This window comes from Enhydra lutris, unplaced genomic scaffold, assembly GCF_002288905.1.
Source record: "Enhydra lutris kenyoni isolate GAN:26980312 unplaced genomic scaffold, ASM228890v2 scaffoldscaffold99, whole genome shotgun sequence".
NCBI classification, from domain to species: Eukaryota; Metazoa; Chordata; class Mammalia; order Carnivora; family Mustelidae; genus Enhydra; species Enhydra lutris.
This window is the reverse complement of record NW_019154183.1, coordinates 1,318,240-1,462,418: the sequence shown is the minus strand read 5'-3', so window position 1 is coordinate 1,462,418 and position 144,179 is coordinate 1,318,240. Positions and strand designations below refer to the sequence as shown.

At 39.5% G+C, this 144,179-nt stretch overlaps 1 protein-coding gene across 9 annotated transcripts; it reads right to left on the bottom strand.

Annotated features, from left to right (window-relative positions):
* Positions 1-29,842: 29,842 nt before the first annotated feature.
* LOC111139306 (WW domain containing adaptor with coiled-coil) lies at positions 29,843-114,457 on the bottom strand. 9 transcript variants are annotated; one of them, XM_022491557.1, is made up of 14 exons: positions 114,390-114,457; positions 113,351-113,387; positions 111,538-111,733; positions 68,041-68,147; positions 61,073-61,188; positions 60,386-60,498; positions 55,829-56,137; positions 42,257-42,502; positions 40,744-40,866; positions 39,697-39,845; positions 36,476-36,594; positions 34,819-35,005; positions 33,483-33,610; positions 29,843-31,308 (listed from the first exon to the last, which is right to left on the bottom strand). In XM_022491557.1, the coding sequence occupies exons 3-14, from the start codon at positions 111,674-111,676 to the stop codon at positions 31,239-31,241; spliced, it is 1,806 nt and encodes a 601-aa protein (XP_022347265.1). In that variant the 5' UTR covers positions 111,677-111,733; positions 113,351-113,387; positions 114,390-114,457; the 3' UTR covers positions 29,843-31,238. The 9 variants fall into 9 exon arrangements, with proteins under 9 accessions (XP_022347265.1, XP_022347269.1, XP_022347263.1 ...); XM_022491561.1 differs by having other exon boundaries at positions 111,538-111,751; positions 114,390-114,446; XM_022491555.1 differs by lacking the exon at positions 114,390-114,457 and adding an exon at positions 113,794-114,191 and having other exon boundaries at positions 34,819-35,002; positions 111,538-111,751.
* Positions 114,458-144,179: the final 29,722 nt, after the last annotated feature.

Genomic DNA, 144,179 nt, shown 5'->3' with positions numbered 1-144,179 from the left:
CTCCCTCACTTGGGGCAAGTCGGGCGACACTGGTGCCCGAGTGAAACAAGGGGGCAGACCCATCTGGTGTGGACGGATCCCCTCACCCCCTCCCCTGGGCTAGAAACAACGCTGGCCTTGTCCTTGTGCCCTTGCGTGTCTATTCAGGCTGTAGTTCTGTCTTACCCGCCCTCCCCCCCATCACAACCATCACCCCGTTCCTCTTGCCCCCTTAACTCGGGGAATGTAAGTGGGGTCTTAAAATTAAGCCCTGTGGGAAACAAAATAGATAAACATAGGGGAAAGGACCAGTGTTTGATTTGGGCCAAACATCATTACATCCCTCTAGACCTTTACAGTCACCGATCAGATGTGACCAGTAGAGTGATCTCTAAGGTCATTTCCAGGTTCTGTGAAAGACAGCCTCACAAATGAAATCAGCGTGGCAAAGAGTAAGTGACATTGCTTTCTCTATCGAGTCGAATAAAGTCACTACTTCTCAAGAAATACTTTAAGAAGGCCTTCAAAAAGTAGCCATGTGACCAATCTGTCCTTTAGAAACTTTGTTTCTTAAAAACAGATGTGAATCCTAACACAACTATTTGCTAGGGAGACATGGTGCTCATACATGTTTGAGCCCAGCTCAAAATGATGACCTGCTCTCCGGGAGGGGGCACTGACGGGACTACTCAGGGCTGGTGAGCTCAATGCAGAGTAGAGCACCTGGGAAGGTCTTTGATGAAACAGAGCGATCAGGGAGTTAATGGCACTTAATACCATGTTTCACAACACAGGTGAAGGAAAGACTTTCCGTGATTTAAAAAAAAAAAGACTTGCTTGTATAATTGCAGAGGGCACAACAAGGACCAGTGGGTGCCAGCTACGCCAGCTAAAAGTTGTCAGGTCAACTTGAAATAAGGAAGAACTTCCTGGCAGTAAGGCCACCTGGAGGCAGAACAGGCGGCCTGGGGAGGCTGTGGTTCCCAAGCACTTAGGTGAAAGCCAGTGATGGGTATGTGCGATAATTGTTGGAGCAGGTGACCCTTTAATGTCCCTTTCAACACTGAGATGCTATAATTACAGCTACAGCTTCTACTTATTATTTCCTTTAATATTAAAGACGATGGTGCTGTGTCATTTTCCAGAAGTAGGAAGAATGCCGAACCCTGGAACTGAGCTAAGGAGTGAGGACCTCCGAGTTGACACAGGCTGCCCTGAGCTGCTCCAGACCAAGGACGTCCCCCTGATGGGGTGCGTGAGGGCTGAGGTTCATCTGTGGCTCTCAGAACCAGCCCTGTACCCTGGAGCTGGCCATGACTGCCCGAGAGGGGTGCCTCTTTCTAATTTACAAAATGAGCCTAGGATGGGCTGGGTCACCTAGCAGGACTGGTTCACGGGCAGGAAATTCTAGCTGGGGCTGCAAAGGGCAGATGGCCCACCCGAAGACAGCTAGGAAGTGGGGTCTTAATTCAAGTCTGGGAGCCATACAAGATCAAGGAGAAAAATCTCAAAAGCGTTTTAAACAGATACAGATTCTCCCAGCCCTGTCCTGCGCGTCACCAAAAGGCATTCTATATCCCTTTCCTGACAAGTGTTGAAGCAATGCCCTGCCCATCTTCTTTCAGTCAACAACTGGGCAGATTTAACTTTCAATACGAATAAAGACAAATTCGGCTTGGCACGCCCTAACGACCTTCCTCCTAAGTTACTTCATCTCATATCATCATTCCTGACACGCCCCCCCCAAAAAAAAGGTAGAGGAGGGAGAGAGAAAGAAAAAGAGGAAGAGAATCCACAAAGGTCTCCTGTCCTTTTTTTTTTTTTTAAGGTTTTATTTATCCATTGAAGTAACTTTGACACCCAGCGTGGAGCTCAAACTCCCGACTCCAAGATCAAGAGTGACACGCTCTGCTGACTGAACCAGCCAGGTGCCCCTCCTGCCTTTCTCCATGACGTAACGATAGTTTATTTTCCCAGCTTTTGCTAACACATTATTTTAAGTTCCTTGATAAGTACGCCTGGAGGTGTGCCTGGAACTGGACCCCAAAACCAGGAATACAGTTACCCTAACCCAGCCTCGTGTTTCTGCTGCTCGTCAAAGCCCTATCCTCCCCCCAATCCTCCCCAGATGCCTCGCAAGGTCCCGAAGCTACAGTAGCAGCACTGGGAAGAGGGCCTCTGCTCCAAATCATCAGACCCTCCCTTTAAGCACACGTTTGCATTCTCACACACGTTATCATTAAAGTTACTTAAAATAATGCATTTTTCCCTCGGAGAAGAATTATGTTAAAAAAAACAAAACCCACCCGGCTAACCCTCTTCCCCTAAGCCAACACTAGAACATTCACATCTATCATCACTTTTATTTTTCAGAGAACGTGATTCATTCATCTTTGCAGCCCAGAGCCTTCTCCTCTGTCCGGCAGACTCCCTCAGCGGAAGGGAGCTGACCTGTGGCATGTCTCTCTCGCCCTCCTGTGGTGACAGGGAAGCAGCACCCAGCAGGGAAGCCGGCTGCTGGGGTTTGCTGTTGGTACAAGTAGTGAGGTCAAAGCAGGGAAAATTTAGAGTCAATATTTTAATGACCGGCTCTCAAAGTCGGGCAGGGACATCAGGAAGAGGGCTGTGAGCCCTGTTTCCAGAATCTTCTTAGGCTTTGGACAATAAGGAACAAGCTTCTCTCTGTGTGTAAGGCCAGGAGAAGGTTCTGGTAGCAGGTCCAGGTATGCCGTGGAGTACAACAATGACCTTGGTTCTTGCCTAAGAGTGTCTCTGTCACCCCCCACAAGCCAGCACTCTTGCCAAGGAGGAGCTCATATTCTCAAAGACCCCAATTTATTTCTTGGTCTTTAGCATTTTCGAATGGAAATGTGTTAACAGAACCACCACAGAGCATTACCCCTAATCCCTAAAGTCTAAATGCGTGCATTGTTTCTACAAATCCATAGACCGTTTGGGGCCGGCTTCCACTTTAAAAAGTAAACAAACAGAAAACCTCCACACAGATGCGTCCAACAAAGATCCCTTCCTTCCCTGACCCACAGAACGCTGATGGGTGACTGACATTTCCCCCAGAACCACGCAGGGCAGTGTTGCATGGATACTGTCTGGAACTCCTCCTACCCCTCCTCCCGCCACGTGATGTGAAAAGCTGACTCTCCTCCCGGTCAAGATCAAAGCCAAGAGACTAACAGGATAATTCCGCCTCCAGCTCCGCGCTCGCTGCCAGTCTAGACTGATCAAATCCATCAGGCAGTTCTTCTGTGTACTAAGAGCTAGGTGAGGCCACATCAGCCACTTTTTAAATTAAATCATGGAAATCATCACTTCCGTCTCTGGTTTCACAGCTGAGGAAGCTGAGAGGAGGTGCGGTGGCTCTCCGGGGGTCACACCAGTTTCAGCGAGAGTCTGAGTCAGGGTACTCACCTCCTGGCCCACGGGGAAGGTGGGACGGTGTGGCCATCGCATTCCCTGGTAAATCGTGATCGGTTTCTCCTTGAACAAAGATGGAAAGAAACGGTTAGTGTTCTGAGCTACGGTTCCCTAGAAACATTTTGACCACATTATAAGGGAAAATTACCTCTTGACAAATGGAGTAATTGAAGGGAGAAAGAAAAAAGGAGAAGACAGAGAGAGACATTTTACTGCTGAGAACAAGCACTGTTTATGAGTGGGTTGATTCCCCGCTGTTCCTAAACCTCCCGGGGTTTCTATAAGCCCAAAGTAAGGATTGCTGGGAACGAGTTCTGGGGTCATTCTTGGATGGCGGTCATTGTTACAGGAAGCAACTTGCCCAGGCAGCTGTCAGTGAGCGTTTGCCCTGACGGCCGATTTTATCTGCAGGCTCGTTCTGCTCAGACCTTGGCCTTCCCCTGTGGAAACGTGTTCTGGGAACTCCCTGCCCCTGCCCCTCAGTGCTCATCAAGCACAGAAGCAGAATCAATGAGGGATCTCGGCCTTCACACCCACCAGACCGCTCACACCAATCAGGGAAGCGGCTTGTGCGGAGGAGACACCTCGGGGCTCCCGAAATCCATACTGTTTTGAGGACAATGGACGGGAGTCCCACCGATCACAGAGAACCTGAGATGATATCATGTTCCAGACCAAGAGCAAGGAAGGTAGCCGGGACTTCGCCGGGAGTCCTGCCCTCTGGGCTAGAGGTGTGGGGGTCTAACCATGCTCTGCTTCTCCACCTGACCTTGCTCCTCTGTGCTGTACCCCATCTTCGAGTATGGGTGCGAGAGAGCAGTGGGACTGAGCACCGAATCATCCCGAGACGCCGACTCTTGGCCTGGCTTGCAGTCAGATCTCACTTGACCCCTTGGCGCTCCAGAATCTTCAGCCACGGGATGAACCAACCTGAAAAATGGCTTCTCAGGTCCCTCCCGGCTCTAGAATTCGAAGCCTGCCCCATACTGCTTGCTCATACTGTGGAGGACGAGCAATAGGCTGTTAAAGGTGCCCTGGTCTTGGTTTCTGCAGAGCTCCAAGCCCTCCTCCAGGGGTTCCCCAACTTGAGCAAGCGTCAGAATCATGTGGAAGGCTTGTTAAAACAGATGAATGGGTTCCTCCCCCAGAGTGCCTGATTCTGGGGTTCAGAGGTGGGGCCGGAGAATTTGCATTTCTATTAGGTGTCACCAGGTGGCGCTGATGCTGCTGATGGGGGAGCACACTGCAAGAACCTCTGGCCCTGTGCTATCCAGGAGCATCGAGGACCCAGGTTCTAGAAGACATGCCCAGGTACCGCCCAGAGAGAAAAACCCGCTCTGCCAGCCGAGAGAGAGGCTCCTCCAGACACCTAAATGCAGCCCTGCCAGCAGGTCCCTAAATAACCTGTACCCTGTCTCCTAGGCTTAGTCTCGTGGGGGAGGATAGCATGATAACGGATATTTCGATGCTGCTCTCCAGTTCTCAGACAGCTTTGCTCTTCCTCATTTGTTCCTCCTGACAATCCTCCGATATGGATCAGGAAGATAATACCATCTTCAGTTTCTGAGGCCAAACCTGCCATTCCAAGGGGTCCCATGTTTGATCAGTATCACCCAGCCCAAAAGCTGTGGGGGGCGAGGCACTCAAGACAACTGTTCACCCAAAGCGTTCAAGTCTTTTGTGTCCTTCGGACTTTGCACAGCTAGCCTTGAGTGTCCTCTTCCAGGTAATGGGAGCACTGTCTCTAACCAAATAATTATTTCCTCGAAGTGCTAATTAGGTATCTTTCTTAAAAATATTTTATTTATTTGACAGAGAGAAATCACAACTAGGCAGAGAGGCAGGAGGAAGCAGGCTCCCCGCGGAGCAGAGAGCCCGATGTGGGGCTCGATCCCAGGACCCCGGGATCATGACCTGAGCCAAAGGCAGAGGCTTTAACCCACTAAGCCACCCAGGCACCCCTAATTAGGTATCATCTTAACCGAGGCCATATTATTCAGAAAGCTGTTTCCTCGCACAACGGAATAGAACCCGGAGCTCGAAGCCCTTACTCCTGCACTAGAGTGTGGCTTCCCAACACTTGGGTGAATCAGTGAGTGAATCTGCCTTGCATTTCAGTCATCTGCATGAGAAGTACCAAACAATTCTTCTGCACAGCCCGATGTCCTAGACAAGGACTCCTGGGATAAGATGCTCAAAAGGCAACTTTTAGTACTTAGCTCTCGGTTTTGATTTTTAAAGTCTCTGATCACTTTCTCGATTCCTTTCTGGCTTCAGTTAATGCAGTTATCAGCAAGTCCTTGGAGCTCGTGGGCAGACCAGGTATAGAAAGCGGGGGCTGCGCGGCGCCTGGGTGGCTCAGTGGGTTGAAGCCTCTGCCTTCAGCTCTCAGGTCATGATCCCAGGGTACTGGGCTCGAGCCCCGAGTCGGGCTCTCTGCTCAGCGGGGAGCCTGCTTCCCTTCCTCTCTCTGCCTGCCTCTCTGCCTACTCTTGATCTCTCCCTGTCAAATAAATAAATAAATAATTTTTAAAAATTTAAAAAAAATAAAGCAGGGGCTGCAGGTGGACAGAATGAGGCCACTCTCCCCTGTAGGCAGCCCATCATCATCGACAGTGATGAACTTCCCAAACAGAGTGACTGGAGTGGTGCGTCAGGCTCACTCTCCATCGCCCCTTCTGGGAGCCCCGCCAGAAAAGGGTCTTTCCTCCTGAACATTCCGGTGCACCTCTAGGGAATTCAGGCCCGCTTACTGGGATAAAGGAACAAAAACAAAACACAATACAAAACAAAAAAAGAACACACCGATCACACTAAATGTTTCCACCGGAGGACAAATGGACTGTGAACAGTGATTCCGCTGCGCTTGTTTCATTGTGAAACAGTGACTCCTGGAATTGAGAGTTTGCAAGAGAGATTAAAAACCTTGCTCATTTACCCTGAGAGCCTCAGCCCAGAGAGGGTCCTGCACCCCCTGTCAGTGATGCTGAGCGGTGGGGCTGGGACACGGGGAACGAGCAGGGGGCAGTCCCCAGCCACTACAGCACTGAGTTGGGCCTTCTCGTCTTACAGCCAAAACCTTAGCCAGAATCTACGTGTTGCCCGGTTATATGATCTAAGAAGTGATGCCAAAAATATGGTCCCTGCCCAGATGCCTCGTCCACTCGCCTCCATTTCCTCACACACCAAACAGAGTTCGTGGGGATAGTTTTGACCTCGTAGGAGCATTGTGAGGATTAACTACAGTATCAGCTGAGACGCTGGTTGGTAAGCTGTGAGGAGTAATGGCTAGTATTCTAAGGAACCGATGTCTGAGGACAGACCATGGACAGGAGAATGAGGAGAAAGGAAGCACACCTGGGAAGACACTGTATACAGATTTTTCCTCAGAATTATGCCCAAAGGCCGCCATGGCGCCTGAAGTGTCCAGCTTCCCAAACATGGTTCTGTTGCTGGGACTTGGTTTCTTCCAGAGGCAATATTTTAATATTACTTGCTCTTTTTTTTTTTTTTTTAAGTCATCTCCATGCCAACATGGGGCTCAAACTCCCGACCCCCAGATCAAGAGTCACACGCTCTATCAACTGAGCAGCTAGGCGCCTCTGGTATTGCTCACTCTTGATTTTTTTTCAGTTTTTATTTTTTATTTTTTTCTACATTTCCTATTTATCTGTCAGAGAGAGAGCGGCAGAGGGAGAGAGAAGCAGGCTCCCCACTGCGCAAGGAGCTGGACGCAGGACTTGATCCCAGGACCCCAGGATCATGACCTGAGCCGGAGGTAGACACTTAACCCACGGAGCCCCCCGGGCGTTCCTAGTATTGCTTCCTCTTCAGATCAAGACCCTCCAGACTCCCTCTCACTGCTCTTGTTCCCTGCGTGGCTGACAAACAACATACAGAGAAAGCCAAATGCTGCCCACAGGCAGGGCGCGAGGGCAGCGGGCTGCAGGCCCCACTCCGTCTGCAGGACCACCCGCCCGCACCCGCAATCCGTCAGCACTGGAGAGCTGAGATGGGGAAGGCGGGGCGGGAGAGCCAAAGACTGATTTTCCATAACTCATTTCTTTCTTTCTTTTTTTTTTTTTTTAAGATTTTATTTATTTATTTGACGACAGAGATCACAAGTAGGCAGAGAGGCAGGCAGAGAGAGAGAGGGGGGAAGCAGGCTCCCCGCTGAGCAGAGAGCCCGATGCGGGGCTCGATCCCAGGACCCTGAGATCATGACCCGAGATGAAGGCAGAAGCTTTAACCCACCGAGCCACCCAAGCGCCCCCCGTAGGTCATTTCTATCCTGTCAAATGAGGCCCTCCAAACAAACGGTCCATGTGGCGAAACCTACTGACACTTGCTGTCCTGCCCGGAACGGACCTTCGAACATGCGAGAAAATGAAGAAACATGAAGGAGTGAGATTATCCCAAAGTTCATTTTCTTCTAAAGTAATAAAAGTCACAACACGTCTGTTGGAGTCTGATTCCCCCCCCACCCCGTTCCTCCCCCTGCTACGGGCTCCTTGCTAATAACGTTATGAGCTCAGCCTGGAATGTCAACTTGAACTTTAGCGTTTGCGGCACAACCAACTATAACTCGGTTTAAGCACACTTGTTTTATTTGATTGAGTGCCCCAATTTACTGTGCACTTCCTGAGGCCCTTGGGTTAAAACAACATGATCTAATGCAATGAAAACCAGCAAAAAAACATATTCTTTATTTCCAGTAGCACAAGGCCAATTGAAGCTACCCAAGGCATACTTAAACAGTGTTAATCAGCCTAAAGACTCAGTGTTTTTTTTCTCCCCTTTCTTCGTGGCCACACGTTCAACTCACAAGCTCCCTTCTCCCCCATCTTCTGACGGTATATAAACATGCCTAATTTTAGGAGAAACCAAGTGACTCTGGAAGCTAAAAGGCAGTGTTAATAGTGAGCTTAAGGAGGTTCCTGAATCATTTTGAGACAGATTAGACCAAAGGGGAAAAAGGCCAGGCTTCAGTAATTCATTCTAATTCTCGAACTCCTCCCAGGAGTGTGATGTGTAAGAACATTATAAAATTCTTGGAGACCTAAAACCAGAAAAGCAGCCGGGGAGAAGGTGGGACTTGATTTGAGGTTTAAAGCAAGGGTGGGACTTGGTTGATACAAAGGAGGAAAGAGGGCATGCCGGCACACGGAGCCACCACGCGGGCACACGCGGGGGAGCACGGCACGTGCGCCCTCCCCAAACGTGAGCAGTTCACGCGCTCTGCGCCGGGAACCAGGCCGGACCTAGGGTGCCTCACGGAGCACATGTATCTCCTGGGAATGAGATTCTCAAGAAGGGAGACGGACAGCAGAAACCAGCCAAGTACCAGATAGGGCTGCCAGTTGGTAGTAAGGGCTGTGGACAAGACAGAGCAGGGAAGGAAGACAGGGAGTCGTGGAGCTGGGCTTTAAAATCACGTGATCTAGGACACCTGGGTGGCTCAGTTGGTTGAGTGTCTGCCTTTGGCTCAGCTCATGATCCCAGAGTCCTGAGATCGAGTCCCACATCGGGCTCCTTGCTCAGCGGGGAACATGCTTCTCCCTCTGCCTGCCACTCCCCCTGCTTGTGCACGCTCTGTCTCTCTGAAAAACAAATAAATAAAATCTTAATAATAATTAATTAATTAATAAGTAAATAAATAAATGAAATCAAGTGACCAAGAGGGGCAGCTGCGTGGCTTAGCTGGCTAAGCGTCTGACTCTTGATTTTGGCTCAGGTCATGATCTCAGGGTCGTGAGACTGAGCTCTGTGCCAGGCTCTACACTGAATGGGAAGCCCGCTTGAGATTCTCTCTCCCTCTCTACCCGTCTCCACTCACGCTCTCTCATTCTCTCTCTCTTAAAAATAAAAAAAAATAAAGTGACCAAGGGATGGCTCTCTGATAAAGTGATTGTCTTAGTAAGGCCTAGAGGATAGCAAGTCGTACCACTCTATGGGGGAAGAGTTTTCTAGGCAGAAGGTACAGTAAGTGGAAAGGCCCTGAGGTAGAACTACATGCAGACAGTGAAAGGGGAAACATCCTCCTAAGGGGATGAAAATTCATTCTTGGGGCGCCTGGGTGGCTCAGTGGGTTAAGCCTCTGTCATTGGCTCAGGTCATGATCTCAGGGTCCTGGGATCGAGCCCCACATCGGGCTCTCTGCTCAGCAGGGGGCCTGCTTCCTCCTCTCTCTCTTCCTGCCTCTCTGCCTACTTGTGATCTCTGTCTGTCAAATAAATAAATAAAATCTTTTAAAAAAGAAAAAAAAAGAAAATTCATTCTTGGAGGGTAAAGAAAATCTTAATCTTTTAATGTGTAGAGCACAGATTCAGGGATGCCTGGCTGGCTCTGCTGGTAGAGCATGAGACCCCCGATCTCAGGGTTATAAGTTTGAGTCCCAGGTTGGGTGTAGAGATGATTCAAAAAACCCAAAATCTTTAAAAACAAGCAAATGAATAAATAAGTAAATAAATAAACAAGAGCACAGCTGCAGAGACAGTAGGTAAACATAACGGATAGTGCAGGCACGCCTTGGAGCTATTGTGGGTTTGGTTCAGACCAACCACAATAAAGTGAATATTTATCACAATAACGGGAGTCCAGCGAGTTTTTTTTTTTTTTTTTTGCTTCTCAGAGCATATAAAAGTGATGTTTACAGTATTCTGTGGTCTATGAAGTATGCGGTAGCATTGCGTCTAAAAAATGATCGACGTAGCTTAATTTTTAAAATAACCGATCGCTAAAAAATGCTGACCATCATCTGAGCGCTCAAGGAGTCGTAATCACTGATCACAGATCATCATAACAAATATAATAATAACGAAACAGTTTACAGTATTGTGAGAATTACCAAAATGTGACACAGAGGCACGAAGCAAGCAAATGCCGTTGGAAAAATGATACCATAGACTGACTCGACGTAGGGTGGCCACAGACCTTCAGTTTGTAAAAAACGCAGTATCCGCAAAGCACAATAAAACGAGGTATGCCTGTATATGTCTGGTATTAAAATTTCATGGGGGTGATGGCAGGGTCAATTAGGAAAAATGTCTGAAAAGGCATTTCCCTTTTGCCCCTATTGGGGGCATGTGAAAACTAGAAATACACTGAGTTAGAGGAACAGGAAAGGTGGCTAGAATGGAGGGAACAAGGGAAACAAGGGAGAGGACAGAAAAATAATAGGGAGCTATCCTCTAGGTGATTAGAAACCTTTTGGCTTTTACTCTAAGAAAATGAGAGTCATTGCAGGCCTTTCACAGAGGAGTGACGTGACTTACCTTGGCTTGAAGAAGAACCCTTCTAGGGGCACCTGGGTGGCTCAGTGGGTTAAGCCTCTGCCTTCAGCTCTACGTCATGATCTCAGGGTTCTGGGATCGAGCTCCACATCGGGCTCTCTGCTCGGCAGGGAGCCTGCTTCCTCCTCTCTCTCTCTGCCTGCCTCTCTGCCTACTGTGATCTCTATCTGTCAAATAAATAAATAAATAAATCTTTAAAAATTTTTTTTAAAAACTCAGCTTTTCTTATATTCCTCATTTAAAAAAAAAAAAAAAAAGAAGAAGAACCCTTCTAGGGCACCTGAGCTCAGGTCACGATCTCAGGGTCATGGGATCCAACCCTCATGGGGGCTGAGATTCTCTTTCTCCCTTTCCCTCTACCCCAACTGCCCCCCCCACCACCCTGCTCACTCATTCTCTCTTTCTCTAAAAAACAAATAAATAAATCTTTTAAAAAAGAAAAGCATCCTGGCCACGGTGTTGAAAACAGACTGTGGGGAGAGAAGCTGGAGAGGACTGCTATGGCCCAGGTAAGACAAAATGGCGCTTGGTCTAGGATGGCAGGCGTGGGGGTGGTGAAAAGTAGTGGGTTCTGGATGTATTCTGATGATGAGATTGACCGGATATGCATGTGTTGAATGTGGGTGTGAAAGAAGAAGACCCGGGTAGGTTTTGGCTGGAAGAACTGGAAGGAGAGAGTTGCCATTGTCTCGGAGGGGCCGATGGGGCGCTGGGGCTTGATAGGTTAAGTCTGAGAGGTCGGTTGTGTGTCCAGATACAGACGTTCCGTAGGGGATTGAATTTAGAAGTCTGCAGTATGGGGGAGAGACCCAGACTGGAGGTATGAACATACATGAGACATGGCAGTGATACTAAAAAAGGAGAAGGGAGGGGAGTGCCTGGCTGGCTCAGTCGGTGGAGTATGTGACACCTGGTCTCCTGAGCCCCACGTTGCATATAGAAACTGCTTAAAAATAAAAAAATAAAAAAAAACTTAAAAAAACAAAAAGGGAGGAGTGCGGAGGAAAAAAGACCAAAAAAGAGAGCAACAGAGTGGGTGGGGGAAGCCTGGGTGGCTCAGTCGGTTAAGCGTCCGCCTTTGGCTCAGGTCATGATCCCAGGGTCCTGGGATCAAGTCCTGCATCAGGCTCCCTGCTCATGAGCCTGCTTCTCTCTCTCCCTCTGCCTGCTGCTCTGCCTGCTTGTGCTCTCTCTCTCTCTCTCTTTCAAATAAATAAATAAGTAAAATCTTAAAAAAGAACAATAGAGTAGACCAAGAGAAAGGTAATAGAATAGTAGGTCCAAATCCAAAAGTATCAATAGTTACATTAAACATTAATGAATGAAACCCGCCAAATAAAGGCAAGCTTTGTCAGAGATTTTACATGTATGTATCATATATACAACATAGATATATGTAAGATGTGTGTGTGTGTGTGTGTGCGTGTGTGTGTGTGTGTGCGTCTGTGTCAACTATCTAGAAATGTAGTTTATTTTTTTCCAAGTTTTTATTTAAGTGACCTTTACACCCAACATGGGGCCCAAACTCATGACCCCAAAATCAAGAGTCACGTGCTCCCCCCGACTGAGCCAGCCAGGCACCCCTACAAATGCAGCTTAAATCCACAAACACATCTTAGCACGAAGGAAACACGTGGGAAAAGATACACGGGGCAAACAGGGAGCTGAAGAAGGCTGCAGTGGCTGTCGCCATCCTGCGTAAGCTCCAGATGAGGAGATGCCACAATCAGGTTCTGAAAACAAGACCGATTCGTTCCCCCAGCTCCGGTCTCGATACGTCACAGTTTCTCGGTTTTAGGTCCCGCTCTGACTCAGCTTTCTAGATAAATAAACCCTCCCAAGACCTGATGCTGGGGTTCGGCTTGAGCAGACCTCACCTGACGTCAATGCAGGGGGAAGGATTTCACAGCCGAGGCCCGACTTAGTGTTCGTCAAGCGCCTACAAGCCTCATGGGCCTTTGCTTCTGGAAGAAAGACAGGGCCTCAGTGCTGCTCAAGTGTCACCAGCAAAACTACAGGCCACGGCACAAAGAGCTTCCAATTACAGTATCATCGCAAAGGTGATATTTCTCCCTTGTCCTCTGAATGACAGGGGTCCGTGCTGGCATTCATTTTGCCACCCGCGCACGGGGGCACCCATGCCTCAGCTGCTCGTTGGTCTCCACATGCTCTCCTTTCCCCTGAACCCATTTCCTTGTTAACTCAGATCACCGACTCTCCTCCCCAAGCTAGAGGGAGGCCCCTCCTCCATTCAACAGGCCACCCTGTCCCAAGGAGGTCCTACCTCCCACTACATCCCCTCTTGGGGTTAACAACCTTCACTACCTGGAAAGTCTTCCTTTCATCGGACCTGCGCATTTTACAGAATTTTAAGATTACATTTCCTGTTGGATCATCTTTAGGACGCAGAAGAGTGGAGCACCAGCCTTCCAGGGACAGCCCTCCGTGTAGGTGAAGACCATGGTAAGATGTGGCCTGACCCTTGTCACTATTACATTAATCGTGCCAGTTCCTTGCCAAAGTCAGGCACCGCTGCAGCTGTCCCATGACCTCTCCTCCCACTCTGGGTATCGCTCCCTTCTTGCAAAGTTCAATGCTCTATGCCATTCTGCCTAGGAAGGCTCTGACCAGCACGGAAAAGTGGCGACCCTCAGCCAAACGGTCAGTCCTGCCTTCCTCTGAGCAATTCTGAACTCCCGGTGTGTGGCCACTGTTCTTTCTCCCCGTGCCACCTGCCTGGGTGACTCCGGTTTGGCAGAGCTATGAAGGGGCAGAACTTGTGGCAGAGGTTGGGAGATGGGGAGCAGGGGAAGAGGGAAGTCAGGTACATTGTGAACAACACGAATTCCATGTGTTTTCCCTCTTGGTGCCAGATGGGGCAAGAAGTCCTCAGCAGCTGGCTGCCTCAGGGCCTTTGCAGCCACGCATAGATGACCAGACCTTAACTTCTGTGGGACAAACTCCCTGCATCATATCAGCCCCAGAAATGGCCTCTTCCACTCCCCGGCTGCAGGGGCCACTGACCTCAGGGTCAGGTGAAGTCTCCGGAGCAATGTGCAGGAGCTGGAAGGGATGAGGCAGGCTTGTGGGGTAGGACGGCCTCGGCCAATCTCGTCCATATCCCCTCGGCCGGCCACTGTGCACGAGGAAAACACACCTGCCCAGCACCCCCAGCCCAGGGCTGAGGACCTCTCACCCGCCATCGGTTTCAGCAAGAGGGGCCGTGCAGGGGAGCTCAGTCCCCAGAGGCAGGAAGAGCCAAGGGAGGCCCCCCTCCCTCACTCCACCAACCCAACTCCTCCAGGGAGCACCCCGGGCCCCCAGGCCCAGAAGAAGCCGTGTTCCTGCCAAATACCTATTTAGCTCCTCAGCAGAACAGGTAGAGGTAAGTTGCTGGAAAAGTCTGCTTCCTATTGAAAGGAACAAACACAAAGCCCTGAGTTCAGACTAGTTCCCCAGAACACTCTATGCTTTCGGGTTATAAAAATGTCATCAGTTTTCAGACCGAAGTGCTAATTGCTTGAATGGTCCCCTCACCAGTTGATGCAAACACATTAGGAGAAGGAGGGAGCAGAGCGGGACAGAGAGCGGACAGGAAGGGGAGAGCTGTGGCAGGTGTCAGAGTCCCTCCCCAGCCTCTCCCAGCTCTGCCCCACAGCTTCCCTCTTATGGTTCTGATCTTGTTCTGGACACAGATGGGCTTCTAGACCCAGAAGCCACATGTGACTCACCCCCTTGGCCCCCAACCCCTCTAAAAGAGGCCTGTCCCCCAGGAATCCCACTCTTTTCCCCCCTCCCATGCCCCTCTCACCCTTTCTGTAAAGGTCATGTTGGTTCAACTTGAGAAACAATCAGCTAGTTTAATTCTAACTTAAGTCATTGGGACAGAGGAGACAAAGAAACATTTTATTCTATCCCATTATTAAATGAATGAATTCCACCCGAAGCAAGGACAAGATGAGCTTGATTCAGACCTTTTGCTGGTCAGTGGAGAGGGTGCTCACACCAGCAGTCTAATGGGTTAGGAAACGTCTGTCTGGCCTGGTACCCAGGGTCCCACCAAGCCAGTAGCACCCGGCACCCCAATAGCGGCCATGTAGACTATCATCCAAACTGGAACTCTTGAATGGAAAGTTCGGGTTTCTTGAGGTGTCAAGACAACAACTATGAACCGAGCTGCCCCAGACACCCCCAATGTGTGGTCCCCTTCCCCAGGATGCTGATGACTTTCGAGCTGAAACGGGGGGGATCACAGGGTCCATGGCACAGGGAAGGGCTGTGGGTAGCATCCAAAGAAGCACAGTCCCACCTTTTCTGCCCCACTCGGGAATTCTGGGGGAAGAAGAGCCATCGTCGCAGCTGGAGTCAGCAGGGGTTTTAGCATCTAACAGCGAGGGCCGATTAAGGGCTCACAAGAACAAAGGTAGGTTATTATTTTATCTTATTTAACAAACCTGGTTTTGAGGTTTGGCAGATACCCGGGAACCCCTGCCCAGGGCAGTCTTCCACACACCAGGACGGAAAACCCCTGCTGCCCCCTGAGGCCGGGAATGCCCTCAGTTCTCTGGGCCCCTAGACCCAGATGGTGCAGCTTCTAGGGCCAATCCTGCAACCGCCTTGAGGCCTCCCCTCACCTGCCTGGAAGGTCACCCAGTCACTTTCTAAAGGACAGACTCTCACTCCTTGTCTGAGCCCCCTGAAGGCCAACGGGACGAGGTGGTGGAAAGGGGGTCCTTCTGCTGGGGCTCCCGCCGCTCCCGGTGCCGCAAGCTGCCCAGAGTGACGCGGCCGCTCGCGGCCTTCAGTGCACCGAGAACTGCCCACCCTGGCACCGCGGTTCTTCTGAAGCCCTCGGGGTCATCCCGGACTGTCCTGCCCTTGAACCACACATCCCGTTCACCAGGCAGTGCCATCCGGCCACCCCCTCGGTCTTCCCGGACTCCTACCTCTTGTCACTACCGCGGCTGCCAGGCCCTGCTCCGGGCCCCAGCAATCACACCTGGATGGTGCACCAGCCCCCGAAAGGGTCCCCTTGAGTCCCCCTCCCCCACCCCCCCCACCCCCAGCGCCACCCCATGCCGTCTATTCTCCACACTCAGCCCTTTAAAATGGAAGTCGAGTCACATCACTGCGCGGACCCAAACCCTCCCATGGGACCATTTCACTCAGAGTAAAAGTCGAAGTTCTTCAGTGAGTCCAAGTCCCCACGCGCTCAGGACCCGGATCTGGAGCCAAACCGACCTCCTGCAGGTCCCGGTGCTGCTCACTCTGCCCACCACGTACTAGGCATGCGCCAGCCTCGGGGCCCCCGCTCCTGCGGTTCCTCTTCCTGCTGTTCCCTGACACGGCCACAGCCAGCCCATTTCCTTGCAGCCGTGTCGTCCAGGTCGTCTCTCGACCATCTGCCCTGCCTACTCTATTTAAAATGCCGGTCCACTCAGCCACCCACTAAGGCCTCTGGATTTTCTTACCAGAAAAATCTTTTCTGCTTTTTTTTTTCTTTTTCTTTTAAAGATTTTATTTATTTATTTGACAGACAGAGATCACAAGCAGGCAGAGAGGCAGGCAGAGAGAGAGGAGGAAGCAGGCTCCCTGCTGAGCAGAGAGCCCGATGCGGGGCTCGATCCAGGACCCTGGGATCATGACCTGAGCTGAAGGCAGAGGCTTCAACCCACTGAGTCACCCAGGTGGCCCTGGTTTCTGCTTTTTCTTCCTTCTTACCACCTGTCACCTTCTAACTCATCTGGGAATTTACTTGTCCGTAATGTTTGCCATTTATGGTCTGTCTCCCCGCGCAAACGTACCTGCTCCGTGGGGGCGGGCGATGCTTTGTTCACTGACGTGCCCCAAGTACCCAGGCCATTTTCTGGCACGTGAGTAGACAGATGCACAACTAATGTGGGTTGCAAGGGTGGGCCGAGCAATGGCTCTCTTTGCTAAGAGACGTCACAGCAAGTCCCTTGGGCGCTGAAGCCACCCTGCTCCGGTGACTCCCAGGGTCCCTGGTGAAAACACCCCTTCCTGCTGCATCCTAGGTCTGTCTGAATCTCCGAGACGCTCCATAGCGGAGGCTAAACTGGCATCACCGGGTTATGTCAAGGGTGGAAGAAAATACGAGAAGAGGCCCGGAGAACGCCCTGGGCGTAGCCTCCTCACTGTGGTTCCGCACCACAGAACGCCTGGTGCGGTGGGGCCGGTTCAAAGCCCCGGATGAAACTCTCCACCCCTCCCCCTCCACCCCTTACCCCAGTAGGGTTTGGGCAAGCGGTGACATCCACCCGCAGGGTTGTCCCGTTGGATCAACAGATGATTTTGTGCAATAACCTAATATATGGTAGGTACCTGATAAATGACTGAGCTTCAGTATCTGCTTTTACAAAAAAAAAGTTGATTTATTTTTATTTTATTTTTAAAGATTTATTTATTTATTTATTTGACAAACAGGGGCAGGGGGAACACAGCAGGGCGAGTGGGAGAGGGAGAAGCAGGCTTCCCGCTGAGCAAGGAGCCCGATGCTGGCCTCGATCCCAGCACCCCCGGATCACGACCTAAGCCTAAAGTAGACACTCAATGACTGAGCCACCCAGACGCCGCTGATTTATTTTTATTTTAGAGAGCGCGAGAGAGAGGAAGGGAGAAAGAGAAAAATCTCAAGCAGACTCTGCAAGGAGCCCCATGTGGGGCTTGATGCCAGGACCCAGGGATCATGACCTGAGCCCAAATCAAGAGCTGGGCGCTTCACAGACTGAGCCCCCCAGTACCTGCCTTTTTAGCCCCGGATACATAGCTGCGTTTGCCTTTACGGGTCGGCTCTGCATTTCCAAGACTCATTCCTGTTGTCTGCGGCTCCATGTGAATGACGCCTCGCTGTCCTGGCTGGCTTGGCAGGGAGAGCAGAGAGGTAAGAGAAAGGTCGTGCATGAAGCAGTCACTTGGATAAATATAACCAGCTAGTTATGAGGCCGGTTCTCTCCGTGCGTTCTCACTAGGGAAGCTCGGACGGCGTAAATGAAGATCCAACACAGAGTTAAACACACAGACACACATTCCCGGTTCACGCTGCACATCCTCAAGCATTAACTGCTAAATCTAACTCATATTCTTTTTCCTTTCAGGAAGTGTGTTCTATTTTCTTTCTCATCAGGTTTAAAAAAAAAAAAAAAATCCCAAGCTTCACGTTCAGAGCAGCCACCAGCACAGCTCTCAGCTTTGCACAGATAGGAGTTACGCACTAGTTACTTGTGCTCAACTCGCTAACAAGCCTCCCTCTTTAGAAAGGGGAGGAATGTTGGTTCTGTCAGATTTGGGTTTTCCCCCTGAATTCTGCTTCCTTTTGTCCCCCTCTGGGATCAGAGTCAAAAGGCAAAAGATCATGGGGCACCTGGGTGGCTCAGTCGTTAAGCCTCTGGATTCAGCTCAGGTCATGATCCCAGGGTTCTGGGATCGAGCCCTGCATCAGGCTCCCTGCTCTGCGGGAAGCCTGCTTCTCTCTCTCCTACTGCCCCTGCTTGCATTCCCTTTTTCACTAACTCTCTCTCTCTCTCTCTCTGTCAAATAAATAAATAAATAAATCTTTAAAAAAAAAAAAAAAAAAAAGGCAAAGATCAGAACTAAGCCGTCCCATACCAACACTATCAGCATCCCGGAGGGTCCTGTTCCCCCTTTGAATTTCCTACCAGCTCCAGAGAAACACAAACATCACTATCTTAATAAGCCTGCTTTTCACCAAATTATTTGGATCATAAATACCACTTATTTAATACCTTCTATGTGCCAGACACGGGGCGAAGTGCTTTACTCCAAGAAGTGATTTGCCCCAAGTCTCACAGCTAGAAATCAACAGGGTTGAGATTTGAACCCAAGCCTGCCAGCTCTCCACCTGGCGGATGGTTCAGCGAAGACTGAAGCCATCTTGCTCTGTATTAGAAACCTAGCATGGAGAGAAAGCCCAGGCACCCACAGTGCAGCTGAGTTTAAGCTTGTCCCCAGTATCCTCTCATGGCACTGGCCTGCCTCAGTTTCTCTGCCTTCCAACCCAGACCCCGCTGAAAAGAGAGCCCTGCCCTCAACTACATAGGGAGTTTCTTGCAAGTCAGGCCCAACTGTAGGCCAGGTTGTTGAACGAGACCTCAGTCTCCTTGCCCATGTTCTAGTCGTTTTTCCTGGTTTATCCAGGCCCCCAGCCCACAGGACCGATCCCGCTCTTGGCTGCTGGCTGGTGTCTTCCCATGGGTCTGGATCACTGTCCCCCTGGGCGACCATCTTCCTGGACCCGTGGCCGTGTCCAACCATTGGCCAATGGCACACTCATCAGATGGGCCGCTTTTCCCCAGGTCCCCTTCTCCTCCTCCCAGCTAGCCAGTTTCTTCTCTTCCAAACCAGTATGGACCGGATCAGCTTGACTTGAACGTAGTCAAGCCTGTTTGCAGGATGAGAGTGGGTAGTTAGCGGGCCTCTGTCGGCTACAAGTCTTTGGATTTTTCAGAGTAGCTGGAAAAGGGCAGGCACACAGCTTTCTTTCTGCACATTCTTTCTGCAGGTCCAGTGTGGCCCCCAAAATTTCCTCTCTCTTCTTATCCTGAGTCCTAGGAGCTGTCCTAGACTGCTCATGTTCAAGGGCACATCTGAGTGGTTTGTTCTTAGGGTCATCAGAATAGTGGCCTTGAGGATGTTTCCAACTCCAAAACCTCTAGCTCTATGATCTAAACAATGAACGATAAACCTGGAGCCAAAGAAATAGCTCCCAACCACCAAGGAACTGCTATGCTCAGGACGGGCACTCAGAAGGTTCCCATCTGAGAGCGGTAGTGAGTGTTGAACAGCAGACACCCCCTCTGCCCTTGTGGAGCTCAGTACTCAAGTCATGAGAGGGAAGCCACAAACACAGAGAAAATAAAATGAGATAACCTTTTCTGGGGCCTCCGGATGAATTACTGTCAACTTAGAGGGTGATAAACGTCATGAGGAAAGTTTCCAGAGGGGAGCCTGATGAGCAACTCACGAGGGACGCCTCCTTGAGAAGATGCCATTGAGGAGCTGGAGGGCGAGAAGGACCAGCAGCGTGAGAATCTGGAAGGGACCAATTCCAGGCAGCAGAGGAAGCAGCAGAGGAAGCAGGAGAGAGCAGAGTGGATTTGGGATAAGAAGCCACAAATGCATGGAGCAGGAGGAGGGCACTCCCAGCCCTGGCTGAAAGCCAGAGGTGGTGAGTTCAGGAGAAACAGGCTGGAAAGCCAGGCGGAGGTAGACAGGAGCGTGGGCTGGTATGGGAGGCTCTGGGAGGCACATGGGCTGGGATGAGCCTCCCCATGACCTTGGAGTCATTACCACTGGGGAAGCTGACTTGTACCCATGGGCCCAAGCAGGTGGTGAGGGCTCCCGGAAGGGGCGCGGTTAAGCAGGCAGAGGCCTTGACTGTCTCCAGCCACAGTTAGTTCCAGGTGGTTTTGTGCCACTGTTTTCTGAACCCCAGCTCAGGACCTTTGTCCTTTTTTATTTACGGGACAGGCTCTACGCAGCTTGTGGTTTCCGTGCTGCTTCTGAACGCACGGGTGCTGCCCACCTACCTAACGCTGAAGCAGCAGCAGCCGTGCACCCAGCACGCAGGGAGCTTTGGAAAACCTGCGGGCCTGAGCGGAGGCGCAAGTGGTTTTCAAGGGACTAAAGCCAGCACCGACTCAGCCAGCATGGCCTGTGTCCTTGCTTCCTGTCCCACTCTGTGCTCACGGCTTTCCGAGCGCTGCACGTTAACCCCTCCCTGCAGTCCTACGCAGGATAAGACAAAACCAAGACTTCTCGGGTCAAGTTGATTGTCCGGGACAAATCGAATTGACAGAACCTGGGTTTGAATTCAGTAGGTGGGACTCCTGAGACAGTGCTCTGTACAAGCCCCCAAAGAAGTGCATTCAATAATACAAGTTCTCTGGTCATTTTGCCCCTTCCTGTCTCTTCGGGGTCTGTTTGCGGTTCTGACATTTCCTCTGAAACCGTAACCATTCTCTGGCTCCCTCCCTGGAGTTGCTTGGGGAGCCAGTTCCCGGGTCTGGATGGTGCGGCTGAATGTAGCCCAACACCGCCACCTAGCGTCGGTGGTGGGATCACCAGGCCCACCGAGAGGCAACCGGCCACAGGACGTGGAGACCTACTTGTCCTGTGTCTTCGTTTTGTTTTGTTTTTCTGGCTACAAGGGAACATCCTCATCGGAACACTTTTGAGTGCGCTTGTGAAGAACGACTCTGAAAGCTTGCTTACATAGTGGAAAGCCAAACCAACCCTGCTTTGACCTCCAAATGGGTATTTCTCTAATTGTCCTTAACCCCAAATGCCATCAAATTATACCTGTTCTTGAGATAACGGTGTTACGGTTATGCAGGATAATAGCCTCACTCTTAGGAGAGTCACTCTGAAGTATATAAGTGTAATTTCCACAAAGTCTTGCAACTGGCTTTTAAATGGTTGGGCAGGGAGGGGCAGAGAGGCAGGTAGTGGGAATGAACCCAGACAGTAGTAGTTAACACGTTCATTGCACAGTTTGTTCAACCGTACGTATGTTTGATTGCCCAAATAAAAAATCACAAGCATCACTGGGATGTGCGAGGAGAGAGGGAAAGGGAAACAGAAACCAAGGCACCAGCCGTTTCTAAAGCCTTCCTCCGGAAGACACTGGCGCTCGGGAGCACCGCGGAGGGTGAGCGTAAAGATAGAGCCGGCCCTCCAAGGTCCCTGCGGAGGATTACAGTAAGTCCCGAGATTCATGCCTGATCAGAAGCGCAGCCCAGCCACGGTCATGAGGGTCCGCTAATAGGCCTTCTTCACAGAAACAGTGAGCTCGTGGGCTTGTTGCCTCCCTGGACTCTGGTAGCTGTCGAAGAACTTTCTCTGTTGATTACAGTCCTGGGGGACCCACGAGCATAAGGGCCACCAGCCACAAGAGCCAGTGGACAGAGAGGTAGGTGTCCCTTGGCAGCAGTCACAAAACTTGGGGCACCAGACCTGTCAAAAGTTTGCCTCTAAAAACACTGGAATACAGCAAAGGGAGAGTTTAAAGATGGTACCAGTCTCCACTGCAAGGGTTCCAGCAGGTTCCTGGATGTGTGTGTTAAATTAGATACCTGCCCCTCGGGCTGATTTTAATATAAGCAGGCGGGCCTCCTTTCCAGGCCTCCTCTAGTCTGGGTGAGACTGACTGCCTCTGGGCTATGCCCGGGGGCAGATGAGTCCAAGAGCCCGAGACTTTTGAGCTGCTTTCCAGATCACAAGACACTTACGGGACTCAAGACACAAGCCCCGGTGGTTTTCAAAGTCAGATGCTTTGGGGGCTCATCTTCAGGTGTATGTCCCAAAAGTTGGGATGCCCAATGTGGGGTCCAAAGGCCTTGCCCCTCTAGGAGCTCTGGATTCTGAGTTCCCTGCATTGTGGGGATGCCACACCGAGGGTAGGATTTATGGTAAGATTGTGTCCTAGCCTCTCCTACCCATTTTGAAGGGGTTTTCTTCCTGTTGCCCAATGTGCAGTTGTCTCTAGGCCAATCTTTAGGGTTTTTTTGTTTTTTTTTGTTTTTTTTTTTTTCATTTTTAAAAGATGTCCTCTTGTTTCATTTGTAGCTACAGATTCCATGTTGCCATGGGAGGAGCTGAGCTCAGCATCTCCCTATGTCACCATCTTGAACTGCCAACCTGAGTGGGCTTCAAAAACTTTTTCCCCCAGTAATCTGTACATTTATTTTTTGAGGCCAACATAGGTATTATTCTAACAAATTCTCACTAAAAAAAGGTGGTATTTTATTGAAATTACATTGAACATATTGAGAATGTTGACACTTTTTTCAATATTGCATTTTCCGATCTAGAACATGCATGTTTGCTGCATAAGCTATACTCTGTATCCCACAGAAAAGCTTTAAAGAATTTTTTCACATAGACATATACATATTTTCCTCTGTCCCCATTTTATTGAGAAATAATTGGCATATAATATTGTGTAAATTTAAGGCGTACAACATGATTTGGCAAATGTATATGTTACGCAATGATTACCATAATAAGATTAACCTATCACCTCGCATGATTTTTTTTTTTGTAGTTAGAACAGTCAGAAACTTGCAGGTATATGCTAAAATATTAATTATAGTCACCATACAATACTTTAGATGCCTAGAACTTATCTTCTCATCACAAGTTTGTACCCTTTAATCAGCAACTCCCTATTTTCCTCACCCCTCAGCCCCTGGGAACCACCAATCTGTATTTCTATGGGTTTAGCTTTTTTAGAGTCTACATGAAAGTGGACTTTGTCTTTCTCTGACCTATTCCACTTAGCATAATGCCCTCAAGTTTTGCCCACATTGTGGCAAACGGCGGATTTCCTTCTTTCTTATGGTTGAATAATATTCCATTTTATAAATACATTTTCTTTGTCCACTCATGCATTGATGGACAGTTAGGTTGTTTACATATTTTGGCTATTGTGAATAATGCTTCAATGAACACGAGAGTACAGACATCTCTTTGAGATAGTGATATTTCCTTCAGATACATACTCAGAAGTAAGATCACTGGATCTTTAATTTTTTGAAGAACATCCAAACTGTTTTCCATAGTGGCTGCACCAATTTACGCTCCTACCAACAGTGCCCAAGCGGTCCTCGCCAATCCTTATCTCTTGTCTTGTTGATAACAGCCATTCAAACAGGTGTGAGGTGACATCTCACTGTGGTTTTGATTAGCATTTCCCTGATGATTAGTGGTGATGAGCACTTTTTCATGTATCTGTAGGCCATTTGTATGTCTTCTTTAGAAAAGTTTCTGTTCAGGTCCTTTGCCCATTTTTTAATTGAATTGTGCTTGGTTGCTTTTTTGTTTTTTTGTTTTGTTTTGTTTTGTTTTGTTTTTTGTTTGTTTTCTATGAACATGTAGTGAGATGTGTAATTTGCAAACATCTTCTTGTGAGATGTATAATTTGCAAAGATTTTTCTCCCATTCCATAGATTGCCTTTTTGTTTCTTTTGCTGTGCAGAAGCTTTGTAGCTTAGTATTGTTCCACTTTTAAGACTTATTTTTTTGAGAGAGAGAGAAAGTCGGGGGAAGGACGGAGAGAGGGAGAGAGAACCTCAAGCAGGCTCCCTTCCAAGTGCAGAGCCCAAGGCCAGACTCGATCTTACCACCCATGAGATCATGACCTGAGCTAAAATCACAAGTCAGATGCTTACTCAACTGAGCCACCCAGGTGATCCTAGTTCCACTTCATTTTTGTTTTTGTTGTGTCACTTTTGATATCATATTAAAAAAACCAGCCAAGACCAGTGTCATTTTTTTCTGTTTTCTTCTAGGATTTTTACAGTTGCAGGTCTTACATTTAAGACCTGAAATAATTCTATTTCAAGTTAAATTTTCATAAGTGGTATAAAAGAGGAGCCCCATTTCATTATTTTGCATGTGAATATAATTTTCACAATGCTATTTATTGAAGAGGTGTTCCTAAATGTCTTAATTTTATTGCAATAGTAAATTAAATCTAACTTCCATTTTATTTTCTATGTAACAAAGCTATTGTTTGCATATTAAAATTGTAATTAGCCCTCCTACTAAATTCTTTTCTAATAGCTTTCTTTTTATTTTCTGTATATACATCACTGAAAATAATTATTGTCTTCCTCCTTTCCATATTTCTAGCTCATTTCTTTTTCCTGTCTAATTGCATTGACTACTATTTCCCAAACAGTATTAAAAGTAGCAGAGGTGATAAATGTTTTTGTTTTTAAATGTTATGGAACTGCTTCTAGTGTTTTGTCATTAAGCATGATATGATGAGCTTCACGTGACTGTCTTGTTCTCATTCCTCAGATCTCAGCTCAAAAACTATGTCTTTCAAGGTTTTTTCCTAAATACATGATCCTAAATCGCTAACACTCACTCCTTTGCGGGTCTTTATTACCTTGTTTTAAATTCTTCACAATTATTTCTGTACTTATCATGCATTATGTATTGAATTCTGAATTTTTTTGTACATTTGTTTTTTTCTTTCACTTAAATGGAAGCTTCAACTAGAGTGAGAACCTGGTCTACTAGGACATAGCACCTTTTTATTTCTTGATCAGTCACTTTTGGACTTTCCCCCTAAGACAAAAATGAATGCACTTATATTTCCTCCCATCTTCTCACCATCTCCCATTTTATTATTTCACTTTGCCACATTTTACTACATTGATGTACCACATTTCCCATCATTCTGTAGTTGCACGTGTAACCTGCTTCAATGTCATCAATAATGCTTTTATCTTCATTCTCCGTTCACCTCTTGGTTCGCTTTTGTCAGTTACTGTTTTCTCCAAGGTCTCAGGAGTGCAATCTTCAGCCCTTTTACATTTGGGAGTCACTGTTGCTTTTTGATTTGAGCAATTTGCTGAAGATAGTATTTGGGTCACAATACATTTTCTTACGCATTTCCTAGAACTTCATAAACATGGTTCCATTACCTATAGTCAGGAAACGTGGCTTGAACTGGCATACTTTCGCTCTTCCCTTTCTCTACAGGTAGGGTCAGAGGTTATACTGGTTATTTGCTCCCCTTTTCTCTACCCTTCTCAGCATTGCACGGAGTGTCCCAAACTCTCTTACCCTCTTGCTTCTAAGTTCTGCCAACGTAAGCAGAACTAGAGGACAAAGCGGGGAAAGCCCGGGATTCTCCCTCACCCTGCTTCAGAAGGCCACTTCAGCAGCAGCTTTGTATTTCCCTTGGATCCAGCTCCCTCCATACTGGCCCTCTGTCCACATTCCCAGCTCTCCTTTATTATGTCCTCCAATATGGCCTGCCTTGGTTTTAGTCCCCGTTAGTTTCAAATTATCCCCTTTTGAAATACCTAAGGTGATTTCTATTTTCTGACTGAAATCTAATTTGGGATGATTAAATGTGCTGAATTACACCAAAATTTCCTATCTTCATTTCCATCCATCCACCTTTCAAAAATTATGGAAGTTTGTTTCTTTCATTGTTTTGATGTTTGTGGAGAAGTATTTTGGCTCTTTAAGTACTTTTGTTAAGCACTGAGTGGTATCTCATCAGCTAGCTTATCCTGCAATTCTGTTACCAGTATTTTACTTGGTATTTTTGGAACCCTTGGGCTTCTGAAACAGGTCTAGAGAAATGTACACTGGGACTGAATTGGCATTTTTGAAATTAGAGGTCTTGCCAAACATGGTAATATTTTATCATTTTAAGTTTTAGTTCACAAAAATGAAAACTATCAAGGCATCAAAATAAAAAAAAAGTGACATTTAGGCAAGAGGCTTGTTGAAATTTCAGAGTGACTCTGTTCAAGGTTCCTTTAATAATTTAAGACTTAATATTTTTAAGTAATCTCTACACCCGTCATGGGGCTTGAATGTACAAACCTGAGATCAAGAGTCACATGCTCCACCAACTAGGCTAGCCAGGTGTCCCTAATAATAAATTTTTAATTAAAAAAATGTTTGAAAACATTATGCTTGGCATGCCTGGGTGGTTCAGCCAGTTAAGTGGCTGGCTTCGGCTCAGGTCATGATCCTAAGGTCCTGGGATGATTCCCTGAGGAGCCTCCTTCTCCCTCTGCCTACCAATCCCCGTGTGTGCTCACTCCCTCTCCGATTTAAAACAAAACAAAACAAAACAAAAACCATTATGTTTAAAGATTAAATACTAATTTCAGCAAACTTAAATACTTAAAATATGTATTTCATTCACTCATTCATGCAAACATCTTGAGCACCTAGTATGTGCTCATTTTTCTAGGTCTGGGAGATACACAAGAGACAATTCTGTCCTTGCATTCTTGCCCTTCTCATCCAAGGTTAATAATCCTGTTAACTACCCAAAGAGGTAAGAAAACTTTTGATCCTAATGCAGCCACATAGGCTGAACAAATGAAACAACACTAGGCACCTTAGAAAATGAAAAAGATCCTGTTTATGAAGTACATAGAGTGGTATCAAGGGCCTGTCAAATCTTAAATCTTTCCACCCATCACAAAAGCAGGATATTCCTAAATCCCATTTTCCTGTAGGACTTTATTTGTGGAAGAGATGTTCTATTAGTGACACATCTTAGTATGTTGGCTTGAATGCTTCTTGCCTCAACACCCTATCCTATAAAGTCAGAATGGTGTGGCTGGATGTGAAGGCATCATCTGAACCAAACAGACCTATCAAAGAATCCTACTGTGAAAGCACTCGAATTATTACTGGATCATTGATTAAATTTCTTAGATCAAATTTCATAATGGGGGCAATAAAACTGGTTTGGAGTTAGGTTTTGGTAACCATTAGTAAATTGCAGTAATTTCTTTAAAAACAAAAAACAAACAAAAAACCCCCCAAAACCCAAGTAACTAGTTGCTGTTTCCTATCTCCCAAGGTGAAAGAACCGAAAATAAATCAGATTTTAAGTCACTTGTTTCCAAAGGGCTATGGAAACATATATTCGACATATATTTCTGGAGTACTGAGTGTGTATCAGGCACTGTTCTTTTGAAGAAAACCAGTGAAGGAACAGTGATGGTATTCTTTTAGATGGGAGATCAGGAATAAGCTTAAGGTGGCCTTTGAGCAGAGACCAATGGGCAGCTAGCTGTGCAAGTCTAAAAACAAAATTTCCCAGACAGAAAATACAAAAATCCTGAAGTGAGATTACAGTGAGTGAGGGAGAATGTAGCAGACAAGATGTGGTAGTATTCAAGGGCTTGAACACAAGCCATGGTAAGAGATTTCAATTTTGTAGTATGTGAAATCATTGATTTAAATTATGAACAGAATGATGGGGGGGGGTTGTTTTTTTATTTCACTCTGGTGAACAGTCTGGAGGACAGGAATGTGTGGCAAAGAGAAAGGAGGCTGTGGCAGTAGACTGGTTCAGAAGAGGATTGCAGATTGGAATAGAGGGGTAAACATGGTGATAGTGAGCTCTCAGATCCAAAATACATTTTGGAGAGCTTGGAGGGGTCTTGATGATGGATCACATAGAGGGCATTAAGAGACAAAGGATGCTTCCTCTGTTTGGGGAGTGATACTGGTAACAGTTACTGGAAACGGGGACACTGGAGAATAAACTCTGAAGTACAAGAGCTCTTTTTAGAGAATTTGCCACCTGAACTGACTGCTGTTCAGAGCTCAAGAAAAGAGTTCAATACTGAAGACAATTTGGATGAAATTGACCTAAGAGTAGGATTCTTACAGCCAAGGGCTCTAGGCAGAACACTGGAGGGCACTCCCAAAATTCAGATCAGGAAAAAGGGTTATGGCAAGAGGATCTATCAATCTTTAAAGATCTTTAAGCCAAAATTTCCATTAAAATAGTGCTAAGAAATTATGTTGAAACTTCTGAAACACTAAAATTTTAGCAGTAACTTGGCATTTTCTTACTCAAATGCAAATTATGCACTCTAAGACTTTCAAAAGACTGTTCTGAAATAACTGCACAATATAGTCAAAACATATTTATTACTTTAAGTGTCATTTTGTACACTCCAGTACAAATACAAGAATATAGCCGTATTTACAGGTATTGAAAAGAAATCTGTATATTCAAACCCCACATCTAAATACAGTAGCTTTAAGTCCTGAACTACAATAGTTCCGGTTTGCAGAGTAAATTACTTCACAACACCCCCCGCTTAGAAATAATCCCTTACAGCTAATTGGATTTAAACAATATTGTTTGAAATGGGGTACAATTCATCTTTGCAAAGTTTTAAGCACCTCCTTTCCAAGGTTTTATAAGTGTGAAAGATATATAAAACTTAGAAGATAAACCATTCATCTGAGCTATTAAAAGAAGCATCATGTCTTTAAAGAAGAGTTGAAGCATGGAGTTTTCAGTGTGCTTAAAAACTGGAGTTGGACTATAATCCAAGTTTTAAAATTAAAAGGTAGTCAAATTAGTTAAACAGAAAACAACTGGAAAAAAAGTAGGAAAGCTGGTTAAGAGGAAAGACTTTCTAACAGATCCCCCTTCACAAAATACATTTTATTACAGTATCAGTTTTTAAGGTTTGAATAGAAGACTACTAACATCCTTTTAAAAATAAAAACCCTGAGGTTTCCTAGGGTCTCTTTGTATTTCTATTTCCAAATTATATGAACCAAGGTGCAAATCAAAATGAGATACATGTTCAAAGCCATGGCAACTATATAAAGAATATTCTTGGATATTATGCCTATTTTAATAAATATTCCCTGGTTATCTCAAGGTTAGTAGCTGGACACAACGTATTAAAGTGCAATACTTAAAATAATTTACTACAGAATAAGTGAATCAAATATTGTAAAAAATATTTCCACAAAAATTTTAATTTTGTTTAAAAATTCACCAAGAAATTTCATATTAGGCATCTTCTCCTATATATATATGTGAGCAATTCATTTAGGGATGTAAACATTTTTTAAAGCAAAGGAATAAGATGACACAGACCAATAAACTATTAGCAAATAAAATTCAAATTTACCTTAAATCACAAGTCAAGTCGCCCTCTGATCAGGAAACATTTGCCTACTACATCACAAATTGCTCACTTCTTCCCAGGAAAGACACAGGACTCCGTCAGTGAGAGTTCCAGCTTAACATTGCTCTTTGGAGTTAATTTTACATGCACTAATCAAGCCCAGCAAATGTTAACAACTTACAGGTACGAACATTTCATGATATGACATTTGTCTTTTCTTACATTTTAAAAGTATGCTCAAGTTACAACAACAAAAGTTTCCAGTGTCTAAGATTTTAATTCCTCTTAACTACACTGGAACATTTTTTTTCGTATTTTAGAAAATATCATTCATACTATTGCTTACATTTTATTTTTTGAAGTTTCCTGAAAGGTCTGAGCATTATTGTCTATACTTTAAATATGCTTAAAGCACATGAGCAATTTTGGAATTTTCATATCCAAAAATGCAACATAAATGTCTAACATCACAAAATAAGCCCTTGGTGCTGGCAGTTCTGAAAGCACATAAATATATCTGCCTCAACAGGATAAAAGTCTCTAGATCAGGTAAGATTTTGAAATTAAATTTTCTGCATAAAGAAACCCTTGTGATTTGATAGAATACTGGCAGTGTCATGCTAAGGCCATGTGACCAATATTTTAGAAAAGAAAAAAAAAAAGCCAAGGTAATTTTATAGTAGCAATAGTTTCTTTTTTTATTTTAATATACTTTAGGAAACAATATACAAAGCTGAGCTTTCCCACCATTTCCAGATAACAGAAGGAAGCTCCAATTACACAAATTTAGCGTTTTGTGATGGCTAAGAACAGCAGTCAGCACCAGACTTGAACAGTTAGCTACAACACAAACATCCTTCAAAATGAAATGTCATAATAGCAAGACAGGTTAAACCAGGGTTTATAACAAATGACAACCACTTGGGAAGTGACTTAATCATTCTTGTTGAATTTCATATTTCATTAAATATCTTATACACAATTTCCTGTTAATATGCTTTAAACAAAACCTCCCTTAAGGAATTATTTCAATTAAGTATAAATATTCAACAAGAATAGTTCTGATAAAGAATCCCCAGGTAGTTCAAATTCTAATATGCACTGACCGAAGGAAAAGAAAAATAACAATTTTTTGTTTGTTTTAACATGTTTATTACAACAGATACAATTCACATCTGACTAGCTTTGTTTCCTCTTTCCCCTCCCACAACCATGTTCATTGGGCCATTTCCTTATATGTGAGCAATCAATGTACTTTCAGCACACATGCCCAGCGGTACTTTTAAGTCTATTCTTACAGGGTGCAAATGGATCTCAATAATTTATACAAACAAGTGGGTTATGCTCGATCACTGCAATTTCAAGCTACTGTACACAGGAATGAAAAGGTTATAGAAAAGTGCCATAGCAACAGTGCCTTAAGAAAGGAGAAAAAGAGGAGCCTTAAAAAAATGGATAAAATCAGATCAAGGATTTCAGAGGGAAATGGAACACACGGGAAATGAAAAACATTTCTCTGCAAAACAAATGGAGAAGCACTGCTCTTGATCAGGTGCAAGTGTGGAAACAGTTGTTTCATGATATTTTGTACACTGCCCATATGGTTCAAAATTGTATCCTTAAGACACAGATCGCCTGGCGCTTGCACTGAATTTTTGAAAATGCAAGATTTCTGAATGATAAATTAACCCCCCAATTTTTTTTTTTTTTAAAAAAGCTAATTTTGCAGACAGGTTTACATGTAAAAGGCTAGGTATTTAGCCACCTCAGCATTGATTAGTTTTGGATGTCTAAGCTCTGTTACACATGGCTTCCCATGGCTTCACTCTACAAAACATATTTACAACGTGAAGAATACATCTACAAGAAATCTACATTTCAAGGGTTTTACAAATCAATCTTGTATCTTTCCCCTGAATTGACTCTCACAGACCCCATCCCCTTGTCATTTCCTTTGCCCAGCTTAACGGTCCAAAGTCTACTTAAATGCAGCTCAAAAATGTTAAGACTGGGCAATAAGATTTACAGTTCCTGTACGCAAAACCATGTGCAATTATTCACATCTTCACACCATGAAGGAATTCTGATTTTTTAGCTTTTCGAGTTCCTTAATTTGTTGTCTCAAAAATAGTATCCTGAAAAATAAAAGAAGGCATTAGAACTTGTATGGTTCATATATAAATGTTACAGAAAAACCAAACAAAACTTTACTATAAAAATATCTTAAAAAGACAAAATAAGTAACTACAATTAAGACTAAGTAATTAAAAATGGATTAACCTAGGGGCACCTGGGTGGCTCAGTTAGTTGGGTGTCCTGACTCCTGGTTTCGGCTCAGGTCCTGATCTCAGGGTCATGAGATCAAGCCCCATGGGGGCATCTGTGCTCAGCAGGGAGTCTGCTTGAAATTCTCTCTCCCCCTCTCTGCCCTTCCCCACCTCAGATAAATAAATCTTTAAAAATAAATATGGATTAGTCTAGAGTTAAAACAAAATGACCAGTGAATGTACGACACATTAAAGAACTAAGATATCAAAAGTTAGAATGTTTCCTAGTTCTCTAATGATTTCTCAATAATCTGACTATAAAGACTGATTTAAAATGTGGTTTGCTGTATCATCACACACACACACACACACACACACACACACACACACACGGCAGCTGATATTAAATATGAGACAAACCTATACTTCGTGTGTTTTCTAGGCCACAACAGTGAAAGCCTAGAATTAACAAGGTACAAGAAGCTTAATTTGAAGAACAATTCTCAATATAAACATAGGCTCAGAAAAACAGAGCTGAGTCAAAGTCCAACTGACATGAATATGTAAAACAAACTAGAGATTTCCATGAACTTCGTAAAACTGTTCCCCTTCTGACCTTGACCCCTCTCTTCTGTAGAGTATGATAGTTACTGCCTGTACCAGGGAATTAGGCGTACTCATAAAGTGGCCTGCTATTTACCAGGGCACCCTGTGGCAATAGCTGAAGCTGCAAATAATTTCCTAAAAGTCCAATCACCTATCTCAGTAAGCCAAAATGCAGTCAAGTTTTATGTATGCTTGAAGTACTTTCAGAACAATCAGAAAGTCAACAAATCCTACTTCCTATTCACAATATAACTCCAGATACTTTAGTAATTGAAAGATTAGATAAAAACTTACTTTTCCACGTTTACATAAATTCCAACTTTGTATTTACTAAATATTTGCGGTTTCATGTTAAGACTAACTCTGCTTATGATCCAGTAACTTATACAAACAGGATGTGAGAGGGCATTAAAAGTTTGTCCTTGATTTTGTAAGACACATTAAAAAAATATCTATACTATTTACTGGGATGTAGATATCCTTGAGTAGGATACTAGACTAAGAAATGTGAGACAGTAAGTGTTTAGGTGAAAACAATTCAGAGAATAGGTATACTTGCTAGACAACCAGATTTCTAAGAGATGTCTAGGTGATCCAAAGACAATGTAAATAGTGATTTGAAATTTCAACTAAAACAAGTACCTTAGCAACTGAGTACTACCCTCAAAGAGGAGACCCTTGATCATCAGTTGCTGTCAACAATTCACTTTTTAAAAATATATTTTTTAAAAGATTACAGTGTAGTTAATAGTGTTCTACCATTTCCCTTTTAAAATATTATTGTACCTTACAGAGTTCTAAGAATAAAGTCTAATGAAGCATTTACCATGGGTTAGAGAATTAAAATCTAAACACCATTACCATTCACCGGGCATATTATTAAATCATAAAAATGCAGTCATAGTGTGGGGTGCTTGGGTGGCTTAGCTGGTTGAGCATCCAACTCTTGGTTTCCACTCAAGCCATGATCTCATGGGTCTAGAGATAAGAGTCCCATGTCAGGTTCTGCGCTCAGGGGGAAGTCTGCTTCAAGATTCTCTCCCCTTGGGGCGCCTGGGTGGCTCAGTGGGTTAAGCCGCTGCCTTCGGCTCAGGTCATGATCTCAGAGTCCTGGGATCGAGCCCCGCATCGGGCTCTCTGCTCTCTAGGGGAGCCTGCTTCCTCCCCTCTCTCTGCCTGCCTCTCTGCCTGCTTGTGATCTCTCTGTCAAATAAATAAAAATAAAATCTTAAAAAAAAAAAAAAAAAAAAAAAAAGATTCTCTCCCCTTGTCCACCACCCCCCCAATTAAATCTTTTTTTTAAAATGCAATTACAGTGTTAAGGAACAGGATGTATCAAAGAGTTTAAATTTCAGAAATGAAATGTTATTTATATCCTTCAGTCTGATTTAAGATATATAATGCTAAGACAAAAACTCTGTCCATGAAAACCTTACCTTTGCTCTCGCAAAGTTGCTTGAATTTCACATACTCGGACTAAAGATCTTAAATTTTTTAATTCAGTACAAATTTCTGACATGTGAACACTTCCCATATTATGGGCTTCTTCTCGCAATCTCGATGCCTATAATTAGAGAAATGAAGATCACATAAAATATAAGTCACAATCACAAAAAAACAATCATTGAATTTCTGAGTACAACTTTATACCAAGATTACAGAATCCTCCTTCTCCTTTAAAAATCCACAAAAGTGATAGTGAATCTAAGGGGGAAAATTATTTTCTTTTAAAAAAACAAAAAAACATTAAAAAAAAAAAAAACGGTCTCTATTGGTGGGAGGTAATTTTCAAAAATTTCCCCTTCAAGTTCTGGAGAAAACAGTATTTCCAATTTCAGTATTTGATAGCACTAGGATAAAAGAACTCATGATTTGTGGTTTATAAAAGATGCTGAGTCAGCCAGAGTAAGGTTCAGGTGTAACACTGATACAAGGGCCTTCGTTATATTCTTGTGTCTTAAGATACTCATTAACTCTGTGAACTTAGAGAAAGTTTCAGTCAGTAAATCGCGGGAAGAGAAGCCAATAGCAGTTACTGGAATGTTCAAAGGTCCCTCATTCCAAAGCAAAACTGTTTCCTAACTCCTTGTTGCCAGTCTAGTGGAGAGATCTAATAGTAGTAATCTGAAGAAGTTCTAAAACTGTAAGAACGGCTGGCTGAATTGAAAAAGCGCATTGGCTTTGAGCCCCATCACTGTTTTAACTGGGTGACCTTGGTATTTTAATTTATTTGGTACTAAGGGCCCCACTGGTAAAATGGAGAACTCTATCTGTACCAGTTAACAGTTTTGAGAAGTGGAATAAGACACTCGGCACAGTGCTAAATGCTGAATATTTGGTAATGGAAGCTATAACAATAATTATATTAAAATATTTTATGTGAGGGGTGCCTGGGTGGCTCAGTCCTTAAGCACATGCCTTCGGCTCAGGTCATGATCCCAGGACCCTAGGATTGAGCCCCCATCAGGCTCCCTGCTTGGTGGGAAGCCTCTTTCTAACTCTTCCGCTCCCCCTGCTTGTGTTCCCTCTCTGCCAAATAAATAAATAAAATCTAAAAAAAAAAAAATTTATGTGAAACCATAGCAAATTATCTCCTAAATACCTTAAAACAAGTACTTATGAAATATTTTATAGAGTGACTATAAACAATCTAATTAGGAATTAGTTATTTCAAACATAGCTTAAATTCAGTGACCTAGATTAAATTTTCTAAAAGTAGAAGTTATATTTTTGTCACTCATCCACAGGTAAAATATCTGCTGTGAGTCATACCTGCTTCTCTGCATGATCTGCAGGCCATCCTTGAACGTGTTTTATGAGATTTTCATTGAAGTGTGCTGCTAGCGTAGGTGTTAATGAACATGTAGGTCGGGCAGATGAATTCTGTGGTACAACTGTTGCATTTGATGCATTACTACTAGAAGTATGGTTTGGACCAGGTGATGGACTTCTCTGGCTACTGGAAGAAAAAACAGAATTGAATGTGCACAATGTTTTAAAAAGTAGGTATCCTAGAAATTGTCCATTACTTCTACTAAATTAAAGATATCCAAATTCCTAAGAAAAATTTGTTATTTTAACATCAAATAAACAGAATTTAAAATCCAAAGTGTATTTATATCATGTATTCCTCTAACACACTTTTGGGGGGAAAAGAGCCCTTTTAATAAACACTAATGTCAGTTAAATTTAAAGAGTGCTCTCCAAATTTGACCTGTTGGTTTTGTATACCAGAAACACTAGTAAGAATGTAACTAAGAAATGGTCACATTTTAAGAGTTGTAGATATAAAGCACAACTTAATATTCTATCTTAAATACATGTAGATAAGGAGGGGAAAAATATATTGCCTTTGTTTAACATCAGAACAAAGTATTGAAGCAGAGGGTAGGTAATGTGAAGCAAAATACAGGCATTTTATTGGACAGCAATGAATGAGTTCAGTGGCAAAATAAGACCAAAAACATAACACTCTGAGACTATTTATATTCTTCTAAAACTATATGGTTTGGGCCAGGGTTTGGGGATATGGTGGTGAGAACCAAAAATTTAATCACCCAAGTTGATTTCCTACCTGCTTCACCAGACTTGGCTCTGAATGAATTTCAGTTATTTCCAAAAACTAAATCTCCCAAAGGATGAAGAGTTTTCATCACTGAGGATATTTAAAATAATACTGCAGCCTCTAAAGACAATTTAAAAGAAGAATTTCCCAAAAATGTTCTGAGCAATGGCAACATTGCTGGAGTAAGTAGACAGCTTCCCAAGGTGATTATTTTGAAGGGAACAACTCTCATTTGGATGTATAAGTTCTGAAATGCTTGTTTAGAAAACAACAATAAAAACAACAGTTGAATTATTTTGCCACCTCATAGCAAGAAATAAAAATAGGAAAATCAATCAAATGAAAATCATTTAAAGTTGTATTTGTTAATTAACAAAGAAATGTGACAACACAATACAGCCCTATCTGACAAGCACTCCATACAGGGGTCAGAGTTGAAGCTATGAGGAAAACCTAACACATACCAGTTGGGAAATATTGGACCAAGTTTTAGATTTAACATTTTTGGCTTCATCAATACTCTAATTTAAAACTGCTATGAGGACGTTAAAAATGAGGTCATTTCCAACAAGTGAAGTATTATAGAATAAGGTGCCCTCTACCTACAGTTATCAATCACATACTGTTACTCCTATCACATCCTAATAAGTAAAATTCTTCAAAAATAACCAGGCTTCCCTACTAGAGACAACCACCTACTTATACATAAGATTTGCCTCTGTCAATCTTTTAATACATAAAACTTAGCCTATCCATGGATTCTAATGAGATCAAATTATATTATACATATTTTTTATAATATTCAAACAATGCCACATGCAATATTAATGAAAAGAATAGTAATTTCAGCACTTATCAACTTACTTTGAGCGCTGAAGACTTCGAGGAGAGACAGGCTCATGACCTTGCTGCTTGTCAGCAGTTACAGGCTGCTGTGTGGCCGATTGGGAAACCGGTCCTTGCTTAACTACTGGAGTACTAACCTGCAATGTCAAAATCTGGTGAGACGGCTTCTATTACACAGATAAATCCCACAGACACTAGATAATAGCAAAGTACTATCAATCAGAAGTCCCTGTTATTTCTATTCTTTAATAATTCTTAATATAACATGAGCTGACCTGTTTCATAATAAAATGAGTATCAGTGATATAGACATATTTAATTGTGTGAATCATGCTCATTTAAGTTCCCAAATCCACACACCCCTCCAAACTTAGCTGGATAATCTTAAACTCTGAAAAATCTAGAGATTTAAAGAACTAGAATCAAATAAAGTTCATGTAGTTAGAAGAGAGTCTAGTTTTGAGACTAAAATCTAATTTCTTCATAAAATGGCCTAGGGCCATAAGACTACTTTCTTAGCACAATAGCACAAGAAACTAGTTCTCCTAATGTTGAGCTCAGTTTTCTTTCCAATACACTAAAACAGCTCTTCTGATTTACAGTTACTTTTATATCAATAAAAATTAATGTTACCACATCCTACAAATACAGCTGCTCAAATTTCAACCACATATGCAGACAATTATAGACTGGTATATTAAGAAAACGAGCTATGGCCCATAGAAAATTCAACTGAAGTAGTCTTCAAAGAGATGTTACACTATAGAGGTGGAACAAAAGGTCCGTGACTATCAGTGGGGATACATATACTATATATTCAGATGCCACAAAGAGAAAACTCAAGTAGTTTCAAATATAAGACCCAAATTAAGGCACAAAGGCAGACTGAGAGCCGTTTCTAATTAATTAAGTCATACTCTCCAACAGCAGTTCTTTAAAATTTTTTTTCTTCTTTTTAGGTTATTTATTTGCGCAAGAGAGAGAATATGAGGGGGGAGGGGGGCAGAGAAAGGGAAAGCAGACTCCCTGCTGAGCTAGATCTGAGGACCCTGAGGTCATGACCTGACATGAAGGCAGATGCTTAACCAACTAGGTGATCCTGGCACCCCTTTTGAGTTATTTTTTTGATTAATATTCTCCCAAACAAACCTCAACACCCTGGCTACTTCTGAACATAAAAGAACATTTTTCAGGACACCTGATTAAGCGGCTGCCTTCAGCTCGAGTCATGATCCCAGGGTCCTGGGATCGAGCACTGCATTGGGCTCCCTGCTCAGCAGAGAGCCTGCTTCTCCCCGCTCTTTCTCTACCTGCCACTCTGCCTACTTGTGCTCTCTGTGTCAAATAAATAAACAAAAATCTTAAAAAAAAAAAAATTCTAAGGTCTACATATTACTTACTGAATGCCCACTTTAAAAAAAAAAAAAAAAAAACTTGGAAAAGTTTTCAAATGCAAAAAACCGATAGCCATATGCTTACAGGATTTGAAATGCTAACTTTACAAATGACTGTAAAACGAACACTACCACTTACTTCACTTTTAGTCATCATTTATTGTACTCTAAAGATACTACCCTGAGGATGAGTTTTAAGCTCTAGTAATAAGGTCTCTATTACTGAAACTCACATTTTTATCTTCTTCCATCAAAATGCAGGCAAACAGTAAGAAATTACATAATAAACTAATACTTTTTTTAAAAAAGATTTTATTTATTTGACAGAGATCACAAGTAGGCAGAGAGACAGGTGCGGGGCGGTGGGGGGGGGAAGCAGGCTCCCCACTGAGCAGTGAGCCCAATGCGGTGCTCGATCCCAGAACCCTGGGATCATGACCTGAGCTGAAAGCAAAGGCTTAACCCACTGAGCCACCCAGCCGCCCCAATAAACTAATACTTTTAACACAGAATTTAAAAATTCAGTCCAGATTGACCCTAAAACATACTTAGATAAATAAATAGGAAAGGGACAAGCCAAAAGGAAGGCCTTAAACCTTGCCTACAAACACTTTCAAGTTATGTTTCAATGCATTTTTATTTTTAGGCTTCTGTTTCTGATTTGATTTTAATACAAAAGTTTTGGCGGGATGCCTGGCTGGCCTAGGTAGAGCATTCAAATCCACTACCAGCAATGAGTTCGAGCCTCACACTGAGTAGATTGCTTAAAAATAAAACCTTAGGGGGGTAAAAAAATCTTTGGCATGAAGAATTAAAATAGCCCGCTTTTAAATTTCCTAAATTTACAATTAAGAAGAAGACAATTGCAACTTGCATATGCCAACTTCCAAATCTTTTAATGTTCTGCTGGTACAGTACGACTATAAAGCAAAGAATGAGTGTAAGTGGGAGGTGCTTACCAATTTGCGGGCAAGACTAAATGATGTAATACAAAATCTGAGTGTAGCATTGTTAAGGTCCTGTTTATAGTCCAATCAGAAAAGACCAACAATTTTTAACTGTGCTCTGGGGAGTCATCCATGAAAGACCTTGCCTGGATAAACACAGGTAGTACAGCTGAGTAAAATGGGTTCTGTGTTCAGAAAAGACCAAGGACTCAAATTCTGACTCCACAACAAAAACCAGATTTCACTGAAGGCTTCATTTTCTTATCTAATAAATGAAGCAAACAGTAGTTGATTCTCATGACAGGAAGTTAAAAATAACACATATAAAGCTCTTAGCACAAAAATGGACTCCTTTCTAAAATAAAAGTATGGGAGGAAAAGCCATGAGAAAACCTGTTGTCTCCTATCCTTTAGAGCTAAAAAATTCTACAACTATTAAGACAATTAATACAACAAGCATTGAGACAATTATTCCACTCTCCATGTCACAAATCCCAAAGTCAGGAAGAAAAAACAATCAGCATGTAAAAGCACAGGTGATGGGACACCTGGGTGGCTCAGGCCATGATCTCAGGGTCCTGGGATCAAGCCCCATGTTGGGCTCCTCACTTAGTGAGGAGTCTGCTCGTCCCTCTACCACCCACCCACTGTGCTCATACTCTCTCTCTCAAACAAATACAATCTTTAATAATAATAGTAATAAAGTGGCAGGTGCAATTCCCCTCCTCTAGCCCTCAATTTATTGAGAATCTAACCTGTCTCTATTCTCACCCATCATTCACTCCACCACTACATTCTTGAAGAGGGCTTTTTTTACACGACAGATTCTATAAACATTAAGCTTGTTTTTCCAAAAGTGAGAGCTTTCTTTTCCAAATTTCCCTCAAAGGCAACATACCTTTGGCTGTGATGAAACAGGAGGAGTACTAATCAAAGGTTTGATTGGGACTGTGTTAGTCTGAGGTGTGCTTATTCTTGGAGACACATACGATCTTGGGGATGACGCATCAGAAGTTAAAGACATTGGAGACTGATTAGATGGCTGGGCTGTGAAAAAGTGAAGCAATTAATTTTAAATAAACCCACACTTCTGTGATACAAGTGCAGAGATCTTTCCATCTCTCCACATGCCACCTGAACCCCAAAAGAGAACACTCACTTATCTGAGAAAGTCTGAAAATACTCAATGGGCCCACACGGACTAAAATGAGCTGTGGATCGGAACCAAGGACACCCAGTGAGTGCCTCTCCCAACCGCCTTCTTAGGTTGAAGCAAGAAGGTAAGCCTGAACCTATTCTCATATGGAAGGCATCCTCACCATTCTTATTTCTTTCTTAATTTACATTTAGGCCTTTATCTCCTGCCTCATGAGGCTAACCCTGAGGGTTATTAAGTCTTTTTCACTACTATATTTCAATTTTAAAATAAGTATTCCTGGCTCAGTTTATCAGTTTTCTGAATTAGGGCTGGGGGACAAGTCAAAGTGACCCTTTCATTTCTCCTTTGTTCCTATGTATGTCTCTTTCCATTGGATGCTTTCACAGAAAAGAGAAATAGCTCATTCAAGTAGGGACTTAAGCATTTCTGTATCCTCTGGCCAAAGACCATCGAACATCGAACCTGAACCAAACTTCAACTCTTAAAGTATAATCAATGTTTCACAAAGATTGAGGACATACCAGTTTACATTCACCTTTGGGGTAAAATATTTCATTGACAAACTTTGATTTAAGTATGTATTACAGATTTAATGGCAATACTGCAAGATAAATGTCAATGCTTGCCTCATCTCAAAAAATAAAAATACTGTATATACTAGTGTCAAAAAAAAAAAATCAAACATCAAATCATTACAGCTAATCTCTTTGAAGAATAAGAAAAATTTGCTATGAATCTCCCTCCAAATCAATATACAATTCCAGTGATACCTAAGAAAATGAATACCTTGTGTAGAGAGCTGAGCAGCTTGAGAAATCAAAGAAGTTATGTTGAAAGCAGACGGTCCAGCAGTAAGAAACTTATGAATTATGGACTGCAATGAGGCTTGTGTCACAGCTGCTGTAAGAACTAAAAACATATCTTAAATTAAAATAAAAACTCAGAGGTATATTAAGGCATTAGTAACAACTCAAAAACTCAAAGCAACCCCAGAGAAAACTGCCGTGTTTCAAACTGGAACTTTCAAAACAGAAATCTAGAAAATAAAATGGGTCTAGAGATAAATGATCTGAGGCAGAGGAAAAAAGCTTAATGGATTTATAGTATGGAAAAACAGTGGCTTCCTTTGCACTAAAATTTAGGTGCTCACTGGAACTTCTGATTATACCAGAAACCTGTTCATTGATAGCTAAAGGGCTTTACATGTAATATGGCATTACATGTAATGTCATCTTACAAAAGGTAGGTTACAAATGTAGCTATTTCATGCAAATGCTTTATTAGACAAGCTAAGCACTCAAACCCTACCAACACCATCTCCAACAATCTTTTAAAAACAGACATTAAAAAGCTAGGTAATTTAAGAACATCATGGATTTTTAGAGTATAAGATCTTTTATTATTGACATTTTCTTATGTTATTACTTCTTCGAACTGTTTTAAAAGCCCCACTTTCCCTAGTAAGACATGTACCTATCAAATAGAAGGGCATAGTTATCTAAAAAGAATAAAATCAAAATGCAGAAAGTACAATAAAAACAAAGTTATTGACCAACGCCTGAAATAGCTCCATTTTTAAGATAAAGGAAGAACTTAGCCACTTCCTACTACTGATAAATACATTATGTGACAATGTACATAAGTCAAAATTGACTATTCTAAACAGAAAATTTTGCAATGCTCTTAGGACTATTTGGTTTGTGAATTAAAACTACATCCACTTTTATTCAGACTTCTTTGAATCTATGTAAGTAATTTAGCAGCATAATGAAAAGCAAAGTTGGAATTAACAATGCAATTAACTAGGAAAACCAGGAAAATGTTATCCATTACCTCCCATCTCAAATTTTTTTTTCAAGTATTTTAAGAAGGAACTACCTGAATTCCCACTTTTAGTAGTCACCCTATTTTTAATACTCCAAATAATTATTTACTCATAAGCCAGAGGTTTTTTTGGAAATGCGCTAGAAATTCAAGTGTTTTTGTACAGCTTTGGGAAATGCTTTTTGTTTTAACTTAAAAAAAATTTTACCATACACATTAGGCAGACACAACAGCTTATCTCCAGTAACTACCAGGTACATAGCAAGTCTTAAAAAAATACAGAGAAATCCATGTATTGCTAACTCAATTACAATACTGAAGGCTTTAAACAATGGAGGATATAAACTCAAAAGAATGAAGCTCAAATGTGAATTTCAAAATGAAACAAAGATCATTCCTAAACTGGGGATTTCACTAATCACAGAATTCTACACAATGCAAATGAATTAAAAAATTTGTTACTATGAAAATTTACCTTCATTTATTTTTGATATGTCCACATTAGAATTATTAAGTTGCAGTGTGGCTTGCAAAGCAGGAAGCAGCTGTCTAAGAAGGTTTGGGTCCTGAAGTAATGGAGGTATTGGTGACTGTGGAACAGGAGAAACAGGGATTGCTGAAGCAGATGTTGGAGGTGCAGATGTGGGATTCAGTCCAGAGGCAGAAGATGTGGAAGGAGTTGTGCAAGAATGTGATACAGATTTGTCTCCTGGTGTAGACTCTAAGTAAAAAGGAGATAACAAGGCTGAAAAAATTACTTGAATAGAGGAAACTAGAACATCAAAAAAGCAACTTTCATGTGCCAAACACCTAACTCAAGTAACCTCATTTAATCTTTGAAAGGTAGCACAGAGGGGGGCTCAGTAAATATCTGTCTGATTAGAATAATGAAGCAGACATTTTTATATCCCAATTTCATAGGTGAGAAAGGTCTCTGAACAAGAAAGAATAAGTAACTTGCTTGGTATCACAAAACCTGGTAAAGCAGTAATTCAACCATATTTGTGTCTGATTCCAAAAGTACCTTGTTCTGTTTCAAACACAGTTATGTATTAACTACACATTCAAATAAGCTTCTATTAGGATAAAGGGACAATACAATTCTCAGGACTTCATTTATGATGAAAATGTTTATGATCACAATAACAACCCTCCCAAACATGACAATGGTCTGAAAACAAATCAGGATTGCCACTATCGCAAGCACCTCCAAGAATGCGCCAAGGGGATCAGATGAATGAGACCCTTTGAATAGTTTTTATAAACAACTGAGCTTCCAGGGACACCTGGGTGGCTCAGTTGGTTAAGCTGCAGCCTTTGGCTCAGGTCATGACCCAAGGTTTCTGGGGTGGAGTCCCACATCCAGCTCCCTGCTCAGTGGGGAGCCTCTTTCTCCCTCTCCCTCTGCCTGGGGGCTCTCTCTCTGACAAATAAATAAATAAAATCTTAAAAAAAAAAATGGAGTTTCCAGATTACATACTTTTCTTTGGTAATTAAATACATAAAACACCTAAGCTCTATCTGTAGCATTTAAAAATTATTGGCACTAAAATGGATCCTTTTTAAATAGCAACCCCACCCATGATACTCTATATTCAGTATTTAGAAATAAACAAACAAAAAAAAGTGTAAAACATATATGGAAAATTAACATTATTTGAAACCTCTCACTGCAAATTATGTATACAGAGTCAACACAATCGTGAACAAAACCTCAGCCGCAGTTCTGGCAGCATGTGACAAACGGATTCTGTTCACTCATTTGAAAAAGGTAAGGGCTAGTATAGTCCTGAAACTCATGAAGAAAAAGAACACAGCTAGTGAAATGTGCCTTGCCAGTATAAAAATTTACATTTAAAACAAAACCAATTTAATGTAGATTTAACTTCTACACCTATGTTCAGAAGTCTTTACAACTAGGAGATGAAAACAGGAATGTACGCAGGAAATTCACAAAAAGCAAACCTCACATTCAAATCACTGACAACCAAAGTACTCTTAAGGAACTCCTATCAATCAGAAAAGACAACGTATTCTGCAGAAAAACGAAAGGGGGGGGCATGAAATAAAGACATTTCATAGAAGAAACCTGAATGGTTTTAAAAATCACAGAAGATGGGGCGCCTGGGTGGCTCAGTTGGTTAAGCAACTGCCTTTGGCTCAGGTCATGATCCTGGGAGTGCCACATCGGGCTCCCTGCTGGGCAGGAGTCTGCCCCCCTTCCTCTGACCCTTCCCCTTCTCATGCTCTCTTTCTTGCTCTCTCTCAAATAAATAAAATCTTAAAAAAAAAAAAAATCACAGAAGATGATCAACTTCACTGATAATCAGGAAAACGCAAATTTAAATCAAGAGGATATCCTTTTATGCTCACCAGAGTGAGAGAAATTTTTAAAATCTGACACCACCAAAAATTAGAAAGGTGTAACAGGAACTTAACATTTCTGGTGGAGACTAAACTGATAGACCACACAGGGGAGTGAGTTGGCATTAACTAAGAAATTAGGAGATGCAAACACTCGATGACCCAGTATTTCCCCTTAGTGAAACTATGATGTATATAAATTGGGAGAAACATTCAACAATTTTTATAATAGTATGCTTTTTATTTTTTTAAAGATTTATTTGAGAGAGAGAGAGATCACAAGTACACTGAGAGGCAGGCAGAGAGAGGGAGGAAGCAAGCTCCCTGCTGAGCAGATAGCCTCATGCTGAACTTGATCCCAGGACTCTGAGATCATGACCTGAGCTAAAGGCAAAGGCTTAACCCACTGGGCAACCCAGGTACCCCTGCTTGTTTTGATTTTAACACAGAACTATAAACAAACTAAATGTCCACCAACAGAAAGATGAACACTTAACTATTTTCATACCACGGAATTTTACTAATACAGTAACTTTAATGGGAAAAAAAAAAGAGAGAAAGAAACAGAGAACCTCTGGGTAAAAACATTAAGACTCAACTAATGTTCATATATATTCTTACAATACTGGCCCAAAGACTAAGTATGAAGATCTGCTAAAGTATCTTTAAATTTCCCATATGCAACCATTTCTTGAAGATTTTCAAGTTCAAATATACATTATATAACCCGAATTAAAACTGCATTATGTATGAAAGTTCCAGGAACACTGCATCTGAGTATTAGACTGCTACCTAATAACTAAATCCTCATTTCCAATTCTAAGAACTAAACATTCATTAATCTTCACATCCCCACAAAGCTGGGAATTACTAGCAAACTTAGTAGAGAGGGATATCAGTCTTTTTATACCACCACGGTAATCAAAGAACTAGGGTCAACAGCTCTCTGAAGTATGGGCCTCACAGCTGCTTTAAAACGTATTTCATGGCTATGTTTATCAACTACGATCAAAACTCATATAGTCTAAGACATTTTAATTTTTGTAAATCACGCATTTCAAAGGTAGATTATTCAGGCAGACCTCTGGTATGTTCAACTTTGCTGTCCTGGATTCAGAGAGAAGTATACCGAAACTTGAATGACGTAAGATTTTCCCTAAGTGAACCTGTCAGTTATTGCATTTTATGGGGTAATTACAGATGACAGTATGAGTTTTCTCCAGGATCATATTCCTTAAGGGTCAGCTTAGGGGATATACAGCTTAGGGGCATTTTTAATTAATGTTTAAACTGAAAGAAGTTCTGGGGAGCCTGGGTGGCTCAGTTGGTTAAGCTTCTGCCTTCGGCTCAGGTCATGATCTCAGGGTCCTGAGATGGAGCCCCACACTGGGCTTCTCTGCTCAGCAGGGAGCCTGCTTCACCCCCTCCCACTCTGCCTGCCTCTCTGCCTACTTGCGATCTCTGTCAAATAAATAATTTAAAAAACTTAAAAAATGAAAGTAGTTCTGTATTTTTACTTTCTGCATGAACAATCAAATTAGTACTTACATACCTCTGAAATGATCGTTACTCTTTTTGTTATTTTTATTGTGGCTTTCCTATTTAATTATAGGAGTTGGGAGAAGGTTTAACTGTTTTCAAATGTACTTTGATGCTGCTAAATCTACCCACAAATTTCAAAAATTAGCAGAGCTTAAGAACTCTTCAGTGTTGCCCTCCAATCCAAGAAAAGGAAATACCCAATAGAAAATACTTATCACCATAAAGAAATAAAGTAACAAATACTAAGTAACCTTAACTCCTAGTTTATTCACTCTCAGAAGTTTCCTTTGACGTTTTCTTAGAGAATATCACTGATGACTAGTAGGAAACCAGCTGGTACTACATACTACCTATGAGACCCTTAACAGGTAACATCTTTATCTAAATGCCAGAATTTTTCTATTAAAAGGTCTGATTGTGATTATTAGTTTTCAACAGAATGTGTATTAGAATCATCCATAAACGAAACAAAACAACAGATACCTGGGCTCCACTCCTAATGAACCTGCGGAGGCCCAAGCATATGCTCAACTTGTAAAAATTCTATGGGTGATTCTGACATCCCTTACTGATTTCTGAAAAACAGATTAGAGAGTTTCCAAGGTTGCTTTTAACTTTATTTATTTATTTAAGATTTTATTTATTTATTTGACAGACAGAGATCACAAGTAGGCAGAGAGGCAGGCAGAGAGAGAGGAAGGGAAGCAGGCTCCCTGCTGAGCAGAGAGCCCCATGTGGGGCTCGATCCCAGGACCCTGGGATCATGACCTGAGCCGAAGGCAGAGGCTTTAACCCACTGAGCCACCCAGGCGCCCTGCTTTTAACTTTAAAAACCAAAATAAAGCAGCATAGCACAAACATATAGGAGTGAGTGAAATTATGATAAGCTCCAAGACAGGAAAGTGCTGTATCATTTTTCCAAGGGAGGTCTTCAGCATACTATTTTCTTATTGAGGTGTAACTGACATACAATACTATTATCAGTTTCAGGTGTTCAGCACTGTTATCTATATATACTGCGAAATAATCACCCAACACAGTCACGTAAATTCTTTTTCTTGTGATGAGAACTTCTAAGATTTATTCTCTAATCAACTTTCGAATATGCAACAGAATTATTAACCACATAGTTGCCAAACTGGACATCACATTCCCATGCTTTATTTTTTAACTGGAAGTTTGTACCTTCTGACTTCGTTCACTCATTTTGCCCCAGGCAACCACCAATCTGGGCTCTGTAAGCTTGGTTTTGTTTTTTTAGATTCTTCACAGAAGAACTTCCACACTATTTTAAATAATGGCTCCACTCACCTCGTTTCCCTAGAAGACACATCCATACAAATGCCCTTCCAAAGCATGTTACATGTTAAACATTTTACCTATTACTTACCTCAATCTACATGTGTAACTGAGAACATATTGAGTTTAAGAATTAATATAAATATAAAATGCTAATCGGCAGTGTTAGTTTTACCATTACAATATTACAAAAGGGGGCGCCTGGGTGGCTCAGTTGTTAAACATCTGCCTTTGGCTCAGGTCATAATCCCAGGGTGCTGGGATCTAGCCCCACATTGGGCTCTGGCTCAGCGGGACGCCTGCTTCTCCCTCTCCCACAAGCCCTGCTTGTGTTCCCTTTCTCACTGTGTCTCTCTCTGTCAAATGAATAAATCAAATTTTTAAAAAAATATATATATAACAAAAGAAAGGTATTGGTTGGGTACCTCTCCTCTGTGTTCTGGGTGCCTTAACACAGATGTATTACATTGTCCCGCATCTTCTATTATATAGTTTATCTTCCCATTCTATTAGAACTTGAATTTCTTCAGGAGAGGGATTCTGTTGTTATCTCCCTCTGTACCCCTGGTACAAAACAGGACTTGGCACCAAGACGGCATCAACATTTACTTGTTGAATAGGTGCCCAATTCTGCAATAAAGGCCCAGGTTCATGTACATGTGCTCTCCCTCTTAACCTGTAGGTTTGGAACTTTATGATAATGGGGAGGAAAGCCTAAGGTCTCCATCCATAAATAATTGACAAAACAAACAATTAACAGCTTACTTTATGCTATTTTCATAAAGGTAAATGTATATAGTCTTAGAGATAAATTTAATTGATGTAGGCTTACTTTAAATAATCTTGCAAAATACTAAACCTCCCTTCTTTTTTTAAAAAACACAGAAAGGAAACAGAACTATGTGGAATAAATAAAAAACAGTCATCAAATAAACTTTTCTGTATGTTTAATTTTAATTAACAATTCTATTTATCTGAAACCTCTTGATCTGGAATCCGTTAAGAAGGCAGGCTAACATACTAAATGTGCTTATACAAATTTGTATCAAACTAAGTATTAAAAAATAAAAACTTGGACCTTTGAAAACAGTTAAAGACAATTAAGTATATATAAGGTAATAAATGTAGTATTACAAAGCCATATCTATAGGCTCTTCCACTTTTAAAGAATACCATCCTCCAGTCTCATTCCTTAAACTCAAACTTTCCCAAGTATTAAAAAAAAACACTAGCTTCCTTTGAGCAGTTTTTCAGTCTCTTCCCCTAACCTTTTTAAACTTAAACTAAGTCACTTTCACATCTGACATTTCTAAGACTTACAGACCTCTAAACCAACTCTTTCATATAAGCTTTAAAATATGTTATCCTCTGATTTTTTTAATAAACGCTTTAACAAAACTGTCCCTTTAGGCTTATAAATATAATTATTCATTCACATTTCCAATGCTTACCAGTAGGGGGCGTAAAGTACCAAAGACTAAACTTCACATATAACTCAAATAGAAATCTGTTAATATACCCTGACTCTTTAAGGTTTAAAGTACTATTTACCTCTTCTAACTCTAGGCACCATTCAAAGTATCCAAGAGTATAAACCAAAGTCAAAATCTCTTTCTGACCTACATTTTTCTGGTATGCCAAATAATTCCTTTTAGATCTACAGTAAGATTAAAAAAAAAAAAGGCAGCATTGCACTTAAAAGAGTAAACAAATACCATATTGCGTTTCCAATCATAAGTTCCTCTGATGCTTAGACAGTTGCTGTAATACTCAAAGCGACATGTGAACAAAGCTCAAACCACTGACACAACAAGGGCAGTCTGTTTTGTTCTATTTTGTAGTAGTGATGTTACACTGACGATTAGGATATGGAGAAGTTACAAAGGAAAGAAGTATTTCAATGTAGGAAATAACTGTAACAAGGTAGCTAGGTGACAGCACCTGGTATATAATGTGACTTTCATTTATTTTTAATTTGCTAATTCATGAATACATTAAATCATATATCCACCCAAAATCTTTACTATGCATTTACAAAGGTATGTAAGTATGGTGCTGATGTAAAATATATTAAGATGTATTTCTACAACCTACTTTTTATTCAACCGAGGAAATCTTTATGGTAATACATATAAAGGATAAACGTATTTTGCAACTTTTTAACAAATTTTATTAACCAATTTTATTAACAGATTAACCAACTTACTCCCACCAATTGTGCTTCCCCATATTGAATTCGTAAGTCACTAATCTTAAGGGAGAAAAATCTTATTTTAATTTTAATTTCCAGTATACATTGATAATATTTCTGTTTAAAGTTTTTTCCCCTGTGCTCTGATACAGGTCATAAAACTTACCATTTTAACCACTTCCAGGTTTACAACTCAGGGGCATTAAATATTTATACATTATCGTGCAAATATTTCACCACCATCTATCTCAAATTTTTTCTATCTCTCCAAACAGAAACTCTATAACCAATTAAAGAAGGGTTCCTCATCATCCCATGCCCTAGTAGCTACTATTCTTTTTGTCTCTACTAATCTGCCCATTTTAAGTATTGCATATTAAGTGGAATCACATCTGTCCTTTTGTCTGGCTCACTTATACTAAGGTCTTCAAGGTTCACTATGTTGCAGCAGCATGTGTGAGAATCTAATCCTTTTTTTTTTTTTTAAAGATTTCATTTATTTACTTGACAGAGATCACAAGTAGGCAGAGAGGCAGGCAAAGAGAGAGGAAGGGAAGCAGACTCCCCGCCGAACAGAGAGCCCGATGTAGGGCTCGATCCCAGAACCCTGGGATCATGACCTGAGTTGAAGGCAGAGGCTTTAACCCACTCAGCCACCCAGGCACCCCTCTAATTCTTTTTTTTTTTAAAGATTTTGTTTTATTTATTTGACAGAGAGAGATCACAAGCAGGCAGAGAGGCAGGCAGAGAGAGAGAGGAGGAAGCAGGCTCCCCACTGAGCAGAGAGCCCGATGCGGGGCTCGATCCCAGGACCCTGGGATCATGACCTGAGCCGAAGGCAGAGGCTTTAACCCACTGAGCCACCCAGGTGTCCCCCTCTAATTCCTTTTTAAGGCTGAGTAATATTACTTGTCTAACACGTTTTATTTATTTATTGTCTATCAGGTGATGGACACTTGGGACGGTTTCCACCATTGGGCTACTGTAAATAACACCGGTACAAACATCAGTGTTATTAACACCTGTTTGATTCCCTTTTGGTTATACACCTAGGCAAAGAACAGCAATTCTGTTTCAGGTTTGAGGAACTGCTAAACTGTATTCCGTAAGAGCTGCACCATTTTTGCACTACTATAAGCAACGTACTAGGGGTCTAACATCCTCAAAAACTCTTATTTTCATTGCTGTTTTTTAATAGTCATCCCAAGGGGGCGAACTGTTGTTTTATTTAGTTTTGATTTGCCTTCCCTGATGATTTAACCCTTTTCATGTGCTTACTGCCAGGCCTTAGAGAAAATGTCTTTCAAGTCCTTTGGCCATTTTTTAACTAGGTGGTTTCACTTAATTGTTCAGTTATAGGATTTCATATATATGGATATCATCATCCCTTAACAGATAAGGATTTACAGTTTATTTCCTATCACTCGGTGGGTTGTCTTTTCCCTCTAGAGTTTTCTGATACAGTTTTTGAATTCTGATGGTCCAGTTCATCTATTTTTTTCCTTTGTTGCCTGTACTTTTTGTGTCACATCTATGAAATCACAACCAAATTCAATGTCATAAAAATTTTCACCTGTTTTCTTCTGAGAGTCTTATAGTTTTAGCTGCTAAGTTTAGGTCTTTGATCCATTTTTGAGTTAATTCCTCTTCCATAACCGCTTATTTATATCTGTTGCTCATTTTTCTACTGTACTTTTTCCTATTGTTCTGATGTATTCTTAATGTATCCTTAACATACTGTTATGTATGTTAAAAGTTATGGTCTACCAATTTGAGATGTGTCTTTCAAACCTTATCTCTGTCAGAGAGTTTTAAATGTCTTATGTATTCAAATCTATCAACATGTTTTTAAAAGGCAAATACATTTAGGTCTTGATTTCAAAAGCCCTCCCCTACCCCTCAAATTATAAACAGTATTTTCTAATATTTTTTTCATCACAGCTATTTCCCCTGTCTCATTGTTCAAAGTGCCATTAGGTTGACTAACATCATTTTATTTTAAACTTACTAAAACAAACTAAATTCTTCCTTGAAGGTATTTGGTTATTCAACAAAATTTGAGTGACTAACTCTGTGGCCAGTTTTCCTAATTTTCATGGTTAGTAATCATAAAATTACTATAAAGCAAAGCAACGGAAGGAGGGCTGAACGTGGCCCACTAAACCTAGTTAATGACCTTCTAGACTGGCTGTAAAAGGCTACTGCCCGAATGCATACTTAAGTCCTCAAGTTCATTCAAATCTACAGATACTATCAAAACATAAAAGGTAAGCTTCTTCCAAGTGATTAACTCACACCTCATGCTAATGAATGACTAATCCCCCCTCCCATTAGGTTGAGGGTGGAACTATGTAACCACTCAAATATTTAAGATACATGCTAGCCCTTAGAAGATTAGCATAAATCACTGAATAGGTTTGCTTCTTTAGTTATTTTGCTTTACTTTTCAAGTTTATCTATGCTAATAAATCATAATTCTAAATTACTAAGTAAGAAACCTCCTAATTAAGGTCATCAAACTCTTCTGACTCTGGCAGTTAATTGGCCAAAGTGATGGTCTCTTGCTTTTTTGTCATTTCATGAATCTGGGAGGGAGGGCAGAGTACTAACAATTTAGAATGGTTAATGGAAGAAAAGGGGAGGCAGATACACCCGGATGGCTCAGATGGTTTTTAGCTTCCTGACTCCTGGTTTCAGCTCAGGTCATGATCTCAGGGTCATGAGATTAAGCCCCTCATCAGGCTCTGAGCTATGCGCAAAGTCTTCTGGAGATTCCCTCTCTCTCTCTCTCTCCCCCACATACTCCTCCTCTCATGCTCTCTAAATCAATCTTTGGAAAAAAGAAAAAAAAAAAAAAAAAAGAATGGTTAACAGGATGCCAACTGATAAAAAACATGTTTTGGGTTTTTAAGCACATCACTGTCCCTATTACTTTGTTTCATGGTTGGTTGTCCAACAGAGTAACCTTGCCAGTAGATGTACAAATGTTACCCTAACAACAAATACAGATCTAAAAGATACCTGACCTCATTTCACGCTAACACCAGGATTGTTCCCTACCAAACCAGAGCTTCAGATTCTACACACTCTCTTCTAGCAAGCACAGACTGAATTTATCTCAGGTTCTTTTTCTTTTAAGGCACACTGGCATTAAACAGATCTAAATCTACCGTTGGTATCCTTTAATTAGTTTCACAACAAATGTTAATACTCTTCTTTTTCTCCAAATACATTTTTAAAACCATGACCTCTGCAGGTGCCTCCCCAATCCCTTAATACACTTATTACCGTTCTTTCAGTTATTTATCCATCTACAAGTACTTACTACTTGTTATTCTGTCAACAACTAGGGACAGAGCAATGGTACACAATGACAAAGATCTTGCTCTCATATTATTTATTATAGCATCCTACCACTAACAGCCCCAGATAGAGCTTAGCTATATACTATTAGCACTTACAACCAAAAGTCTGAAGAGTCTGATCTTACCTAACCATCAACATTTTAATATAAATTAGCTGTTAAGGAAAAATCAAACAAGGAAATCACTGTATTGATGAGAAGAGTCAATAGGAAGCTTAACTTGAATAATATGAATGTCTCCACTGAGGAAAAAAACATATTTCAAATTAATGGACACTTCATAAATTTAGACTAACTGGTAAATAATCTGAATGATCTGAATTGTTATACAATTTATTTAAAAAAATAATATTGCCTTCATTGATATATAAGGAGTACTCAGAAAGACTATACAACTTTCCCTATTTCAATAGTCAATTGCAAGGTAATCCAGTCTTTTCCTGTTTAAAATTATTATATACAGAAGTTTTAGATAAAGTTTGGGATTAGCAAACATACTTCGTAGAATTAAAAATGACTCATCTGTTAGGAATTCTGAATTTCTGGGAGTCCAAATTAATATAGATTTAGGTCTTCATTATCTACAGTTTTATGGCAAGAACATGAATTCTGGAGAAGCTGCCTCTACCATCTAACAATGGCAATGTTCAGGTCCTTATCTAAGAGATACACTACCATCCCTTACAATGTTATTTTAAGAAATAAACTAAAATATATAGTATATACTTAGCACCAAGCCTGGTATATAGTTAATTTTTAATAGTATTTAAAAAGTCTGTCAGGAACGGATTTGAAGAACGGAGGGAGAAGGTAGAAAGCGAACAAAGTTCAACCTGTAATTAACACCTAACTGTAAACAGTTTAATTAAATGAACTAAAATTATAATTTGGTAAGTGCTATAACAAACAAATATAGGAGAGGTTAACTGACACTGAGAACCCAAGGACATTAGGGCTGGCTCTTAAAGAAAGAGTACTGAGTTCAACAGAATGGAAGAAAGAACATGTCCTTTTCAGCAAAGGCTCAAAACAATAACGAATACAGCATGCCCAAAGAAATGCACAGGTTTGCAAAGATGAATTATAAGGAATGTAAGAGTGGAATGCTGAAGATCAAGCTAGTCAGACAGGCCGCAACCAAACCGTCAAGTACTTGCTATAATCTTACTAAGAAGTATGTACGGACTTTATCCTGTGGATAATGGAAAACTATTAAAAGGGAAAAAACACAACCCAACATATATTTTATAATGATGCCACTGTAACTGAATAGTCTGGGTAGAAGGAAGCAGAGCAGTTATCAGGTTATTTCAAGAGAGAGGCCCTGAGTTTCAATAATGGTAATGACAATATCCAGAGAAAGGATATATACACATTAAGATACAGAAGGCTGAATCCAAGATTTGTTGATAGGTAGGGACAAATGCTGAAAAACAAGAGTTGGGAGGATAGTGTAGTTCTGTACTGAGAACCTGAGAGTAAGTTGTGGGGAAAGGGAGGAATTTGGGACATATCAAATGCCTACAGAAAGGAAACAGATACATGTTAAGAGTTAGAAATAAAGATCTGGGGGTCACTTTTGTAGACAAGACTGCCCAGTGAAAGAGAACATGCTGAGCCAGAAAAAAAAAAGAACAAAACACAGTAAAAGGCTGAACAATACTGGTATTTAAGGGGCAAGAAGAGAAATAGGAAAAGAAGGCTAGCAATATCCCAGAAGCCAGGGAAAAGAATTTCAAAAAGGAGGTAAAGCTAAGAGTTAAGTGAACAAGAGATGAAATGAGATAAAGACTTTTTAAAGGCCATCTGATTTTTTTTATTAACTGACCAGGATTTTAAAATAAATTTCCGGGGGCACCTGGGTGGCTCAGTGGGTTAAAGCCTCTGCCTTTGGCTCCAGTCATGATCCCAAGGTCCTGGGATCGAGCCCTACATCAGGCTCTCTACTCAGCGGGGAGCCTGCTTCCCCTTCTCTCTGCCTACTTGTGATCTCTGTCAAATAAATACAAACTTTAAAAAATAAATAAATAAATAAATAAATAATAAAATAAATTTCGGTGACCAAATAATCAAAATTTTAAGAGTTGAAGAACCATTAACATCCTTTAGAAAGTACTACCACATTAACAATTACTGCATTAATTTACATTTCATCTCTCAAGCCTTCTCTTTACAATACTAATTCTGCATCAGGGTAAATAGGATCTTAGGGGAATCTGACAACATTTGGAACAACCTGTTTATAATGTATTTAAGCACTATAGATAAAAGTATGTAGCTTAATATGTAATGAGGACTACAGAAGATATTCAAATAAAATGCATAAAAGAAAAAGAGAAGCAGAAGGAATCTAATTATGAGAACTCTTTGTCAGCAAATTAAATCAATGTGAAATAATGAATCAGACAATAGATTAAAAGCTTAAAGACTCATTAGATCCCTATGGCATCTCCTAAATCCACAGGACATTTAAAAGTTTCTCAATGTTTACTGATGCTAATCTGCTAATTAGTCCGCTAATGGGTCTGCCCATAATTTATTTACTTATTGCCTTTTAACTTCCTCAATTTTTTTCCCCTTAATTTCTTAAAACACATTATAATGTGTTAAGTTTGGAACTGTGAGTGGTCTATGCAAATATACTTATTTCATCAGTCTGCTTCTGTTATGTGTCACCTCATAAAGCAGTTGTTGCCACTATTTTTCTCTCTTTTAACAAGCTACAGTTATCGGCACTGAGCTGGATAAACACAATTTTGAGTTATGAAGTTAACTTCTCTTCAGATTTAAGTTCTAATTCAGACATTAAGACTCTACCTTGAAGCCTAGGATAGAGTTTTCTTAGTTCACAAACTGAAAGCAATAGTTGCATGTTATGCAGAGATAACAAGTTTAAAATGTCTCTATTCATATCAAATTTTAATTAATAGAAAATTGAGACAATATCTAAACCATCAAGATAATTACCACAAAAACTAAAAATTACTTGGTACAAATATGAAGGGAAAGTCTTTTGAGTTAGTTAAGCCATTACTGTTATAAATTAAGCACCTGACTTCCAACTGTCAAAGCCAAAAAACAGTTCTAAGGCTTCATAATTAAAAATTAAGAAAAAAAATCTAAATATGGCTAACTCTAGGCCTAAATCTATGCAGTAACATTCTGAAAGACTTTTAAAGAGAATTTATAATTAAGAGTCTTATTCAAGCTAATGGAGATAATGTAATATAATAAAAAACTCAAAAACTATAGTTCAAGACGTGCAGCATCTAGTAATAATGGCATACCTTTTCTTTCTGTTTTCTGTGCAGGGACAGAAGATGTGGGTGTAGGCAGTTTTGATAAAGTAGATGCTCCATTAGCATCAAATGATTTCTTTGGCTGGTGATCAGACTGTAGCGTAAATGGACTAGAAGGAAGAGTGCTTGGGGTAGCAGTTGGATGAACCACTGGTTTGATGGGGTGCTGTACTGGCGTAGAACTACTGTGAGTCTCTGCTCTTGGCAGTCTGTAGTCTCTGTCATTGTGTCTGCTTGTTTGAGACAAAATATTCTGTGGGAGCAAACTACTGGCATCACTGGAATGCTTGTCTTCCACTTTAGTTCACAGTTCGAAAAAAGAGATGTTGGAATGACAGAAGGGGGGAAGAAAAAAGATTACGTTAGAATCCTGTCTTTAACATCAGCTAATTTAGCAACATACTTGTATCTTGTTATAAAACTGCAAGCCCAGTTAGTATCTGCAGTTTTACCACCAGCACAGAAATATCCAAATACTGAAAGAGGATTTTTAGTTCAACTCTAAGTAATCTATACTCAGATTTCAAATAGGCTACTGATTTAGGAGGATTCTTTAGAACCACACCACAGTTCAAACAAAACAATGAAAAAATACATCAATATGAGTTGTAACATTTTACTCAAATGAAAATTTTTCCAAGTATTTTAAAAATATCAAAAGGAAATGGTCCATTCTTACAAAATATGGACCATGGATTCTAACAACTGAATTATCCACAGTGGTTCAACTGCAAAGGAGTATTAGCTTTATTAGCTTGATTTCTCATAATACTAAAGTAGCTAATTGAAAGTAGTTTGTGCTGGGGCTTAAATGACCTCATTTTGGGATGGCTGAATTTATGATGAACTGTGCATTCAGTAAGTAACCAGTTCATATTTTTGATAATGCTAACAATATCAGTTAGTCGTAACCTCAAGTTACAGAAAATGCTAGCTGAAAACAGAAAGCCTACATCTGGCAGCACAGTCAAAAAATCTACTTGCTATTACCATTTACATTAAAAACATCCTCTTCCAATTTAAAGTCACAGAGAAATATTTAAACCTCAAGTACTTCTGCTTCCAAAAAGAGTATAAGGAAAATTTCAATGATCATGATAAAATTTATATTTATCAAAATCTCTAGCCAAAACTGTAATAATCTATTCAGTAACTAAAAATTAAACAACTTTCAAGTAGAGAAACATCTTAAGATTCAAAAGCACACACGTAATAATATTACCAAAGGATGCCCTCCCTGTTGAGTATTTTGTTTTTTCCACAATTTCACGTTTCCTCCGAGTCTAGAGACCAAGACAGCACAAAGAAGGAAGTATGCTTAAACTACAAGTCCGTTTCCAAAACCTTCAGTGCATAGCTCCCACGTTATACTAAACAAAATGTACTGGATACTGCCAAAAAACTTGTTATATAAAAACACAAGTCTTCTGACTTAATAAATGAAATTCAGTATTATAAATTACACATATACTAACCTTAACAGAAAAAAATGAACAAATAGAATGAACTATCACAATAGAATACAAACATCTACTGCATGATATTAACTCATCAGTAAACTATCAATTTACATGCACAAGAAACTTAAATTTTATTCTACAAGTTCTTCCTGAAAAGAATACTGCTACAACAGAAACTTTTAGGGATCGATAAAATGGAAATAATACCATACTGTGTCCAACTGCCACAAATCCTATCCCTTGACTACCAAAAACTTTTACTCCCTGCACACCACAAAAAATCCCTCTCAGTTCTCTATGACTAGAGTCAAAGAATATCAAATGTACTCAGATAAAAACTAAAGCTGATACTATTTCAAACACTTGTAAGCTCTGGGGGAGAAAAATGGCAGCTGCATTAAAGGAACGAAGGAAGCTGTAGTTGCAACAGCTTTCCATGATTCACAACTCTAGACCAAACAGTTAATGCAGTGACTCTACCTGCACACCCCCCACAACAAAGACATTTAGCAAATGTCTGGAGACATTTTTGGCTGTCATGATTAGGAGAGGGGAGGGGTGCTATTGGCCTCTAACATGTAGAGGCCAGGTATGGTCCTCTACATCCTATGTCACAGGATGGCAACCCACAACACAGAATCACTTAAAGCAAAATGTCATTAGCGCTACTGTTGAGAAACCCTTCTCTAAGCACAGAACAATCATTCTATGAGGCACAAATTAAAGACAGTGAAAATAATCTAGTGGCAGTAATACCAAATCAAAAATTTTACCCATAAAGTTTTCAATGTCAAGTTCTGGGTAACATTATTTTCTATAGAGCAAAAAATAAATTTTCTATGTTTATCTCTTTACATATAAAATCTTTCAGCACCCCCCCCCCCCAAAGCACACCTTTTATTCGCAGTTACAAACTACAAAGCTTTAGGGTCTTACCCAATATGATGTATTGGACACATGGAAAACTCTGCCAACACTTTTTGGATAGAAAAGGTTAAGCACTTAAATGGCTTAATGACTTCATTACTACCATGCTTAAGTATTTAACTCAGCTGACCAATTAAGGAAAAATAAAAGGAAATATAGCTAAGATTTTCTTAAGTATTACTTAAAACTGAAAAAGTGAGACACGTGACTGTAGTTCCACACACACAGACCTACTGATTTGTCACTTGCACTTCTAGGAATTTGGCCAAGGAAGTAGTAAGTGGGCAAAGATAGAAATCGTAGCACCTGCTGACAGTAGGAAAAGGGTGGAAACCACTCAAGTATCCAGGGATAGAGGATCATTTATAAATGAGGGCACATTTAACAACAACAAAAAAAGGAAAACCATGCAATCTAACACATGGATTTCTAAACTGATAGAGAAACATTTCCTTGAAATATTACTGAAAAGAAAAGGTTAAAAACAGTAACATAACAAATCCCATTTTTGATGTAAAACACATACATACGTTTTATACAGATTTATATATACACAGGAAAAAGTGTATCTCCCCAAATGCTCCTGGCTCATGGAATTTAGAAAGTTCCCTCTTATATTTTAGTAACAAACATGACTCGCTTTTGAGATTATGAAGAAAAAGGAAAAGGAATGCCTTCATTTTTGAAAGAAAAAGATATGCACACAATTTATTTAAAAACACAACTCTGATTTTATTTCCTTAAAGATGGTTTAGCAAAAAGACAAAAAAATACTACTTCCATTTCCATCAATATTTCCATCGATCTTTAATTACTTCCTTCATTTACTCTACCTCAAAGGAGAAGAGACTTAAATGACAGGATTATTTTGGAAAGAATAAAGGAGACACACTAGGCTCTTATTTTTTTCTCTCTGGGAACCATGACCCACAATGAGAGGCATGGCCCAATATATAAGTGATTATTTTTACATCCATTTGCCACTCCTCCTCCATACCCCCTAATATCCCTCTGCAGTTTGTTCAGGAGGACCACAAGCTGGGTGCTATTTTTTTTTAACCTGGAGAGGAAAACCTTTACCTCATTTCTGACTGCTTGCCAGAAATCACAATTACTTAAGATATTAAGTAAAATGGAACTGGAACCCAAGTCTTCCATCTCAAAATACAATAGTTTTAATTTCTTCATTTCAGTACTTTAAGTCATTGTTTTTTAAGAATTAAGCACAATTTCACTAATATAAAAAATTAAATATTCCAAGGAATATATCGTAAACATTCAGTGCTGAAGAACTATGTTACTTTTACTATCTGTTTCATCTTGGGAGTTTTTTCTGTCAAAAGAATCAGTATCCCCTGCTGAGACCAAATACAGCCCCTACTTAAGTTATAGGAGGAAGATTCAAATGCCCAAGTCAAAAAATTCCCTGAACGCATCTTTTAAAAATTCTTCTCAATGTTTCAACATCTGATAAAGAGCCTAAGAATTCTACGGTGGCATTTAAATTCTATTCTGGGCAAGGGAAGTCACGGGGAATAGAATACGCTTAGTAAAACTTCACATACAAATTTAATTTGAATTAAGAAAGAAATATATGTTACTCATATTGTCCCACTTAGACAAAATCTAACCTCAAAAAACATTAAGGTATGTCCGCAGCATGGAGACGTGATCTAGATCTATGATCATGATAAAAAAAAGTTTCTCACTGATAAACGTAAAACACCAACAGACACTCTGATGTCACTATCTGTATATGACTATAATTCAATTATTAGATCGAAAGATTCAGTGCGTTCTGGAAGGGATTTCCCGGTCCAGTTTAATAGGACACAATTCAGGAAAAGGGGGGGAAACCAAACAACTCTTGTTTTAAAAAAGTCAGTCCATAATATGAAATTTTATTTTCTACCAATTCAACTGCATTATAGCCATTTTGAGTAGTGATGAATACATATGTGTACTATTCCTCTGTGCACCCTTTTTCTTTTCAGGAAACAAAATGGTCAAGGTTAGGAAGACATATCTAACATAAAAGAAATCTGTTTCTATTATTTTACTTTATATATGTAAACATCTATGAATATAGATACAAATATATGAACTATAGGAGTGAATCAAACATCATGTTGTTTCAAAGAAAAAAATTAATACTTACTTCCACTGGCAAACCCACTAGTGGCTGTTGCCTGCATCACCTCCCTTCTGTAATCCCTATCTTTTGGGAAGCTATTAACTGCCATCTTGTTTGCTTCTTTTTGTCTCTGTTCTCTAAAAATAAACATAGGTAAACCCATAAAAATTACATCAAGTACAATGAGTTTACATGTAACTTTCTGGCCAAATGCTCAATAAAACGGTATATGGAAAATAAAAGAACTGAACACAGCCATAATATCAACTGGTGCATGAGATAAGATACGGCTAACGAAACAGTAACGTTTCTCAGTGATGATCATATTATAGCAATTATCTATAATGTCATTTACCCCAAAACCAGAACTTTCCAGTATTAGTCCTACATATATGAAGGATACATGTTATTATACTTTAAGAATTATGAAGATTTCTACTACAAATTATAAGGAAGATGCATTAAGTATAGGCTGATCTAAAATCTTAAATATATTGATGGTTTACAAGGTCCTTATAGACAGGTACTTAACTGTCCAAGCTTTTTTTTGTTTGTTTGTTTTTTAAGTAAAAAGTAATTACAGAAAACCACTACAATTAAAGAGGGGAATGATGAGTTTCACTGTTAAGAAATCTAAACTCAGAATGTTCTAAGATGCTAAGCTGTAAAATCAAGAGTAAGAAATATTTTTTAATGAGTAAGAGCAAATACCTTTCAAGCCACTCTTTTGGTTTTTCCCACTGTGAAACTTCTGTTCGACAATTGTAGTAGTATTTTTTCCCAGAAGAGCTAATATGCTCAGACCAGTCATCTGCAGAATCATAAGGCTTAAAAATACATTTTTAAAAATTAGAAAATATTAATACTATTTAATCACTTGATATGAAACATCAAGAATGTCAATGGTTTTCAAAACACACATAAGGGAAAAGACCATTAAATAAAAACACCCAGATCTAGAATGTAATTATCTATGTATATATCTTAGGAGACCTTAGTCTATGAACACCTTAAAAAAGAACAGTGGAAAATCCTGTAAAATGTGAAATTAAACAGAAGATATATGTTTATTAGGTACAAAATGAGAAATGTGAAATTAACATCTTGACTTCAGAAAAGCATTACCGAAGTTCTCCATTATAGTAATTTTACTTGCTGAAATCCAATCACATGGCAATGGGGAGGGGGAGTTTAAAAAACCCACAGACGGGGCGCCTGGGTGGCTCAGTGGGTTAAGCCACTGCCTTCGGCTCAGGTCATGATCTCAGGGTCCTGGGATCGAGTCCCGCATCAGGCTTTCTGCTCATCGGGGAGCCTGCTTCCTCCTCTCTCTCTGCCTGCCTGTCTGCCTACTTGTGATCTCTCTCTCTGTAAAAAAAAAAAAAAAAAATTTAAAAAAAAAAAAAAAAAAAAAAAAAACCCACAGACAAATGACTGATTTGATGACCCGACAGCACATCAGTTCTAAACTCACTATGCACAACAGTACTCATATATAGTATTAACAGAGAACAATCTCCCTGAATTTACTGTTACTTAGTGGGGGGAAAAAAAAAAAAAACCCACGACATTAATAAAACCATGAACACAAAGCTAATTAAAAGTGTAGTATCTGTTTCACCAGCAAAATCCATGAGATGGGGCAAGTGTTAACTAAACCTTGTCTTCTCACATGATATATGGGTCAGCAGCATCACTCATTTCTCTGTAACAAAAACCAGCCTTTCAGAAACTCTCAGCTACATTATCTTTTAGGTATTTTATAAGTACTGGAAAATTATAAAGAAATTAGAAAAATATGGAAGAAGGCCCAATTTCCATGGTACTGATCTAAAAAGTATAAAGGTTAAGTGCACTAGGCCCAGGAAATCTGGTAGAATCCCAAGGACACTTGCGGATGAATTTCTTGACTATTTTCTCAAATGAGCTTGAAATGATGTTCTACTTTGGCAGTCTACACCTCTTCTGGGCTCAAGCTTGAGGAAAGAAATGAACTCTCATGCCCTGCTGACTCAGCTTTAATTTTACCAAGTAAGAAAGAGCCCACCAAAAGTACCAGTTTGCTATAGGTCACAAAACTAACTGGTGATAGAAGGTAGGATCAAAATACCTAGGTTTCAGGATGCCCATTATTTCCAACAAATCAATACCAATTCTCAAAATGCTGCAATAATTTAAGGGTAGATGAAAAGATATTGCAGATTCTGCCACATTTATGCTCTTGGGATTATACCTCAAAATAATGAAGCGACTGGTAATCAGCCCTGTGCATCCAAAACCCTCATATCAGGGGAAAGTTAATCCTCAATCCTTCTAGTTTTCAGAAATAGGCTACAACAAGTTGTAGAAACCCAATCACAGAAAGTCAAATTCAAGAAGTCCTCTTTCACCACTCACCACTCCTTGTACCTAAATTATTATATAAACTGAACATTTCTATGGATATATCTGAAAGATTTTGTTTCCTTGGAAAGTGGTTTTATGGGACTGATTACTAGTTTGGTCTGAAGAAGCAGAGTAAGATTTGAGGCAGGTGGACAGAGGACATCGGAGTAGGGCAGAGTGGTCTACACCAGTGCTCTTCAAAGTGATGGTTCTGTGATTTGTTCTGAAGAAGGCAAGGAGCAGGCATCAAAATATATACTGACATACTCTTTCCCTCGTCAAGAGTCCCACTTTAAGAAAGAAAATTTTTTCAGCTCAAGTTAACAGTATATTATTTGATGACAGTTAATTTACATCCTGGCATAACTTCCAGGACAGTTAAAAGTTCACGGACCAGAAACTTCAATGGTATGGGTCTATGACACTGCACTGATTTTGCCCACCAAATCTCAGATTAGTACAAGTTAATGTCTTACTTAACAAAACGTGTTTCAGGGTACAGCATTAAAATAACATACCGGTAACTTTAGCTTATCTTCTCACCCCACTTCCATCCACACCAAAAAGGTAAAGGGGGCAGGGAACCCTTTCAGTAATGGGGAATTTTTCAAAATGCTTATGTGCAACAGGTGTTACTACTTTTCTTCATTATGTATTTTCAACTTTATTGGAATATATAGTTGACAAAATTGGAAGATACTAGTGTATGCTGTGATGTTTTGACACTGAAAGGATTTCACCTATCTGGTTCACTAACACATCCATCACCACCTCACAGATTTTGTGAAAACATTTTGAACTTTTCACTCTCAGCCCATTTCAATCACATAATATAGTGTTACCAACTATCATCACCATGTTAAACATTAGATCTTAAGTTATTAAATTTGATTTTAAAAAAGGAGTATCTACAACTAAGAACTAAACCCCCAAAAGGCCTGCAAACACTTCAAATATTCTGGATTAGGCTTGATGTATTTGCCAACATAAGCATTGAGGTAACAGTTTTCCCAGTGTTGTCCAGGAACCCTTGAAGGACCTCAAAATCATTTTAAAAGATCAAAACTATTTTCGTAATACTACTATAATGATTTTGTCTTTTTCTTCCTCATTCTATCACAAGAACAGAGTGGAATTTCCCCAGATGCTGTGAAAGGGGATTTGTTACCAGGGAAGACTGAATGCAGAGCACTTGTGAAGTTCTAGGAATCTCCTATGAAGACATTAAAGAGATACTCCAGATCTTTTTGTTTTACAAAGTTATTATTTTACATTACTATTATAGTAGTTATTATTTTACAAAGTAATTTTTCATAAAAACATTACATATGCTAACATGTAAAGGGTTTACAAATCTGATTTTTATAAAATTATTTTTCAAGGTGTTTTTATAAGGATTTTGAGTGACTGAGACAGTAAGAGCACGAGCACCCAAAACACACAAGCAAGGGGAGGAGCAGAGGGAGAAACAAGCTCCCCACTTAGCACGGAGCACGACGCAGGGCTTGATCCCAGGACCCTGGATCCTGACCTGAGCCAAAGGCAGATGCTTAACCAACTAAGTCACCTGAGTGGCCCTCATATTTATTAAGGTTTAATTTTTTTTTTAAACATTTTATTTGACTGAGACAAACACAGAGACAGAGAGGAAAAAAAGCAGGGGAAATGGGAGAGGAAGAAGCAGGCTTCCTGCTGAGCAGGGAGCCCAATGCAGGGCTAGAACCCAGGACCCTGAGATCACGACCTGAGCTGAAGGCAGAGGTTTAATGACCAAGTCACCCAGGCGCTCCCCCCCCAAGGGTTAATTTTTAAATATGGTAAATACGGATAAAAGATGAACAAAAGCTCTCAATTTTTATGAATGTAGACAGAGGTCTTGAGACCAAAAAGTATGAAAATGACTGCTCTGAAAGAACAGTACTAATAAATAGTTATGGCGGTACCCATCTGCTCTCCTTCAGTTCAAAATGTCTTTTAGGTGTGCTTTTCTCCTTAAAAGTGTATCCCCTTCTACTCTCTCTCTTAAAATACAGAATCCTACTACTTCTTCCCCATGGGAAACATTGGAAAAGGAATGGTTAATCCTAGAATTAACTTACTAATTTTTAATAAGGAGCCCCTTCGCTGACCAACAATATCACCATCAAAGATGGCAATTATTGTAATAAAGAATTCCGTGGCGTCCTAAGAGCGCGCTGATAAATTTCTGATTTTTTAAAATTAAGTGGAGTATCTTCAGGCAAAGACTGGTTACAGAAATAAATCTTGAGCCTCAAGCTGAAAAGCTCCAAAAAACGAAGTTATTTATGTGGTAACAAGTGGAGCTGGACTATAAATGCCAAGTCAACTGAGACTGAAGTACCTCCCAGCAAATCAAGACTGGTGGGTATGTAGAAGGGGAAGATACCTGTTATGTGTTTAAATGGGAATAAATTTTTTTTTCTAAATGAAGCAATTCAGAGGTCTCTTAAAAATCACAAATATGCATAATTAACCTAAAACAAGGTTTGTAAGTCCTGTTATATTTAGATTAGAGAGGAGGAGGCGTTCAAAAAGCTTTTCCTAAATAGTTATCATGGGCTAGGCTCTGTTAAACCACAATAAATGTGAAAATCTTAATACTGAGGAAATAAGGCAACTTCAACTTGACTATCAACAGCGATAAATATAAATCACCCACACAACCAAATGTCTGTGTAGATGTTAACTAGATAATAATTGTTACTGATCTTTCAACAACAAGATTTAAAACCTGAAAACTTCAAAGAGAAAAAAAAAGAACTACTTTTTAAAAAAGTTATTCCATATTTTAACCTAGATTAAAATGTGTTGACCTAAGTTCTCTAATTTTCACCTGTTATTTTATTCTTTTGTTATGAAAGAATCAGATAAAAAACTAATTTTATGTTTTACTTACTACTCAAAAACTTCCATTAGAAGTGATTTAAAGACAAAAAGTTTGTAAGCAACCTGCAGAAAAGTTCAAAAGCTAACTTTTCAGGTAAGATTAAATTTGTAGTTTATAAAATAATACATGTGTCATGCCCACTGGGCACATCATAATAAGAAGACCACTACTTGGAGATTAACTATATACCTGTAGCTGCAATTTACAGAAAGGGAAATCCTGATTCTTAAAACATATAATACTAATCCATTCAGGTAACAGTCTTCAGCTTCCATTCACAAAACGAAATCCCCTAACACCATTTATGATTTGGGTAGATCAAGCTTATCTGCCCATTATTTACTCTTTCTGATTTCACGTTTAACCCATGTCTTAGAAATCAAATCAACCAGAATTAGTTCTCCCTGAAATAAGATTTTTCTTAAGCCAAAACAATGTCCACATGGCCTGCCACTGCAACTATCAGTAGACAAATACCAATTTGGGATTATAAGTGATAAATGGAACTTTAAGTTCGTGTTTGTTACTTTGTAAATTAATGGGGCACAAAAACAGATTCATTCTAAAATCCTGAATATACACCTTATTGTGTAACTCATGCCAAGGAGTTTAATGTAACACCTCTTAAGGCTTACCAAGCTGTTGTCTCAGCCTCAACACCACTGGCTTCTATACTGATCTGTGATACTAGGGTGAATTACATCATTTATTCAGCTAGCTACCAGCTAGATTCTGCCAATAGTAGGCACTGAAGTTAAGACCAAAAGGCATAAGAAGCCTAGCAGCCACAGATATCTCCAATTTCCAGCTCTCTGCCATCTGCCCCAAACCAGAACTAGCTTCATCGTACCACTCAGAGGTCCTATCACCAGTTCTACAAGGCTCCTCCTCTAAGCTATTAGGTTCTAATAACTACAACCTCTTCCTATTGTACTCTAGCTCTAAGGCTGAAGGTATGTGTGTATCACTTCCGTGTTCCTTTTTGTTTTTTTTTCAGTCCTGAATAACATACACTATCTGCCTAGCCAATCCTGGATATAAAATTCTCTGTGCTGTCCAATTTTCTGTGCTAAAATAGATAGCATGTTTTGTTTTCCTACCTAGACCCTGACTGATAACAGTATTTAAAACTATTCTAAATTTATCTTTATGAAAATGCTATCATTTATGTCTTCATTTCCTCTGAAAATGTACTATCCACACTGCTTCAATAAGGGAGAAGAAATAATAAATCCCAAAGACCTTTCAATGTTGATTAAGGTATGATGATCACCCAAATATCCAAGGCAGAATCTGTTGGATTCAACCTACACTTCTGTAAGCTTCTAGTGGCTCCTTCCTTGTATTTTCCATGCTACTCTCTGACAGAATTTTTAAAATCCCAAGTAGGAGGTTACTTCACCAATTATATCCTTCAGTAGTTCTGCACTGCCTTTATATAAAATTCATATTCCTTGGTAAGATACACATTTTGGGGGAGCTAGTTTCCACTTATCTCTGTAACCTGAGCTCTTACCATTCTTTCACACTTTCAAAACCTTTGCAGTTCTCCAAAGGCTATGTTATTTCACACTTCTAGGTCTTTGCAGATGCTGCTCCCTTTGCATACCACATGAATTCCAGCCCTCGTCACCTAGCTGCTATATTCAATCCACTGGGGAGTGTTACTTGTACTTTAATACTTTCCTCTCATCCAAGACTGGAGTTACCCTTCTGAGTGCTCCCAAAGCAACTCTAACAGGCACTGTTTTAACTGTTTACTCTTCCGTTTTCACCACAGGTCCAGAAGTTACTCTGAGATGGGCCACATTTTCTTAGTACTATATATATCACCAATTTGGCATATACTTGGCAAATTGAAAACTTAAACTTTTGTTGAAAGAATGTATTAAAACTTTCATTTGAACCATGACTTAAAAAGAAAAAAAAAGCTGAGTTACTTCCATTTAGAAATACCTAAAATTCCTGACTTTCATTGCCTTGAAGACAGGAATCCTCATCATATCGCTACTATTTAGTAGGGTGTGTAATACACAGCAGATGTTCTGAATATATATTTTAAGAAATGTATACATTTCTTAAAGGAGGACAAGGTAAACCACTTTAACTACATAAGTTTCACAATCTATAGTTCTTTTTATCTCAGACATTGCAATAGTCATATTTTGCTCTGTATAGAAAAGTTATGAAATAATACCAGTATCTCCTGACTATTCTCAGTTCTACGAAGCTTAGCTCATTACTTCAAATACATTTTAAAAAGGTCAACTTTAGATTAAACAAGACTTGGTGGAGGAGTTTTTGGGGGCGTTTTTGAGGGAGGAGGGTAATAAACACACACAATCGCCCCCCCCAAAACCAAAATTGGGCACGTTTATATACTTACTGTATCTGAAGTTTTGCTTGGATTATTGCTTGGATTAGAAGAATGTGAATTTGAACTATGAAGAGCACTGTGGTTGTGTGAATTTTCTTGTGGAGAGTAACTGGTCCCTTAAAAGAAACAAAGACCAAAGTGAATTATAAGTTGTATTTCATGTTTAATTTCAACTGCTTTCTATCATACTACAGATTATTGTGTATCCCTAAATCATTTTACATAAGCATCCGGAATATATACATATTCATACTTCTTACATATAAAGTATTTGTGAACCTAAAAAAGATGTGGCTTAAAGAGCATAGAGCTTGCATGGCTGACAGCCTATGGAAAAATGTTATGTATAATCAGATGAGCAAAACCTCATCAGTATCATTTCTTGCAATTTTTTAAAAATAAGAGATTTATTAGGGAAAGACAGGAACACACAATATAAAGAAAAAAGGCACAAAAATTCAGTGATACAGAACTAAAAGTCACAAATATCCCGTAGGTTTTTGCAATTATTTTTCAATTTCTTAAACAGCCTCTGCAACTTGATTTTAAATAGTTTTGCCAATATTTCAACTAAAACAGTATTAAGAAAGTTAAGTCCTAGGGAATGTATCTGATGAAGATGGTATCATCTAAGTCTCCTAATAACAGGGCCAACTCTAAGAACTGCTTAAAAGTAATTCATGAGCCTTATGAATAATCCACACATCTCAAAGACCATCAGGGATGATAGTGTTTATTTTAAGAAAAGCCAAGGTATAAAAATACAGACTTGCAAAAACACTGATTAAAGATCGAAGAAGGTTCACCACAAAAGTCTAATTGCTATTACAATTTCTAACTGTATTTTAATTTCATTACATTTTTCCCCAGCAACAATATACCATAATCCACCTTAAAAATTAACAAACAAACACACTGGCAATGGTATGAAGTCTACACTGTAATGAACAAAATGTGGGAAGAGTAATATAAATGATTGAGAATTAACTATTTCAGTCAGCAGGGGAAACTAAGTAGGTAAGAAAAGTGAAATGGGACAGACAGAAGATGACTTTACAGTTTCAGATACCCAAGCGGAAATGTCAGTAGACCTACGGAGCACTAGGAATTCAGAAGTGATCTGCAAGTCTCCTCCATCAGAAGTGAAAGGGAGGGGACTCTACTTTGCCTTGCATAATATCAACAAGCACTAGGAGCTTGGAATGAAGTTAAGAGTATGGCAAGAGAAAAGGCAATGGCCAACATCAAACCCTGGATAAGGGCCAGTTTATAAGGGAAACCAAAAGCAGATTCAAAGACCCAAAACACTAGTAATGTGATAAAGACAGGACGTGGCACAATGTCGGTGATAGAACAGAGGAAATATCTCAACCAGACTACTGCTTGATGACTTCATCTACTTGTTTTTAATTTTACCCTGCTGTATGGCATGCGTTTATATAAAACACCCTAAACTTGTAACAGTAGGCAAAATATTCTTCAGTAAACACTGGAAGAACAAACACAAAGAGAAATTAGTCAAGATAAACTCAGCGGGAAGAAAAGTTAACAGCTGTCCCTGAGACCTCTATCCTCAGAAAGGCCCCTGTGCACAGGTGGCCCTTGGCGGACATGTGGGCACCTACATATAGTTCCCATAAGAGTTAACAGTTGCTCACTGTGCCCAAGTTGTGCATACAACATGGTTTATGCTTAACATGTGCTTTCCTACTGGGAATCCACATTTTTGGTACATGCTAGGTAAAGGTGCCTATGTAACAAACCAAATCTAGTAACAATTGTGGCTACCAAATTTCTAGTAAGTCCCCTTTACAGTCAACATTTCACAAATACTGTCTAATTCATTGCTGAAGGAATGAAGTATGTCTTGTGCGACTCTACTAGAAGACTCTCAGAAGCCTGCACCTGGCTTCCTCCAGGCTTTGCTCTGCATACCTTTTCTCTTAGCTGACTCTGCTATGTATCTTTTCGCAGTAGCAAGTCATAGCCATGATGACGACTATACAATGGGTGCTGTGACCCTCTTAGAGAATCACCAAACCCCAAAACACTCATTCACAAAGAAATCTTAATATTCCCAAGTTTTTAAGAAAATCTTAAACCTATGCCAAAATCTGTACTTTCCATACGTAACTCCTAGTTTGTTTGTTTTAAAGAAAAACCAGGTTAACAGGAAAATACAGCTAAGAAACTGAGTAATGTATACAAAGAAGGGCATATTATCCATCCTTGTAAGAGTTCGGATACCACTGAAATTTCCATAAATATGCTGGCAATAATGAAAAACAGGTCGATTTTATAGACTGAAATGAATCCTAGAATAATCCTTTAAGAAGCCTGGGTTAGATGCCTTTACATTTACTTGCATATATTCTTAAACAAGATGACTTACACTTAGACTATAAAAGTGCCACATTAAAGATTTATTACAAGACCTGTGAAGTGAAGTACTCTACAAACAGAAGGTATACTAGGCATCGAGGTCTACTGATCTCTCTCTCATGATGTTAAGATCCAGGCATCTACTCCATTTTAGTGTTATTCTTAATATCAATGAAAATTCAAAAACTGACAAGCACCCAATTTAGTTAAGCTCTTACCTCTGAAGAAACAATAAATATTCCACCAGTGTGACAGATGGTATCAGATAGCTTTTAGGCCTAATATGTTTTTTCAGAGGCCATAACATACTGAAAAAACACAAGTACTGAGGCACCCTGGCCTAAAGCTTTAGAGACAAGAGAAAACTCAATCAGCTATTAAGAGCGAAGACATTTTCAGAGACAGGAGCTTTCTGAGTCTACATCCTGTGAAATAAATTTATCTAGACCACTTAGCAAAACTAACAACTGAACCTTAAAAAAGAAGTGAGAAGCAAGATTAAGATACAGATTATTTTGGTAAGGGACTAAGAATAAACTGACATTCTTAAATCGGATCCAAAACTAAGTAAAAGAGGTTTTATAGAAAGCATGGTATGGTACGGCAAGCAATAAATCTTTAGACTCTGGCCAGAAGGATGTGCTTAAGAACTGAATGCAGGGCAGATTTGCCCCTAAATAACATGACCATACAAAGTTGCAGCTAACTCTCCTTAATAAAAGCTACAATTTATATTACCTTCCAAAGTATTTTTGGGAGGGATCTCATTTGGGCCTTTTAATTCCTCCAGGTAGTTCTTTTCATACTTTAGTTAACACCCAAGTAGAGAAGCAAAGTAACACCAGCACCAAAGTAACAATGATGCTGGATATGATTTTCCAGGGCTACACTTTCCATACCTAATACACAAGTGCTATAATACAAAATTTCTCAGAAATCTTTTTATCTCAAAAATTTACTTAAATTTTTATTTCCCGCCCTACAATTAAGTCTGCATATTTCAGGATAAGAACGCAAGTTCTTTTTATTAATAGTATGATGTAGGGAGGCCTGGGTGGCTCAGTCGTTAAGTGTCTGCCCTCAGCTCAGGTCAGGAGCTCAGGATTCTGGGATCCAGCCCTGCATAGGGCTCCAAGCTCGGTAAGAAGCCTGCTTCACCCTCTCCCATTCCCCCTGTTTGTGTTCCCTGCCTTGGTGTGTCTCTCAAATAGAATCTTTTTTTTTTCTTTTAAGTCATGATGTAGAGTCTAAGACTGAAAGAAAGAACAAGTGATCTGCGGATGCCAATATATGCAAAGAGTAGAGCCATGCATAAAACTGGAACTCAGAATTCTAATACTAAATCAGTGATTATTCAAGTGCACAAAGGAAGTTAATATATATGCTGGTAAGAGATAGTCTCATGGATGCTATTTGGCCCAAGAAAGTCTCTTTGAGGAAAGCAGTATTTATGGATTAGGTGGGAAACAACTGGCTTTAAATGATACTTAAGATAATTAAACTTAGGGGCGCCTGAGTGGCTCAGTGGGTTAAAGCCTCTGCCTTCAGCTCAGGTCATGATCCCAGGGTCCTGGGATCAAGCCCTGCATTGGGTTCTCTGCTCAGCAGGGAGCCTGCTTCCCCTCCTCTCTCTCTGCCTGCCTCTCTGCCTACTTGTGATCTCTGTCAAATAAATAAATAAAATCTTTAAAACAAAACAAAAGGAATTAAACTTAGGACTAATGAAGCAAATCTTAAAGATTTCTAAGAAAAGGATACTACTGGGGCACCTGGGTGGCTCAAGTGGGTTAAGCCTCTGCCTTCAGCTCAGGTCATGATCCCAGGGTCCTGGGATGGAGCCCCGCATTGGGCTCTCTGCTCAGCAGGGAGCCTGCTTCCCCACCTTCTCTCTCTACCTGCCTTTCTGCCTACTTGTAATCTCTGTCAAATAAATAAATAAAAATCTTAAAAAATAAATAAACTGTTTAAAAAAACGAAAGGATACTACTGAGAATTTACTTGGGTTTTGCGGGGAGGAGGGGGTGGAATAAAGGGGTTATTTGTTTATGCTTGGGCAAAGTTCTCTCATCCAGTGCTTAACCAGAGGCAGATATAAAATGGAGATGTTTTCACTCAACTGGATGTTAATGTCAGACTGGAATCCAAGGATCAGCAAATTACAATCTGTTGGAGGCGTGTTTTCATGAAGTTATTAATAAAGTTTTATCAAAAGACAGCGACAGGGATAGGCTGAGGGTGGTTGGGTTATGGACACTGGGGAGCACATGTGCTATGGTGAGTGCCGTGAAATGTGTAAGCTTGATGATTCACAGACCTGTACCCCTGTGGCAAATAATACAGTATATGTTAATAAAAATAATTAAAAAAAAAAAAACAGCGACAGCCAATCATTTATATTACCTATGTTTAGCTAATTTTTTCTTTTAATTGTGACAGCGACTGTGGGACCCAGGAGTCTAAAACATTACCCAGTCTTTTAAGAAAACTTTGCAGATTCCTGGATTAGACATTAATCTAAGATAAGCAATTAATGAACATAATGCAATATACAAACCTGACATCTTCAATGTTTAAAAGGCAGAATAATCCCTACTTAGCAACCTCTCTAACTTCAGAAGCAAGGTCTTAAAGGGTAAAAAGACTAGAATCTCCAGACTGAGAAAGATGGAGCCCTATTAGAGTACCCTGGGAAATGGGGGGAAAAAATTTAACAAAATGCACCCGACTCAGCTAGAAATTAAGTAATTACACTGCATTTAGAAAAGGGGACTTGGATATTAAAGGGAAAACAAAGAATATACACTTCTCTATGAGCAAACAAGACTGGGAAACACAACCAGCTTTCAAAAAGTGAAACAACAGTTTTCATTCTATTTAGGGATAAATACTATGGCATTTGTGTCCTTATTCAGAACATGAAAACCACTAGAATTCACTACCAGATCATCAGAAATTAAGTCTTCATGCCATCTACAAATAAATGAAAGAATGAGTAAGGCATAACTAGAATACTAAAGATTTCAAGGACATCTACCACCTTAAACTGCTATTCAAACTAATAAAAGTAGGCAGTAGGTATGACTAATTAAGTTCACTGGATCTCAAACTTCAGTGTATTTAAAAAAATGTAGATTTCAAGGTTGAATCTCACAGAGATTCTGATTCACAGTATATGGGATAGGACCCCCAAGATGTAAATTTTTAATAACATGATTTTGGTGTGGTCAGCATCTACGCCACACTTTATTTTAAATGGTCTACTGCCTTCCACTATTTTGGTTTTCCTCTCATTAGTCCAAAACAAGAGACCACAAACAGTTAAAAATAAGGAGATTTTACAAAGAAAGCCACATCTATAATGAGTATTTTTACCATAACATAAATATCTTCCTGACAAACTTTAAATTCTGCAAAATCACACTAAAATTAAGCCTTATGGGAAAATAGAGTAGGAACAAATCACTCAAAATTATGCAACTGTATTATAACTAAAGCACTAACAAAAACTTGAAGAGCACAGGCAAGCAACTCAGCATAGTTACAGATTTGTTTCAGAGGATGTTAAAAATGCAAAAAAAAGGGGGGGTAGAAATGAGGCTTGCTGGGAATGAGAACATAGAAGTGAAGTTCTAAGCACTGACGCTACAGTGGATGGAGAAGAAATGCAACTTGCCACAGAGAGCCATGCAAGGCTGGGGAGCAGACTTAAATTTTCTTTACCCTAGGCAACAGCTAGCTGGATGTGAGCTTTTTCTTTTCTATTTGAAGATTATAACCCTATTCCTGCTATTCTGATTCTCCTTGCCTAGAAAAAAAAAATCCCGCATATGAACCAATATAGCTTCAATTTATTAATGTCATTCTCCAATTTACTAATTGTATAGGAGCTAAAATAAATGGTGGTGGAAAATCAAAATGTAGCTAACCAGACTATGTCTCCTGGTGAGGGTAGAAATGATTCAGATGTGTTAACAGAAGACTTGTATCTGACAGTGCCCTGTAGTTGAGTTACTCCCTCTAAGTAAGTGTTATCCAAGTTAAGCCCACTAGGCCACATATGTTATTGAGCACTTGAAAATCTGGCTACTCTAAATTCAAATATGCTACATGTGTAAAACACACACTGGATTCAAAGACTGAATACAAAAAGAATGTAAAATAGCACATTAATATTTCTATACTGATTACATGATGAACTATTTTAGATATGTTAAATAGTATTTATTATTGAAATTAACTCCAGATGTTGGCTAGCAGAAAATTTAAAAATCACATACGTGGCTCACTGGACGGCACTATTCTAGATGAAGGTATCCACTGATAATTAGTGGAATGGGGCCAGAGATGCCTACTAAGCAGAGGGTATTTCTCAAGTCCTGTCCCATCTTAAAAATCAGCTTCTAATTAGCTGAGCCCAGTACCTAATTCTGCTTAAAACAATAGGCTACATTTTCCAAGAATGTAACTGCTGTGCTAATTGTACTGTAGAATACTTAGTTTCAAACTTGTACCAAGATGTTCACCACCTGGAAAAATTTCATCAACAATAATGCTATGTAATACATCTGCACTTCTATCCACAAGAACAAACAGTATCAAGGAGATTCCTTTGTTAACAGAGTAAGGACCAAAAATTATTAACTAGCAGAGATGAAAGATGCAGCTTTCGCTGAATTTCATTAATAAAGCTTGTTTTATAAACACTTCTGCTGGGATGCTAGATGGGCTCAGTCGTATCTCAAGCCCCACATGTCTGGCTCAGGGCTAAGCAAGGAGTGTACTTGGGATTCTTTTCCTCTGCCCTTCAACTCTTCCCCTCCCCCCTCACCCCGGGGCTCACATAAGCATGCACTCCTCTCTCAAGTCTTTAAAAAACTAAAAAAATAAATAAAAACAATACTGCTATCCTTTATGTTCACCCCAAATTAATATGCTCTATATCATTTTACACAGTGATACAAACTACTTTGTTCAAAGTATGTATCACATATTTCCTTTGGAACTACTCACATCTTTATTACTCTTACATGTGTACATAACATTTATTATTTATGTATACCTGAAGACTAGAAATGGAATTCTACAAAATACTTCAAGGAACAACGCACATGCAAAAGAATCAAGGTGAGCTGGACCCTTCCTCACACTATACGCAAAGACTAATACAAAATGAATTACAGACAAAAATGTTAAGATCTGAAACTTTGAAACTCTTAAAACACAGGCTTATTTCATCACCAAATTTCAAGTGAAAAAAAAACATAGGGGCGCCTGGGGGGCTCAGCTGGTTAATCGTCTGCCTTTGGCTTGGGTCATGATCCCAGGGTCCTGAGATGGAGCCCCACATCCGGCTCCCTACTTGGCAGGAAGCCTGCTTCTCTCTCTCCCACTCCCCCTGCCCGTGTTCCCTCTCTTACTGTGTCTCTATCAAATGAACAGAATCTTAAAAATATACATATTACATATATATAAAAATTAGGTTTTGTCAAAATTTAAAGCTTTTGTGCTTCAAAGGATACCATCAAGAAAGTGAGAAGTCAATCCACGGAATAGGAAAACATATTTGCATATCCTATGCAAAGGACTTTTACCCAGTTCTACTATTACAACTCAATAAAAGATAAATACATTTTTTAAATGACTGAAAGATAACAAACACCTCTACAAAGAAGGCATACAAATGACCAAAAAGCACATGAAAAGATGCTCATCACCATCAGTCACTGGGGAAATGCAAATCAAATCTGCAATAAGCTACCACTCACATCTATCAGGATAGCTACAGTCAAAAAGACAGACTGTAACAAGTGCTGAGGAGGATGCAGAGAAACTGAAACCCTCATACACACTGCTGCTGTGAATATAAAATACTCAGCTGCTTTGGGAAATAGTATGGTATTTCCTTAAAAGATTAAACAAAGATTTATCGTATGACCCAGTGATTCTAGGTATAAATCCAAGAACGGTGAAAACGTGTCCACACATGTTCACAGTACATTAGTCTTAACAGCCAAAAGTTGGAAACCAAATGTCTAACAAATAAATATGGATTATTCAAAAATAAAAACAATTATAATAAAAAATTTAATTTTTAAAAATTTAATACTAAATTAAATTTAATTTAATATTAAATTTTTAAAATTTAATTTAATAAAAAAAAAAATACTGCCACAAGGTATAACACGGATGAACCTTGAAAATGCTATGCTAAGTCCTATAAAGCATTCACACAGGACTACATATCGTAGGATTCCACTTATATAAACATCCACAATAGGTAAAACAGAAAGGAGGTTGCCTAAGTCTGGGGGCAAAGTGCAAGTTATAAAAGTTTCTTTCTGGGTGATGAAATGGTTCTAAAACTGATTGTGGTGATGGCTGCACAACTGGGAATACATTAAAAATCACCAAATTGCACACTTCAAATTGGTGAGTTGTATGAGAGGTGAATTACACATCAACAAAACTTACCAAATAATAGTAATAATAAGCTACCATACTTTACACGTGTGACTTTGACTTGTTTAGCTTACACAGAGATCCCTAATTCATCAATTCTCAAACTCTACTCCTATGAGATGGTTTGAACAAAATATATCACATAGCCACGTAATCTGGAAAAAGTTGTATGGGATACCTTCTTATAGAAAATTTTACATGTATTTGAAAGGATCTAAGAATTACTGAACCGGGGGGGGGGGTAGAAAAAGAAAACTAAGTATGGATACATGATGCAACATATATGAACCACAAAAAACACTATATTAAGTCAAAGAGGCCAGTCACAAAGAATGTATACAATCCATTTATATGAAATATCCAATATAGGAAACTATCAAGATAGAAAGCAAATCAATGGTTGGGGACCAGGCAGGGAGAAGAAATGGGGAGTGACTACCAACAGGTATAGGGCTTTCGGTGGGGTGGTGGTGGTGGTAATTGTGTGATATGTGAATTATACCTCTATTTTTAAAAATAGACATTTGAAATGAGAATCACTCAGTGAAAAGAGCACTCAATCAAGTAATCTGGGCTTTACTCCACATTCTGCCTCTGCCTTATTAAAGTGAAGAGGTGACTAACTTCTACAGTTACCTTCATCGTCAAGGAAGATACTGTTTGGACAGTGTGTAGAATTACTTCCATTCACTTAGAAAAATTATCAACACAGACCCTGACCCCTCAGTGATCTCAAGCATTTGATTCCTTATCACAAAGAACAAAAGAGCTGTCATTTCAGAGCTATGTAGAATTAATCCTGGAGTAACGATCTCCTCATTCTTATAGATTCCAGGAGAAATTCACAGCGTTCACCATAATATTCTCAATGCTCTCCCACTTTCATTCCTGTCTTCATTTTAAAACAATCTCTACAGGAGTCAAAGTAAACGTTCAAGCCTGCATCTCTGAGCACATCTGTCTTGAATTTTAATGGGTACAGAGGGAAGCCACTCACCTTCATGGTCTTACTTCCCCTCCCAGCCTCATTCTGCAGCATTCACAACTTGCTCACTACACCTTACCTATTCTAGCCACTTTCAGTTCTTTGAATACACGCCCAGTTCCTTCCTATCCTAGATCCTTCCTACATTCTCTCTTCACCTCTCCCATTCTTCCTCTGCCTATTTCTTGGTCATCCTCTGGTCTCAGCTTAAATTGCTACATCCTTAGAAATGCCTTCCTGATCCTCCAATCTAAAACAAGCCCCCTACCATATCACTTATCTCTCCTTAACAGCTATTTTTATGCAGTGTAATTAGATTACATCTCACACTATTCTGTTTCCTTGTTTTTATATTAACTACAGGGTTAGCCAAAAGTAAGGAAAAAACACCTTTGAAAGAAAAAGTTAACATAAAAAGTAAGCTTTAAGAAAACGTATCAAATTATCTTAAGATTAAGAATGGACAGGCAACAACGTAGCTGCAAATTGAGTATTACCCTTTTCCAAGCTGATGCCTTTAGAGAGACAGTACACCAAACAAGGAGAAAGAGGCAGGTCCTGCCAAGTCTTTATGTCCCTCCAAGTAATTTTACCTCCTGACCGTAATCAACTGAGCAAGAAGTAACCAATTTCAACTCTGGAAGCCTCACTGTACCCCTCAAACTAAAAATGGGTGAAAAATGAAGCCAAGGGAATCTTCGAGAATGCGCTATGCTCTAATGTTTCACACACTTAAAATTCTCACTTATATTAAGAAAATAAAGGAAATTACAAAGATCATCTAATGAAAAAAGAGATTTAACTGGGGACAACAAAGTGAATAAGCTTCAATTTAAAAAAAAGGTATGAGAAATGGCATAAGAATAGGAAGGCACAGGGTGACAAGGGTTCAGAGGACAAGGAGTAAAATTAGTCTGATAGGAACACAGAATTCCCACACATGAGATAAAAGGGGTATAAAGCTAAACAAAGCCAAAGACTACTAAAGGGGCTTAGAAGCGAAGCTAAGGAAAAAACATTTTATCTTTTGGACAGAAAAGTCTCCAAATAAACAATTAAGAACTGATTATTTGGTTTTGAGTATTTGGGGTTCTTTCCATGCTTTTCAACAGTACTGGGTGGATCATGAGAAAAGGAGACTTTAAAGTATGCACCTTTAAGGATGACACAAAGACTAAAGAAAATTCTTTGAAGGAAATGGTTGTCTAATGTTTTCCCCCAACTTTAAGCCACAGAATTCTTTCCTTACATGGCTGGCTGTTCATTCTTCAGTTGTTACTTCACAAGCTACCACCTAAAACACGTTCTCCTCCCTGACCACGTCCTACCATGTGCCATTACCATTTCAAATCACTACTTCCTTTATGGCTTAAATCACAATATAAAATTATCCTGTTTGTCTATTTCATATATTGTCCATCTCTTCTTTTTTTTTGTATTTAATTTTTTTTAATTTTTTAAATTTATTTTCAGCGTAACAATATTCATTGTTTTTGCACCACACCCAGTGCTGCATGCAATCCGTGCCCTCTCCAATACCCACCACTTGGTTCCCCCAACCTCCCCCCCCCCCACCCCTTCAAACCCCTCAGATTGTTTTTCAGAGTCCATAGTCTCTCATGGTTCACTGTCCATCTCTTCTAACAGGAGAGAAAACCTCCCTGAACACAAGGACTTTGCCTGTGATGTCATGGCTACAACCCCTTAATTACAACAGTGCTTGGGTCCATCAGTATACTAAAATAAAACAAATGCATGAATGGAAGACCAATACTTAAAACAGGAGCCACTTTTACTGCAATAGGGTAATGGGAGATTAAGGATCAACATGCTCAGTTCCATTCTTGGAACCTCCAGCCTCCATACAGCATCATTAAAAGAATGATAGCATTTCTACAGATTAGTTGCCCAAAAACTGGGCGGTAGTAACAAATCGTGTGTTACATGCATGTATATAAACTTCACCTGTCAAATGTAACTAATATGACACAGCAAAAAAAAGTGTTAAGAAGACATTAGCTGTTATACCCACTGACTATAATTACTAAGTTATTAGTTAAAAAAAAAATCACTCTCCTCCCTTCTTTTACCTGTACCCATAATATATATTGGAAAAGTGCTTCTCCCAAAATCATGAGGTATTAGAAAGAAGAGGGCATCATATTACAGCAGAGTTACCTCACAGAAAACATGGGGTTTTCCCTTATTGTTTTTTCAGTATTTTTAATACTTTTTAAACTTTTACTATTTTAAATACTGCTCTTGTGTGCCAGAGACACATGTACCCAACAGCATTGATTCAAAAACTTCATCTGTCCCTGCTGCTTAGTCATCCCACTTTTGTGTTGAGACAGTCAGGGCTGCTACTGGTAATCCAACATCAGACACTCTGTGTCTAGGTGTTCTCCAACTGTGAAATGGTTGTCTATTAAAGGGAGAAGTAAAAATTGCCACATTGCCCAAGTCAATTTTATACACATCAAGTAGCAGATGCAAATGTTGCTTACTATGAGGGATTTTAAAAATTAAAAACAGAAGCTCAATAATTAGCAAAGGAGAAGCTTGACAGATCACATTTGCTGATAATGTTTAACCAACACACCAATTTTCTGGCAACATTCTTTGGACAAATACTACATCTCTTCACTCTCCCTTCAATCCTATCTTCCATTTCTCACCACCTTCTTTGTCCACTTACAGCCCTAGCCAGATTAGATTATACAGGTTTTTGAAACTGTTTCAAACTTTCAAAGGAAAAAGCATTCCTGTAATGCATCTGTTCCAGAAACAGACTTAATCCTAAAAGAAACAATTACAAAATTCTGACAAAGAAAACAAGAACCATAGGGCAATACAGAATAAGAGAATTCACAACTGAATTAAAAAAAGAGCTGGGAGAGAAAAGTCACGTGGCCCAACAAGTTGAATTTTTGGCACAATTAAGCAGAGAACTACCTGAAACAGGGCTTCTAAACCTTTGCCTGGACCCCGAGAGTGAGCTCTGGGAAGAGAATTAATCATGTACAGTATCAGTTCAGAAAAAAAACAGAAAGAATGAACTAGTCTTTCCCACATTATGACACCACACACACCTTCTTTCTCTGATTTCCAGGCAGATTGTAAGCAACCAATTTCTAAGGACACAATTAATGTAGTGTCCAGGAGAGTAAGAAGCAGAATCAAAGAGAACTGAATCACTTTACACATATACATGCACACACATACATATTCAAATTCACTCAAGTATATACACAGAAATCACCCTACACAGACTGTGCAGAGACCAAAGTGATGATATGAACATTAATACAGCAAAGAAAATACTCTGAAATAAGTATCAGGAAACCAGTAACTTTAAAATTTTCTTCTATCCCAGAGTACAGAAAACAGGAATTCTATGAAACAAAATAAAGGGGTGGGGGAGCTGGAAGAAGAGGAAGAACTTAAAGATGAAATCATACAAGAAACAAATACTGTATCTGAAGTAATAAAACAATCAACAGTGCTGAAAGCAATGTCAACTGTAAGACCAACACCGACCTGAAAAATATCACAAAGGACAGAGATAAGCACTTAGAGATAAAATGCCACAAATGAAAAATGAAGTCAACTTATGTAAAACTGGAGAAGAGAACACAGGACACTTGAGTATTAAAAAAAAAAACTAATAATAATAAAATAGAAATTTTAAAAAATCTTCCCTGAAATATAGGAAAATCTCAATCTGGAGACTGAAGGGGGTTTACCATGTACCAGGAAAAATAAAGGATCGATAAAAACTGAAACATATCTTCATGATCTGGGGAAGCTGCTGAATTTTAAACATAAAAAATTCTTAAAACACCCAGACAGCAGAATCATGTCACTTATAAAACAAGCAAAAAAGTGCTGACCTAGGACTTCTCCACAGAAACCCTAAATGCTACAATGCAAAGTAGTAATGTCTTACGCTAAAACAAACAAACAAAAAAAATGGATGGGACCCAGGAAATTATTTTTCCAACGAGGATGCCATTTATACCTAACTGAGGATGCATTATCAAATGTTTAAGAATTCAAAAATCAAAGCAATCATTAACTTGGGGGTGGGGTTAGATTAACACAGAAGAACAAAAATAATCATAAGAAAAATCAAAATAAAAAATCTTGCAAATGGAGAGACCCTACACTTCTAAGACGGCAGTATGCATTAAATGCACCTAAACTCACCTGCTTAATATCTGGAACCAACAGCCAGTAATGTTACTGTTTTATTTTGAGAACTTTTATGTCAAATGACTGATGTCATACAGCAATTATTAATTTCCTCAAAATTTGCTCTTGAAATTTTTCCTTTATTGTAATTTTATTTCATAAAAGCACTCAGTGAGTTACCCCCCGCCCCCCCCGCCCAAACACACAGAGTACTCCTCTGACAAATACTGAACAGCAAATGCCCAAGACAGTACAAGACACACAGAATCAAACAGAAATCGTTCTTCCCCAGAGTTTTAGTTTCCCAAACTTAACTATGTAGATCAACAGAAACTGAGGTGCTTTTTAAACTGTTAAGATTCCTGGTCCCATATCACCACTTTCAGTCAAGAAAAATTTCAGGTTTATCTGAACTTCCTAGGTGACTGACAAGATACCTGCCAAAGCTATAACACATATCATAACTTCAAGTCTCCTCAATCTTCAAAGGTAGATTAAGTAACATCCAGTAATTTTACTGTTGACTTTATTTTATCCTATTTCAAGTTTTTGACAATTACAGTTTAGTAGGTGTTGGCACTCTGCTAAAAATGTCAGATTCGAGATTGTGTCACTGCTTTTTGAACACAATTTTTAAATCTCTTAAAAGGAGAGCAGCAGCAAGATATACTTCTGTGAAAATAGAACAGCTCGAGTTTGGTAGGTTAAACGAATAGTATATTTGTTTCAACGAATATACTGACCAAATATGAAAATACAGGTTATTCAGAAGAGCTGCTTATACTATTTTCTGAGCAAAGTAGTAAGCAAATCGGATACATTTGTATCACTCTACATTAGATACAAATATTGAAACATTAAATTGGCATCTAGTAATTAAGCCTTTCCTGAAAAAAATTAAGGTATTTGTGTAACAACTTGAAAGACGACTGTGACTGGAGACATGACCATCAATGAGGATTAAATTCTGGCAAAAGTAATAATCTGTAATACTACGGTTGATGACTGACTACAAGTGAAGATGTCCCTGGATAATTATAAAAATCACTAAAGTTAGGCAGCTAACAAAAAAAAAGCCATTTCACACAAAAATTTGTACATGAATGCACAGATATGTTGGTTAAGAGCCCCAAACTGCAAACCACCCAAACGTCCTTCACCAGGTGAATGGTTAACCAAGCTGAGGTATACATCATACCCTAGAGTACTCTGAGCAATACAAGAGAAAGGCATCAGATATATACAGTACCCCCTTGGTTCTCTAGGGGATCATGCTGAGTGAAAAATTCAATCTCAAAGGTTACACGCTGTGCTTCTATTTACATAACATTCTTGAAATGACAAAACTGAAATGACGGAGAGCAGCTATCTTGCTACAGGTCAGGAAGAGTGGAAGGAGACAGCTGGCTGTTGCTATCAAGAGTAGCACAAGAAATTACTGTGATGAGCTGTTCTGGATCTTGATTGTGGCAGGAGTCCTGTTAATCTAGTCTTGTGATAAAACTGCACGAAACACACACATTGCATGTAAAACTGGTAAAAATCTGAACAGGCCAGGGGACTGTGAAGGAGAACAGGATGTCACCCCAAAATATGACACTTTGGCATGCAGATCATTTTGAGCTGAAGGTAATCAAGACCCAACACACCCAGGGAAAACTTTTCCCTCTCTCGTAACTTCCTAAAAGAATTAGATAGGGAGCATGAACCAGAAAAAGACTAATTACCTGAGGTAACTTTTTAAACTAAAAGACCTATCTGTATGGCAGAGCAAAATTCTAATTACAAACATCTGCTCTTATCATGCCATGAGCTGCTCTCCTCCCCTAAGAAGCCCCAGGCCCCATCCCAGGATGGGGTCACATGTGCCTCAACTGCCGGACTCACCCTTGATACCCATGTTTGGGGCACTTGTTTTTCTCCTATGTCAAAAAACCTCAGAAAGAAAACGGGAATTTTTCCACCCCTGCAACTGTAGCTATGTGAAATTCCTGGTTTTGATAGTATACAGTTATGCTAACATGTTATTTACAAACAGGCGAACTGTTTAATTACCTTGAACACCTTAGGGATTGTTACAGACTTAGATAATTATTCCATTTAATCCTCAAGCAAATCTTTGAGGGAAGAGTAGTAAAATTAAGTATTTTAGGGGCACCTGGATGGCTCAGCCAGTTAAGTAATTGACTTGGTTTCAGCTCAGGTCATGATCTCAGGGTCAGGAAGTTGAGCCCTGGGTTCCAGGGCTCTTCCACTTGAGATGCTCCTTCCTGCTCCCTCCCTGCACACACACAAACATGCACTAGTTCTCTAAAATAAATAAGCCTTTGAAAACAACAACAACCACCTTATTTTACAGTTCAAAGTTTAGAGAAAACTTCTAAATAATGAGCCCAAGGCTACAGAGTTAATAAAGACAAGACAAACACAGGTTAGTGTCCTTTGCCCTAATGTTAATTTTATGTTATCTTCATTTACTACAGAATGCCACTACTGCAGCACACTATTTACGTAACTGACATATGGTATAGGAAAACCAATATTCAATTTGTTTGACCCCTTCAAGTAAGAACAGAAAATGCTTAGCTACTGTAAAGTTTATTTTTTGTTACCTTTCTCATCTCCTAAAAGTATATTAAAAGTTACTTTCATATTTAGAAATACTACTCTTAACCACAACATTATTTTCTCATTAAATCACCATATTATTCAGCATCTATGTAAGGACAACACATTCCAGAGCAAAAGCTGTAAATGATGCATTCACTGTACCTGAATCAGATTTTTTTTTTTTAATTTTATTTATTTGACAGACAGAGATCACAAGCAGTCAGAGAGGCAGGCAGAGAGAGAGGAGGAAGCAGGCTCCCCGATGAGCAGAGAGCCCGATGCGGGGCTCGATCCCAGGACCGAGATCATGACCTGAGCCGAAGGCAGTGGCTTAACCCACTGAACCACCCAGGCGCCCCCCCGAATCAGATTTTCAATGTCACTGCCTTTAAGGAGCTTGGGAGAAGAACACTTAGAACTGTATTAGGAAACAACTCCTCTCAAATGTCTGAGACATACCATGTATCACAATTAGTTCCTGGTTCACTGTTCCCCTATCCTCTCCTGTTAACCATTCCCCAATTACCCCTATCCCAGAAAAGATTCTGATAACAATAGTCTAGAAGAGGAAGCCGTAATATTTCACTCACCATCCCACCTAATTAAAAAACTTAGAAGTTCTGCAGTTCTTGTTTACCCCTTAGGGTCAAACGCCATTAAAACACACACACATCCACACACCCTAATGTAAGCTGTTTTAAACTATTGCTTTTAAACACCATTTAAAAGTAACTTTTCATTTCTGGTTGAATTTTTGTCAAAAGAAAATCTATAAACGTGTACTTTAGATAAACACAAAATCTAAACAGAGAAGTCAAATTCATGGGAACAACAAAAACCAAAATCAGGATAATTCTAGGAAACAGGGCTGAGGGTGGGGTGTCCAGAGGATAATATGACTGAGAAAGGGTAGTACACAAGAGGCTTCCTTTATCTGTTATTATGTATTTCTTCAATTTAGTGGAGAGCATACATTTCTGAAGAGCTACAGATCATCACCTTGCCATTACTGTTCTTTTGACATCGCTTCATATTAACAGAATATATTTTGACAAATGGACTTTAAAAAACAATCTCTTTCCAAAACAAAATCTTACCCAGAATAGCTATCTAAACAAATAAAAAGTAGAATTGGTCTCTCTTCACTTACTCTTAACAGTGACCTGCAAGGTACTTTTGCAGAACACCAATGGCACCAAAGACTAGTTTGAAAACACTGAGGACACCAATTCGACAACTAGTTTCAAATAAATTTTCCTTTAACTTAAAAACTGTGTTACAGTGTTCTCTCCAGTTATAGTTAAATGACAAAGAATAATCAGAATATAGACACTGTAATGGTAATAAGCTGCCCTCTTACTATCACTGAACTGTTAATGCTCCAATCTAAGGCCAACCTTTTATTTTGTGTACTAAATCTCCACAGTGCTCCTGCAGTTGCCCCTTTTCCAATCTTCCTCTACTGGAGCAGTTCCATCAGCATATGGCTCTCATCAATGGAAGTGAAAGGGAAAGAATGGAAAGGATGGAAAAATGAAAACAAAGAAAAGGAAAGCAAAAGAGAAAAGGAAAGAGAAAGAAAGAAAAAGAACCCTTTCCTTTAACTCACATCCACTCCAGCCATACTTTTCTTCTCTATTCTTCTGGGTTAGTATCTTCACCTCTTCTCCCCACTCCATTAAGCTCTTCATTCCCTCAAGCCCAATGAAACTACGCGTCCAAGTCTAAACCCTGAAGAGTGCCAGTTCTCACATTACCCAACCTACCGGCAGACCCAACTAAATCATTACACATATCATGGAACACTTTCTTCACTTGGATTCCAGGAGATACTCTTAAGGCTCTCTTCTATTCTCCACTGGCTGCTCCTTCTCAATCTCCTTTGTTAGTCACTCTTCAAGTTCCTGACTTCTAAACATTGTAGAACCGCCAGATCAGTCTGCAGTTATTTCTTGATAGCAGAAGAGGTGTGCAAAATCTTGCTGGCTGATTCTGACCACAGCCATTCCTTTACAAAATGCCATGGCTCCACCACACTACACTGGCTGAACTGAATTATTTGGAGGAGAACTGACAGCTGCCAAAGATGAAAATATTTACTTATCCAGGTCCTTTACAGAGAAGAAAGGCTGTAGACCTAGTCTTTATCGTTGTATAGTCTTCTTCATCTCAATAAATGACAATTCTAGCTTACAAATGCTTGGGTGAAATCTCTAGTAGGAGTCATTCTTCACTTCTAGTTTATCTGTGGATTCTTTCAATATAGAGCCAGAGGGGGCACCTGGGTGGCTCAGTGAGTTAAGCCTCTGCCTTCAGCTCAGGTCATGATTTCAGGGTCCTTGGGATCCAGCCCCCCATTGGGCTTTCTGCTCGTCAAGGAGCCTGCTTCCCCCCTCTGCCTATTTGTGATATCCCTCTCTCTGTCAAATAAATAAATAAATAAATAATTAAAAAAAAATACAGCCAGAATCACACCACTTCTACTTTATCAACCTAATTCAAGCCAGTACTGTCTCTTTCGACTAATGCAATAGTGTCCTAAGTGACCTCGATGCTTCTCTTATTCATATAGATTAAGTCATTCAATATCCTCCAATGGTTTTTTCATCATATTCAAAGTAGAGCCCAAATCCTTTCAAAAGCCCAAACGGCCCTGCTTGATTGGCCCTGCTTAATTGGCCCTCGCCTTGCCTAACCTATCACTACTTTAACCTACCCTAAATACATCCATGGCTATCTCGTTCAAAACACAACAAACATGTTCAGGTAAAGCCCTTGTCATTTACTATTCTCTGCCTGGAACAAACTTTCTTCACCCCATAGTCATATGTCTACATTCCTCATTTCTTTTTAGCAACCCCTACACTTCCCTAGATTATTTTATTTCCTCTTATTCAGCTTTACTTTTCTATGAGGTGGCACTTTTCTTGAACGCATATATTATTAGTTTATTATCGCTCTCCCGTGAGTGTCAATTTCTTTTAAGATTTTATTTATTTATTTGACAGACAGAGATCACAAGTAGGCAGAGGGGCAGGCAGAGAGAGGAGGAAGCAGGCTCCCCGCGGAGCAGAGAATCCGACGCGGGGCTCGATCCCAGGACCCTGAGATCATGACCCGAGCCAAAGGCAGAGGCTTTAACCCACTGAGCCACCCAGGCACCCCGAGTGTCAATTTCTTAAGAGCAGATTTCAGTATCTTGTTTTCTGCAGTACCCAGAGTGCCTGGCACACAGCAGATGCCCAATATACTCGTATGTCCTACATCAGTATCTTACGAAAAATGTCACGTTCTTCCTCTTGTTTCTTTACCTTACATATTCCATTTGTTACAGTAACAAATTCATGTTAGTTGATCTGTACCAATGCATGACTACAGATTCATTTTAGAATTCCTCAATACCTTCTAACTTCGTTTCTAGTCAACCTCTGACTTTTAAGTGCCTGCCAACTGCATCGACTAAAAAGCCTACAGTATGTAAAAATTTTGCTCCACTCTTTGCAGTGTCTTTAAGCCCCAGGACAGTCCTACCTTGGGATGCCTTTAATTTCTTGAATGTGCCAAGTTTTACTGATTCTTAAATAAATTCAGGTTTTTTACTTGCTTTAAAATAACTGTAGTCCTTGACACAATAAAGTACAATAATGAGAATCACGAGAAGAAAAATTCCTGAATTTACACAGGTTGGTCTGCTCACATAAAACTGTATTTTTATAAAAGTAGACTGCTGGGATGCCTGGGTGGTTCAGTCAGGTAAATGCTGGACTCTTGATCTCAGCGTTGTGAGAATTCAAGCCTCGCATAGGATTAGAGAAGAGAAGAGAGAAGAGAAAAGAGAAGAAGACCGCTACATATAACACTGGAACAAAGTAACATGACAGCAGGGAAAAAAAGGAAGAAAAATAATTTCACAGAGGTAAAGTTTTCTCTCTCAAGACTGAGCCTGCTAAATCTCATATACCTTATATAGCTCATTATAATACTGTATGATATTAATACAGTCTTACAACGCTGTTGTTATACTGCCTCAATAGGATTTACACTGGCATTGAAAATGCATTCAATTATGCCTAATAATTTGTAAGTCAACTACACAGGTACTCAAAGCCAATTTCTAAACACCTCAGGGTATAACCATCTGTTTTTAAGAGGAAAAAGCTGCTTCAAGTTAAATAATCTTGAGTAACCTTTTCAGAAACATAACCAAAGTATCCAAGTGCCAGTCCCAAATGTTTAGAACAATCTCCAACTTAAAACTCTTACACAGTAAATGGATCTTAAAACAGCAAAGTTTTCACTTAACAAAACTGTGAGAAGGTAGGAAAAAAACAGCTGTCCTCAACCCAAAATAACCCATTCACATTCAGGCTAAAAACTGAGTGCTAATGTAAAACAGTTCACAATTACTCTAACACACACCTAAAATTTGTTGATGCAACCAAAGCACTAAGACAAAAGAGCCATTTCCCTAGAAAGAAAGGGTTTGTAGACACTACTACAATACTGTTCATTATGTTTCTGTGGTTCAAATCACAGACTACTCCCAAGGTTCTCTAGTGTAATCCCAAGTAACAAAAAGTGATTAAGAATTATAAGGTGGGGGGCACCTGAATGGTTTCGGTCGGTTAAGCGTCTGCCTTCCACTCAGGTCATGATCCCAGGGTCCTGGGATCAAGCCCCACATCACGCTCCTTGCCCAGCAAGGGAGCCTGCTTCTCCCTCTCACTCTGCTCGTGTGCACTCTCTCTCACTCACTCTAGCTCTCAAATAAATAAAATCTTAAAAAAAAAAAAAAAAAAAAAGAATCAGAAGGCATGTGAGTATCAACAACTCCTCATGGATCCTGGATCAATCCCAAATGTTTCATACTTGCCTCCAGAAAAAAGGCAAGGGTACTTCTGCACTCTTGAAGAGCCCACGTTCTCTTAGCATCAAAATTATAACTTAAATTTTTTCAGTTTTAAAATATGTTTAAATTAAATGTTAAGTTTTAAATTAAAATCTATCCCAAACTTTCTGCCACTAAGCATGCCACGGAATTCTTAGTTCCGCCACTCCATTATTAATCCTATCATTCATGTAGCACAAAGCAATGGTTGTCAAACTTTACGTGCACCTACATGACTTTCAGGAGCATGTTAAATATGAGACATCCAGGTTTCATCCAGCTGATTGCTGAGGAGGACTGAGTGGCATTTTTCAACACTCCAAGAATTCTGGAACAAGTCCATGAACCACGGTTGCACATGCTTTTGACCATAAGGGGGGAAAAGAAGTCGGAATATTTCTCTAAAAATGTAATAAATACAGATTTCTCGGAAATAATGTTCTAAAGGACACTGAAAAAACTGGTAGACTAGTTAAGGCTACTGGTAGTGTATTTCATACTGTATGTTCACCTTCTGTGGAAAAGAAAAAACTACAGACTCTAAATTACTGCATTTGATTTAGTCTTTAAAATTCGGTATTTACACCTCTGGTAAGATAAAAAAGATTAATAAAAAACCAAGCATTTGAACCATCTGTTGCTGTCCTGGATAAGAACCACAGTACCACAGATGTCACTGTAATCCTGATTATTCCTGTCAATTCATTCAGCTCATTATTACTCTCTAATAATTACTCTAAATCACACATTTTATATATCATTTTCAAACTACCTAAACAATAGTAGAAGATATCAGATATTCAGTAAGAAGGAAAAGCAAAGACAGACTGTGAGGCAGGAGTGTGCATGAAATGCTCAAGAACTACAAGGATGTCAGTATGGTCAAAGCTGAGCAAATGAAAAGTAAAATGAAAGCCAAAGAGGTAACAATGGGGAAAGGAACAAATCACACTGGGCCAGTGGGCCACTGTAAGGACATCTGAGAAGGTTTTGAGTAGAGGAGCAATTTGATATGACCGCTGTATGGAGAATAAACTGAAGAGCTGGAAGGTAGGAGAGCAGACAGACCGGTTTAGGAAGCTCAAGATTACTGGCCTGAGCAACTGAGAGGCTGCATTTCCTATTTAACAAAATACAGAAAACTGGGGAAAGCAGGTTTGAGAGGGAAAAATGAGAAGCTAAACTCTGGGTACTACCATATAATCACCATAAATAAAGTGTTACATGTGATAACAGATGTGCTAACCAACCAACACTGGAGGCTGGAAGGTTAGAGGAAGTGAACTTCTAAACTAAAGCCTAAAAAACAGGAAGGAATTAACAAGGCAAACGGAGCTGGAGGAGCTGGAGGAGAGATCGTTTTCTAAAAGGAATCAGCATGTGTAAAGTACCCATGTGTGACAAAACTCATTATCGTCAAAGAACTGAAGGATATAGGAGAGCTAGAAAATTAGAGATGTAGCAAGCTGTTCAGTGAAACATTTGTACTTTATCTTAAGAGCAATGGGAAGACACCGAAAGATTTTTACATAAGGAACGAGCAAACGTGTACTTTCCTTAAAAGGTGATTCTGGCTGTGATGCAAAGAATGAACTGTGGGGTAGGGAAGGGGTAGTATGCCACTGCTTTAATTCAAGCAGAGGATCAGGGTCTGAGAAAAAAATGAATAGATTCAAAAGCTATTTCAGAGGCAAGATCTAACAGACTCAGAAAGTGGATACCCGGGATAAGGGAGGGTAACAGCACTGAGAGAATCAAGAGCTAAGGAAAGGAAACCAAGATGCAAAGAACAGTCAAGCTCATACAACTGGTAAATGCACAACCAGGACGTTTCACCCAAACTTCACTGCTCATTCCATTCCGAAGCTATATAAACCTATACAATATTACAAGAATTTATTCATGCCAGATACCTGCATTTTGAAAAATTCATTTTCACCAAAAATAAATTGTCAAATTTTCACTTACACACACTTTAAACGTAAAACCTGTAAGGTCTCTTCCCACAGTTTTAAATGCACTACATAACAACATAATGCCTGTTTTATAATTCCCGTATCTCATCCAACAAGTAAAAACCAGAAAAGTCTCTACTTTTAAAATGCAAAGAATAAAATAGACTTTCTAAAATATGGAATTAGTAACTCTTTCATTTTTTAAAAAGTAAACCCACAAGAAACTGGTGTTTGACCAGTAGATTAAGTTTAAAATGTTTAATAGTCTATTTGGAGAATCTATCCTGACTTAAAGCAAAAAATGAATTCTGTATTTGGTGGGCAACTTAAGACTTAATAAACTGGAAATTTGTATTGATATGGCTAAAAAAAAAACCAAACCATTTTTATGTAAACAAAATATGATTTCTACCTTATATACAGTATATACAGTAAAAACTTCTAATGGGATGTGTTCATAACATTCTTCAAAAATGTCAACCTCGTTTCTCAATTTAAACTTAAAAAACGCAAAGAAAACGATCATGCTCTTCTACCTTTCTCTAAATGAACACTGGTGGAAAACATTCCAAAGATCTCCACACAAACAAAATAAGTTTCACAAACTGTATGATACTTCTGGCCAGAAGACTGTTTTAGTTACCAAGGAATGGCAGGACACAGAGCGAGTAACAGAAATCGTAAATTAAATCACAAGAAACAGAAGGTTCTCATGTACACATCTCAAGCTATTTATCTGGAAAGGACCTTGGAGATTATCAGTTCAACTTAGTGAAAAAAGGGAAAAGAAAACAAAAGCAGTAGCTAAGAAGTTAGATGAGTATGATTTGCCCATGATTACAAGGCTAATAACCAGCAAAGCAAAAACTATAATATCCACATCTCAAGACGGTAGGCACTTTTTCCACTTTACATGTTTTCACCTTAATTCTTACCAAGTTAACTGATCTATCTCTGTAGCAGCACAGCATCCTGAAAGATACATTATATCCAAACCCCAAAAGGAACTTTTTTATAGACAATTAGAATACAGTAAATATTCAAAAAGTTCTGGCTCTATGACTCAATATTTATTCTTTTGATGCTTTAAATTTTATCTGGTTATAGTTTCTTAACATGATGCTTTGACATGTATATTAAAAACTCAAAAGCCAGGGCCCCTGGGTGGCTCAGTCTTTGAGTGTCTGCCTGCCTTCAGCTCAGGTAATGATCCCAGGTCCTGCAGGATCAAGCCCCACATTGGGCTCCCTGCTCAGCAGGAAGCCTGCTTCTCCCTCTCCCACTCCCCCACTCCCACTGCTTGTGTTCCTTCTCTCAGTCTCTCTGTCAAGTAAATATATAAAATCTTAAAAAACAAAAACAAAAAAACTCAAAGACCAACCAATAAAGTTCTTCTGAAATAACAGTACACATAATGGAAGCTCTCTATATGCTTCCCTGTCTTCCTCAATTGATACTAATTGTTTGATAACTAATCTTAATTGATACTAATCTTAATTAACAGATTAACTAATTGATAGTTTTAATGATGTTAAAAGGATTACAATGTTTTAAAAAAAAAAAAAAAAAAGACAGGGCTAACAAACCAAAACTGGAGTACCACTTTGCCTAACAAAAAGACTTTTCTCCACTTAATTTGATCAATTCTGAGCCTAGAGAGAAAAAAATCTTATGATACACCATTCCACCATCTACAAAAATAAATGGTGCTTTTCAAAGCCAGAAGAGAGAAAACCCACACATATCCTTCAGAATAAACACAACGAAAAAACTGGAAAAGTGACAATGCGATTAAAAAACATTAGAATACTCACACACAAAAAAATTAAGAACCAATTATTCACCTTAAGACTCTCCAATGTCAATTCTCAATTTTACTCCTTGAGAAACCATTTCTGAGCCTATAATACATTCACTCATTCTTTTTAAAAATTGTATTTATTTGACAGAAAGAAAGAGCACAAACAGGAACAGCAGAGGGAGAGGGAGAAGCAGGCTCCCCCCTGAGCAGGGCTCCATCCCAGGACCCTGGGACCATGACTGGGGCCAAAGGCAGACATTTAACCAACTGAGCCACCCAGGCACCATTCACTCAAACATCTTAAGCTAATTCTTTAATCACTCAAGATGAGTTTGGGTATTAAAGACAATGAGTAACTCAATGAAAATACTGGTAAGAAAGATCGCTGGCTAATGTTTCCTATCAAAAACAATGAGATTGAAGAGAAATTAAAAATGATCTGCTACTGTGGCTCTTGCTTTCAACAAAATGTGAGTTCAATTCCAAAAGGCTTCAACTGAGCCATTGCCGGGTAGGACTAGCTTATACACACCTTCAAAGAGTTTACAGTTTTTTTAAAGTAGGTTCCACAGTGGGCTGCCCAACACAGGGCTTGAACCCACAAGCTTGTGGTATCAAGTACTGAGCTGTGATCCAGAGTAGGATGCTTAATGGACTGAGCCACCCAGATGCCCCTCGAAGAGTTTACTTTTAAAAAATCATAGTTTTACTGTCAAAATGCACAAATTCAAGAGCTAAAGTATGCCATGTTATAGCTGCACTCCTTTTCTTCCCAGATTCAAAATGATCTTCAGTTAACATTTTAGTCACTTTCAGGAATAAAATCACAACACAATGAATCACTAATTAAAAATAATTAGAGCAGCAATTCTCAAGGGCTTACCCTTGAGAAATGGAGCACTGCATAAGAGAATTTCTAGGGAAATTCTTAATTTCGATAAGCCTTGAAAAACCTACTGACTATTCAAATATAGGGTTATAGTTTGAAAATGGACTAACAACAATTAAAAAACAAAAATATCCAACCCATTATTCTGCCTAATATACTACAGAAAGTACAACTCTATAATGGGGCATGAACTTAACAGGGTTTGAGAAACACTAATTTAGGAAAGAAACAGTTAAAACTGATAAGAAGTTGCAGAATTTAAAATATCACATGTATCTTTATAATAAACCTACTGATATTAGTCTAAAAATCAGAACTACTTAAGGGAGTAGTAATAATGTGGTGGAATTAACTTACCAATTATGTACACAGTATTTTTTAAGTTCATAACTAAAACTTAGTGTATTTTCCAGAAGGTCTGAATAAACTATTTGCTTCCTTCCTAAACAGTACAAAAGCAACTTCAACCACTTTAGAAGTTCTAATTTTACTCTTTACTGCACCGGAAAAATTAACTTAAACTTGAAACCAATTAATTCCCTGAAGGTTACTACCACTCACTTATTTCTGACATGTCCTAGACATGTCAAATGGCATGTAAGACATTTACCATTATTGAACACCTACATTTACACACCAGGTCCTGATACAATAAAGATTAAAACCGTCTCTGTGGGGCACCTGGGTGGCTCAGTGGGTTAAAGCCACTGCCTTCGGCTCGGGTCATGATCTCAGGGTCCTGGGATCGAGCCCCGCATTGGGCTCTCTGCTCAGCGGGGAGCCTGCTTCCTCCTCTCTCTCTGCCTGCCTCTCTGCCTACTTGTGTTCTCTGTCAAATAAATAAATAAAATCTTTAAAAAAAAATAAAAAAAAAACCATCTCTGCTTTCTTAGAGCTTACAGTGTAGGAGGCAAACCACATATGCAAACAATCAAAATTCCCTATAAATGAACTGATAGAAAGAGGTTCAAGGAAGTCTTCACACAATAAAGAACTGGGATCTTGAAGGATTCAGAGGCTTGCCAAGAAAAAAAAAATGTGGTAGGACAAAGGACAGTTTTAGCTTTGAAAACATACAGGAGGGCAACAGCAATTTGATGTTCTAGGACTGGGTAGGTAGATTTACATGACAGTAGTAGAGAGAGAGGGTGGGTGGGTTGAAGTTTGGACTCCTGGCAAGGATGACTCAGATGATTTTAAATTCTTCAAATTTTCAAGCTGTATTTATAAGCAAAAAAATCTATTCTGAAATGTCAGATTCTGGCGTGAACATAAGTGTTTCCTTTTCACTTGTGTCCTCTATGTACACCAGATAGGAATATTTCCCAATTAAGTACATGAGGAAGGAGAAAAATCATATATTTAGACAATTATGTTGTCAATGAAGTATCAGTGAAGACTTTAAGGGTTAATGAAGAGAACAGTATGTTTAAATTTTGTCTAAAGTTTTTAGTCAGACAGCAATGCATAAGGAATTAATAAACAAAAGATCTGTTAAAATGATGCTGTAATCATTAAGAGGACAATGAGGTCTAGAATTCCCCTCTGAAGATAGAAGAAAAGGAAAAGGAAATCGAGGATGACTTCCTAGATGCATTAACCCCAGAATAATCAATTCAGAACAGATTTTAAGGAAAGTTTTCTATGAGACGCCATATGAAACATGCTGAGTAAGCAAAAGGACAAGTGGCCCTAGAAACCAAAGGGTAGCATTTATAGAAAAAGCAGCAGCAGGGACAACACTGCAGGGAATACGATCTGTTCAGTGCAGGTAATGAGATGAAAACAGCATAGGAAAGAAAACTGGCATCATAAAATGTATGTATACACACATACCTACATATATACATCCATCAAAGGAAAAATCATTCAAACAACTTATGAACTGAAAGTGGACATGTTAACCAAGAGATCATTAGCAGCTTCAAAAAAAGAAGCTCAAGTGAGGAGAGAAGCAGCATAATAGCAACAGGCTAAATTTAAATTAAGTAACATTAAAACCCGAATTTCATAGTTATACTTGCCACATTTGAAATGTTCAATGAGCACATGTGCCTAGTGGCTACCATATGAACGGCTCAGACTTTCAACATTTTCAACCACACAAATGTTCTACTGAACAGTGGCTAACCTAGACTCTCATTCCCAAGTGCAAACAGTCAACTACAAACAGCAAACGTCCGTGGAACCCAATGTGGAAGCACCAAACTCAAACAGAAAACCTTCTGAGGACATATATTTGACATGGAAAAAACGAAAATATAACTTAAATTCCCAGAATATTTCTACTGATTCAGATTCATAAAATTATAGGTTAAAAAAAAGTAGACTGTCCAAAATAAAAGTTTCAATAGGTGAAATGAAATGAACACTTTTTAAATTTAGATTTTATTTATTTGCCAAGAGAGACTGAGAAAGCAAGAGAGAGAGAGCATAAGCAGGGGGAGCAACAGGCAGAGAGAGAAACAGACTCCCCTGCAGAGCAGGGAGCCCAATGCAGGACTCGATCCCAGGGAATCCCAGGACCCCAGGGGTTCATGACCTGAACCATCTTTAAATCTAATTAGAATGCTGGAGGAAATACGCCAAGGGATCTTTCCAGAGTACAACATATTCTCACTCAAAAAGTATACAAGTATCTACTATTTACCAGGAAAAAGAAAAGTAGAATATAATCAAAAGACATCTAACAAAAGTTCCAAAAGGTAAAGAAACAGAAATCATTTTAAGGGGCGCCTCGGTGGCTCAGTCAGTTAAGCGTCTGCCTTCAACTCAGGTCTCAAGGGTCCTGGGATAGAGCCCTCCCTGCATGGGGCTCCCTGCTCAGGAGGGAGCCTGCTTCTCCCTTTGCCTTCTCCTCTACTCCTTCCCTGCCCCACCAGCCCCCCACAACCCCCACCCGTGCTCTCCTGCTCACACACTAGCTCTCTCTTAAATAAATAAAATCTTTAAGTTACAGGAAAAAAGAAATTTTTTTAAAAGAGGGGATGGGCAGCATGAGGAAGAGGGAACAACTCTAAGGGCTCTCTTTTGACGAAAACAGTTGCAAGGAGAAGTATGAAAAAAGACCCCAGTTACAAGAGACACTGGTGAAGTTTTACATCTTAGGATAAAGAAAAATAAAAATCCTAAAGGCTCTCCAGCTAAGGGGTGGGAGAGTTAAAAGTAAAAGACATACATCATAATGGAGAACTACATATAAAAAGAACCAGGTTTGAGGTAACACTTCCCACCTGCAACAACAGTAATCACCAATTTAGAAGCATCTTGGTGGGGAGGGGGTACTCATCTTTTTCAATTTAGCTGAAAGATCATTCTTCTTGTATAAGGACAAAATGAAGACATGTCAGGGCATCCAGAACTTCAGATTACCACTCATAAAAAATAATAGTTATAAGTTCATACAAACAGAACACATGAGGAAAAATGTTTTTAAAAGAATGAGAAGTGAAATCCATTATCACAATGGAAAACTTTCTCACCTGTCAGAAAAACAGATCAAGTAAAAATTAAGATTACTAAAGATTTATATTATATAGTTACGCTACATAATTAAAGAACCTGATCTGACAGAATCTTCTGTACCACATATTATTTGCAAACATCCACGAAATATTTAATTATTCAGATGAGGGAAAAAAATCTTAATTCCAACAGGCCAATAAAACCAGAATTTAACATAAAGTCAAATAGAAGTAATTTTTAAAATACTGGTTTAGAAAATTTATTAAAAATTCTTAAGGGGCGCCTGTGTGGCTCAGCTGGTTAACCTGACTAGACTTCAGCTCAGGTTGTGATCTCAGGGTTATGAGATGGAGCCATGCACTGGGCTCCGTGCTGGGGGGATGGGATGCTCTCTTTTCTTCTCCCTCTGCCTCCCATCTCTGTGGGCCTGTGTGCACAGGCTTTCATTCTAAAATAAGCACATGAAATCTTTAAATTTTTTTTTTTTTTAAAAACATACCTCCAAATATTCCTGAGCTAAAAGAGAAAAAACAAAACTGGAATCACATCTAGACTTGAATAAAAATGCAATCACTCTATAGCTGAATCAAAACCTATGCAGTTATGAACAAAGCAGCGAATGTTTTCAATACAATCAAAACAAACTATTCAACTGAAGAAATTAAGGCCAAAGAAGGATCCAGTAAGAACTGAAATAAAAAGTAGGAAAGAGTTTCTCTGTAGCTTGTTTAAAAACACCAATACAAGAAACAAGTCTTTGGTTAAGTCTGATTCTTTAAAAAGTATAGGAAAAGTAACAGTATTAATACAAGAAAAGAGTCCAACAGTGTCAACAGTTATATAAATTTTAAACTTCGTATCCATACATTTTCTTTCTTTTTTTTTAAAGATTTTATTTATTTATTTGACAGATCACAAGTAGGCAGAGAGGCAGGCAGAGAGAGAGGAGGAAGCAGGCTCCCCGCTAAGCAGAGAGCCCGATGTGGGGCTCCATCCCAGGACCCTGGGATCATGACCTGAGCCAAAGGCAGAGGCTTAACCCACTGAGCCACCCACGTACCCCTCATACATTTTCTAATAAAATATTTAAAGGCCATAGGGAAAGGAGTCAATTACCATACAAAACTGAGAAGAGCTAAAGTTCTATCACATACTAAGGCAGTAACAGCAGACTTTTATAGCAGAATTCAACCACAGCTTTCAGAAAGTTAATTCTGGTATTTTTAAGCTGCCCCAAGGCACAAAAAAAGACAAATGTTTCTCATCCATTTTCAACAGTGCTTCTCATTTGTGGACATGAAAGCAAAAAAATAAAAAAAATAAAAATTAGCACATCAAAACAATGAATCCTGTGACCAAGAAAAGGTGCTTGGACATTAAAAAATCTGTTGTAATTTGGGACTCCTGGGTGGCTCAGTTGGTTAAGCCGCTGCCTTTGGCTCAGGTCATGGGGATCCAGTCCCACATCCGGCTCCTTGCTCAGCGGGGAGCCTGCTTCTCTCTCTACCTCTGCCTGCTGCTCTACCTGCTTGTGTTCTCCCTCTCTTTCTCTGACAAATAAATAAATAAAATCTTAAAAAAAAAATCTGTAGTAATTTATTATATTAGTAAACTGAGAAAGAACCGTATGACCATCTTTCTTAACAGTCACACAAAAAGCGAAGATTCAAGATCCATTCCTGATAAATACTCTTGGCAAACTAGGAAACGGAAAATGTCTGTCTTAGTAAAATATTTACCAAAAAACTTAAAAGCAGCATTCTCCAAGGTGAAACTAAAGAAGTATACCCATTAAAGTCGGGAACAAAAATGTTCATTATTAACACAATGCACATTATATGGATGCCCATCTTTGGCAATAAACATTAAAAAAATTATCGAGGCAGGAAAATGTATTTAAGTACATCTAGATGTTTTTGAAAAACAAGGGGACTGTCCTAACAATAAGCAGAATATGCTACAAATCTGTTATAATTTAGGTGGAACCACATGAAACTGAGATTTTTTTTTTTACTTACAGAAACAGCAATATTGTATGATTTAACTTCATATAAAACTATAGTGAAGGGCTGCAGCAGAATCGTATATTCTACTTTTCATCAACATTGCTGTCCTAATTATTTTTTGTTTATTTGAGATAGAGACTGTGAGCACAAGCTGGGCTGCGGGATGGAGGGTAAGCAGCAGACTCCCTGACCCCAGAACCCCAGGACCAAGATTCGAGCCGAAGGCGGACGTTCAACCAACTGAGGCACCCACGTGCCCAAGCTGTTCTAATTTTAATGAAGAAATACAACAAGCAGTTAGCAGGAATGTATAATGACTATTCTGAACATGTTTTCATTGTAACTGTTTTCTCTTTGGATAGTGTCCTACTGATTTTATAAAAATTAAAGAAACCTTTTTGTTTTAAAATAGATAATGTAAGAGGTTTTTAACGCAACCATTCTATTTCCTATTATAACCAAAATAGAAATAAGAAGTGCCCACATTAGTGAAATTTTGGTATGGTGGTTCCCATATAGCAAAATTCTAAACAGGATAATAAAAGCCCACAGAAGTAACCCAGTAACGTAACATGTCTAAAATCTAACTTTCTAGGCTCCCATGCCCGGTATCTTGGATTCTCCCAGTGGATCAGGTTCAAGCTTAAGCTCTTCCTTAGCATTTCTAAACATTATGATATCAAACTACTCATATCAACTGTAATTCTCTTTAAATTCTACTTCCACCATCTTAATCCAAATCCTAACCACAATCAATGCTAGTAACATATGGCTTTATATAACCAAAAGTTAGCTAATGTGCCCAAAATCAGCATACAAAACAACCATTTCAAATCCTAAATGTGTAATGTGCCAATGTGCAAGGGCATTGGGGGCAGGTAGTTTCCTCAACTCTGCTAATAACATGCTGACAAAGTCAATTAAACATGCAGAAGTAACAGCTCCCAATAGTTCTCCTGCTCAAGACTGACCACATTTATTTTAAGTCTTTCCATGAACTACTTTTATAGTTACAATGAAAATCAACTAATACACTAAATTAATTAAACAGTAAGGTAAGTTTTCCACCTCCTAATGTCTGTACTGAAAATAAGTTTAAATATCGCAATACTAAAATGAGTGCTGCATTCTGAAACCTGTTCTTCCCAAGAAATCAAGAACATCCCTACATATGAGTCAGTGTCTGGGACTCACCGACTTCTTGTCAAGGTAGTAACAAAACTGGCCCAAATCAATGGGGAGATTTTGAAGGTTAAGCACTTTGTCCTGTTTTTCCAAAATAATCAACACTGACATTTAACAGTTATATCAAAAAGAAACTATCATAATTACACAAAAACAAAAAATTAAGGTTAGTCTATAGTTTCACTAAGTACAGCTTTGTGACTTAACCCTTAGTATTTTTTGTAATTTAAATGTCCCATGATAAAGGGAGACTCATATATTTATGCATAGAGTACTAAATACAACTGCTTTAAAACCCTGGTAAAGAAGCCAAAAAACAGCAGGAACAGAAACTGAACCAAACCACCACAGAAAACGCTACAGAAAAGTAGTAAAGAACCTCTTTTTTTTTTTTTTTTTTTTTTTGAGCTTTTATTTGACAGAGCTCATATGCGTGCACACAAGCAGGGGGAATGGGTAGAGGGAAAAGCTGATTGCCCACCAAGCAGGCAGCCTGATGTGAGACTGCATCCCTGGATGACCTGAGCCCAAGGTAGACACCCAAGCAACTGAGCCACCCAGGCACTGGAAAACCCTACTTCCTGCACCCTATCATACTGTGCCACCTCCTAGCTTTTTCCTATTACAAGCAGTGTTCTCATGATCAACCCGCACACATTTTTATGAAGTTGGAAGAGTCTGCAAAATTATTCTTCACAAATCTACTTAAGAAAATGATTTAACACCTAAAATCAGCCTCAGTATACCTACAGGTGAAACCTATTTTTCAAACAAAAACTAAAAGAAGTTTACTACTCAATAGTCTCAAGACAACAGAAAGGCACAGGGACTGGGAGGGTGGGGGAGGAGAAGGATACAGAGTGCCAGAGACAGCTTTTTATCTAAAAAGTAATAGCAATAGCTCCTAATACTACCCAAATATATCTCACTGGCCTGTCAGTTGCTGATATTGGTTAGAAACTTCTCTACTGTCCAGAATTAGTTCTACTGTGGGGCATTAGATGTCTGTGCCACAGGATACTAAGCTAGCTATTTAATGTGTAACTACATACAAACTGTATAATCTATAAATCAGGAAAGAAGATCAAAGAGAAGAAAATTCTTTAAAACGCAACACATTAACATATGATCTGGCAAACCACCTTCGCTAGACTTCTAGATTCCGAATGATAAAATTTTGTAATGCCCCAGAGTTCCTCCTCCTCTTCCATGTACTCTCCCTAGACCTGCGGGTTTATTAAGTATCTAAAATAAATCTGTGTTTATTCAAAAATTCAGTTTTCTAGGCTACATCCCCTACTGCTCTGACTCATGGTAATTCAGAGGGAGTCAAGGTACCTGTCACTTTAAAAGCTTCTCAGGTGATTCCAACAAAGCAGCCAAATCTGGAGGAAATTATCCTTACATGTATTCTAAAAATCTCTGAACTGTGGGATCCTGGGCATGAGCAGGCACCAAGTCAGAATTGCCCTGGAGCCCCCTTCATGTAGCTCTCACTTGCCAGGCTCTTCAGTTTGGCAACCGAAATACCCAGTGTTTTCCTTCCTAACTCTAAAGAATAGTTTGAGACCTACAGTGGCTGACCTGACACTAACTTAGTCACAGGAAAAAGAGTAAACCTAATCATTTAGGGTGTCACAGTCCAGGCACTTAGCTATGTGCTTTCAAAGCATTTTAGATGCATAATTTCCACAACAATCCTAAGGGAGTGGACACAGAAACTCAGATTTTGTAGTGTACCTAGCTACAAGTATCAGAGATTAGATTTAAACATCAATCTAGCTCAGAGAAGACTTCAATACATTAGTTAAGAATAGAAAGAAGTATCAGTATCTAAGAACCAACTAGAAAATATTCCTATTCAGTCCTTTGATACTGTCCATACCAAGGGTCCACTGAACCCACTACACAAATATTAAATTAAAACCCCAAGAAAAAGGCATAACAGCATATGAAACCATTTTAATAAAAATTCTGGAGAAGCTATTTATAACATCTTTCTGATATTTCAGAACAATAAATGTCTTATGAAAATACTTTACCTTCAAATGACAGGATTTAAGACAGTTTTAAATTCCCCCTTTCTCTAATTTTTCTGTGATATAGGTGTCCTACCAGAGAAAAATTTTAGTACAAGAGCACTGTATAGTTCAAGGATTCATTAACTCTAACCATACCTTGCATTTACATGCTATTTCAAAAATCAGGCATAGGAAAAATTTTAGGGAAATAGAGGGGTATGTGTGAAGCTAGACAGACCAACAGAGTCGTCATATCTTCCAGAACTCTGCTGTCCAATCAATAGCCACTAACTACATATGGCACATGAAACATGGCTAGTCCAAACTGAAAGGTGCTAAAAAGTGTAAAATACTGGATTTCAAAGACTTCACGGGGGGCGGGGGGGCAAAGAATCTTATTAATAGATTTAAAAATATCAAGTACACATTGAAATGATATTCTGGACATACTAGGTTAGAAAACACACTAAAATTAATTTCGCTTTACTTTTACTTCAACGGAACTACTAGAAAACCACACATGTAATTTGCATTGGTGGCTCACATTAACCAGAATATGCATTCTAGCCAAGATCCCCAGATGAGAATATTCTACACATTCAAGTTTCAGAAGTACTGTTCCAGAAAACTACAATTTCATTTCCCTTAAATCATAGTAACAATTCCAGTATTATTCTAGCCACCCATTTACTGAAATGCTACAAGGTGTCAGGCACTCTTCTATGCAAGAGTAATACAAGTTAACAAAACAAATTCACTCCCTGTTCTTTCTGGTAGAGTATATTCCATAGAAGACAAGCAAAGAAAAGCTGAAATATAATCAGTTCTGCTATTAACACTTGTATTTGAAAAATGCACATTTGTTCCAGTACTACTGATAAATCAAGAAATTATTTGAGCATAACACAAATTTCCCACTTATCAGCAGTTTCACCTGTGAAAAACACTAGCTATACTCAGACGAACCAAGCTACATAGGAATTTACAAAGCACACACCCCAGACATCTGCCAGCTACCTCAATTCATCCTATGAGTTATGAATCATACCCATCCACAGTTAGTGTAACAACTTTCAGAGGGTTCAGATACCCCTCCCTTCATCAATTCAGAGTAACTCACAAGCTGCAGCCCTTTCAGAAGATGCCCACCTCCCACAAGCTCATTTCAGGTCTTTATGAACATAAAGTACTAAGTTTACTAAACTGTTACTGTACTCCTTAATCGTTTAATATGTCATGCTAGGATTTTCGTTGGATTCCTGTCTCGTTCATGTGCCCCTAACTACATTTTCCCCAAAAACCCTGTGGTGGGATTTTGTATAGCATGAGGACTTTCAAGAACACACGTCATGTTATAGCAAAATGACAGTTAAGTAACATCAGGGCACATGAAGTACAAGGCAGAATACTCAGTGAAAAGGACGGGAAGTGATGGCAATGGCTATTTCAGAGTGATCGGGAAGGACAGGGAAGGCCCCTGGGAGATGGTAACATTTACACACGACACTGAAGTTAAGAGCGCACCAGAAGGATGCACAAAAAGATGAATGTTCTAGAGAGCATAAAATGCAGTAATCTTGAGACAAAAACAAACTTCTTTCTCTAAGGCCAGAATGGACAGGGCAGCACAAACAAGGACAAGAGTGGTAGGTGAGGAAGCTGAAGAAACACCCAGACACCACATTACACAGGGTCTTTTATATGCCTTCCTAACAACAGGGAGTCACTGGACGGTTTTCAGAAAAAGAGTGATGTGAGCTGACTGGCATTTTAACTGGACCACTCTGGACTGCGTGGGGGAAGTAACTCTGTGATGCAAAAAAGAACACCATTCAAAGGCTTCTACAGAGTCCTGGTAAGAGAATGTGGTAGCTGGGAGTATAATCGCTGTATTTGAATGGTTGTATTTGAAGTACTGAGAAGTGGTTTGAACTACAATCCAAGTGAAGTATTTATGCTACTATTAATTGTTAAAACTGGAAAGCTAGGCTCTTAGCTATATATAACACCCTAGAGCTCTACCTTCAACTAACAGTCCGAAGTACTCCCATTTAAACAGGAAAAATCTTCAAAGGGTTGTTCTGGGATCAGATGAAAAACAGTATAAAAGCGTTTTCAAAATTATGAGGCATCACATAAAGAAGTAGAAAAGAGACTCTTCTGAGACATTTGCAAGACCTACATAACTGGTTTTGAAATGATTAACAAATAGTATCTCCAATACTTAGTACAGAGTCCCAGAAGCAGAACAGTTACAGATGTGGTCCTACATACAGAATCCCTGTAAAGATGCCCCCATTCATTGCTACCTTCACTCTTTCCAGCATCATAACAAAATGATAAACTACATACACAACCATTCTGCACAACAGAAGACAATAAGCAAACACTTAACATTGAAATAATCTCGTTTTCTGTGAATTACGGGCCAAGTATGGTATACCAAATATTTTAAATATATCTTGCACAACTAAAAAACAGTTCAATTAAGACTGCCTTAAAAGATCAAGGTGAGGGGTGCCTGGGTGGCTCAGTAGGTAAGCCTCTGCCTTCCACTCAGGTCGTGATCTCAGGATCCTGGGATCAAGCCCTGCATCGGGCTCTCTGCTCAGCGGGGAGCCTGCTTCCCTTCTCTCTCTGCGCACCTCTCTGCCTACTTGTGATCCGTCAAATAAATAAAAATCTTAAAAAAAAAAAAAAAAAGAAGAAATACCACTGTATCAGTAACAATATATAAACATCTCTTTAAAAACAACAAAAATGTTAAAAAGTGATGATTAAGACAAATGATGGATGTGTTCAAATACATGCACATATGTCTAGGGTGTATGTATGTATTTTCTTAAAACAAAAACAGCAAGAACTGAAATATTAGGACCGCTAACCTGCCAAGCTTATTCTGTTTCTCTTGAAATGGAATAGTTATTTCCTGTGGTCTTTAAGTGAACTATAGAGATCCAAGGCAAACATATCTGCCTATTATCTTATTATAAAGCATCGGTCAATAAAAATGGGTAGTATCTCCTATTTCACTGGACTGAAATCCAAGCTTTTAGCAAACTTTTAGCTTCTGTATGAAATCTCCCAAGTTGCTCTGAGTACAAATGTCTGAATATGAAGGCCTGAGAAAAATGGCTGCTTCCAAACGAAAATACTGGCACACTTTCCATGTTCAAACTCTTTTAAAAAGTTAAACACTGATGTGCTATCCTGGTCTAGAACTACACACACGTATAGTGCCAATGTCAATGCCATGGCTTTGATAAGGACTAAGTTAGACACAACCACCAAGGAAGTTGGGTGAAAGCATCAAGATACAAGAGGATATGACTTTAATTTGTGCTACAGTAAAAACCCACCAAATAAGCTATCAATATGCCTAAATGTCTCCTGTCACTGTAAACAACTTACCAGAGAAGACCAATTTCTAGAGTCAGATCTGCCACTATTTGTTCAATTTTACACAAGTAAATTTTCTCTCATTTGTAAAACGGATGGTTTATCTGTTCTACCTTCCAAGAGCAACAGGAGGATCAAATGAGACTGTTAATTTTTATAAGACTTTCTAGCATTACAAATGCAAAACATAATACATTTTATTCAAAGCATAAAGTTGCCTGAAGAACCATAAGCTGTACATATTACTCAAGTATCAGCCTATCACCCAAAGTGAAGAGATTCAAACATTCCTAAATTATATTTTAAAAACTATAAAAGCACCAATTATCCCCAAATAGTCCCTACAGAACGATTTCTTCAAATGTTATAAAGTATCTTTTGTTTGGAAAATTAGATGAAAATACATTTCCAAATATCTCCAAATATGGCTAAATGACAAAACGAGATAAAAACTTTTACTATGCACACTAGTATTTTTTCAAGTCTGTAGAAACAATGGTTACTAAAACCACTAAAAGCAGTTTTACTTTGTACTCGGTATCTAAATGCTCAGGAAACCAATGAAGAATATTTTTCAATCAGTCAATTGAGTTAAGCTATCTCCCCCCCAAAAAGAGATTTCTAACAAGTATTCCAAATGTATCTTACAATAAGTTTCTTACAAATAATTCTGAAAGGGATGTGAAAAATGGGACAACCCCCAAGAGGTTTAAGTTTTGTGGAACAGCTTTCCAGAATCCTTGTAAAGATACCTTCACTCCTAAACTCACCTGTACCATCATCATTCTTAAAGTTATTTGGGTAAAATCATCATTTAAAACAAGTCCTCAAGAAAAACATACTTCAATAACTAAAGAGAAAGTGTTTTTAAAATTCCACGAAAGTACAAATTCAACATGTACTGTATGCTCATACTTCTGCGGTTTGGATGTCAGCTGCACTTTTAAAAACGTGTTTAAGCTATAAAAACAGATCTAATGATTGTACCTGAGATTCTTACTTTTTGGTTTTTTTTTTTTTTTTAAAAAACTGTTCTGCAAATAACTCCCGAATACATAAGAATAACTTGATTCACTAAGTTAAAGAATCATTTAAGTAATTTATACTCATGTAACTTCCCTTAAATTATAAGAACCTATGTTCTCTTTAATAAATCTGAAAAGGACAAAATCTAATTCTCTAAATTGTACATACTATGCTACAGTCTTTTTTTCTTAAGATTTTATTTGACAGAGACAGACACAGCAAGAGAAGGAACACAAGCAGGGTGAGGGGAGAGGGAGAGGCAGGCTTCCCGCTGAGCAAGGAGCCAGAGATGCTCCTCTCAAGCCAGCCCTGAAAAGAGTCCAATGCAGGGCTTGATCCCAGGACCCTGGGTCCTAACCCAAGCAGAAGGCGGTTGCTTAACGACTGAGCCACCCACGTTCCCCTATAGTAAGTCTTTTTTTAAACTAAAGAGTTCTACAACTGACAAACCTCCTTGCTTTTACTTTTCCTAGCAAATTACTTGAAGTCCTTTTATACATCACTTCCAAACTTTCCAAGGAAATCCAATGTTCCATAAAAGAAATCCAGTCATCAATGTAAAAAATACATTGTGATGTAGACAGATGCCAGTAAAGCCCAACCTTGATTTTGAGTCCCACATTTGTTTAATCAGCTTTGTAAAATGCAAGTTACCAAAAAAAAAAAAAAAAAAAAAATCCAAGTTACAAATCACATAGGCTCTTAAGTTAGTAAATTTTTACTAAAGTCTTAAGGTCTTTTTTTTTTATACCCTAAAATGGGGATGCCTGGGTGGCTCAGTGGGTTAAAGCCTCTACCTTCGGCTCAGGTCATGATTCCAGGGTCCTGGGATCAAGCCCTGCACTGGGCTCTCTGCTCAGCAGGAAGTCTGCTTCCCCCTCTCTCTACTGGCCTCTCTGCCTACTTGTGATCTGTCAAATAAATAAAATCTTTAAAAAAAAAAAAAAAAGTAAAAAAAAATTAAACCCTAAAATGAAAATAATGTATTTGATATTAGATCAATAAACAATATAGTAACCTGTTCTTACAGTTTTGTTTTTTGTTTTTTTCCAAAGATTTATTTGACAGAGATCACAAGCAGGCAGGCAGAGAAAGGAGGGAAGCAGGCTCCCCGACCAATGTGCAATGCAGGGCTTGATCCTGGAACCCTAAGATCATGACCTGAATGGAAGGTAGAGGCTTAACCCACTAAGCCACCCAAGGGGGCCTCTACAGGTTTGGGGTTTTTTTTTTGAAGATTTTATTTATTAGAGAGAGAGAGAGAGCATGAAAGAGGGGAGAAGAGGGAGAGGCAGACTCCCCACTGAGCAGGGAGCCTGATGTGGGACTCAATCCCAGGACTTTAGGCTCATGACCTGAGCCAAAGGCAGTCACTTAACCAACTGAGCAGCCCAGGCACCCCGAGTTTTGTTTTTGTTTTTTTTTAAAGAGGAAGAGGGGGAAGGAGGGAGAAAGGGAGTGAATCTTAAGCAGGCTCCACACCCAGCGTGTAGCCCAACATGGGGCCGGCTTTCACAACCCTGAGACGTGACCTGAGCTGAAATCAAGAGTCAAATTGACAGAGCTAACTAGGTGTCCCATAACCTGTTTTTAAATTAAGTTACTTACACAGGTGCACTGATAATCCACACAGGTGCACTGATAATCCAACTCACTGCGCTGAACTTCAGGAAATGGTTCTGACTTTACATATATGAATACTCATATGTATCACAGTTTATTTAAAAATCTAAAAGAGGGACGCCTGGGTGGCTCAGTTGGTTAAGCAGCTGCCTTCAGCTCAGGTCATGATCCCAGCGTCCTGGGATCGAGTCCCACATCGGGCTCCTTGCTCATCAGGGAGCCTGCTTCTCCCTCTGCCTCTGCCTGCCATTCTATCTGCCTGTGCTCACTCTCTCTCCCTCTCTCTGACAAATAAATAAATAAAATCTTTAAAAAAAAAATAAAATAAAAATAAAAATAAAAATCTAAAAGAATACAAATGCCTGTAAAAAAAAATCATACTTACACACTTTAAAAAATTAAGTTTCAAACACGTATCAGCGCTAAAATATGGGAGCCAGTGAATAAGGATTAAAGAAGTATTAAATGAGAAAAGAATGAGCACTTCACATCTTTAAAAGAACTAACAGACACTCCAAACTTCGGGATGGAGATCTCTATTTCATATTTATTACTACTCATACATCGTAATTAAGGAATATAGCAGTCAGGCATACCAGAAATGGTAGCTAGAAATGGAGCTATTTTACTAGTTAAAAGGTTCCAGAGGGAGGCAGATAAACAGCTAAAAAAACAAATCAGAAAGTGGGGCCTAACTTAGCAAATGACTGTATCAGAAAAATTAGAAGTCTCTTACAAATAAACCATCAGCAACCAGATGCAAACAGAAAGAAAACTAAAAGCCTAGAAGTATACAGAGCTCATATAGGAAGCAAAATTAAAATCAAAATTGGAAAGAAAAAAAAAAAAGTACAGAAAAAGTTAGCAGCTAAAACCACCACTAGCTGGCCAAGAGTCAAAGCCCTTCAAACTAGTTTTTCAAGGCCAGGATGACATTTTATCTTTCCTTTCACGAATACCACAAAATTGTTGCCCTGTGTTTGTTGAATGAATAAGCAACAGAATAGTCTTGGGGTTATTTCATCTGTAAAGGAATTATCAGGTATGGTTAACTGTGAATGCTCGAAGAAAGCATTTACAGAACTTTCCCAGAGTGCCTAAGCTGACTTCTTCCCAGATCTGGACACAGAGGATATATATAGGAACAAGATCACAATCACTAGAAGAAAACCCAAGATACTTATCTGTAAGGAGATGAAGTACCGCATCCTATTCTGCCACAATTACCAAAATTTTAAAAATAAAGCAGAGTACAATGCAAACAGCACGTGCCTTCCAAGAGCTAACATTTAAAATGAAATTCACTATAGAATAACCGAAAATAGTGTCATCTCGAACCGTATCTAACACTAGAAAATTTACCCACAAAATTAAAAATATTAATAGCTTAAGTAATTTTACCATCACAGAACTTCTAACACTTCAATAACCAAACCCATCTCCTACTGGTTATATACAAAATATAATTTATCTGCATAAGTAGCACAAAGTTATAGCTACATTCAACAGAACTGTATCCTCCCTTCCATACAGCGCCAAAATTCTTTCATTTCAATGCTATCTTCTGACCATTATTAATTTCCTCAACCCAGTAACTATAGACAGAGGAGACCTATGTTTCTGATTATCTGATTTCACGGAATAAAAATGATCTCCATCCTAAGAGGCAGAAAAAGAGGACCAGAAGATGCAGGCTGTTTTTAAAAAGTGAACGAAGAATGGAGAAGCTCATGGACAGAAAGCCACATGGCACTCATTTGAGTTTCCTTAGAAGCTTCCAAAAGCACAATCACTGTTGTATATATGTATCTCAAACACAAGCAATAGAAGATCTTATAGTGGGGGAAAAAAAACAATGTTTTATTTACCACAGTGAAAATAGCTTGTGCCTCAATACATGCTTTAGACTCAAAATCGGATTTTTTGGTAAATTCTGGGCAAATTAAATCTGAAAATAGTTACAGAATGTATTTACTATTTCTTAGCCTCCTAGCACAAAGAGCTTGAGGCAGGGTAATAACTGAGTAACAGCACTATACAAAAGAAAGGAGACTAACTTTTAAAAAGTTGAATGTCTGTCTGAACACAGTATAAAAATTACACTAATAAAATCCTGGAGAATACGGAAAACAACATTTTAAACGCTAACAACAAAAACCCAAAAGAATTTTCTGATCACAGCTCATTTTTTTAGCTTGTAAACGATCTCAAAAACCATACTAAGCTTTTAAATTCATAACTTATCAGTAGGAATCACATTTGAACTCCTTATAAAAATAAATTTAAACAACCTAAGAATCTCAAACTGAGTCAAATAAATTGAAGACTTTACTTGAAAAGGTGATAAAGTTCTTTTCTTGGAAAAATGTCCTGTATTTCTCTCATCGTTAACAAAGCATTTGATAAGTTATATTCATAAACACAGTCTCTTATAAGCCATTGGTATCCATTTTAAGATGCTCAACTCCATACCTTATTTCTAGAGTGACTTGTTTATTAAGTAAACTGACAGACATAAAATATTTTGATGACACAACCATACAGGGAAATATCCCTGCAACCTGTTTTACAGAGAGCTATTAAGTATATGTGGAAGTTTCATCAAAAAAGCTACTCACCACCATCCCTCTCTCTAACTCTGTGAATATGCACATTTTTGGCCTTACTGTGACCTGTGCTGTCACTATATTTGTTTTCAGGACTATCAGATCTCCGCAACATTTTATTTGGTGGTGAAGGATCTGCGGCGTCTCGCATTTTTTCATGTCTGTGATCACCGCTACTGGGGTGACTCTTCGATGAATACTTAAGTGCCTGTAAAACATCACCCCCCCAAAAAAAGAGAAAAAAATGAAACTTTAAACTTCCTAGATGATTTTATCATAAAAGTTGGCATATTAACTCCAGTTTATGAACTTCTATCAATAAAATTAAAATTTCTACTTCTAATTCTGCCTTTAAGTTATTCAGACACCTAAGTACCTAAGACTTAGTCTAAGGCTTCTTGAACGAATCAGGTTAAAAAAAAAATTTTTTTTTCATTAAGTTATTTTTTTAACTACAAAAAAAAAAAAAAAAAATCAAACACCTTGGTACATTAATTCCTTAATAAATTTTTCTGGGAATAACAAAGTTTAATCCAAAGTAGAAACTAGTGTACTAGTTTCATCTTGAGTACTAATGTAACCTTGTGTTCTACAACTGATACACACAGATACAAGTATACATTAAGAATAAGCAAGTTTCTACAAACCTATTAAAAAAAAAAAAAGGAACCATCAGTTTCACCAATTTTTGATCCAAAAAAACCCATTTCACATCTAACTTACCTACTCTTGCACAGGTATTGAAAATAATTTCGAGGTATAAAAATGTTGGCGGATATTTCTAACATAATTTAATGGAACTTCCTCACAGTGGTTTAGTTTCATTCTAATACACATTTAAGACAACCATAATAAACCAGTGTTAATTAGTAGGTTTCAGAGAAGCAGATTCAACAGGGTTTAATCTTTTGACTATGCAAAGATAATGAACAATGTTTTACACATCAAGGGACCTAGGATTTTTAACTTGAGCTTTAAGAACTCATGCTAACCGATAACATAACTATCAGCTTAGAAATTCCTTTAAATGATTAGCTGTAGAAAGTGGAAAGTTTTATTTCTGGTGTCATCTGATAGTTACCAGCCATTTATGAGATTTTCACCTCAGAACAAGGCCCACTTTTATCGCAATTTTTAAAAACTTTACATGCAGAAACCGCAGTAACAAAAAAGAACCTACCTACCTAGAACCATCTATGCTAGAATGGATTATCCATAAAAAGACTTCTGACCATGGAATGAATTATCCAAGTATTCAAAGATCTCAATTCTCACAAAGAGAAAAGCTCTTTCACTAGTAACTGAACTATGTGCACCAAAAACAATTAAAATGGGGAAGGAATAGTTTAGGAGACACATTTAAGAGTTGAAAATCACTTAGTTATTTCTTCTCAAGCCTTCCACCTAACTTAAGTATCGTTACGTTAACTTTTAGTTCCCAAATACAATAAATATGGCTCAGAAGTCACCTATCATCTCATCCCTTCGATTCCTTCACACCGAAATAATCGAATTAGGTCCTTCCTGGCTAGATTTTTGTTTTTTTCTTAAAAAAAAAAAAAAAAAAGAAAACACAGAAAACAAAAAACCCTGAACTTCCTCCAGTCACCTGTCAAAATATGTCACTAAACGTTGCTGGAGAGCGCTAACAGAACCAAACACAAAATTTTAAGGGGACCCGCGGTGCTAGTTCCAGATTTGTTGCACCGAAGGGCCTGTAGCGACTTCTGAAGCCTGCGCTCGAGTAGCAGTTCCTCCCTTCCCCCTCCGTCCCCCCACCCACCCCTCCACTCCTCCACCCCTCCACCCCGGCCTCGGCTGGTACCTGGTAAGGCTGCGAGTCCCCCCTCCGGTCGTGACAGCTGAAAAACAGGAAGAGAGAACGCGATATGAGACACCTCGGTGGGGGGTGGAGGGTAGGAAGAAAACGGGTTCCCCCCCAGCGCCCCTCCCCGCGGGAGACCTACCAAACGTACCGGCAATGAGCCCCCCCACACACACCGCACACACACAGCCGGCTGAAAGACGGGAACGAGGGCGAAACGCCGAGAACCCGGCCCTCCGCTGCCTCCACACTCACTCCGTCCTCGCCTGCTCGCGCGGCTGCTCCTCCTCCCAGCCCGATCCGGATCAGGGTTAACAACAAAAATGGCGGCTCAGCCAGCACCAGATAAGGAGGAACAGCCCCCCCCCCTCCGCGCCGCCGCCGCCGCCGCCACCGCCCCCCGCCCGCGCTGCGGCCCGGCCCGAAACGAAAAGACAATTTACCCATCACTGAGTCTCTGCTGTTTCCTCGCATACATTACCATCAATGCCCGGCCTGTGAGTATGTGTCGGGGGAGGGGGAGAGCGGCCGCGAGAGGCGGGCGGGCGGGCGCGCAGGCGGCGGGCGGGCGGCAGCACCGGCACCAGGGCCCGACGCGCCCTCGGCGACTCTCAGCACCTCCCCGTTACTGGCGCCGGCGTTCCCGGGCCATCTCCCTCCGCCGACACCACGTTCACTCTCAGCCCAGGCAGCCGCGCCAACTACACGGCGGCAGCGGCGAACGGGGGGAGGGGGGCAAGAAGACGCGTCCGGCTCTGCCCCGCGGAGAGCTACTGCCTCCTCCGCCTTCTCTTCCTCCTGCTCCTCCGTCTCCTCCCCTCCTCCCCCCGTCGCCGCCGCTGCCTGGTCCTTCGCCGCCGCCTCCTGCCGCCGCCGCCGCCGCCGCTGGTGCCGCCGCTGCCGCTCCACCAACTACATCCGGGCAACTCGGACGCCGCGGCCTTCGGAAAGCCTCGGCAGTTTCCGCCGCGCCCCTCCTCTCCCACCCTCTGCCTTCCTCCCCGCCCCGCGCGGCTCCGGAACGCCGCCTTCGGCAAACCTCGGCTCGGCCCGGCCTTCCTCTTCCTCTGAGGCCTGGCTCGCCTCCTCGCGACCCGTCAGCTCTTTCCGGTTGTCGCTTCTTTTCCTCACGCCCAAGTCCGGCCGCTGCCGTTCCAGTTTAGGGATAGTCCCGTTCGGGGACCTGCTCGAGGCTGGTCCCGGAGGCTCCGGGGTGCGCGGGGTGGGAGCCGCCTTCGGGAGGAGGACGGTGGGGCGCGAGAGGAGCCATCACGGACTAAATAAAGGAGGCTGCGGCTGCTGCGCGTGCGCCCGGAGGCGCGGGGGTGGGAGGGTGCCCTTGGGTGAGCTCTCCGGCCGCCCGCCCCCGCCCCTCGGGGCTCCGGTGGGGTGGTCGGAAACCCCGGGTTAGGCGGCTGGCGGGCGGTTACCAAGGCGCTTCCTCGGCCGGCAGCGACGGCAGCTGCGGTCGGAGAGGTGGGGAGCGCGCCGCTGCTCCGTGCGGCCCGCTCCCGGGAGCCGGAGCCCGGGCCTGGGCACTTGCCTCAGACCGGCCGCCGAGTGCGCGGCCGGCCTTCGGGGGGCCGGGGCCGCCTGGAGCTCGCCCGTTAGAAGTAAGTCTTACCCCCAGAAGCGTGCGGGAGGGCGAGCTTGCCGAGCGAGGAAAGACGCAGCAGATAAGGGGTGGCGTACCGAATGCGGGAAGGCCGTGCGCGGCTTGAGTTGGGAGCGCCGCTCCGGGCGGTGAATGGAAACCGAGGCTGACCGCGAGCGGGAATGGGTTACTGGGGGAAGGTGGTGAACCGCCTCATCCTTGTTTCCTGTTTTCCGCCCGCCCCCGCCCCCACCCCCCCGCTGTGTCCTCCCCACCCTCTCCTTTATTTCCCATTTTTCTCTTTTAGTCCCTCCAACTTGCTGAAGTCCTTTGGTGAAAGAGCGCTCATTCCGTCGGAGGTTCTGCGTGTGAATAAAGGCACCGGTTGTGCTACATGAAGCTGAGACGAACTGGATTTTATAGACTGCGGCAGGCACAATACCGACATTGGCATATTGGGAAGGGGGAAAGTCAAGTATATCGCCCCAAATTAAGCTTTACTGGAAGGGTGATGGTTGATACTCGGGTGGGGTTTCCCCCCCTGCTCTAAATTCCTTATAAGGCAGCACTAATTTAACGAAAAGATTGTAATAAAGTAAATATATATTTGCATAGAAGAAAAAGGTAAAAGAGGAAACAAGCCAGAAGAGATAAGATCCCACCAAAAACCAGTATCAAAAAATAACCGACTGACTTGGTATCCCACAAGTTACGTTACTGCTGGGCCTAATGAAGAGAAAGTATGATGTGGGGAAGAGGCCCTGAAATCACAATTGACACAAATGTTTAAGTAGCGTGGTTTGTCACATCCACCTGCCAGATGTTAGGATAATTGACTGCTGTTTTCGAGAACCAGTAAAAGCCTACTTAATGCCCCCATGGGCTATCAGTAATTAAAAAGACTGCCAATGACTGAAATGGGGAAAAAATTAAAAACATAGAGTTATGTGCAATTTCTTTTTTATTTAAGATTTTATTTCTTTTGGAGAGAGCGTGGGGGAGGGGAGGAAGGAGCAGAGAGGAAGGAAGATGGAGGAGGAAAGAATCTCAAGCATATTCCTGCTGATGGGAGCCCCACCCAGGGCTGGATACCGTGACCCTGAGATCACTGAGCTGAAACCAAGAGTTGAACTCTAAGGGGCTGAACCATCCAGCCACCCCTTAGGGTGCAATTTCTAACACTTTTGTAACACATAGAAGACAGAAGATAGCAGCTTTGCAGAGTACACAAGGTAGTACATACATTTTATACAGAAACTTCTTGAAAACTGGCAGCAAAATTTATTACTAATTTCTTGATGATAATGGTGTGCTGAAATTTTGATATATACCATTTGTTTTTCTCTAAAGTTTTTTTAAGATTTTTTTTTTTATTTGACACAGAGAGAGACAAGCAGGCGGAGCAGCAGGCAGAGGGAGAAGCAGCCACTGCCCACCCCCCTCCCCCAGAACAGGGAGCCAGATGTGGGGGATTGATCCCAAGACCTTGGGATCACTACCAAAGCCCAAGGCAAAGAGAGGTTCAACCGACTGAGCCAGCCAGGTGCCCCTGATATTTTACATTTGATCAAAAGCAGCAAATGAGGAAACTGTAGGAGGCAATATAGTCTTCATTGTTTGTAGATCCTATATTTGCAAATTTGCCTACTCATTAAAATTTGTAATCACCAGTAGGCATAGCAGTCATGGATATGCACAGAGTGGCGAAAAATTTAGCATTCCCAGCTGAGTTTAACAAGACAACGCTGGTTAATTCTGCTCTCCTACTGTAAATAAATGTACTTTTCACAATATATATACTTTCAGGGTTTTTGCACTTTTCATGCTTATCGGTGGTTTTGCTTTTTTAAATGGCTCTCCAAGCATGGTGCTGAAGTGCTGTCTAGTAATCAATCCGAAACACAGGATGCAGTATGCCTGGTGGAGAAAACACATGTTCTAGATGAACTTCCAGGCTTATCATTAGTGCCCTTGGCCATGATGAGTTCAGTTTTAAGGAATCAACAATATATATAAAATAAGCCATCTAAGTAAAAACACATGGATGGAAATGTCACCTAAGTCTTTCAGGAACCTAACCCTGTTTTCCCTAGTTGCAGATCAGTATTCACAGTGACTTAACAGAACTACCTCAAATAAGAATCAACTACGTACTAAAGGACCTATCCAAATGTTATGCCCATTTTTTTAAAAACTCATGGCCTATTTTAGATTCCATTATCCATTGTTATAAATTCTTTACAAATACCTTCATCCTTCCCTTCTTTTTTCCTCCATTTTACCTGTCTAAACCACAATCCTGGTTAATTCACTGTGTGCTGGCAGTGGAACTTGGCTGGAGAAAAACAGCCCTCCTAACTGTGGAAGGACACCTTGTGTTTCTCACACACCCCCCCACCCAGGCTAATTTCCATAATCCATTTACCCAGCTCTCTTAAATGGCTATTTAACATCTTTTAAACTAAGAAAACCTCCCACTCCCCTTTCTGAGTAAGGCATTATCTTGCTTCTTATCTCTCTAGGGAAATAGGAAAAAAAAAAAATCAATAACAGCTCCCTTCTCACCGTTGCACCTTACCAACCTTCCTATATCTGAATACGGTGCTACATTCCTAACTATGGATAAACTGTCAAAATTCCTATAATCAAAGTTGCCACCTTTTCCTTGAGTTCCATTTTACTCTTGGAATTGTATGATTTCCTTACAAATATTTTTCCTCTCAACTGGATCACTTCTGTCACTTATAAACCTGTCTTAATAGCTACCATCATTTAAAAAACAAAAACAAAGAAACCTTGACCTGTATCACCTTCCAAATACTTCCCCCTTCCCTGCTTTGATTTGCTCTTCCGTACAAACTTCTCCACTTCTGCTACTGTCTCTTAAATCCACAAGTCAGACTTGGCCTCCATATTCCACTGTTAAACCGTTCAATATCAGCAGCATGTTGATATCAACCTCCATGTGCTCAAATCCAATTTTTATTTCTTCATCTTCATATCCTTTAACCTGTCAGCAGCATTTGACATAGCTGATGAATTATGCTCTTCCTGAAGCTCTTTATCTGGCCTGCCAGGATTCTATTCTCTCTCTTCTCTTCCCTCCTAAATGATTGTTGCTTAGCCCTCTTGCCGGTTCCTCCTAATTTTCTAGCCTCAAAATGCTAGCTAGAGTGCCCCAAGATTCAAATCAGGATCAGACTGCTTCTCTCTCTCTCTCTCCCTCACTAGGCAATCTTATCCATGTCTCTGGCTAAAGGAAACTCATGTTTGAATCTCCAGCTTGTAACTTTCCCCTAAACACTGGGCTCACAATCAACTGCCTATTCTACAGCACCGCTCGAATGTCCAGGTATCGCAGACTTCATACGCCCACAACCAAACTCTTCATTCCCACTGCCCCCAAATAAATCCTGATTAAGTCTTCCCTGTTTCATGAAATGACAACTCCATTCTTCCAGTTGAGATTAGAGACTTTGGAGTCCTTGATTCTTTCATACCTCATCCACTCCATCAGCAAATGCCACCAGTATTATCTTCAAGATAGACTCAGAATCTGATCTTTGTTCACTACCTCCATCACATTCACTCCGGTCCAAGTCGCCATCTTATTCCTAGGTAGTAGTAAAGGCTTCCTAACTCATCAACTTCTATACGTGCTTTCACAGGGTTTACTAGCTTACACAGCTGTCAGAGTGATCTCTCAAAAGTCAGTATTATTTCTGTCTTACGACCCACCAACGGTAGGGTGCCTGGGTGGCTCAGTCAGTTAAGTAGCTGCCTTCGGCTCAGGTCATGATCCCAGGGTTCTGGGATGATCCCAGGGTTCTCCCCTGCTCCGCGGAGAGCCTGCTTCTCCCTCTCCCTCTGCCTGCCACTCTGCCTACTTGTGCTCTCTCTCTCTCTCTCTCTCTCTCTGTCAAATAAATAAACAAAATTAAAAAAAAAAAAAACCACCAGTGGTATCCTATCTCAGAATAAAAGCCGAAGTTCTTACCATGGTCTGTAATGAACTACCCCCATCCACATTATCTCTGGTTTCATATCCAGTGACTTTTTTACTTGCTCATTCTCCCCCTCATCACTCTCTTTCCTTTTTCTCCAATATAACAAGCATGTCTGAGGAGCTTTGTGCTACTATCCTGTCTGGAATGATCTTCCCCTTTGGTCCTACTTGGTTCACAGTGTATTATTTTAGGTCTGTACTTAAATCTCACCTTTTCAGAAAGGTCTTTCCTCTGAGAACTCTATATAAATGGTACCCCACTACTATCTTTCTCTCACCCTGCTCTATTTTTCTTTCACTATTTGCCATATAATACATATTTAATTTATTTGTTGTGTCTCACTAAAATGATATCTCTGTGACATCAGATAAACATTTGTTGAGTGAAAGGATATTTGCCTACAAAATTACAAAGGAAATAGCAAAATATTGTTCATTGTTAAGAGGAAATGACATCTTTTAAGTCCAGTCCTACTGTCATAAATAGGTAAAAGCTGCCCTCTTCCCAATACAGATAAAATACTGTATTAGATAGCATTTGAAAATTTACATAAACTTGCATATATAGCAAATCTTAGATTGTTTTCATTCCTCTCTGCTGAGAGATTACAAGTTTTTAAGTGTGCAGAAGACCCATATATTTCAACGAACAGATTAACACCTAACCAATAGAGGGGGAGAACTATCAGCCCATGTAGGCTGTAGGTGACCATGATTTTAATGTGATCTTATTCATAGAGAATCAAAAAGTGAAGTTCTCAAGCTTTTGGTTGTAAAAGGAGCCAGGTGATGTTTTGCTAGAATTTCTAAAGGATCACAAAATAAGAATGTGTTCTCTGAAATTTTTACTTACTCTTTTCTTTATTTATTTATCAGAGAGAGAGAGAGAGCACATAAAAGCAGGGGAGCTGCAGGTGGAAGGAGCAGGTTCCCTGCCAAATAAGGAACCTAATGTGGGGAGCCAATCCCAGGACCCTGGGGTCATGACTGGAGCTAAAGGCAGATGCTTAATCAGGTGAGCCACCCAGGGATCTCTACCTAATCTCATTTCTGTTTCCTCTGTCCTTGACTTCCTCTCAAACAGGATAGTATAGTGGTTAAAACCATGGCTTTTGGAATCAAAATGACATAAAGTAGAGCTCTGGCTACATTATTGACTGACTAGCAGTGTGATTTTGGGCAAAATACGGAAATTTCAGAGATAATGCTTCCTAATCTCTGAAATTGGCTTGAATGGGTATAGGGCTACTTGTCAGAAGTAAATGAAATCACTTAAATGTGCAGCACCTGGCACCTGGCGACTGTCATTCATTCATTCCAAACAATATTATTGACCTGTGTCTCATGTCTCGGCAACACAGCAAATTCACTTGGTTTCTCCTTCTATGGTGTTTACATATTTTTAAAAGATTTTATTTGTTTATTTGACAGACAGAGATCACAAGTAGGCAGAGAGGCAGGCGGAGAGAGGGGGGGGGTGGAAGGCTCCCCGCCCAGCAGAGAGCCCAGTGCGGGGCTCAATTCCAGGACCATGGGATCATGATCCAAGCCAAAGGCAGAGGCTTAACCCACAGAGCCACCCAGGCGCCCCTGGTGTTTATATTTTAATATATAACTAAAAGGAGACCAATTTGAGTTCTGAGTTGTGATGTGAGGCTTTCATTCAAGGATGTGGAAAAACAGGAAAACTGCCACAAAAATTACTATTTAGAAAAGAGGAGTAAAAATTTCCAGGCCAGCACTATATCAGTATATGATGTATCTTTTTAAGCAGGGATAATAATGTAAATAATCAACAGATCCACAGTTCCTTATTTACTCAGGTAGAGGCAGTAGAGATAAGCTCTGGATGTACAAACTGGCCACTTTTTAAAGTCCTTCCAACTGATAGATAGTAAAGTACAGCCAAGACTGCGAACTATACCCTAAACCCTTTGCCTGTGTCTAGCAAAACTTCAGCCTGAATTAACCTAATCTTTCACTTTCTCAGTGCCTCTGAGCAACTGCACACTGCTGAAGACTATTGGACAATACAATAGATTGATTCAACTAAAATCTCATGATCACCGAAATCAAATGAATTCCCAGTACATCTAGGCAATTTTTTATGTCTCTCTTCAACTCTCTCACCACTTCAGTAAGGTTTTCAAACTTCTGCTCTCCTCAAATCCGTCCCCCTCAATTTACTACCTCCCCCCTACTCTCAGCAGATAACATCACCACTTTCCTCCCAAACCGAAGCCACCAAAGGGAAATTTCTTCCTGCTTCCAAATTTGCAAATCTACCTTTAGTCATCCTTCTCCCTACTGACTCAACAATGTATTGAGTATCCACCATGTGCCAGGGATACATCAATGAACCACACAAAGAAACCAGAGAACCAGGCTGCCCCTGGCCTTTGAGCTTACATTTTAGTGGGGAAAGACAGGAATAAAGTAAGTGATATGATGACTCAGAAAGTAGTAAGGACTCTGGAGAAGAATGGAAGGTTATAGGAAGGAGATGATTAAGGAGTACTGTTTTAAATGGAGTAGTCACTGAGCAGATGACATTTGAGCAAACACTTGAAGGTAGTGAGAGAGCAAGCTGTATGGGTGTTTGGAGAGGCATACTCCTCCTGGCAAAGGGAACAGCAAGAACAAATGTCTAGAGGCAGGAGCCTGGTGTGTAAAAATAATAAGGAAAGCTATGGGGTGAAATGTGACGGCAGGGGGAGAGTTTTAGAAAATGAGATCAAATAGGTTGAAGAAGGGGATGAAGGGGCAGATCATGAAGGATTTAATAAACCATTATAAGAAGTTTGGCTTTCATCGTGGGTGAGATGAGAAGCCTTAGGAGAGTTAAAAGCAGAAAAATGTTGCTGGCTACTGTGTTAAGAATAGTCTATATGGTAAGGAAGGAAGCAGGGAAACTACCTAGGATGCTATTGCATTGTCCTAATGTCACTGTTTCAAAACAGGAGTTAAGCTTCCTCTCTAAGGCCATTTCCTTCGCATGTACTTTCCTTCCACCTCTTGAGTTACTTTACACTAACAAGTATCCCTTTCTTTGTATACTTAAACTCTTCTTTTTATCTGGATCATATCCATTGTTTTTAAACACATCTGAATCCTGTGTTAGAATAAACACTGCCCTGTCCCATTCCTCATTTCAGCCAAATTTCCAGTAAGCCTTATCTCTGGCATCTCACTAATTTCATTGTTCACCCCTTTATTAATATTCTAGGTTACAATCATCTGACACCTGCCCTTTAATATCACCAAAATAGAGATTCCTAATGTAGTGGTTCTTCAAGAGATAGTGCTAATTCTCCAGGGGACATTTTGAGATATGGGGCAGTACTTTTTGGTTTTGATTTGTATACTTTTGATTATGACTTAAGGGTGAAAGGTGCTACTGGTGTTTAGTGGTCAGAAGTCAAGGATACCTAACATACTACAATCTGTAGGACAGTCTCTCACATTTAAGAATTACCCTGCACAAAATACCAGTGTCAGCCTGTTGAAAAATAGTCTTGGGCACCTGGCTTGCTCAGTTGGTAGAGCATGCAACTCTTGATCTCGAAGTCATAAGTTTGAGCCCCGTGTTGGATGTAGAGATCACTTAAAAAAAAGAAAAGAAAAAAAGACTATTTCTTGAAAAATAGTCTTGAAGTCATAAATGACTTCTATGTACCTGTGTTCACCAAACATTTTACAGTCTTTTTCCTAGAATCTTAGAATATTTGGCTTTGATATCTCCTCTCTTTGCATTACATTTCTCTCTTGGCTTCTACAACACTGCACATTCCTTGTTTCCTTTCTCCCTCTGGCAGCTCCTCTCATTCCTTTTTGCAGACTCATCCTCCTCTACTCCACTACCAAATGTTGAGGTCCTCCAAGAATCAGTCCCTGGGGAGTGACATCACTAAAAATGGCTACTCTAGAACTCCAAGGACCTATCTCTCCACATAAACAGCAAATAATTTGGCCAAAATTATAGAATCAAGTTCATGTGAACTCTGGAAATTAGTGAAAGGTTACAATAACCAGGCAAACATTTAATCAAGAACAAGGTGATTGGGTCCCAGTAGGAGAGCTTTATGTTAGTGAAACTTACCCTAGCCTCATTTCTTCATCCCCAGTTCAGTGGCAGTTTTGGACAACAGCCTACATTTCTGGTGTAGGTTCCTGGTGCCAGAGGTAGCAGAATGCATCTTGTTTTCAAAGAATTGTAAGATTTTATTTTGACTTGTCTGGTGACTCCCTGAAGGACTGGTGCAAGGGCTTGCCCTATTTTGCCTAACTTAGAACTCTCCTGAGGCAGAAGTGACTACCCAGGAGATATTAAAGGTAAGTTTATTAACTGCTGCCAGTTGGAGAAAGGAATGACAATTGGGGCAAACACAAAGCCTGGGAAGAAAAGCTGAGGAGTGAGATACTTTGGAGAGTAAAATCTTTGAAAAGCTCCTACATATTCCTGGGAATCTAAAAGGTTACCTAGGGGTACCTGGCTGTCTCAGTTGGTAGAGCATGTGACTCTTGATCTCAGGGTTGTTAAGTTCAAGCCCCATGTTGTGTGTAGAGATTACTTAAAAATAAAATGTTGAAAAAGGGCTACTTATATATCTAGGGTGGGGCAGATGCACAGAAAAAAACTTCAAAGTTCCTAAAGTCTCACCTCTGACTAACATTCAGGCTTTGCTCAGATAGAAAGTGAAAGATAAGGCAGACTTATAAATTGCCCATTTGAATGATAAAGGCATGCCCAAACAACACCTGGAAAGAGCCCTCTGACAAAACCTGGAAATTTTTTCTGGAAGTTTTTCCTGGAAGTTTTTTCTTTTGGTTATAGGCATTTAAGGAAATCTCTGTTGAATCACTAGCTGACCGCTAAGCCAACAGAACAGACATTTCAGTGGTCACACATAAGGAAGGATACAGACTTCACAGAGTCAGTTTAAAAAATCCTTAAACAGACAACCACAGCCACAATAAGCAGCTACAACAAACTTTAGGGAGGGAGGCAAATTTAGTTTCTACCCTTGACACATTATAAAAATCAAAACATCCAGTTTTCAACACAAAATAATGAGGAAGCAAAAAAAAAAAAAAAAAACAGTTTGGCCCATATACAGGAAAAAAAATTAATAGAACCTGCTCCCAAGGAAGCACAGACATCGGGCTTACTGGACAAAGATTTTCCACCAACTCCTTTATTTTTTTTATTATTTTTTAAAGATTTTATTTATTTATTTGACAAAGAGAGAGCGAGAGCAGGAACACAAGCAGGGGGAGTGGAAGAGGGAGAAGCAGGCTTCCTGCTGAGCAGGGAGCCTGATGCGGGACTCGATCCCAGGATCCCAGCCGAAGGCAGATGCTTAATGACTGAGCCACCCATGTGCCCCCACCAACTCTTTTAAATATGCTGGAATAGCTAAAGGAAACCATGGACAAAGAATTAAAATCAGAACAGTATGTCTCGCCAAGTAGAGAATATTGATAAAGAGGTTGAAATTATAAAAAGGAAGCAAATAGAAATTCTGGAGTTGAAAAGTACAATAAATGAGGCTAAAAATTCACTAGAGATGCAACAGTAGATGTGCTCTGTCAGAAAAGGAATCAGTAGACATAGGTCAACTAAGACTACCAGCTGGAGGAGCAGAAAGGAAAAAGAATGAAGAAAAATGAACAGAGCCTAAGAGACCTGTGAGACAGCACCAGGCATATGTATATATGCAAAATAGGTATTCCAAAAGAAGAGGAGAGAAAGAAAGGGACAGTAAGAATTTTTGAAGAAATAATGGCAAAAATTTTCTCCCAAATTTGATGAAAGACATGAATCTAGATGTCCAAGAAGCTCAATGAAGTCCAAGCAGGATAAACTCAAAGAGGCACACACCAAGGCACATTAATCAAACTGCTGAAAGTCCAATGACAAAGAGAATCCTGAAAGCAGCAAGTCAGAAGTGCACGTACAAGGGATCCTCAATAAGGTTAACTTAATTTCTCAACCGAAACTATAGAAGCCTGGAGACAATGGAATGACATATTCAAACTGCTGAAAGAAAAATGCTGTTAGTTAAGAATTCTTTTTTTTTAAAGATTTATTTATTTGTCAGAGAGAGGGGTTGCAGAGGGAGAGAGCACAAACTGGGGGAGCAGCAGGCAGAGGGAGAAGCAGGTTCCCTGCTAAGCAAGGAGCCTGATGTAGGACTCAATCCAAGGACCCTGGGATCATGACCTGAGCTGAAGGCAGAGGCTTAACTGACTGAGCCACAGAGGCATCCCTGTTAGCTAAGAATTCTGTATCCATCAAAACTACCCTTCAAAAATGAAGAAATTAAGACATTCTCAGAAAAGCAAACACTGAGAGAATTTGTCACTAGTAGACCTGCCTTACAAGAAATACCAAAGAGAGTTCTTTAACCTAAAGTGAGAGGACACTAGATAGTAACTTGAATCCACATGAAGAAGCACTGTTAAAGGTAACTATGTGGGAATTAATAAAAAAGTTAGGGGCACCTGGGTGGCTCGGTGGGTTAAGGCCTCTGCTTTCAGCTCAGGTCATGATCCCAGGGTCCTGGGATCAAGCCCCACATCAGGCTCTCTGCCTGTCAGGGAGCCTGCTTTTTCCTCTCTCTCTCTCTCTCTCTGCCTGCCTCTCTGCCTGCTTGTGATCTCTGTAAAATCTTAAAATCTTTAAAAAAAGCTTAAAAAATCTTAAAATCTTAAAAAAAATCTTAAAAAAAAAAGTTAATGCATTGTTGGTTAGTAACTTCTTTTTTCCTGTATGATTTAAAATACAACCACTGGGGCACCTGGGTGGCTCAGTGGGTTGAGCCTCTGCCTTCAGCTCAGGTCATGATCTCAGGATCCTGGGATCGAGCCCTGCATTGGGCACTTTGCTCAACAGGGGGCCTGCTTCCCCCACTCTCTCTGCCTGCCTCTCTACCTACTTGTGATTTCTCTCTCTGTGTCAAATAAATAAATACAATCTTTAAAAAAAATAAAAAATAAAACTACTAACACAGTAATTATAAATCTTTGTCCCTGAGCATATAATGTATAAAGATGTAATTTGTGATAACAAAAGAGAGAATGAGGCATAAGAGCAAAGATGTTTTATGCCTTTGAAACTAAGTTGGTTTTTACTTAAGATTATTATAGGTTGCTAATTATAATCCCTAGAGCAACTATTAAGAAAATAACTAATGTAGGGGCACCTGGGTGGCTCAGTGGGTTAAAGCCTCTGCCTTCGGCTCAGGTCATGATCCCAGGGTCCTGGGATCGAGCCCCACATCGGGATCTCTGCTCAGCAGAGAGCCTGCTTCCCTCTCTCTCTCTCTCTCTCTCTCTGCCTGCCTCTCTGCCTACTTGTGATCTCTGTCTGTCAAATAAATAAATAAAATCTTTAAAAAAAAAAAAGAAAGAAAATAACTAATGTAGTAAAACAAATGACAAGAAATACAAAAGACAGACTAAAAAATATCTAAAACAAAAGAAGTCAGTAGTGGAGGAATTGAGCAACATAAAAGATATACAGCATATGAAAAATCAAATGGCAAAGTAAGTTTTTCCTTATCACTAATCACATTAATGTAAATACATTAAATTCCAATTAACAGAGAGATTGGCAGAATGGATTTTTTTTCAATGTTCTAATTATATCCCATCTATAAGAGACTCACTTTAGAACCAAAGAACCAGGGGTGCCTGGGTGCCTCAGTGGGTTAAGCCGCTGCCTTTGGCTCAGGTCATGATCCCAGGGTCCTGGGATCGAGTTCCGCATCGGGCTCTCTGCTCGGCAGGGAGCCTGCTTCCCTCTCTCTCTCTCTGCCTGCCTGCCTCTCTGTCTACTTGTGATCTCTCTCTGTCAAATAAATAAATAAAATCTTAAAAGAACCAAAGAACCATATGAGTTGAAAGCGGAAAGACAGAAGAAGGTATTCCAAGATAGTTCAAGTGTATGTGGAACAGTCTCCAGTATAGAGTAACAGTTGGTCTATAAAACAAGTCTCAGTAAATTTCAAAAGACTGAAGTCACATCAAGTATTTTCTCTGGCCACAATGGTATGAAACTACAAATAGACATCTTTAAACCATGAATGTGTCAAAGAATAAATCACAAGAGAAATTTTAATATCCTTTAAGATGAATGAAAAAGAAAATACAGCATACTGAAACATGGACTGCAGCAAAAGCAGAGCTCAGTGGGAAATTTATAGCTGTAGATGCCTACTTTTAATAAGAAGATCTAGAAACAAGGACCTAACCTTCTACCTTAAGGAATTGAAAGAAGGAAAGCAAATGAAACCCAAAGCAAGCAGAAGGAAGGAACTAGCGAAGATAAGAGCGGAGATAAATGAAATAGACAATAGAAAACAGAAAAATCAATGAAAGCAAAAAAGTTGGTTCCTTGTAAAGATCAATAAAACTAACAAACCTTTAAAGGGAATGAACAAGAAAGAAAGAAAATTCAAATTACTCCAATCAGAAATAAAGTGGGAACATTGCTACTACTACTATCAACTTTATAGAAATAAAAGGAATTGTTAACCATTATATGCCAAAAAATTAGGTGATCTAAATGAAACAAATTCCTAGAAACAAACTACTGAAACTGACTTAGAATAGACATAACCGTATAAGAGACTGAATCAGTAATCAAAAAACTTCCAAAAAAGAAAAACTGAGAACCATAAGGCTTCATTTGTGGCTTCTATCAAACATTTAAAAACAACACCACCACCACCAGTCTGGGGGACCCAGTTGGTTTAGCGTTTGATTCTTGACTTTGGCTCAGATCATGATCTCAGGGTTCTGGGATCAAGCCCCATATGGGGCTCCATGCTGGGTGTGGAGCCTTCTTGGGATTCTCTCTCATGCTCTGCCTCTTCCCCAATGCCCCCCTCTCTTCTTCTAAAACAACAACAACAAAAACAAAAATTCTCAAACTCTCACCCACATACAAAAAGTAAATGAAGAGGAAGCACTTCCTAACTCATTCTATCAGTTCAACATTACCCTGATACCAAATCCAGACAAAGACAACACAAGAAAATAAAACTACAGACCAAGATCCCTAATAAATATGGTTATGAAGAACTCAAAAAAATAAAATAAATTCAGCAGCACAGTAAAAGGATTATCTACCATGACCAAATGGAATCCATAAACAAATTATTTCCACTAATAAACAGATTTGGCAAAATCATAAGATACAAGATCAACATACAAAAATCAGTTGTTTTTCTGTCCATTTCCAATGAATATTCCAAAAATGAAATTAGCAACACAATTCCATTGACAGCATCAAAAAGAATAAAATACGAAGAAATAAATTTAAATGAGGTATAGGAGATGCACACTGAAAACTACAAAACACTGGGGTCTTTTTGTTTCATTTTGTTTTGTTTTTTGAATACTACAAAACATTGTTGAAAGAAAAATAAGAAGTCCTAATGAATGAGAGGATGTGTCTGTGTTTATATATTGGAAGACTTAATATTGTTAGAATGACAATGCTCCCTAAATTGATCTACAGATTCATTGCAATACCTATCAAAATTCCAACTGCTTTTTTTTGCAGAAATTGACAAGTTGACACTGGAATTAATATGGAATAACGAGATTCCCCCAACAGTCTTAAAAAAGAACAAATCTGGAGGACTCATTGTAGTAAGTTTAAAACTTGCTACAGGGGCACCTGGGTGGATCAGTTAGTTAAGTTGCCACCTCTTGATTTTGGCTCAGGTCATGATCTCAGAGCTGTGAGATCAAGCCCCCGTTGGACTTCATGCTCAGTGCAGAGTCTACTTGAGATTCTCTTTGAGATTCTACTCAAGATTCTCTCCCTTTGCCCCTCCACCGCTTATGCACTCTAACTAAATAAATAAATCTTTTAAAAAACTTACTGTAAGTGTACAGTTATGAAAACACTGTGGTACTGGCAGAAAGATAGATATATAAATCAATGTAATAGAATTGAAGGCCCAGAAATAAACCCATGCATTTATGGTCAAATTGATTTTTGATAAAACTATCAAGACATCATTAAGGGAAGAATAGTATTTTCAATAAATACTGTGGAGAAAATTGCATATCAACCTAAGTGAATTTGGACCCTTACTTCATGCAATAGTAACTCAAAATGAATCAAAAACCTATGTGTAATAGCAAAACTATAGTAATTTCAGTTAATATTGGGGTAAACCTTCATGACTTTGGGTTTAGCAATAGATTTCTAGATATGACATCAAAAACACAAGGGACAACATTAAAAGTAGATAAATTGGACTTTATTAAAATTTAAAACTTACATGTATCAAAAGACATTATCAAGAAAAAGAGCCCATTGAATGTGAGAAAGTATTTGCAAGTCATGTATCTGTTGAGGGTCTCTAATCCAGTAAGTCATCAATAAAAAGACAACCCAATGTAAAAATGTGCAAGGACTTGAATAGATATTTCTCTAAGGAAGATATTCTAACGGCCAAGAAGTATATCGAAAGATGATCAATATTGTAAGCCACTAAATAAATGCAAAGTAAATACGAATACCACTTCACACCCACCGGAGTGGCTATAATTTGAAAACAAGTATTGGCAACAATGTGGAGAAATTGGAACCTTCATAAATTGCTAGAGGGAATGTAGAATAGTGCAGCCACTGTGGAAAACAGTTTCTTAGTACCTTAAAAGTTTAAACATTGGATTACCGTATGACCCAGCAATACTACTCCTAAACAGACACTCAAGAGAACTGAAAATAGATATTCAAACTAAACTTATACATGAATGTGTATAGCCAAATAATAATCAAAAAGTAGAAAAAAACCTCAATGGCCACCAACAGATGAATGGATAAACACATTGTGGTATCCATACAATGGAATTATTTAGCCATAAATCAGAATGAAACACTGCTACATGGATCTTCCTTGAAAAATGCGCTAAGTGAAAGAAGCCAGGCTCAAAAAGCCACATAGAGTATGATTCCATTCAAGTGAAAAGTCAAGAGTAGGCAAATCCACACATGTATAAAGCAGTATTAATATTTGCCAGGGGTTAATGGGAGGCAGGACTGGGAAGTTACCGCTTAATGGATATGGGTTTTCTTTGGTGAGTGATAAAAATGTTCAAATTTAGTGGTGACGATTGCAAACATTGTGAATGAATATTGGAAGTCACTGAATTGTGCATTCAAATAGTTAAAATGGTGTATTTTATGTCATATGAATTTTATCTCAACTAAAAAAAAAAAAATCAGTCTTTTCCTCATTATATTTTTTCCCAGTCAATCTTATCCACTCCCATGGTTTCTGTGTATCGCTACCATCTATATACAGATGACTAATTTGTAGATCTAGCCCAGATCTTTTTTTCTGAGTCCCATGCCTGAGTATCCAACTGCGTATTTACCTAACACCTCCACATGTGTTCCTTAAATGTATGCTTTGAAATATACATAATTGAGCTCATTACTTGCCTTTCAAACTGGATCATCTTTGAATGTTTCAGTGAAGACTGAACATAGCTCACACTCATTGAAGTCTCACTATGTATTAGGGCTGAAATAAGTGTTTTGTATCCATTAATTCACTTAACCTTCACAAGAATGCCATATGTTATTACCTGCTTTTTGAAATGAGAAAATTGAGAAGCAAAAATAACTTGTTGGTATCATAACCCTTTTAAGTAAGGCTAACTTTGAACAGAGGTATCCTGACTTCTCAGAATCTTTGCTCCTGATGATAATGCTAGACCATTCATTATTTACCTTTTTATAGAAACCCAAAAAACATCCTTTTTTTTTTTTAAGATTTTATTTATTTACTTGAGAGAGAGAGAGCATGCATGAGTTGGGGGGAGGGGCAGAGGGAGAAACAGACTCTTCCCTGAGCAGGGAACACCCACCCAAGACTTGATGCCAAACACTGGGATCATGACCTGAGTAAAAGGCAGTCACTTAACCAACTGAGCCACTGAGGGAGCCCCCGCAGAAGACCTCTTTGCCACTTCCTTCCTTTACATGCCATATCCAATTCATTAGGGCTTGATTTGATTTCATCAGTTTCTGTTAGTCCATCCAATTCCTTTCATCTCTACTACCACCAGCCTCAACTAAACCACCATTTTTTTGTCTATATAATGTCCTCCTAATTGATCTCTCCATATTCACTGAGAAAAACCTAATGAAAAAAAATTATAGATATTATTTTGTATCTTACAAGTAGGGAATTCATGCTGTCTTATGTCTATGGAGCATTTCCAAATACTAATCAAGTTTGGCCACATAGAAAACCTTAGTGAATTTCAAAAGGTAGAAATCTTAAAACCTATTCTTAAGATGTCAATGCAAAAGAACTTCAAGTCAACAAAAGTTACCTTTATTTCTTGATGATTTTAACTTTGTCAGCCTCTCCAACATTCCTGCCTCAATTCTTGGTGATCTTAATGTGCATATCAATGATTTTTCTAATGCTTTGACTTTCATCTTCTTAACTACCTCTCCTTTACATACTACCTACACCACTCCCTTGGTCATTCCTTATATAGAGCTACTTCTTATAACCAGTAACTACAGACCCACCACCATCTTAATTTCATGCATTCCCCTTCACGATCATTTCTCCTGTCTTTCCAACTTACCCCCTCTAGATCCCTGCTTCCCAATAATTCTTCACACTCATTGGAAATTCCAATATATTGATCCTACACTGTTTCACTGCCCCTCACCTTTTTCTCCCCTTTTCACTCTGCTTAAATTTCATGGTCTATGATTGATCACTCTCTTGGACATTTCCTTAATGTTCTCTCTTAATTCATCATACTCACCTGGCAAAACTGTAATTCTGATCAGTCTTTACTTACTTAACTCTTGCTCCCACAAAGCTAACCATGACTGGAATTAAAATGCAAGTGTGAAGAGGTCTCACTTTAAATTTGATGAACACAAACCTCAAGTGATCTGAAAATGCTGCCAGGCAATCGAATTATATTGGCTCTAATTTTATTCACTCTCTTTTTCCTAGACAACTATTTTATACAATTCTCCTCTTCAGACATTCAGCATTTTTGGCCCTCAATCTTACCTTCTGATAATTTTTCCTATTTCCTGGAGAAAATTGAAGCAATCGGAAGAGAGCTCCTACTACATCTGTCTGCCTACCAGCATCTGAACTCGTATACTCTGTTTTCTAGACTATTACAATACAAAAACTATGCATGCTCTCTATGCTCTAATCTAAAATCAGCCTTTTTGGGTGCCTAGCTGGCTTGGTAGAGCATGTGATTCTGGATCTTGGGGTTGTGAGATTACTTAAAAATAAAATCTTTAAGAAAATAAAAATAAAATCAGCCTTTCTGCCTGTGTACTGGATCAAGGATTGGCAAACTACAATGTATGGGCCAAATCCTGTTATTTTTTTTCACATAGCACATATGAGCCAAGAATGGTTTTTACATTTTTGTAAAGTTGCAGGTGGGGAAGAAGAATATATAACAGATACCAAGTGTGGCTGGCAAGGTCTAAAATAGTCACTATCTAGCCCCTTACAAAAAAAGTTTGCTGATTCCTGTACTAGATCCTATCCTCTTAGCTACTCAGTGATATTGATTCAAAAATTCTCCCTTCTCTCTCCTACATCAACAAGTTTCTGCCTCCATACTAGATTTTTTCCCACCATCATTAAAGCATTCTGTTACTTCTCCCATTTTCAAAAATGTACAAAACTCTTGACCCTACCTCACTTGCCAGTTACTGTCCCATATCTTTGCTTCCCTTTGCAAAACAGCTTCTTGAAATAATAGTCTATACTATTCCTCCCCTCCATTTCTTACCTGAACCTATTTCAATCAGGCTTTCATCCCATCACCAAAACCACTCTTGTTAAAGTCACTAATATTCTCTATATGCCAATGGTTAATCTTCACTCCTAATATTAATTGACCTAACAGCAATATTTCACACAGTGGGTTACTCCTTCCTTCTTTATATACTTTCTCCACTTGATTTCCAGAATACCAAAATCTCTTTTCTCCTTACAATACTGGTGTTTCGTTCACTGGTTTGATGCTTCCTTCTGATCTCTTCATATTAGAGTGTCCCAGGGTTTGGTCCTTTAAATATCTTGGTTATCATATCTAGTTTCATGGCTTTCAAAACCATCTATTTGCTCTTAACTCCCAAATTTCTATCTTACCTTGACTTTTCTCCTGATATCCAGTTTCCTACATCTAACTGCCTACTCAGTATCTCCATTTGGATGTCAAATGGATATCTGAAACTTGACATCAAAAACCAATTTCCTGATATTCAACCCTAACCCTGTTCAGTTATTGTCCTCATTTCATTGTTGCTAACTCCATCCTTCATCTTGCTAAGCCTAAAATCTTGAGAGTCATCCTTGATTTCCCTCTTTTAGAATACACATCCATTTTGTCAAGACATTCTGTGGGCTCTACCTTTGAAATGGAACCAGAATCTGACCACTTCTCAGTTCCTCCACTGCCCCCACTCTGATTCAAGCTACTTTCATCCCCTACCTGTATTATTGCTCAGTTGCCTATTACTTGATCTCTCTGGTTAGACTCTTGCTCCCTATAGTCTATGCTGAACATAACAGCCCGTGATGCTTCAAAATATAAATTATATTGTGTCATTCATTTGCTTGGAATTCCTCAATGGCTCCCTATTTCACTCAGGGTGAAACCTAAAGTCATAGCAGTAGCCTACAAAAACCATATATGAATTGTCCCCTTTTATATTTTTGACCTCATCTCCAGTTCTCCACCCTTGCTTGCTTCCATGGCCACCTTGTTCTTCAGATACTCTAGACATGCTACTACTTGAGGGCTTTTGCACAGGCTATTTACTCTGCTTTCTTCTGCTACATATCCACGAGGCTGACTCCTTCACCTCCTTTAAGTCCTTGCTCGAATTGCACTTTATTACTGGGACTTAATTTGATTAGCATATTTAAAATTGCAGCCCCTCCTCCTGCATCCATGATTCCCCTTTCTCTGTTCTGTTGTTGTTTTGTTTTGTTATACCTATAGCATTTATCATCTTCTGGCATGCTACATAATTTACTTAGTTTATTGTGTGCTGCTCATCTCTTGTCCACTAATATAAGCTCCATAATGTGGAAATCTGTCTCTTTTGCTCACTGATATAACCCAAGCATGTGACTCACAGATGATGCTCAACAAATATTTGAAGAATGAGTGAACAAATGAGTCAAAAAGTTGTGACACCTTACTAGTTTTTAAAGTACTCTACTACACAATTTTTGGGTTACAGCAGAAGTCAAATTTGAGATTACAAATTGTATGCAAATTGACAACTGGGTATTTACCCTAAAGATGCAAATGTAGTGATCCGAAGGGGCACATGCACCTGAATGTTTATAGCAGCAATGTCCTCAATAGCCAAACTATGGAAAGAACCTAGATGTCCATCAACAGATGAATGGATAAAGAAGATGTGGTAGATATACATAATGGAATACTATGCAGCCATCAAAAGAAGTGAAATCTTGCCATTTGCAATGACGTGGATGGAACTAGAGAGTATTATGCTGAGCGAAATAAGTCAATCAGAGAAAGACAATTATCATATTATCTCCCTGATATGAGGAATTTGAGAGGCAAAGTGGGGGGCTTGGGAGGTAGGGAAGGAAAAAATGAAACAAGATGGGATTGGAAGGGAGACAAACCATAAGAGGCTCTTAAATCTCACAAAACAAACTGAGGGTTGCTGGGGGGAGTGGGGTATGGAGAGGGTGGTTGGGTTATGGACATTGGGGAGGGTATGTGATATGGTGAGTGCTGTGAAATGTGTAAGCCTGGCAATTCACAGACCTATACCCCTGGGGCAAATAATACATTATATATGTTAATAAAAATAAACAAATTGTATGCAAATTGAAAAACCAGAACATTTCATACAAAAATATATGGGATAAGAGTAAGACCCAACCTCAGAGTAAAACATCATAGATTTAAAGGAATATAATGCCAAACATAATAATTCTCACTGCGATCAGAGATCTAACTTATAATGCTCTCTCTACCATCTCCTCCCGCATCTATCTCAGCAAGGCTCCTTGAATTTCTCTCCGAGGGTTATTACAGTAAACCAGTGGTTCTCCAAGTGTAGTCATTGGACTAACTGCATCAGTATTGCCTGAAAACTTGTTAGAAAGCAAATTTTATTTTAATAAGCCCATCGACTGATTCTGTTGCACATGATTGTTGGAGATTCTATACATTAATATCAAGGGGCTTATTTCTTACTTTTCTCTTTCCAAGACCCACATAGAGAAATAGAATCTACATTTGATCCAGACACTTTATCTTGCTTGAGGAGACATATTTAATGGATCAGACAAACAGTTCATCCTTCTTAGTGCAAAATTATCTTTAATTCTTGATTTATATAAATTTTGAATACTTTAACTTCTATTTTTCAAGATGAGGCAAAACAAAACTATGGTGCAGAAGAAAATTCACAATTGTCTTATAATTCACAACCTGCCTTATAGTTTTCATCCTGATTGAGGGTGATAATCACAGACAATCTTTAGAGAATAGCCTGTTTGATGCGTAAGTTTTATAAAAGAAATAACAAGACCTATATTGAGAACATCTTAAGATTTTGCTGAAAGGTGTAAAAAATAATCAGGCTGAATTAAAAGCCATTTAATTTCCTGGATGGAATAAGTTAATTTGTTTGTTTGTTTTTTAATTAAACTCCAATATGGGGCTTGAACTCACAACCCTGAGATCAGAGTCTCATACTCCACTGTCTGAGCCAGCCAGGCACCCAGGATAACTTAATATTGTAAAGGAGGACAGTGCTTCCCAATTAATATATAAATGTAATGTAATTCCAATAACAATCACAATTTGGGGGAAGTAAGGGTTGTATTTGAAAAATTCATTCTAAAATTCATGAGATAAATTCATAAATCAAAATTATGAGAAAGGAGAATAATGAAGGGGAACTTTTCATATCATACATTAAAATTTACTATAAAGTTGAAGTAATTTAAAATGTATGTTATGGATGTTGGAAAAGACAAATAGTATATGAAACAAAATAGAGAAATCCCAAAGTAGATTCACATGGTTATAACAAGTTAGTGTATTATAAGGAAGACCTCCTAAATCAGCAGCAAATTAATGGAATATTAAAGAAATAATGTTGAAACAATTGGCTACCCATTCTGCAGAGAAGGAATAATTAGATCCCCTCTTGCACATAATACTCCAAAATAAATTCTTAGTGTATTATATATCTAAATATTAAAAATTAAAATATAAACTACAGAAACAAAATGTAGGATGTTTCAATCTAGGAGTAACAAGACTTGAAAACCAGAAGCCAAAGGAAAAAGATTAATAAATTTGACACATACAAATTTAAGACTTCTTCATGATGAAAAGTGCACCACAAATAAAGTTAAGGATAAATAAAGGATAAATTATGGATTTGGAGAAAATAATAGCAATATATACAAGAATTGAGAAGTTAATATGTATACTATGTAAAGAGGTCATAAAATTACTATAAAGACTAACAACAAAAATATAGATAAAGTGTATTAATAAATGAGTCAAAAAAAGGAACTACAAATGACTGATAAACATACCAAAAAATATTCAGCTTCACATAAAACTAAGAAATTTAATGAAAGTAATAATGAGCTTCCAGTTCAAGACTAACCTGAGACCCTGCATATACCCCCCTTTCAAGATACTGTTTTATTTTACTAATTTCATAGATATATACCCTTATGTTTATCACCTCTTTATTATCTTTATTCTACCCAGGGCACAAAATAGTTAAATTTGTTGGCCAGAGTCAAATGGATAATAAAAGTGGCAGCAGAAATGGGGCAATTTAGCTCTGGGATCTGCCTTCTAAACCACCCTACCCCACGAGCTAGCTCCAAATGAATTAAAGCTGAGCTTTCCATTGTGATCTGAGAGTAGTTAAGATCTTCCTACAGAGGATCTATGGAGTTACAACTTCTTATAATTAAAAAACACTATTTGACTTTCTCACTCTCTTTCATGAGTGTGCAGAGCAGTCTACTGAGCCCACATGACATGAGTGTTGCAAAAGACTGAATGCAGAAGCAGATATGAAAATACAGCTGAGTTCCATTAAGCCAGATGTTAGATTTACCAAAATGTAAACAAAACTACTTCTTTTGTTTTGAAAAAGTTATTTTTCATAAAAATATTTATGTTAACATGTAGTTTATTATCATTTAAAATGAATTAGTAAAAACTTTCAAATTTTCTCAGTTTTCATTTCTTTTATGGTAAATATCAGTAGCTAAAACTCACATAAACAAAAGCTCACTAATTTTAAGGATATAAAGAGGTCCTGAGACCACTAAGTCTGAGGACTACCAAGTTAAAGAATTACCTTCAGACAACTGACAATTTTCTCACGTATACAGAGCTTATCTTTTTTTTTTTTAATATTTTATTTATTTATTTGACGGAGAGAGATCACAAGTAGGCAGAGCAGCAGGCAGAGAGAAAGGGGGAAGCAGGCTCCCCACTGAGCAGATAGCCCGATGTGGGGCTCGACCCAGGACCCTGAGATCATGACCTGGGCCAAAGGCAGAGGCTTCACCCTCTGAGCCACCCAGGCGCCCCTATACAGAGCATATCTTGTGGGAATCTGCGGCTTTTCTCCCCAAGAAGAAAATCTTGAGAACTATCATTTAGGCTCAAGTAGTGTTTCATGTAGTTATAACTACAGACAACCGTTTGTGATAGCACTGTGCTACCATCAGCCCATTTCCACTCCCTGGGCACAAATCTATGCATGGGACAGACTGTTCATTGAACAGCACCTCTGTCCAATAAAAAATCCCACCCCAACGTAGTGGCAGATGTAACTGGACCCACTGTTAGGGCCAGGACATGCTTATCTAGGGCCACCAGCAAGGGATGTCCTGGATGACAAAGGAGTACCTGATGTTTATAATCTGCTGTGGCTGGAAGGGCATGTGATTCTGGTTTGCCATTTACAATATTGATTTTAAAGTTTTAAGATAAATTTAATTTTTAAAATTGAGTTGATTTAAAGAAAAGTGTTAGAAAAAATATTACATATTATGTGAGTATGGCAAAAATTGTCAAGTGAGGGAAGTTTGAGAAACACTGCCCTAAAGCAAATCATTGATCTATCTGGGGGGGGAGGTCTTTGATATGGTTGTTGGGGTTGGGGAACAAGAGGGAGAACCTTTAGGTAATGCCATGCCCCCACACCAAGGGAGATTAAAAAAGGAAGGAGAACTCTGCCTAAAACTCATTTGATCTTTTCACTTTGTGGGGGATTACTTTTTTTTTTAAGATTCTATTTATTTATTTATGTATTTGTCAGAGAGAGAGAGAGAGAGAGCGAGCACACAAGCAGGCAGAGGCAGAGAGAGAAGCAGGCTCCCTGCCAAGGAAGGAGTCCAATGTGGGACTCGATCCCAGGACCCTGGGATTATGACCTGAGCCGAAGGCAGCGGCTTAAGCAATGGAGCCACTGAGGTGTCCCTTGTGGGGGATTTCAAAACTACTTATTCTTTCCCCCAAGTGACCTGCTTATCAGTATGTTTTGTTTACTTTCTACAAGCTTGTGTTCATCCCGTGAGTCTTCCACTACTCAGCTACCATTATGGACCTAATTACCCCTTAAAATACTAAGTGAAATCATATATCTGATAGGGACTGATTTCCAGAATATAGAAAGAACTCTATACAACAACAAAAGTAACCACAAACCTAATTAAAAATGGACAAAGAACTAGAATAGAAATATCCCCAAGGTAGACAAACAAATGGCTAATAAGCACGTGAAAAGGTGCTCAATATCATTAATTATTAAGGAACAGCAAATCAAACCCACAATGAGATACTACTTCACATCCACTAAAATGGCTACTATGAAAAAAACCCAGAAAGTAGTAAATGTTGATGAGGATACAGAGAAACTAGAAAACTTGTGCATTGCTGATGGGAATGTAAAATGGTGCAGCCACTATGGCGAATAATTTGGAGAGTCCCCCCAAAATTAAAAATAGAATTATTATATCATCCAGCAATTCCACTTCTGGGTGTATACCGAAAAGAAAGCAGGGACTCAAACAGATATATATATATAGATAGATAGATAGATATATCTATCTATCTATCTATATATATATATATTTAAGATTTATTTATTTTTGAGAGGAAAGGGAAGGGGCAGAGGGAGAGAGGGTCTTAAGCAGACTCCATGCTGAGCATGGAACCTGATGTGGGGTTCAGTTTCACAACCTCAAGATCACAACCTGAGGCAAAACCAAGAGTTGGACGATTAACCAACTGTGCCACCCAGGCACCCCAACAGATATTTATACACCAATAGTTACAGAAGCATTATTCACAACAGCCAGAAGGTGGAAGCAACCTAGCGTCTACTGACAGATCAGTGGATAAACAAAATACAGTACACACATACAATGGAATATTATTCACCCTTAAAAAGGAGAGAAATTCTGAAACATGCTACAACATGGATGATCCTCGAAGACATTATGCTAAGTGAAATAAACCAGTCACAAAATTTTACATATTTACACAAATCATACAAATATTGTATGATTCCATTTATATGAGGGACCTACTTTAGTCAAGTTCACAGGAACAGAAAATAGAGTAGAGGTTAGCTGGGAGTAAGGAAGGGGGTTTCTTAGAGAGCTGTGTTTAATGGGTACAGAGTTTTAGTGTGATATGATGAAAAACAGGAGATCCATGGTAGTGATGGTTGCACAACAATGTGAATGTACTTAATGCACAGAACACTTAAAGATGTCACCACAATTAAAATAAAACACTGCATAAGGAATTGTTATCTATATAACTTAAAGTACAAACTGAATCATAACACCACATGTCTCACATGAAATGAATAATCAGACATACAGAACAGAGGACCCCAAGATACAAATCAATCCCTGCTCAGTTTTCACAATATTGAACCACGATCATCCATGTAATTTACATGACATTGTCTACATGTTTGTATGCTCATTTACTCACAGATGGAAAATTTTAGGCTGATGAAACATTGCTGCTGGGTCCCCATTTTAGGCTTTACTTTTCTTTTGCAATCCTGGTCATGTTACAATAGAGCAGCTGTATCCAAAAGGGAAGCTCTCCGTTGTGCCAGGAAGTTACCCCAAAACAGAAGCACCAGTTATCCAACTATGAGGCAACTCTCCTTGGTCAGGGAGTTCAAGTGCTACAGTAACATTGGCTCAGGCCTTACTCTTCAGATCCTGTTTTATCCACATTGTTTGCAATGCAAACTTCCCTTCGCAAACTTCTTTTTGCAAAACAGCATAATATCTTAAGGGAATGGTAAGCTACTTTTTAAAATAGGAAAGTCAATTTTTATTTTGAGAAAGTTCATAATTTAGTCTACTTTTACCAAGTTCCTGCAATTACTCTTGTGAATGGAAAGAATGAATGGTTTTATTTCTTATAGTGTAGGAACTACATAATCTAGCAAAATTTCTCTGCCCCCCCACCCTTAAAAAGGAGTTTATCATTGCCTTCAAAGGCTTCTGTATCATCCGTTAGCTATTACCTGTGGTGAATCCAAGCAAAGGGAAATCCTACAAGTGGTTTCTTCAGACTCTTTTATTTCCTAAATTTTAGAAAGATCCAACCCATTTAAAGGGTCTTTGCCAAAGCTAAATTTACTTATAGGTAGAGTGTGATATAGAACACTAAAGTTTTCTAATACTTTCTGCAATTATTTTGTTATTAAAGTATTGTTATTAAAGTAGAGTTCTGGAGCCTGTCGCTAGCGATCATTACCCTGGTCAACACTGTCTCCCAACAGAATATAATCCTCCATCAAAGTATCAAAGGGTCCACTTCTGCAAAACCTTTCTAACATGCATATTCAAGTGTTTATTCATAACGTGAATTTCTGGGAGATAGATCAAAGGTGTCATGAGAGGTACAGTTGAATTCAGCTTGGGATAGAATGATTAGGTACCCAGTTTTACATGCACAGAGTTTCAGAAAATGCTATAATAATTTTACTCGTGTTAATGTCCAGTATTTCCTAACTATTCAAGCTTCATTATCCTATTGAGATGATATGACTTATGTAGGAATATTCCTTTAAGTTCATCATTGGCACAGATTATATGTTTTTAGTCCACTGCAATAAACACATTGCACCAGGGAGCACCCTTGCCACACAAACAGGTATGTGGCCTTGTAGCCCAGTCTAGTAGGAACATACGACTTCCTCAGCAGGGTTCCAAACTTATTTAGTGTTGTTTCCTGGCTAGATGAAATGCAACTCTATGAGAGTATCAAATTCCTAACTTTTTTTTTTAAGATTTATTGATTTATTTGAGAGAGAGAGCGTGTGCCCACACATGCACATGAGTTGGGGGGAGGGGCAGAGGGAAAGGGAGAGAATCTCAAGCTGATTCCCCACTGAGTGTGGAGCCTGATACAGGACTCAATCCCAGGACCCTGAGGTCATGACCTGAGCCATAATCCAGAGTCAGCTGCTTAACATACTGAGCCACTCAAAATCTTTCCTTTTAAAATGTTTTTCATCTGGCTTTCATTCTCTCTTCATCACAAAGTATACTTCTGGACAAAGGAATATTCATCAGTTATATCAAAAAAGGCCATCTTAAGTCATCCTTTAGAAGGTTAAGTTTAGTTTGCCAAATTCCAAAGTAGAGTTTTCATGTTTACCATATGAGAGGTACTTTCCTGTTTGAAGAGATAGTGACCTTTTTATATAATAAATACATTTACCTGTGGGACATTACAAATCTAAAGGCCCTCTGTGGCAAAGAGGCTTTATTCCGATAATTTTTCTCCCTTTCTTTCTGAGTAGAATCCCTGATTTTTGATGGGGTCCATTTCTGTCCAGAAGAAGACTGTATTTCCCCACCTTCCTGCAGCTCGATGTGGCCATGTGACCACATTCTGTCCAATAGGATATAAGCAGGAATAGCATATGGAACTTTCAGGAAATGTCCTTAAAGGGAAAGGGCTGTTCTAATTTTCTCCTTTCTCTGGCTATGATTTGAATGTGGTATCTGGAGCCTGAATAAGCCAGCATGGGCTCTGAAGCGAGAGCCATGTGCTAAGGGTGATAGAACAAAACATAGAATCTTGGTTTCCTGGCACCATGGAATGGTTTATCAGCCCTAGAGAGATGACCTCCAGATTTCTTCACGGGAGAGAGACGTCAACCTGCTTTTTTGTTAAGTTACTGTGATCTGAGATTTTTGATGTTGTTATTTTTAGCTAATTCAGCTTTCAAATATGGAAAGAAATATACCATATTGTGCTGTAAGTTTAGTTTTGGCTAATCATGGCGTCTCCATTTAATGAAGTCATTCAAACCTTAATGATGTTCCTCATAGTAAAAATAGTAATAATAATAATAATATAGCTCCCTCTCCTTTCTCTTTCTGAGAACCGACTTAAGGCAATAGATAAGAGGAGAAAAACTATGGGATTGGCCGCTATCCTTCCTTTTGTGTTTAACGTTGCATACAGTTCACCGCCTACTGAACACCTCATTTTATTGTGCTTCACTCGATCGCACTTCCCAGATCCTGCATTTTTTACAGATTTGAAGCTTGTGGTGACCCTGCATTGAGCAAGTCTTTCAGTGCCATTTTTCCAACAGCATTTGCTCACTCGGTGTCTCTCTGCCACATGTTGGTAATCTTAGCAATATTTCATATTTATTATTATTATTGTATCTGTTATAGTAATCTGTGATCAGTGATCTTTGCTGTTACTATTGTAGCTGTGGGCGGGTGGGTGCCACAAACTGCACCCATATGAGAAGGCGAACTTGGGGCTCCTGGGTGGCTCAGTTGATTAAGCGTTAGACTCTCAGTGTCCACTCAGGTTATGACTTTGGGGATGTGCGATAGAGCTCCATTTGGGGCTCTGTGCTCAGCAGGGAGTCTACTTGGGGATTTTCTCCCTCTTCCTCCCCACCCCCAACTCACATGTGCTCTCGCTCTCTCTCAGATAAATAAATAAATATTTTTTAAAAAGAGGGTAACTTAACTGGCAAATGTTGGGTGTGTTCTGACTGCTCCACTGACCAGCCATTCCCCCATCTCTCTTCCTCTCCTCAGGCCTCCTTATTTCCTGAGATACAACAATATTGAAATTAGCCCAGTCAGTAACCTCACAATGGCCTCTAAGTGTTCAAGCGAGGAGTTGCATTATCTCTCACTTTAAGTAAAAAACTCAAAATGATTAAGCTTGGTGAGGAAGGCATGTTAAAAGCTGAGATAAGGCAAAAGCTAGGCCTCTTGCGCAGAACAGTTAGCCAAGTTGTGAATGCAAAGGAAAAGTGTTTGAAAGGAATTAAAGGTGCTACTCCAGAGAACACATGAATGATAAAAAAGTGAAACAACTTTATAGCTGATGTGGAGAGCATTTTCGTGATCTGGACAGAATATCAAACCAGACATAACATTCACTTAAGCCAAAGCCTCATCCAGAGCAAGGCCCTAACTCTCTTCAATTCTATAAAGGGTGAGAGAGGTGAGGAAGCTGCAGAAGAGAAGTCTGAAGCTAGCAGAGGTTGGTTCGTGAGGTTTAAGGGAAGAAACCATCTCCATGACACAAAAATGCAAGGAGAGGCAGCAAATGCTGTTGTAGAAGCGGCAGCAAATGACCTAGAAGATCTAGCCAAGATCATCAATGATGGGGGCTGCACTAAACAGCAGATTCTCAATGAAGATGAAACAGCCCTCTACTGGAAAAAGATGACACCTACGACTTTCATAGCTAGAGAGGAAAAGTCAATGCCTAGCTTCAAAGCTTCAAAGGACAGGTTGACTTGCTTATTAGGGGCTAATGTAACTGGTGACTCCAAAGTGAAGCTGATGCTCCTTGAGCATTCCAAAAATTCCAGGTCCCCAAAGAATTATGCTAGACCCACCCTGTCTATAAATGGGACAACAGAGCGTGGAAGACAGCACATCTGTCTACAGCATGGTTTACTGGATATTTTAAGCCCACTGTTGAGATCTGTTGCTCAGGAAAAAAAGATACCTTTCAAAATATGACTGCTCATTGACAAAGCACCTGGTCACCCAAGAGCTCTCATGGAGAAGTATAAGACTAATGTTTTCTTGACTGCTAACACAAGATCCATTCTGCAGCCTGTGGAT

Bases quoted from the DNA above. Each gene is read 5' to 3' on its own strand.
- LOC111139306 (XM_022491554.1), bottom strand. From the start codon at position 113,834: ATGGTAATGTATGCGAGGAAACAGCAGAGACTCAGTGATGG. The intron at 68,148-111,537 runs GTGAGTAGCTTT...GTTTCTTTTAAG, and splicing joins AGTTAGAGAGAGGGATGGTG to GGACCAGTTACTCTCCACAA. The intron at 31,309-33,482 runs GTAAGGTTTTCA...TTTATTTTTCAG, and splicing joins GCAACTTTGCGAGAGCAAAG to GATACTATTTTTGAGACAAC.